Source organism: Chiloscyllium plagiosum, unplaced genomic scaffold (assembly GCF_037043375.1).
Source record: "Chiloscyllium plagiosum isolate Xiang-an unplaced genomic scaffold, Cpla_swu_hap1 HiC_scaffold_45, whole genome shotgun sequence".
Lineage (NCBI taxonomy): Eukaryota > Metazoa > Chordata > Chondrichthyes > Orectolobiformes > Hemiscylliidae > Chiloscyllium > Chiloscyllium plagiosum.
This window is the reverse complement of record NW_028270183.1, coordinates 16,532,595-16,640,347: the sequence shown is the minus strand read 5'-3', so window position 1 is coordinate 16,640,347 and position 107,753 is coordinate 16,532,595. Positions and strand designations below refer to the sequence as shown.

The window sequence follows — 107,753 nt, the reverse complement described above, 5'->3', positions numbered from 1 at the left end:
TAAAGGCAGAGAGGTTTGGGAATGAATACCAGAGGTTGGGAGCTGCTCAGCTGAAGGCATGGCTGCTGAGGGTGGGATACCAAGAGGACAGAGATGGAGAAACGCAGAGTTCCCAAAGGGTCACAGGGTTAGAGGAGGCTGCGGGGGGAGTGGAGGGGGGGGGGGGGGGGGCATCAATGCAACAGAACAACAACAAGGGTGTACCACAGAAGGATGGATCAAGACGGAAGTCGAGCAGGGGTGAGACAATATCCAGTGGAACCTCTGTTCTGGATCCTTGACAGCTCCAGTGAACATTCAACGCTGTCGGTGAGTTTGGAACATGAGATAAACCATCGACCGTTGACTGTACCCTGTGGCTGGGACGGTGTCTGCTGGGCAGGGCCGAAGCTGGAACTGACGGTGACAAGGGGAGGTCGAGAGGAGTAATAGGCCCGTTGCCAGGGAAGCTCCATAAACACGAAGGAGGAAGAAACAGAACGTGACAGGGTTCGGTGAAGAGGTGTGGGATAGGGCGAGTATGGGGCTCAAACACTTGTGGAGAGCTGTGGGGCTGAATGGCCTGTTCCTTTGCTGTATATTCTATGTGCCAAAACATGAGCATTCTTGAAAGGTGACAGGCATCATGACCTGACAACGTATCCTGATGGAGCTGACTTCCATCTTGGTGCCTGTGGGATTTGAACCTGTTTATCCCTGCGTCGGAAGAGCCTGGAGCAACAGTGCTTCACAATAAACACGGGCCATCTTTGCTGCAACAATATGAATATTAAAATCCAGCGAACGTTGAGGCACAGGGCTGTTGCTCAGAATAGCACAAGAATGGCAAAGCAGCTGTACAAACCCAGCCCCATCTCCACTGAGTGACACAGAGAGAGACTGAGGGAACATTGAGGACTGGGCTTCATTGACAACCCTCCTCACTTCATTAAGAGAGCATTATTCAGGCTGCTGGAAGCAGAAAAGGTTCAGGGAGACTTCACACAGATTCCAAAACAATGAGAGATTTATGGATGTGAAACCAAGATGGGATTTCATGGATCACTCAAAGGCAGGATGATGGGCATAGGGTCTTAGTTTTACTGTTGGCTAGGGAGATGTTGGGTAGCTCCCCAAACTGTGGCCCCCAGCTGGATAACTAACGGCCAAATGAAGGTTTCATCCTGTCACTAACTGGCTGTAACGAGCAGCATGACCAGAGCCTGGGCCTACAGTGTGTAGGCTGGTGAGTTTAACCCTGTGGACCGTAGATCCTTCAGGGGATAAAGGGGCAGCTGGCATCTGGGATTCGCTGCCTCCTTTCCAGGACTTGTGTGTCCATAAGCGACCTCTTCCTACACAACTCTGCCCTTCCCATAGCCACTCACCTCGTAACATCCACACCCTCTCCAACACGTCACTCAGCCCCTGCACCAACCCTCCCATCCTGCCCCTGCAACACTCCACCCCTAACGATTCCACCCCCAACAATTCTCACTCATCCAACCCCCAACAGTCCTCCATTCCACCCTCAACTGCCCCATTTCACTCCCAAGAATCCCCCCATTCCACCCACAACAATGTTCCTCCATTCCACCCTCAACAGTCCCCCCTCATTCTCCCCAACAATTGCCCCATTCCAGCCCCAACAATCCCCCTCATCCCCCCAACAATCCCCCCATTCCACTGCCAACAACCCCTCTCATTCCACCCCCCCAACCTTCTCCTATTCCACACCCAACAATTCCTACTCATCCAACCCCCAACAGTCCCCCCACTCCACCCCTACAGCCCCATTCCACCCCTCAACAACCTATCCCCATTCCACACCCAACAACTCCCCCCATTCCACCCTCCAACAATCCCCCCATTCTACCCCCAACACTTCCCCCCTCCATTCACCCCCCCCCCAACAATTCCTCATTACACCTCCCCAACAATCCCCCCATTCATTCCACCCCTAAACTAACCAGTTCTGTGTTTGTGACGAACATTGCATTCCAGGGGCAATAAGGTGAACTCACTCTTAAAGTCAAGCCTGGTGTCTTACTGGAGACCGTCATGTATCTCAGATGTAACTATCTATTAAGTAATATTTCAAACTGTTCATCACCTGCTGAAGACTTCCAATGGGAATTTTTCCCTGCATGGTCTTAGTAGCTTAGATTATTACCAGAAAGAAGAATTGGTTACAATGGACTTACCCAAAGCTTCTCGGTCCCAACAATGTAATATCGCATACCAATTAAAGGTCATTAATGAAAGGAAAAAACTCAAGTGTGCAGTGGGGGAAGTGGCTTCATGGCAATAGGCTAACTCCTGTCAGTTAGACCGGGGGAGGGGAGAGAAAGCATGTTCCTCTTGGTGTTAAATCCAAATGTTCTTCTGCTAGCAGGATGTTCAGTGACAAGAGAACACTGGAATAGGATAAAGATGGGGAGAAGAATCTCTTTTTGGGTTATGATCTGCAAGACACTTCCTAAAGGGTGATGGAAGCAGATTTAATAGCAATTTTCAACAGGGAATGGAATAAGTTCTTGAAAGAAGCATTTTGCAGGGCTGTGGGAGAAAAGGTGCAGGAGAAAACAAGACTCACTTAGATCGTGTATACACACACACACACTGAATAGCCTCCTCTGTGCTGCAGGAGTCTGTGATTGCATGATATAATAGTTTAGTGAAAATTACAGGAAAATGGTTTTGTTACATTGCAGTATGGCTGGACCCCTATCAACAAGACCCTGTGTAAGAGTTGCCTTTATTCACCCCAGGGAAATGGTGAAGGGATTTCCCTTTTGTGAGTGAGAGCTGAGGTGCCTTAAGGTGAAAGGGCCCTTTGTCAGGGGAGAACAGTGGGAATCTGATGTGGTAGGAGGAAATAGCCACCAAAGTAGGCAGGAGGTAATCGGAAAACGACAGTGAGGAAGTCGAAGAGTTCACCCCAATTAAAATGGTTGGTAAACATTCAAGGGGAGAGCAACGATTTCCCTGCTAGACTGTAGTCTACATGGGGATGGCTTGCCCAGTATATATAGGTTTCTATCCTACAGGGTGAATTTTTGGGGGAGAAGTCAAGTGTTAGAAGGCACCTCGCTGACTTTAAACTTGGCTGCCCCACGGTGATAATATGCTGGGATTGGCCTTAATCAGTTAAAGGGAGGCCGAGGGAAGGATCTTCTCCCCTCGGAGAAAGGGAGTGCTGCCCATTGGCCAATTGCCACCCAATGGCTCCATCATCTCAGCAGTGCCACAATGGCCACGACAAGAAGTGTCAAGAATGTGGATATCAGACTTGAGGTCAGCAACGTTTCATGACCCCACCAAGAGAGTTGGCAGGGGAAGTCAGGTTTTAGACACCCAGGGAGAAGCACAAAAAAGGGACATATAATATTTGGGGATGAGGTGCCCAAAGGAGCTGCCTATTTCCCCCCAACCCTTTGAACCCTGAACTGTGGAACAGGACCTTTGTTCTGCTCTCCCTAATCACACACAGGGGAGGTGGAATAAGTGACAGCTAATTACTCAGTGAAATATTCTTTGGGCCGAAGTGTGAACTTGCTGTCTGACAATGTACTGCCCCCTGTCATATCGGTGGAGGAATGCAGGTTGAGGGTAGATGGTGAATTGGTCACATGCTTTTTATCTCTGCTCCTCTGCCCTCAGATATATTGGTAGTGATGTGTCTGTGTGTGTGTGGAAGGGGGATCATTAGCCCCAAGATAGCTCAGGGCTATAATGTGCAACAGCACTGAACCCATTTACTCATTTTCATTTCATTATTATTGGTGATTCTACTGAGAACTAACCTCTGCTTTCTTTCCCTCAACTTCTCTACCTCCGTCCCTCCCTCCCCCTGAAGATGCTGCTTACTACCTATCATTTTGATCAAATGCCTTGGGTGATTATCCATTATGTGAAGGGTCCTGGTATTTTTCATTCCCGTAAAAGAAAGGAAATTGTTGTCTGGTAGAGGTGGCCATCTTGCCTCGGTAAAGGCCACAATCAACATTCATTGCTGTCGGTGGGTTGTGAATTATGGGAAACTCACTGACCAATGAGTGGAACTGTGGTCGGATTGAACGTCGCTTACTCGTGAGGAAGCAACCGGTTTCCGCAGATGTGACCCGTCAAATGTCGCCACCTCAAGAGGAAACTCCACAACAGGAGGCGGACAATCTGTTCAGAGACTCCTGATGATTCTTCGCCAGGGCAGTCCAAACCTAACCTTGATGTTCTCCCAATACCTTCCTGTCTCAAATATTTATCCATGTATTCTACACATTAAAGATATCAAGGCTTTTGGGGATACTGTGGGAAGATAGCGTTGAGGTTGAAAATCAGTCATGGTCTGTTTGAATGGCAGAGTAGGTATAATGGGCCTAATGACCTTCTGCTTCTATTTGCTAGGTTTCACTTCAAAAGTGCAAAGTTCTCACCACCCCTTGTGGTAATGTGTCATCATTGGCACTCTTGAGTTACAGAGTTAAGAGTCACACGGCATGGAAACGGACCCTTTGGTCCATCTAGTCCCAGCCGACCATAACCCCAAATTGAAACAGTCCCACCTGCCTGCGCATGGCTCATATTTCTCCAAACATTTCTTATTCATTTACTTATCTAAATGTCTTTTAAACATTGTAACTGTCTCCACATCCACCACTTCCTCTGGAAGTTAAATCCACATGTGAACTGCTGCCTGTGTAAACAAAAAATGTCTTCTTTAAATCTTTCTTCTCTCACCTTAGAAATATGCTCCCTAGTCTTGAAACCCCCCAGTATATGGAAAAGACACCTGCCATTCACCTTATGCATGCCCCTCTTGATTTTATAAACCTTGATAAGGTGTCCTCCAGTAAAATACGTCCCAGCCTATCCAGCCTTTCTTTATAACTCAAGTCCTCTGTTCCCTGCAATATCCTGGGAAGTCTTTTCTGAAACCTCTCCCGTTTAAATAATGTCTTTCCTATCACAGGGTGACCAGAACTGGACGCACATAGAAGATTCAGGGCTTTATCCAGATATTTATCATTGAATCTACACTCATATTTCAATGCACTAAAGAGAGCATTGTCCGCTATAGAAGACGCAAGTAGTACTAAGACCATAAGACATAGGAGTGGAAGTAAGGCCATTCAGCCCATCGAGTCCACTCCGCCATTCAATCATGGCTGATGGGCATTTCAACACCACTTAGCCACACTCTCCCTGCACCCCTTAATTTCTTGCAAGATTAAGAATTTATCAATCTCTGTAACTGTCCAAGTAGAGAACTGTTTAGAAAATACTGAACAGGTACCCTAGTAAAGGAGACAAGAGCAATTACTGATTCATTCAAAAACAAGTCAGAGATTTATTTCAGAAAATGTTAGCCTGCATTACGAACTAGGGAGAGTCAGTGATGTAGCAGTAGCGTCACTGGACAAGTAATCCAGTACCCCAAGCTAAGTAATATCCTAGGGAACAAAAGCAGAAAGTACTGGAGAAACTCAGCAGGTCTGGCAGCATCTGTGGAGAGCGAAATGGAGTAAACATTCCAGATTCAGTGAGTTTCTCCAGCAATTTCAGTTTTTGTTTCAGATCTTCAACATCCCCAGTTCTTTGTTTTGTGTTAATTTACACAGGACATGGGTTCAAGTCTCACCCCAGAAGTTGGTGGAACCTAAATTCAATGAATGAAATTTCAAAGTGAAGTTGAGAGTTATCAGGAAAAAAAACCCTATCTGGTTCTCCAATGCTCTGCTGTCCTTGCCAGGTCAGACAAACATGCGACTCACAGCAACTACCCTCTGAAATGGCCCAATAAACCTTGCAGTTAAAGGTACTCAGCAATGGACAAAAAAACCACTGGCATTGCCAATTAAGAGTTGCTGTGGCACAGTGATAGAGTCTAGGGCAAAGATAGCCAGGTTCCAGTCCCATCTGCTTCAGAGGTGTGTCATAACAATTTCTGAACAGGTTGATTAGAAAATGTGTAAAAGGGGTGCAGGAACAGAGAGAGATCTGTGAGTACATGTGCACAAATTGTAGAAGGTGACAGGGTAGATTGGAAAAGTGGTTAGAAGAGAATATGGGATCCCTCGCTTAGTAAACAGAGGGACAAAGCACAAAAGCAAAAAAAAAGTGCTGGTGGATGTTATTGAAAAGTCCACTGTGGCCTCAGCTGGAGTATCAGGGCCAAATCTGGGCGCAGGATCTTACACAAGGCTTTAAAGGATTGATGTTTGATGCTGGTTTGTGGATGATCAGCTTCAGTTTTATCAGTAAATATCAAGAAAGGCTGGATTGCACTCCTTGGTGGAGAGGAGGTTTGTGTGAGACCGGAGAGGGAATGAAAATGAAAAGCAGAGTGAGGCAGATCTCAGAATCACCTGTGCAGCAGCAGCTGTTGGAAAGATCAAAGCTATTATTGTGTTTATTTTTTTCATTAAGATTGGACCTTCAATCTCTGAGAATCACTGTCAGCTACATGTCAAATTCCATTCACACCCACTGGAACATGACTCCACTTTACAGCTGATTTGGTTTTAGTCAATGCAGCTGACTGACTGCCCACAACCTTGGACACAATGCTTTGATGTTTATTGTTAAGAATAAAGTTTTCTCTTCTTGCCACAGTAAGAGGCTGTCTTGTGGTGCAGAAGTAGAGTCTCAACCCCTGGAGTGGGAGGTTGGGGTTCAAGTCCTGTCGGCTCCAGAGCACACATAATTAAACAGGTTGATTAGAAAAATAGGTTAAATTTTTTTTTAAAAAAACACCACAGTGAAACAGAATTGTGCTGAGCTAAGACACTCAACAGTCAACAATACAAATCATAAAAGCTAAAGAGAGCACCATCATTTTGGAAGGACCTGATGAATATTAGAGTTGATTTTTCTCCCCCTCCCCAAAAGACAGCATAGATCATTAAAATTATTGCCACACTTTCTGAAACTATTCTCAGGTTAAGACAGTCACCAAGACATCCAACAGAAGATTCAGAAAGATTCTTTACTCAGAAGGAAGTGGATGGGGAATTCACTCCTGCAGGGGCTGTTGAAGTGAATAGTATTGATGTCTCTCAGGGAAAACTGGGAGAGGGAGGATGGAGTGCGTTTGTGGTACAAAGGCAGTGTCCCTATGTCTGGGACAGAAGGCCCCAGCTCAAGTCTGACCGCTGCAGAGGTTTGTCATAACATGTCTGGACAGGTTATTTTTTTTAATTCATTCATGGGGTGAGGGCGTCACTGACTGGGCCAGCATTTATTGCCCATCCCTAATTGCCCAGAGGGCAGTTAAGAATCAATCATATTGTTGTGGGTCTGGAGTGACGTACAGGTCAGAGCAGGTAAGGATGGCAGTTTCCTTCCCTAAAAGACATTAATGAACCAGATGGGTTTTTCCAATAATTGACAGCGGATTCATGGTCATCTTACTTCAGATCTTTAAAAATTGAATTCAAATTCCACCATCTATTGTGGTGGAATTCAGACCCAGGTTGACTGAAAACACCTACGGGAGAGAACGTTAAGGGGTGATCTGACTGAAGGCTCCGAGATATTGACAGGGTAGATAAAGATGAACTATTTCAACCGGTTGGGGATTCGAGATCTTGGGACACAGTCTGAGAATTAGGGCTGGACCATTCAAGAGAGGAGTGAGGAAGCACTCCGATACACAAATGGTAGTGTCTCCTGGATCAGTTGGTACTTTCAGGTCTGCGATAAGTTAATTTTTATTAAGCAAACGTGCTGGTGTTTATGTTTCACTCGGGCAGAGGAATGAATAGGCCATTCAGCCCCCTGAACCCATTCCACCATTCAATGAGACATGGGTGATCTGTAGTCTAATTCCATATACCTGCCTAAACACCAGCATGTAATAGTTGGGCTGAATGGCTTGTTTCTGCACCCTATTCCCTTTACAATCATTTACAAGACATCATAGTAATTCTTATGGAGAGTGGAACTTCATGAGGGGTAAAGGAGAACATTCATTCATTGGTGGTCCCTTGTAGACAAGGGTGACTCTCTCCCACTCAGTCTGTGGGTGGCTGCACAGACCGATGTGGGATCCACAGGCTCTGTTACACTTGGGGCAGAAAGTGATCATGAGAAGGGCTGGGTGGGGTGTTGATGTAGCAGCGTGATCCTTTCACTGTTTAAAGGAGAACACCCAAATGAATATTACAGGAGAGTGGGTGGGTAACAGCGAAGAGTACAGTCCTGTTAAAAAAACAGGTTATCTAAGATGATGTTTAAAGAAAGGGGGAAAGGCGAGGTTTTCAAATACCTCCACCTTCACTTGATTTCCTCTAAGAATTGCTGAATGTCACAAGTTTCAGAATACTACTCCTACCCAACTCTACCTGCTCCACCAGACTGTCCAATTACTGCACTGTTCTCCAGTGTCACCAAATAAGCATTTATTTTAATGTCACTACTGCTGTTCCTCCACAGCAGTGGCCAAGGGTTTGTAATTCAATTCCTGGAGACTCTGAGGTATTTAAAATCACAGAGGGAAGGAGACTATCCAGCCGGTCATAGTCAGACAGCATGGAAACAAACCCTTTGGTCCAAGTCATCCACGCTGACCAGACATCCCAATCTGATCTAGCCCCATTTGCCAGCAGTTGGCCCATATTCCTCTTCAAATCCCCCTCCCACTCTGCCAAGGACATGCAAGTCTTGGGCCTCCTCCACTGCCAAACTCTAGCCACTCGATGCCTGGAGGAAAAACGCCTCATCTCCTGCCTCGGGACCCTCCAACCACACGGGATTAATGTTGATTTCACCAGTTTCCCGATCTCCCCCCTTCCCCCCAACCTATCCCAGATCCAACCCTCCAACTCAGCACCACCCTCATGACCTGTCCTAGGTGTCCATCTTCCTTCCCATCTATCCGCTCAACCCTCCACTCCAACCTATCACCATCTCCCCCCACATCCATCTACCTATCATATTCCCAGCTACTTTCCCCCAGCCCCACCCCCTCCCATTTATCTCTCAGCCCCCTTGGGCCACGCCCTCATTCCTGATGAAAAGCTTACGATCAAAACATCGACTCTCCTGCTCCTTGGACGCTGCCTGACTGGCTGTGCTTTTCCAGCACCACACCTTTTGACTCTGATCAGCATCTGCAGTGCTCACTTTCTCCTTTTCTATAAACCCTTCCTCATCATATATACATATATATTCATAAATTTATATGCTCCCAGTTCTTGGCAATTTCAACAGTCCCCAGTCTTCAGTAGTTTCAATGCGCCCTGGTCCTCAGCGGTTTCGGTGTGCCCTGGTCCTCAGTAGTTTCATTGCACCCTGGTCCTTAGCGGTTTCGGTGTGCCCTGGTCCTCAGTGGTTTCAATGGACCTTTATCCTCGGTAGTTTCAACAGGCCCCCAGTTATTGGCAGTTTCGAGACACCCGCGGTCCTCAGCAGTTGAACAGGCAGTGACTGGTTTGTGAAACCAAGAGTTGGTGGAATGAATAAAAATTTATATTTGTATTACATTTGTTTCACTTTTATACTAGGAGAAAGTGAGGACTGCAGATGCTGGAGAGTCAGAGTCACAAAGTGTGGTGCTGAAAAAGCACAGCCAGTTAGGCAGCATCCAAGGAGCCAGACAGTCGATGTTTCAGGCATAAGCTGATTCCTGATGAAGGGCTTACGCCCGAAACATCGATTCTCCTGCTCCTCAGATGCTGGTGACCTGCTGTGCTTTTCCAGTGCTGAACTTTACAACTCACTTTTATAATATATAATTTATGTAATTAAATGGTACTTTTTCGGTGGCGATTTATGCACATTTTACTGTATTTTCACAAACACACGTAACAATAAATTTCTATCATATACCCATTCAGACGTCTTTTAAATGTTGTAATTGTACCAGCCTCCACCACTTCCTCTGGCAGTTCATTCCATACACGTACCACCCTCTGCGTGAAAAAGTTAACCCACAGGTCCCTTTTAAATCTTTCCCCTCTCACCTTAAACATGTGCCATCAAATTTTGGACCAAAATGCAACACTTCACATTTATCTAAATTAAACCAGTTGCCACTCCTCAGCATATTGGACCATCTGATCAAGGTGTCATTAAACTCTGAGATAACCTTCTTCACTGTCTACTACATCTCCTAGTTTGGTGTCATCTGCAAATGCACTAACCACACCTCCTATAGTCACATCCAAAACATTTATATATATGATGAAAAGCAGTGGACCCAGCATCGAATCTCATGGCATACCACTGGTCACAGGCCTCCAGAATAAAAAGCAACCCACCACCAGCACCCTCTATCTCCCACCTTCAAACCAATTCTGAATCCAATCAGCTAGCTCCCCCGAATCCCATGTGTTCTAACCTTACCAGCCAGTCTACCATGCAGAACCTTGTAGAACGCTTTACTGAAATTCATGCAGACAACGTCTACCACTCTGCCTTCATCAATCTTCTTTGTCACGTCTTCATGTCCATCTTGTTGGAATAGCTGTTAAAATGTCCACTCACCAACCTATATTTTATATGTTACTTTTGCTTTTGCTTCCATGACCCTTTCAGGCAGTTTGATAACAGATTGTCTGATGAAATATCTCAAGGTCTTCCTTCATTTTTGCTGATTCCCTTAAATCTGTGCCCAGTGGGTACCAACATGCCTGCTAATGGACATTTCTCCCTGACTACGCTTGAATGTTCCGTCATGATTTTGAACCCCTCCATTAAATCTCCCCTTAACTTTCTCCACTCTGAGGAGAACAATTCCAGCTACTCTGCAAAGTTGGAGAATGTAAAAGCTGAAATGAAAGGGTTGACATGAGGCAAATGAATGGCAGAGCGAGTTTGAGGGGCTACTCCTGTTCCTAATTCTGATGCTCTTAAGTGCCTCAGTTAAGTCAGAATCATACAATCCCCTACATTGCAGAATCAGGCCATTCAGCCCATCAAGCTCACACCAACCCTCTGAAGAGCATCCCACCCAGACCTATCGCCTCCTAAACTTATTCTCTGTAATTCTGCATTTCCCATGACTAATCCACCTAGCCTACCCTCTGAAGAGCATTCCAGCCAGACCTATCGCCTCCTAAACTTATTCCCTGTAATCCTGCATTTCCCATGACTAACCTACACATGCCTGGCCACAATGGGCAATTTGGCACGGCCAATTCACCAAACCTGCACATCTTTGGACATCACTGAAGATATCAGAGAATGTTGACGCAAGTGTATACAGAAGAGGGCAGTTCAGGTAATTGTGCATGGGCTAACTCTATCAAAGAGCTATCGAATTCATCCCACTCCCCAACTCTACCTGATGTATTCAATTCCATTGTGAAAGCTGCGATCGAATCATGAGGTCCGCATTGCATTGGAACAGAATCGAAGTGCCCTACTCACTCCCACTCCTAATTTGTATGTTTGTCTCTTTAAATGGCAGTAGTGGGCACTGACAGGGACTTGCAACCAAAGACGTTACAACGAGTGACCTTTCTCATTTGCTCCAACTGCAGCACAGGTTACACTTTCTCCTCATGCCTTTTCATTAAAAGAGTCTAAAACTTGATTCTTCTGCAGTGTTTCACTTTTAAAGTGAATCTCATTGGAGATAGGTCAGACTCCACAAATTTCACAATAATAATTTCACCACTAGAATGCTATCAGCACAAGAACTGGCATGATTGAAGAATCAGGGCATCAAGGGCTAGGGAATAACTGGGGCCCCAGTGCCATCCTCCACCCTCCCAGGATTCATAAAATAAAATGTCTTTCCCCTTCTGAGGACACTGACATTTTGTTGGATGTACAGACCCCTCACTGCTGAGCATTCTGTCACTGACCCAGTAGTGGCCGTTTCCTCTTTGAGCACAGGCAGTGACATTTGGCATGTCCGTAAAGACTCTTACCAATTTTGATAGGCGGACCATAGAAGGCATTCTATCCGAATGCATCACGGCTTGGGAAGGCAGCCAACATCATCAAAGACCCCTTCCACCCCGGTTATAATCTCTTCCATCAGACAGATGATACAAAAGCTTAAGCACATGTACCAACAGATTTGAGAACAGCTTCATTCCTGCTGTTATTAAACTTCTGAATAGACCTCTCAAATTTCAAATCTAACGTTGACCTCGCACTTTGTACATCTTCTCTGTAGCTGTAACAGTGTATTCCTCACTCTGTTCTGTTACCCTAATGTGGTAGGATCTGCGTGTACTGCACACAACTTTTCACTGTACCGAGGTACAGATAACAATAATGAATCAAATCAAAAGCAGCCACAAACATTGCTGCAAACGTACCTTATCCTTTTCTCTTTGATGTTGACAATTACATTCTCCATTAGTTAAAAATCACACAACACCAGGTTATAGTCCAACAGGTTTATTTGGAAGCACTAGCTTTCGGAGCGCTGCTCCTTCATCACAACCACCTGATGAAGGAGCAGCGCTTCGAAAGCTAGTGCTTCCAAATAAACCTGTTGGACTATAACCTGGTGTTGTGTGGTTTTAGACTGTTATTGGGAGCATGAGCCCCAAATGATTTGTTTTCTACTGGATGGGTGAGTTTAGCGAACTCAGCACAGACTAGTATGTCAATCTAAGACTGTCCTAATCTGACTGGCTCAATAGACACTGGAAGAAGAGCTGAATTAATAATGCAGTGTTTCTGTCGAGCTGCTCTTCTCTGCTATCTCAAAATAAAGCCCTGGGTCCAATAACCTGAAGGTCAGTTTTATGAAAAGGTTACCATTTACCTTGCTCATAATGAGAACTTGTTTTATCAGTGGTGGTGCTGTGTTAACAGTTCACTCAGAGCATTTCAGTTCGTACAATCACACTATGCCTGCGTGTTCTCGTCTGAAGCTATGGCAGAGGCTCAACCAGTTTTTTTTAATCACATGGCTGACAAGGAAGCTGTCTTGTGTTTACTGCCTCCCATTGGCGTATGCTGGGAGCATTACATATTGATACTCAAATAAAAACACCCACTGTAGCCATCAAGTCGTTGAGTGGGACTGAAACACAGAGCTTCTGGTTCATAGGGAGGGACACTACCCACTGTGTCATGAGGTTGGAAGAGATTATAACCGGGGTGGAAGGGGTCTTTGATGAGTTTTCCTCATTGACTTATTCGAGACTCAGAACGATCATCGACACAACAGAGCAGATAGCACACGATACCTGGTGGCCAATGCAGCCAATGAAATACCTTTGAAGTCCAGTCTCCATTGTTCTGTAGGCAAGCATGGCAGCCAAGATAAATCCATGGGATTTCACAAATTGCTCAGAACTGAATAACCAGATTTGATTTGAGTTCATTATCATTAGATTCAGGGATAAATATTACCAATTACTGTGGAATTTTTTTCCGTCCACCTAAATCATAGTCTCAGTTTAACCTGCCCTCCAAAGACAAGGCTGTAACAAAGTGGCTTTGTATTATACTTGGGATTATACCAGTAAAACATTCCCAATGCACGACTAAACCAAATACATGTACAAGACCAAAAACTCTTAGACCTGTTGTCATGGATCATAGAATCCCTACAGTGTGGAAACTGTCTATTTTGGCCCAACAAGTCGACACTGACCTTTGGAAGAATATCCCACCCAGATCCATTCCCCTACCCTATTACTTTACATTTCCCCTGACTAATGCATCTAATCTACACATCCCTGGATACTCTGGGCAATTTAGCATGGCCAATCCACCCCAACCTACACATCCCTGAACACTATGGGTAATTTAGCATGGCCAATCCACCCTAACCTACACATCCCTGAACACTATGGGCAATTTAGCATGGCCAATCCACCCTAACCTGCACATCCCTGAATACTATGGGCAATTTAGCATGGCCAATCCACCCTAACCTACACATCCCTGAATACTACGGGCAATTTAGTATGGCCAATCCATCCTAACCTATACATCCCTGAACACTATGGGCAATTTAGCATGGCCAATCCATCCTAACCTACACATCCCTGAATACTATGGGCAATTTAGTATGGCCAATCCATCCTAACCTATACATCCCTGGGCACTATGAGCAATTTAGCATGGCCAATCCACCCTAACCTACACATCCCTGAACACTATGGGCAATTTAGCATGGCCAATCCACCCTAACCTACACATCCCTGAACACTATAGGCAATTTAGTATGGCCAATCCACCCTAACCTACACATCCCCGAACACTATGGGCAATTTAGCATGGCCAATCCACCCTAACCTACACATCCCCGAACACTATGGGCAATTTAGCATGGCCAATCCACCCTAACCTACACATCACTGAATACTATGGGCAATTTATTATGGCCAATCCACCCTAACCTGCACATGTTTGGATTAGATTAGATTAGATTAGATTACTTACAGTGTGGAAACAGGCCCTTCAGCCTAACAAGTCCACACCGACCCGCCGAAGCACACCCACCCAGACCCATTCCCCTACATTTACCCCTGCACCTAACACTACGGGCAATTTAGCATGGCCAATTCACCTAACCTGCACATCTTTGGACTGTGGGAGGAAACCGGAGCACCCGGAGGAAACCCACGCAGACACGGGGAGAATGTGCAAACTCCACACAGAGAACTGCCCGGAATTGAACCCGGATCTCTGGCGCTGTGAGGCAGCAGTGCTAACCACTGTGCCACCGTGCCGCCCAATGTGGGGGGAATCTCATGCAGACACAGGGAGAATGTGCAAACACCACACAGTTGCTTGAGGCTGTAATCAATCCCGGTTCCCTGGCGCTGTGAGGCAGCAGTGCTAACCACTGAGCCACTGTGCTGCCAGAATTAGTTGGTCTCAAAGGAATGGTTTGCAAGGAAGCCACCACAGAATTCTTACACTCACTACAGATATTCAGGAACTTGACCTCAGCGAGTGACAGCACCTTCAGAAAGCAGAAACAAAATCTTGTCGGAGGCAAGGGAGAGAGGGAGGTTTCTGGCTCATCAGGGAACAGCAAATTCAAACTAAATCATCTACCCATCCCTTGTATTTTGTCACCCTGTCATTAGAAGTGAAAGAGCTGGTCACTGACTTCAGGAAGCAAGGTGAAGGGCATACTCCTGGTGCTGAGGTGACGATCACCAATAATATGTCCTGGTCCACCCACGTTGATGCGATAGCACAATGCCTCTATTTCCTCAGGAGGCTGAGGAAATTCAGCATGTGCATAAACACTCAGCAATTTTATAGATGCACCATAGAAAACATTCCAAGTGGATGCATCACGGCTTGCTATAGCATCTACTCTGCCCAGCGGCATAAAAAACTATGGAGAGTTGTGAACACAGCCCAGTCCATCACACAAACCAGCTTTCCATCTGTACTTCCTGCTGCCTCAGGAAAGGCAGCCAATGTAATCAAAGACCCCTCCCATCCCAGTTATAATCTCTTTCAATCTCTTCCCTCAGGCAGAAGATACAAAAGTTTAAGCACACATAACAACAGATTTAAGAACAGCTTCTTCCCGGCTGTTATTAGACTTCTGAAATTTCACATCTAATGTTGATCTCGCTCTCTGTGCACCTTCTCTGCAGCTGTATAAATGCATTCCTCACTCTGTTCTATCACCCTATTGCACTTTGTAGGGTAGGACCTGCCTGTACAGCACACAAAACAAAACCTTTCACTGTACCTAGGTAAGTGACAATAATAGATCAAACCAAATTCAACATCACTCCCTTGTCATGTAATGCATCATGTGAAACATCCAGTCCATCATTGTGTCAAGTAGAACAATCCCATTACCACCCCTCATTGTAAGAAAAACCTGTGAGTTGCTCCAAATGCTGACTAAATACTCTAGGGCACAAGCTGTCGGATGAAGGAGATATCTGGTGTTAAATGGAAGATCAGGCAAGGATATGTCTGTATTTGGGTAAAGGTAGAGTGTGTTACTTGCTGGTAATTGGGACTGGAGAGGTCGGTGGGCTTGCCATAATCCACAGGCAGGAACATTGGGTGGTGCAAGCTTGAGATAATCCAGTGGTAACCTGAGGACTGAGACCTTGGGAGGGCAGAATGGGGGGGGGGGGGAAGGGTTCACTTTCTGATTTGGCACCAGATTCCAGAAACCTGGAATTTTGCTCATCTCTCAGCTCTCACTTTATTGGCCGAAAATGCTGTCCAACCCCATGCAGAATGTGATTGGTGCAGTGAAAGTACAAGAAGAGTTTTGACTATTTATAAACATTTGATTTCGATTCGAACAGCTTCTACTTTCTGTGATACATCTGACCAAAGTTGGCCAGACCACTTAAACCGTGTTCACTTCAATTATTCTCCCTTGACAACATACCCCCAGGTAACAATCTTCAACCAATCCAAAGGCCATGTCCCTCAATTGATAAGTATGTAAACAACCAGCCTCCCCGATCTTTTAAAGAGCCCAATAGTTTCTTACACTTGTTAAAAACCAAGGCACCACATGCAGGAGAAGTTGAATTCGATTGTACAATTCAACTTGCCATTATTTACAAATGTTATGAATAAAGGGCAGCTTTGTTTTATGTTTTGGAGAGCAGACTAGCAAAAGGGAAGCACAATTTGGAGAAATGGCAGACAGGGCCTTTGACATTTGGAGTGACTATCTAGGATTGAGTAAGGTTATGGACAGCATCGTACAATCGCGGCGCAGACAAACCCTTTGGCAACTTGAGCCGGACGAGAGACGATTGGGAACCGGGGAGACGGTGGGACGTGATCTGAAGGCTCAGTTACAACACAAGCCAGAGGGTCTGAGGAATCACAGCTTAACCATGGAACTCGGGACTGGGCTTTTCTTGACGATAAACGTCAAAGACATTGAAGACAGGTCCTGCAGAGGTGAAACAAGCAGACAGCTTGCTGCTCCTGTCCAATCTCAGCACCCAGCTGCTTTCACCACTGGCGATGCAAGCATGGGGAGACAGCCCAGCCCTAGGAGTCTGGCGCAGGCAGACATGCTGGAAGCTCTTGTTCAGTCAATTCCAGCCAACCCTGGAAGTCGAGGGCGCCCGGCTGAGTTTACAACAGGACCCGGCCTTGAGGGCAGCTCCCCTTCTCCCCAGGTAGAAACCAGGAGACCTGAAGTGACCGGCACACAGACCGCCTGCAGGATCGGCCAGGCTTTACTCATCTGCACCTTCTGTAAGCAAAACGGGGAGTCCAGGAAGATCTACGCCTCGCATGTTCTTAAAGACAAGGATGGCAGGACAATGTGCCCGATCCTGCGCAGGTACACTTGCCCAGTGTGTAAGGCAACTGGGGACAGCGCACACACCAAACGCTTCTGTCAGTCGCTTCGAGAAAACTACAGGTCAACTTACAACAAAACATCAAGGGACACTGCATGCACCAATAAGATGGAGAAACTATTTAAGAAATAGTCTGTTCGATGCATCTGGCATTCAGTAAGCTTTGATTTGGGGTGTGTAAGTAAATATTTGTGACAGGCGGTAGTTTATTTGGGAAGTCAGCCGTTACCATCGCTGAATAAATGTTGTAGGTTTCTGTTTACTGTTTTTGAATAAACGACTTTATGGAAATAGAGAGTTGTGTTTGAAATCCATGCATCATTTGCAGAGACCTCTCTGATCCGGATTACCTGCATAAATCCAGTCCGGGCTGGGAGGGGAGGGGATGTACTCACCAATTGGTCCCCCCAAAAGGTTAAAATTCCAGGCAACTTCCCGGAGTGTCCCATGAATAAGCCTCGGAAAAGTACACCTCCATCGCGAATATCCCTGATCCACTCCCTCCCCACAAGGCAAGGTATGTCGCTGCCGGGCACTATCCCACCAAATCCCACCTGTCAAATTTGCCATGTCACTAACCAAGTGTGATAGAACTTCCGATGGAAGAAAACTTGAGGCTGAAATTAACTAGACCGCTCCTGAATGAATAACTTAGTTAAATAAAAAAGGGTTTCGCGGTTTCCAAGTACAAACATGAGAGCAGCGTCGTAACTACAGCCTTTTTTTTGTCAATTACATCCAAGAGTAATAGAGTACAGCAAAGGGCCTGTAGACTTTGCGCTGTGCTGTACAACTCTAGTCTGAAACAATCACCTAACTATTCCAATTTCCCAGCACTCGGCCCATAGCCCTGTATGCTTTGGCATCTCAAATGCCATATCTCAATACTTCTTGAATGTTATGAGGGTTTCTGCCTCTCCCACCCTTACAGACTGAGTTCCAGATTCCCACCAGCCTCTGAGTGAAAAAGCTTTTTCCTCACATCCCCTCGAAACCTCCTGCCTCAAACCTTAAATCTGTGTCTCCCTTACTGTTAAGATTAGGTTACCTACAGTATGAAACAGGCCCTTCAGCCCAACAAGTCCACACTGACCCTCTGCAGAATAACCCACCCGCACCCATTCCCCTACCCTGTATTTCCCTCTGACTAATGCACCTAACACTATGGGCAATTTAGCACAGCCAATTCACCCTAACCTATGGGCGGCACGGTGGCACAGTGGTTAGCACAGCTGCCTCACAGCGCCAGAGACCCGGGTTCAATTCCCGCCTCAGGCGACTGACTGTGTGGAGTTTGCACATTCTCCCCGTGTCTGCGTGGGTTTCCTCCGGGTGCTCCGGTTTCCTCCCACAGTCCAAAGATGTGCAGGTTAGGTGAATTGGCCATGCTAAATTGCCCGTAGTGTTAGGTAAGGGATAAATGTAGGAGTATGGGTGGGTTGCGCTTCGGCGGGGCTTGTTGGGCCGAAGGGCCTGTTTCTACACTGTAAGTAATCTAATCTACACATCTTTGGACTGTGGGAGGAAACCCACGCAGACACAGGGAGAATGTGTAAACTCCACACAGTTACCCGAGGCAGGAATTGCACCCAGATCCTGTGAGGCAGCAGTGCTAACCACTGAGCCCCCGTACCACCCATGGTTAAATATCTCAATCATGTCCCCTCCAATCTCCTCTATCCTAAGGAAAACAATTCCAGTCTGTCCAATCTCTCTTCAGGCAGCATCCTAGTAAATCTCCTCTGCACCCTTTCCAGTCCTATCACATTCCTCCTATTATGTAGATTCCAGAACTGAGTACAATACTTAGTTATGGCCTAACTAATGCTTTGTGCAAGTCCAGCTTAACCTCCCTGCTCTTAAAATGCAAGTATCCCATCTGCCTTCTTAACCACTTTGCCTAACTGTCCTGCTACTTTAACAGATAGGTGGACTTGCACACCAAGGTTCCTCTGATTCTCAGTGCTTCCCAGGATCTAACCAATCATCATGTATTCATGATCCTATCCCTTCCTGCATGGGTAATTTTCTCAAGCTTAACAAATCCCCGTGTTCCTGAACCTGTTTCTCCAAACTATAAGTAACATAAATCTCAAAACCTCAGGGACTGGAGGATGTGCATAATGACACGACAATTATAAATGCAAGACAAATAACGACAATCTCCACCAAGCAATAAAAAATAATTTATACCACATGGCCATTTATTGCCATCCCCAGTTGCTCCTGAGAAGGTGCCTTCTTGAAACACAGCAGGTCATTTGATGTCGAGACCCCACAATGTCCTTAGGGAGAGAGTTCCAGGATTCTGACCGAACAACGAAGGAACGGCAATATATTTCCAAGTCAGGATTGAGTGACTCAGAGAATTTGCAGGAAATGGCGTTCCCATGTGTCTGCCTTGCATGTCTAGGTGGAAGTGATCATAGGTTTGGGATGTGCTGTCTGAGGAGCTTCCCTTTGACACTCACAAATTTCCTTTCTGCCACTTTATGAAGGGTCACCTCAGAGTTTTGTTTGACCCAAGTAGGGCAACACAAAATTATTTTATAATGAACTCAAAACGTTTTCTCACCAATGATTCAGCCAGTATTTATCTTGTGTAGGCAGTAGTTTAGTCAGTTCAGATCTGTTGGTGTGACCACAGCGTAAGAACAGATGGAAAGAAGTGCTACATGTGATCATTCAGGTTCACCTCCATTCTCCCATGGTCTATAACAGGGGTAAACAGCACAACACAGACTGAAAATACACTTTCCATCTTCTTCCCTTCTCCAATTAGACTTGAGCCGGAATTCTGCCCCTCCCCCAAAACTGGGCTCCTGAATGAGTGCAGAGGCTGCTGGGTGTCAAAGTGGAGCCAGTAAGGGAAGTTAGCCTTTTACAACGGCACTTGGTCAAAGATCATAGAATCCCTACAGGGCAGAAGCAGGCCATTCAGCCCATCAGGTCCACACTGATCCTTTGAAGAGTATCCCATCCAGACCCACACTTCTACCCTATCCCTACATTTCCCACAGCTAATTCACCCAGCCTGCGCATCCCTGGACAATTAATATGGCCAACCCACCTAACCTGCACATCTTAAACTGTGAGGAAACCTATATAGACATATATATAAAATGTGTAAACTACAGACAGTTGCCCGAGGGTGGAATCAAACCCAGGTCCCTAGTGCAATGGGGCAGCTGTGCTAACCATTGAGCCACCGTGGAATATGGGAAAGATATGGGAATTAAACAACAAACACAGCTCTCACTGGATTCACACATGTAAAATTTGAAATCATCTCTTGTATTCCAAGATCTAGATCATTTATAAATCTGAGGAAAACATGCCTGAGGAAGTCTGCTACAAACTTTCCTCCAGCCCAAAAAGTACCATTAACTAACACTCTGTTTCTCCCAATTTTGTATCCACATTACTATTACTCCTCTATTCCATGTGCTATTATTTTTCTCACACATCTGTTCTGTGGTATGGTATTTGATTTTTTTTTGAGGTCCATGTACACCACACAAACTACTTTCCCCCATCCAACCCTCTTTTATTCCTCTTTATGAGAAGTCTATAGCCATTGTGCCAAATGCCAATATCCCACACACCATCCTTTGACTTAAACCTATCTTGCCTACTTGATTCAACCAACTTCTCATTCAATGGCACTATCACTAGTGTATCTTCTCATTGGAAATGGTCATTGGCTGTACTTGTGTAACATGGATATTGCAATAACATGCAATTCCTCAACAAACCAGCCTAAGTCTTTCTTGCTCCTTCCGATTCAGAAGTCATACTGGACTCAAAATGTTATTCCTGATGAAGGGCTTTTGCCCGAAACGCCGATTTTCCTGCTCCTTGGATGTTGCCTGACCTGTTGTGCTTTTCCAGCACCACTGTAATCTTGACTCTGATCTCCAGCATCGGCAGTCCTCACTTTCGCCCTGTCAAAATGTTAACGGTTTTTCTCTCCACAGCTGCTGTTAGACTTGCTGATTTTCTCCAGAATTTTCTGTTTTTATTTCAGATTTCGAGCATCCACAGTATTTTGCTTTTATTACCACCCTAACTTGGAACTACATTGCTGATCATTCACTGTTGCTGGGTCAAAATCCTGTAAGTTTCCCCCCAACAGCTCTGTGGGTGTACTGTATTTACACCACATGTACTACAGTATTCAAGGTGACAGCATATCACAATCTTATAAAAGGCAATTAGTATCAGACAACAGATGCTGGTCATGCCTCCATCCCAGTGAACAAGTTTATAAAAAATCAAATATTTCACTTTGGAGTTTATAATTACTTGGAGCTGCCAATTATACTGAAACAACATCCCACTTTGAAAATGAAAAGTTACAAAATCAGTCATGCAGCACCATTCCTATAACAAAACACACAGGCGACAGAGTGAATCAGAAAGTATTGATTGTTTAAATGAAAATTCTTTTTATTGCAAGGGTTTTAAGTGTCCTGATAGGCTGACAACTCTTTTTGCCAGTTCCAATGAGAATGATTGTTCTAATGAATCTATCACTTTTTGGCATATTCCTGTCTATTTTTAACAATGCCAAAGAGCACTTTACCTTTCCAAAAGGGCTGTTTAGCCCTCCCAGAGGGCATCTGACCTCTTCCGAATGTATAAATAAAATGCAATGTACTGTGGACACTGGAGAGGTGGAAAATAAGCAAGATAAACTGGAGAAACTTAGCAAGTCTGACAATGTTGGTGGAAACTCTGGCAGCACCTTTAAGTGGCCTGGGAATATATCCAAAAGGGTATCCCGCTTCTCCAGAGGTGTCTGGAAGCTTTACAACTTCTCTTATCTGTTCTAACATGCACAAGTCATGTTGTGGATATCTGACTAGCAAAAATCAGCATGACTAGCATGAGACAGCTGCACTTTAACCCAAGCAGTTACCTCTGTAACCCATAGATGATAGGTACAATTACAACATTTAAGACATCTGGTTAAGTACATGAATAGGAAAGGTTTACAGGGATATGCGCCAGGAGCAGGCAGGTGGGACTTGTTTGGTTTGGGATTGTGGTCAGCATGGACTGTTTCTGCGCCATATGATTCTATGGGTGATTTAGAATATTCCTCCACACCCACAAAATGGTAGGTGTCATTGTTTTGGTACAGGACTTTGGATTCTAGGTCTCCACAGCTAATTTAATAAAAAGGTGAGGTTCTCTGTCTTCAGAGAAATTCAGGCTTTGAGGTTCCACTTTTTTGATAGCCGTTGAGATGCAGTGCTTTAATGCAAGGAGTGGAGTGATAATGGATTCTGACAGCAAAGTCAGAAGTTCCCAGTTGTTGGTTACAATCTTGTCCCAGTTCTGCCCCAGCTGGTTAGACTTGGAAAGACACTGGCCATGAGACTTTGAAAATAAAACATATTAAGAAAATGCTTTTCTAGGGGATCTAATGGTGTAGTGGTACTGTCATTGGATGATGGGGGTCGGGAGAGGGGTGGAGTGTGACATGGTGACTCACCCGTTAGCACTGTTGCCTCGCAGTGACAGGGACGTTGAACAGGCTGGGACTGTTTTCCCTGGAGCATCGGAGGCTGAGGGGTGACCTTATAGAGGTTTACAAAATCATGAAGGGCATGGATAGGATAAATAGACAAAGTCTTTTCCCTGGGGTGGGGGAGTCCAGAATTAGAGGACATAAGCTTGGGTGAGAGGGGAAAGACATAAAAGAAGACCTAAGGGGCAACATTTTCACACAGAGGGTGGTGCGTGTATGGAATGAGCTGCCAGAGGAAGTGGTGGAGACAATTGCAACATTTAAAAGACATCTGGATGGGTATATGAATAGGAAGGGCTGGGGGGGGAGGAGGGGGTATGGGTTGGGTGCTGGCAGGTGGGACTAGAGATTGGGTGATTGGGTTGGGATATCTGGTCGGCGTGGATGGATTGGACCGAAGGGTCTGTTTCCGTGCTGTACACCTCTATGACTCTATCTGAAACAGAAATCACTCATCTGGTCTGGCAGCATCTGTGCTGAGAAAGCAGAGTTAATATTTCGAGTCAGGTGAGTTCTGATGAAGAGTCACCAGACTCAAAACATTAACTTTACTTTATCCCCACAGATGCTGCCAGATCTGCTGTCATTTGACAGCAATGTCTGTTTTTATAACATATGACTTCTGCCTACCCCACCGTAAACTACTGTGTTGGTCGATTAGGCAAAGTCTAGTCTGCCAGAGTGGGTTCATATGCAGCCAGGACACCCCACTTGAATTTCCATTATGCATTGGCTATGAATGAGGTTTGACTGCAGCAAAACATACTCTATCAATCACTGCAGTGTCAGTGTGGTTAAAACCACTTTGTAGACTTTCAGAGTTAATCCTCCATATGCCAAGATTAGGTGTAAAAAAACAAAGAGACATAAAGTCTTTCACAGAAAGAATTTAACAATCCCCTTCTCAGATGGATACAGTGATGTGACAGAAGTGACACATAGTAAAGTTATAGCTGATGCTGTGAAATTCAACAAAGGGTGCCACTAAGTCCAGGGCTTGATTGATATTTATCTCACTTCATGTTTGCTTTTAGACCTTCACCAATAGAAGGGCCATAATAAATGTTCCCACTGCCACAACAGTCTCTCTTGTGGACTTTCAGCTTGACTGCTGCAGGATGTCAATTGCTGTGTTTAGCTTTTGCTTTCCCCAACCTTCCCATTTAAGTAAATTGCTCCATTTAGAATTTATAGCTGGCCAGGATAATTCTGGAATCCCAATGAATTAAAGAATGATCTCCAGGACACTGACGTGAGCATCACGGGATCAGGAAGGAGGGAGAATCACAGGGGCATTAAAAATTGTATTTTATTTCATGTCTTTCAAATATTTTTTTTCACTTCTTACAAAGCTATTGGAGAAAGGAAATAAACTGTCTTGAGGTTCTGATTATTGTAACAGAATAATTTTACTCCTTCCAACTGTAAAGAGAGTACAGCTGCAGACAAACATGTTAAGCCACCGATGATGAGAGTGAGGGGATGGAAGACATGTAATGAAACATCTCTGTATAATACCAATTAAAGTTCATCTAGTTTATTTTTTAATTGGGGTATCCTATTAATAAGCAGGAAGGTTAAAGGGGGATCCAAGAAAATAAATCTGAGAATCATCATGACATTTTACGAGCAGTGAAAACCACGGAACTTTAGTGAAGAGTCATGGATGCGTTAACTCTGCAGATATGGAATTACTACTAAATTTCATTTTGTGTTCTTTTCCCAGAATGTTTACTGGGAGCAAGAATTCCTCTGGTCTGTCTGTGCCTAAATTAATCAGAAACAGTAAATAGATGAATTTTTATAAACAGTAAATGCTTCTGACTCAATAACCATGTGCTGCAAGAACAATAACCTTGTTCAAGTATGATTGAGGAAACTTTATTTCATGTATAGTTTACAAACACTTGAACATAGTGCAACAACAACGATATTTGTTAATATGTGAACTGGTGGCACACTTACTGACAGAACAGTCATTCATGCAGGAGCATAGTCCAGCATACATCATTTAACTAACAAACCCTGATTGTTCTTTTAATCCTGAGGGGATAATTTTCTCCAGGCATTGGATTTACTGACTTAAAGAAAAATACTGACTAGAGGATATCGTTCCACACTTGCTTATCTTGCAGATAACCATCTCACAGTATCCTTGGCTATGTGCTGATGTAAATCAGCTTGCTGAAGGTGACCTTTTAGCTTCTGCTGCTCTTCCTGTATTTCTCTACCCCCTTCCTATCTAATAGCTGAACCAAAGACAACAAGCTTTGCTCTTATGGTAGTTTAAAGGTATTCTTCAAAACAGAAACAGAGCATAAAAAGATAAAGGTAGTTGCTTAGACTGGTAATAGATGGGAAGTGACATTCCATAGGACTGAAAAGGAAGCATTTTTATTTATCACTTACTTGAGCACTTGCAACTGAAAGTGCATTTCAAAATTTGCAGATGATGCCAACCTTGGTGGTGGGAGGGTGCCACAGAGGTGGGTTATTGCAAATACAGAGGAGGATTGCAACAAAGTACTGGAAGCTATTGTTAATAAACTACTCACAACTGGCATTTAATTTTCATATGAACTGCATTTAGTCAAGTGCAAGGTCATGTAATCCTGTGGAACAAAAAAGCCCACATACCTTCGAAATAACATTTCTACGGATTAGAGAAGGGAGAGATTTGAGGGTGGAGATACATGAATAATTATAAGTAGTGATACACGTTGATAAGGCTATCTTTAGGGAATCTAATTTAATAGAGTCATAGAACAAAAACATCAGGATTCATTTCTAGAAGGCAAGAGTTGAAAGACAGAGAAATTCTGATCTTGATATTGAACAAAAAGATATAGGGGCACTGGTGAAGGTGCAAAAAAGGTTACTACCAGAACTGAAAGATCACACCTATCAGGGAAGGATGAACAGCTACTTTGACTAGGAAATAGGAGGCACAAGGTGTGACCTGGTAAAAGTTTCCCTGTTAAAGTTGTTTGCCTTCATGTCAATCAGTTTACGAGATCCTTATTCTCATTTTGCAAGGCAAATTTCATTTAAGTATTCTTGAGCCAGATCTAACAGTGGGCCTTATGAACCCATCATTTTGGAGCAGACTCTGCTGCTTCTTGTCCTCCCTCTCACTGGCTCGCAGCCTCTGTCACTCCCTGACCTTCTGGATTCCTGTTGTTGCTGCTCTTCCTGGCTCTCACTGTATATGGCAAGCAAGGGTTCAGGAGGGCAAAGTGGTAAGGACAGGCAGGGAGCAGGAGAGTTGGAAAGGGGAAAGGTTGGTGACAGGAAAGGAGCAGCAGAGTCCATGACCAGAGGATCTACAACAATTGCAAAGGTCAGGGAGTGGCAGGGCTCACAAGAGACTCTGCAGCATCAGGAGGGTCAGGGTAAGGGACAGAGGGTGAGAGCTCAGACGGTAGGCAGAAATAAGAAGAGCCAGGGACTCTGATGTACTGCAAGCAGAAGCCTCGAGAGCAGGGTCAGAGGTAAATGGAACTGAGTAGAAAGCTACCATTTTTATTTTACGTTTTAGATGTCTCTTAGGTTAGCAGACATTTTAGTTACCAATACATGGAATTTAACAAAGTATTTCAACTCACAGGGCATAAAGGTTTGATATTCTATCTTTCTGATGAGAAAACTCCCATGGAACTTAACTACTGCTTTTACACTGATTTTAATGGGAACACCTGATTCACTTAACACTGCTTTTGTTTAAAGGCGCACGTTTCAAAAGCACAACAACTTTAAGTGAGGATTTACTGTATTTAAGAAAATGAAACTGGCCAATAGATTATGCAAAGAGATGTTCCCACTTGCAGGCACGACCAAAAAGGGAAAACAATCATTAACAAATCCGATTAGAAATTCAGGAGAAAGTGTCACTCAGAGGGTGGTAAACCTTGCTAGGGCAAGTAGGTGAGGCAGCTGCATTTGAGGAGAAGATAGATAAGTACACGAGGGAGAAAAGAATAAAAAGGATACGCTGATGGAGTTATGGTAAGAAAGAGAGGTTTGTGTACAGCATAAAAATGGACATGGGCCTGTTAGGCTGAATAGCCTATTTCTGAGTCGTAAATATTTTGTAATTCTATGTAAATCATGAACCTTTTTATCAGGTTGCAAGCTGTAATTCGTCTCATGGATCTTTCCTCTTCATCGAATATGTTACATTTGTTATTCCTTTGGAGACATGTGGGTGTCTGCTGACCGGTCTCACTCTCCTGTTTTTGTGTCGTCTCATGCTCTCCAGTTCTCGATGAGTGATCATAATGACACGACTAAGAAGATCATCAAACGGAGACAATTATGACATTATGCATGAACATGTATGCTATAGATTAACATAATCAGTGTTTCATTATGCCAGTTTGACTTAATTTGCAGAGTTCTCATCTCAGTCAGACAACTGCAGCTCAAATCCCATTATAGGGTCAGTGTAGATAAAATTGATACTTCAGTGCAGTAAGGAAGGAGTACTGCACTGTCAGCAGGGATTTGTGAACTAAGGATCCAGAACTGCTCATAAAGGGTGTAGTCCTCTCAGCGATCAAACACTTCACAAAAGCTGTCAGCTGGCCATCTCATTGCTCTTATTGTTCATGGAATGTTTGCTTTTTAAGAAGTCTCTGCACTTTTACATAATTTACTGTATGCTAAAATGTTTGTTCTTTGCTCAAACTTGCTATCTGAATCCTAAACTTCAGCTATTTTTCCACGTTGATGTGAAAAGGGGACAGGCCTGAGAACAATAAATTAATTGGCTGTACACGAAACAGCAGAGCTTATTCTGCTTGGACAGAAAATATGGCCACAAATTCTATACCTCCTGCTCATGACTGAAACAGGAAGCCAAGGCTGCTGATGAAGGAGCAGCTTTCTGAGAGCTAGTACTTCCAAATAAACCTGTTGGACTATAACTTGGTCTTGTGTGATTTTTAACTTTGTCCATCCCAGTCCAACACCGGCACTTCCACATCGATGTTATCATTGTCAGCCTGTACTGAAGTTGTGTATCTATTGTTGCAGTCTCTCAGTTCCTGCCCCATTCACCATTCCCCCTTCTCCGCTCACCTCACTATTTCGCTTGCTGTTCCTTGCTAACTTTGGTGTATGAATGGTGCAAGGCCTAGTTCCTGCAGTTAAACCTTGTAATTCTTCCTCACAGTACTGGCTAAAAGCTGTTTAGCTGAATTTTTTTCTTATCATTCATGGGTGTGAGCTTTGCAGCATTTATTGCTCCTCCTAACTTGCCCCTTGAGAAGGTGGGCATGAGCTGTCTTCCTGAACCGCTGCAGTCCGTATGCTGTCGGTAGACCCAATATGCCCTTAGGGAGACAATCCCAGGATTTTGACCCAGTGACACTGAAAGAATGCAAGATAGTTCTGAGGCAAGATGGTGAGTGGCTTGGAGGAGAACTTGCAGGTGGTGGTGTTCCCATGTATCTGCTGCCCTTAACCTTCTTGATGGTAGTGGTTTAAAGTTTGGTAGGTGCTGTTTAAGAAGCCTTGATGATTTATTGCAGTGATTTCATTTGATTTGATTGATTATTGTCACATTTACCTAGGTACAGTGAAAAGTTTGTTCTGTGTGCAGTACAGGCTGAACAAACTGTACAAAGTGCATAAGTGCATCTTGTAGATGGTATGATCTACTGTTACAGAGCATTGGTGATGGTTTTCCTGGCATTTTCTGAGCCTATGAACCTGGTACATCAATTGGCCATATCTTATTTGAGTCCGCTCTAGGATATTGAGTTTACAGATGTCTCTCTTTAATGGAATCTCTTGGTTCACACTCATCACTACTTAGCTGCTTTGGGACTGAATACCCAAATATTCCCTGTAGCATTGACCTTCTGTGAAATGATTATGATGACGACAAACAGGTCTCTAATGACTCACATTTTAGTGCAAATGATGTGTCTGAACATAACTTGTCAATCACATGTGAGGTAGTCAGCAGCAATCACTGCATTAAATGTCACAACTCAACAGATCCACACAGTAATCAATGATTCAGATCAAAATAACTAATCTAATGTTAGCACTTATATTGTTGCTTTTCCTTTAGTGTTTATAAAATGCCAAAAATGCAGGAAATCATAACAGCGCACAAATGATTCGGGGTTTCTGAAGATGACTTACTTGATCTTCGAAAGCTCATTAATGAGTCCACAGACAACATGTGTAGCATCTTCTTCTTCCACAGAAGGCGTAAAGGCTTGCCAATCAGATTCACTGTAAACATATCAAGGTCAAATACACTTAGGTTATATCATTATGGAAGCAGTCAAACAGCTAGCACAAAACCATACCTAAGAAGAATTCTCAAGGCTACATGTTCAATACAGACTGTCTATTTCCTGTCTGAACGTCATCTGTGGATCCAGATTTTAACCAGGATCAGTTCAAGAATCATCTAAGATTGAAGCCAAAGATATAATTCTGGGTTTTTAAGACCCATAGACTAACCCCTTACCCCCCTCACTTGTTTAGATGTTAAGTATTATTAAAACAGAGCATAACTTTAAATTCTCTAAAAATCCAGAGTTTGAGATCGTTTGAGGTTTATACAAGAATGGGAAATAACGAGTTCTCTTCAATAAGTGTCTTGTATCTGTAATTTGGCAGCTTTCTACCTCTAACCCCAATATCATCACTAAGCACTCACAGTTAAGGCAGGTCACAGTAAATGCAGGCTCAAACTAAAATCAAAAAGCTGTGCCTTTCCACGATGACATTTCTCCTGTTTCCACATCCACCAGCTGTCCAGTTGTATCCATTGATAAGCTTGTCAGTTTAGTACCAGATTGATTCCTGTGATAGCAGAATTAGTCACAGAGTCATAGAGTCCTCCAGCATAGAGACTTGCCCTAAATGATCCATGCTGACCAAAATGTCCACAGACGCTAACACCGCTTCCCTGCACCTGGCCTTCTAAACCTTTCCTATCTATGTATTTGTTTAAATGCCTTTTAAATGTTGTTAACGTACCCGCCTGAATAACTTCTGCTGGCAGCTCATTCCACATGCTGGGTAAAAAAATAAAGTTGCCCCTCAGTTTCCCTTTTCTTCATTCCCCTCTAACCTTAAAACTGATGCCCTCTAGTCCCCGATTCGGATTTCCCTGGGAAAATGACCGAGTGCACTCTCCCCCATCCATGTCTGCCATGATCTTGTACACTTCTATATGATTCCCCCTCGGTCTACTATGTTCTAAAGAGAAAAGTCCTTGCTTGTCCAACCTCTCCCTATAACTCAGACCCTCCCTCGAATCCTGGCAACATCCTTGTAAATTTTTTCTGCACTTTTTCCAGTTTAATAATATCCTTCCTACAGGAAGGTGACCAAAACTGAACACAATACTCCAAGTGCGGCCTCACCACCTTCCTGTACAATTGTAACATAGCTTCCCAACTTCTATACTCAATGCCCTGACTGATGAAGGTCAGTGTGCCAAAAGCCTTCTTCACAGCCCTGTCTACCTGTGACTCCATTTTCAGAGAACCATGCACCTGAACTCCAAGGTCTCTCAGTTCTACTACATTCCATAAGATCCTTCACCAAGAAACTCCTATCTTGATTTGACTTTCCAAAGTGCAAGACTTCACCCTTATGTATATTAAACTCCATTTGCCATTTCTCAGTCCACTTTCCCAGCTGATCATGCTGCTTCTGCAATCTCTGATAACCTTTCTCACTGTCCACAATATTTTAGTGTCATCTGCAAACTTAGTAATCATGCCTTGTACATTCTCATCCAAATCATTGATATAGATAACAAACAGCAATGGGCCCAGCACCGACATAAGACATTCGATGAGTTGCAGGCCACTAGTCCGACAAGCATCCTTCCACTATTACCCTCTGGTTCCTACCATCTAGCCAATTGTGTATCCAGTTTGCCAGCTTCCCTTGGATTCCATGCGATCTAACCTACCAGAACAACCAACCATTTGAAATCTTATCAAAGACCTTACTGAAATCTGTTACAGACTACGTCCTGCCCTCATCAACCTTCCTGCTCACTTCATCAAAGAACTCTAACAAATTTGTGAGGCATGACTTCCCAAGCACAAAGCCGTGCTAAGTGCTCCTGATCAAACCCTGTCTTTTCAAATGCATGTAAATGTATCAAATGAAGAGGGAATTGATTGTCTAGCCTTGTATTCTCTGGTCTTTAGAAGAATGAGAACAGATCTCATTGAACTGTACAGGGGTGGACAGACTGCATGTAGGAATGATGTGCATGGTTGTTTTGGAGGGAGAGATGGATCTTGAACAAGCCGGCATGATCTCAGGATACTGGGCCAGTCATTTAACTGAGACAAGGAGAAATGTCTTCACTCAGAGGATGGGGATCTTGTAGAATTCTCCATCACAAAAGGCGGTGAAGACCAAGTTACTGAGTATTTATAAGAAATAAATAAATATATTTCTAAACATTAAAGACATCAAGGGACATAGGGAGAGCACGGGAGTATGAAGTTGAGATAGAAGATCAGCCACGATCATACTGAATAGAAGTGTAGGCTCGATGGGTTGAATGGCCTTATTTTCTGTATTTCTGTTTCTACCAACTAATGTAGATTAAGGCACGGATTGAGTAAGAATTAACGTCAACTAGAAATTGTTTTGAAAACACCTCAAACTCATTGGACAATAGATCCTTTCTTTCCAAATTAAAGATGAGCGCTTTTCATCAGGATCTAATGTCCAATATTACATTTAACTATTAAAAAAGATGGTTAGTATTTAACTGGTACCTTAAGTGCAGATCTTCCAGCTCAGACAAATTAGCATTATCTTCTTGAGGACCAGCAAATTGTGAAAGATCCATCAGTGCCCTGCTTTCTAATGTTAGTTTAATGAGTGGTAATTTGTAATCTTGAACATCTGCAAGAAAGGGACAACCAGTTCTTTGGTTTAAATCATTGATTACAATAGTGCTCCACCAATTTACAATTTTATAGATCACAATGACTCGAAGTCTTTGCTAATTTTGTTTCATTAGCAACTATCACAGAATGCAGTCAGAAACAACTATATAATTCTGAGGATGTTTTAATATAGGTGAGTGGTACAAAGTTCTGCCAATTCAGTGACCTTCTTAACATTTATTTTTGGAAGGATCCTTATGAGTCCAGAAAATCTCAAGTCTGATGATTGTCTTTCCTTTCATTCAGTCATGCAGCACGGAAACAGACCATTCAATTCAACCAGTCCATGCCAAACATAATACTAAACTAAACCAGTTCCACTTGCTTGCTCCTTGCCCATGTCCCTCCAAACCTTTCCTATTCATGTATCTATCCAAATGTCTTGTAAACATTGTAATTGTACCTGCACCTACCATTTCCTGAGGAAATTTATTCCAAACGTGAACCTCCCCGTGTAAAGAAAAAGCTTATGTCTTTTTTACATCTTTCTCCTCTCACCTTAAAAATGTGTCCCCCTAATTTTGAAATTCCCCATCTTAGGGAAAACACAACTACCCATCAACTCTATTTATACCTTTCATTATTTTATAACGTTCTATCAGGTCATCTCTCAACCTCCTATACTCCACAGAAAAATGTTCCAGTCTATCAAGCCTTTCTTTATAACTCATACCTTCCATACCTGGCAACATCCTAGTAAATCTTTTCTCAACCCCCTCCAGCTTGATAATATTCTTTCTATAACTGGGCAACCAGAACTGGATACTGTATTCCAGAAGAAGTCTCACCAATGTCCTGTACAACCTCAACATAACATCCCAACTCCTATACTCAAAGGACTGAGCAATGAAGGCAAGTGTGCCAAACGTCTTTTTAATCACTATATATGGTGCAAACTTTAACAAATTATGTACCTGCGCCCCGAGGTCCCTCTGTTCTACAACATTACCCGTGGCCCTACCATTAATTGCATAAGCCCTACTCTTGGTTGTAATACCGAAGTGCAATACCTCGCATTTATCCAGACTGAACGCCATCTGCCATTTTTCGGCCCATTGACCTATTTGATCAAAGTCCCTTTGTAATCTTAGATTACCTTCATCACTGTCTATTATGCCACCAATTTTGGTGTCATTCGCAAACTTACTAACCATGCCTTCTACATTCCTATCCAAACCATTTATATAAATGACAAACAAAAAAGGACCCCCGAACCAATGTCTGTGGAACACCGCTGATCACAGGCCTCCAGTCCGAAAAGCAACCTTCTACTATTACTCTCTGTCTCATGCTGTCAAGCCAATTATGTATCCAATTGGCAAGCTCACCCTGCATCCCATGCGACTTAACTTTCCTAATTAGTCTGCCACGTGGAACCTTGTCAAAGGCTTTATTAAAGTCCAAATAAGCAACATCTGTTGCTCTGCCATCAACAATGTTTCTGATGACTTTCTCAAAAAAACTCAGTCAAGTTTGAGAGACATGATTTTCCTTGCAAAGCCATGTTGACTATCCCTTATTAATTTTTACCTCCTTCCTACTTTCTATCAGACCTACAGAATTTATAATACAGAAGGAGGCCATTCTTCCCATCATGTCTGTACCAACTCCTGAAAGAGATACCCAGCTAATCCTGTTTGTTTTGCTCTACCTCCATAGCCCTCTAAATTTATCGCTTGCAAACATTAATCCAGCTCTTTTTGAAATCTCTTATGGAATCTATCTCCACCACTCTCCCAGGCAGCGCATTCCTAATTCCCAAAACTTTGAGTGAAGAAATTTTTCCGCATTTCATTCCTAGTGCTCTTGTTGATAATCTTGAATTTTTGACCTCTAGTTATTGACATTCCAAGTAGTGGAAAAAGAATATCCATCTTTACCCGATCAAAATTGTTCATAACTTTTTTACTCCTCAGTAAGGTCATCTCTTAATTTTCTCTGCTCAAGGATAATAAGCCCAATCTCTTTAATCAAATACCTCACAATTCATTACTCTCCCTAGCTTAGTATCATCTGCAAATTTAGAGATTTTGATGTCAATATCCATCTCTAAATCATTTATACAACTCAGAAAAAAGCACAGGTCACAACATCGATCTCTCACTTTCAACTTGTCTCCAATCTGAGAGATGCCCATCTATACTTACCCTCTGTTTCTTATCTTTCAGCCAAGTTCTAATCCATGCTGCTGAGGTCACATCAATCCCAAATACTTCTAATTTGCTAACCAGCATGCCATAACAAATGCTTTCTGAAAGTCCAAATATACAATATCCATAGCACTTCCCCGTGTCAGGCTTCATATTTTAATCTCAAACTTACAGCACTCTCAGAATCATAGAGATGTACAGCATGGAAACAGACCCTTCGGTCCAACCTGTCCATGCCGACCTGTGTAGGGCAGAAGAAGCAATACCAAGTAGGGGTTTCCTGTCACTATGGTGTGAGGATCGCCCTTTTCCAGCACCTTCCAGGTCAGCACTATTACAGGAGTCCTTCTTTTCTCAAGTGTTGGCTAAATATTATTCATCAAAACCTTCAAAGTCATTTTAGAAACCAAATCACAATCACTGGTCAGTAAATTGTATGGCAGGCAAATGAATACAGCAGAGACTGCGTGCTTACTGGATGTCAAAATTCCCAAACATAGTTACTTAGTTGAGGTAGTCCGCTCTCAGCATTCTCTTCTTTATAAAATCTGCAGGTAATTAAGATCTATATCGCCCAATCAATTCCTTGATTAATTTTGATCTTTCTCCGTTTCAGCTTTGTTGATGCCCTGATTATGACCCTTGGATTTTAAAATAGGTTTTCAATATTAAAATCTGTTTTCCTTGCTTCAATATGATAGTTATATAAAATACTACAGCTACCTTCCTACTCAGGCTTCTGTCTATACCGTTATATATTGCGAAAGGCCCAGAGTGAAGTCTTATTAAGTTACTTTGTCGCACCACCCCCCCCCCCCCCCCCCCCCACCTTTGTAAGGAAGCACATAAATTATGGTCACATTTCCCTCGAACAGGATAGCTGAGATTACAAATTCATTGAAATACCAGAAAAATAATAATAAATAATTCTTGAGCATTGCTTTTCAATCTTGCATTGATCAGGTCAATTCGCACCAATTCCAAATCAAGGGGAAAACCAACACTTACACTTTAAAGGAGGAGAGTTCAAATAAGTAAAAGCCTGACTGTTAGTTGACAATCATCTTTAACTGGTGCATTCTCTTTGATAACACCTCGACTGATTAGAGTCCATTTGCCAACTAATTGGCATAGTCATTTCATGTGGTATAAATGTTGGTTTTCCATTTAGGCTGGTATTCTAGGAATCATCCTGATCAAAGCAAGATGAAAAAGTTTGACAAATGCAATACCTTTTTAGCAATACACATATTCTATATGACTAAATAATTCTTGATAAATTTATATTTTAAAATTGTATTTTTGATCAAATTATGACTGCATATATTCTGTCAAAAAAACAATAAGTATCACTATGGTAAGACATATATTTGATTCACAAAGCTTCACGATCTTCACAGCAGACAGGAAAAAGAGCCCATGATTGAGTTGAAGTCTCGGATGAACTTATGCTAAAATCCTCCTTGTGTTAATCGTGTCACAATACATCTGCCTAAACCTCTACGGTGTAATCTCTTTGAATATCTTTCTTAGTTTTGTTGGCAGATGCCAGTTACATGCATATTTGTTAAATAACATCCAAAATTTATAGACCAACACAGGGATGATGCTCCACTCTATGGAAACAAGCTCCAAGAATAACCCATGGAAGGAAGTGTTCCCTCTTCTTTAATTGTTGACCATGATGTGGAGGTGCTGATGTTGGACTGGGCTGGACAAAGTCAAAAAGTACACGACACCAGGTTTAGTCCAACAGGTTTATTTGAAATCACAAGCCTTCAGACCGATGTTCCTTTGTCAGGTGCAGTGTATGCCCTCTGTCACTGCACCTGACGAGGGACCGTCGCTCCGAAAGTGTTTTTTTAAGTTAACACTTCAACAGGTTGCACAACAGTGAGTGGAATTTGTGCCTAAAATTCTTTACAGCAAATCCTCAATCTTGACAACACTGTCAGAGTAAAAATCCAACTAGTATTGAAATGCTTCCAGGTTAGAGGAAAAAAAGATGGAAAGTCAGGAAAAAACTCTTAAACATCTCCAACAACAAATTCCAATTGATCACTGACAGAAGCCTTGAAACCGATTGGCTGATTCCCAAAGTGCAAGCAGTGCAAAGGGATTGATTTATTAAGTAGAAAAGAAACAAATTAGCTTAAAAGCTATTTGCTAAAGAAGTTGTAGTATGTTGTACCAACTACTACACGATTTCTTCCTGCAATCCTGTTCCTGATCTGTGGCTCACTCCTGTGGAGCAGCTCAGGACCTAACCATTGAAAAGAGAATGTAAAATGAAGGCAGTTGGTCACTCTGGGCTAACCTCACAAACTTTTGAGAAGCCTCCAACCTTGTGTGTTCTTTCAAGAATGATGGAATATTCCAAAGAGGAAAGATAAAAAGAAAGTAAAGTAACTAAAAAAGACAAATAAATAAAACAATACTACTTCATTTAAAAAAGGTATATAATAGTCTTTCTGCCTTGTCTGCGTTATTGAATACATTTTATGTTTAATTACCTGGTTGTACCTTGTCAGGACTGTGTTTGGTTAGTACCTAAAACAAGAGATCCAAAAGTTAAGAGAAATTTCAAAAAAACATGATAGGGTTATTATGTTTATTGATCACTGTTAATACTTGGCAGTACATGCTGACAATAACTATTTTGTAACAATGTCTGGGGCAGATAAATTAATGGAAGACAGGTAAAACAGTCTCTTTTATTCAGGATGTTCCAATGACTAAAAGCTTCATTCAGTAAAGCAAATGAGAACAAGGCATGAGCAACAAATTATACTAGGATAGTTTAAAAGTAAACACAACAATCATTTGTCACAAAAAGGCCCTACAAACAGTAATGAAACACACAAAAAATTTATTTTACATATATGATGTTGATTGGGACAGAATTTTGTTCAGGATAACGCACATCGCTTGAAATCTTTGATTTCCACCGAATCACCAATAAGATACCTCGGTCTAAACACACAACTGAGCGGTACTTTTTATAGTACATTACTATATTTCCCTACTTACACAATAATCAGCCTAGATTATATGTTGAAGTGGACTTTGCATCTACAACCTTTTGATTCAGAGGCAACAGCAACACCAGTGACTCTTGGCACAGAAAACAGATCCTAAAAATATAATCAGATTACATTCTGCTACAAAATTTTGCAGCTGAGATCGAAATATCATTGTTAAAAGTAGACGTTAGTAACTTTTAGGCTGTTTCTTCAGTTGAGTGTCTGCACTGTTTTAGTGCTTTTAACCCTTATTAATAAAGACATTCTTACCTCGCTTTTTGCACAAGGGAATGTGTTTTGTTCACTTTTGGCTGCTAGCTCTGCACCGAGGGGTGTTGGCAGACTCTTATCACTTTCCTGCTCCATACCGGAGAAGCCCACATCCACCAGAGACAATCTGCCATCTTTGCTTTCATTATTGCCATTTTTCCCTTGACATTTTTGAAGTTTGTCATAACGGTCAGTCCCGGTGTCAACATCATTACCTCCAGAAAAAGAATCTGCCATTTCATTATGTGAAGGAGGAAATATCATTGAAAGATATCCGTGCTCCTTTGTGAAATCTTCAGGGGACTGATGTGGTGAAAAGGCTTTTGGAATGGCTGCTAGATTTGGACCAGCTTTGGCTAATATGTTCACATCTCTGGACACAACATCGCAACTCAATTCCATATCCAACTTTTCCACAGAGAAATTTGAATCATCAAGACTATCAGTTTCATTTGAACTTTCTTTCGCTGCAATATGACTTTTTAAAAGCTGAGCCGATTGTTCTATAACTGACTCCCAATTACTACTGACATTTAAACCTCCACATACTATGCCTGGAGATATACTCCTTTCACATTTACTTCCTTCAATCTCTTTCTTTATTTTATCCTGCTGATGCCTTTCAATACAGTCTTCGATGCTCGTGCCTGGTAAACTTACAGAAGCGTCTTCTTTCATTCTTTCTGTGCCAGCCTTGTGTTCAATCTCTCTTCTACCTAAATCTTCTGAGATTTTTCTGTCAGAGTTAGTATGTAAATTGTTTTCAATTTGGAGGTCCAAGTTATCCATTGATAAAAAAATTATGGATTTTAGTTCATCAGCAATGACCAATTTACTGCCTAAATCTTTGCTGTCTTTCGTAGCTTTTCCTTCACAATTACAATCAAAAAGCATTTGACGTTCACTGCCTTCAGTGGCAAGAATACTTTTGGTCTTGATTGACTGGATAGTTTCATAAGAAGGACTGAGGTTTGTAATAGGTAGTGTTTTTTCTGTGACTTCCAGCTCCTGTGATACAGTGACATTACCTTGCAGGCCAGGTTGGGGTTCTGTAGCACAGCTGTTCACATTAATCATTTTAAAAACCCCAATGCTCTCGGAAACAACAACTGGCTTGTTCGCTGAAAGCAGATTAGTTTGTGAGTCTTTGAATACAGTGTCAAGTAACACAGTTTCTGAAAACCCTGACTGCCTGGATCCAACACACCGTTCTTCCAGCCCAGCAGCACTCTGGGCAGTTGAATCAGCTGTTATCAGGCTGTTGCTGTAACTATTATTTAATTTCTCTTGGTCCAGCTGCTTTGTCTCCTCACCAGGATTATTACAATTCACAGAATTGCACTGCTCCATATTAATATCATGACTATGAAAACTTTTACAAACATTCTGGGTAATTTTCTGACTTTCAGTCTCCGTTTTGTCTTGGTGCACAGGTAGAATCTTAATGTCCGCTGTTTTATCTTGCATAAATCTTTGACTGGGCTGCAGCTGAGGTTTAACTTGATGGTCATCTGAGTCTTTGTGGAGGATTGTGCTGATGGTCACTTTGGTGCCAGAACTACAAGGCCCATTTATGTCAGACCAGTCATCATCTATGTTTTGCTGGACAGCATTTCCCATTGCAATGCTTAATCTGGTCACAGAGCCTAGCGGCTCTTGCAATTCCTCATTTACATTTTTATATCTATCTATCACATCAGTTTGTGAATTAAAGGTATTCTCCAACTGAATTACAACATTAGTGTCAAATGACTGGTGGAGTGAATTGGAAGACAAGGCGTCAGTGGACGGTAAACAAGTGGCACCTTTCAGATCATTCTGTGCTGGTGTACTTGCAATCAAGTTCATTTGGACAGCCAACTCTTGTCTGTTAGCTTCACTTCCATTTAGCATTTCACAGACCACCGGAAGATTACGAGTCCTTTCTTCATAACCAGAGTTCTTTAACGTCTCAGATACAAGAACACATCCTTCCTCATTCTCAGAGACCTCCTTATCGATTGCTATAGTGCACTCCCTTTTCACATCCTGGCAAAGGGTCAATTCGTTGTGGCTGACTGGCACAACATCAGTTTTTTTCTGGTAAAGGCAATGGTGCAGAAGTTCATCAGACAAACATGTACCTGAGTTCTGTGGTTTAGAGTCTGACTGAGTTGGCAGCGATTCATAAGGTGTGCTGTGAGCTATTGGGATCGGAGTGCTGCACAACACATCCATTTCAACCGGATGGTGGTTCAGTTTGTTCTTTTTATTCTTTTCTTCATGAGTGTAAGGATTTTGTTGGTCTGAGTGACAGGCCAATTCCTTCGTCTCATGATCTACAAACTGTGTCCCTATCTGAGTGTCTGAGAGCAAAACATCACCATTGCTCCTCTGTTTCACACAATCATCATCTGTCTCAGTATCCTGCTGCTCTTTCCCTGGCCCTTTTGGGTTTAATTGGCTTGATATTATGGTACAGGCGGTCTGCTCTGGTGGTTGCTGCGATATCTGCATTTGGTGTTTGGCAGCAGGCAGGTAAAATCCTGAACTTCCAAGATCCATGTTCTGGGGACTATTGTCGACATCCACTTTACTGTCGTTTAAGCTCTTAAGTAAGAAAAAGCAAAAGAAGTTAAATCAGAACTTGTGTAAGTCTGATTAAATGTCGTTATTATATATCATAGCTATTAGAATGATTTTTGATGTGTATCATCGAATTTCTACAGTACAAGTGAGAGATCAGTAAGGTTTAGTTTAAAATATGAAGAAGAAATGCAATGTACATTATATAAAAATATGCAACTTTCAAGGTTATTATCTTTGAAAAATACAGACTGGCAAGTTCCTTTCTTACCTGCAACTTTCAGGCAGGTCATTGCTACCACATACTGGTGTGCCAGTGGTTACTGGAAGACTCTATTGTAAGCCATGGTTTTTAAGCTGGGGGACGCACTAAAGCTTGGGGCAGCTTCCACCAACCCGCACTTGGGAAAGACTGCTGTTATAAGATGTGGGTGTACTGTACCTTTAAGAGAGTTAAAAGCTAGCAAACTACATGACAGCACCGAGTGTTCTGAATAAGGTAACAATATAACACTGGGTTGTAAGCTAGGGTTGCTGGTTACCTGGAGACAAAAACAGATTCAAATTAAACCAGTCAGTTTAAATTATACCCCAAAAAAAAACAAAATTCCAATCAAGTTTGAATTTAGTATATTGATGATCTTAAAAGCCAATGGCAAAATCCGATGCTTTGGGGGTATAAGAACAGAGAAAATAGAACAGTTGACAGAAGAACTGCCAAGCCACCAGCATATAAAGACTGCCAGAAAAATAGCTCTTTTAAAGGTACCTTTATCAATCAGTGTTGAAACTTTATTGCTGGAACAGCACAGCAGGTCAGGCAGCATCCAGGGAACAGGAGATTCGACGTTTCGGGCACAGGCCCTTCTTCAGGAATGAGCAGAGAGTGTTCAGCAGGAGAAGATAAAAGGTAGGGAGGAGGGACTTGGAGGAGGGGAGTTGGAAATGTGATAGGTGGAAAGAGGTCAAGGTGAGGGTGATAGGTCGGAGTAGGGTGGAGGCGGAGAGGTCAAGAAGAAGACTGCAGGTCAGGAAGGCGGTGCCGGGCTGGAAGGATCCGGCTGAGACAAGGTGGGGGGAGGGGGGATGAAGAAACTGGTGAAGTCCAAGTTCATCCCCTGCGGTTGGAGGGTTCCCAGTCGGAAGATAAGACGCTCCTCCTCCGACCGTCGGGTTGTTGTGGTTTGGCGGTGGATGAGTCCAATGACCTGCATATCCTCGGTGGAGTGGGAGGGGGAGTTGAAATGCTGTGCCACAGGTTGGTTGGGTTGGTTCGTCCGGGTGGCCCAGAGGTGCTCCCTGAATCGCTCCGCAAGTAGGCGGCCTGTCTCCCCAATATAGAGGAGGCCACACCGGCTGCAGCGGATGCAGTAGATGATGTGGGTGGAGGTGCAGGTGAATCTGTGGCGGATATGGAAGTTTCCCTTGGGGCCTTGGAGAGAAGTGAGGGGGGAGGTGTGGGCGCAAGTGTTGCACCTCCTGCGGTTGCAAGGGAAGGTGCCGGGAGTGGTGGTTGGGTCGGTGGGGGGTGTGGATCTGACAAGGGAGTCGCGGAGGGAGTGGTCTCTACGGAAAGCTGATAGGGGAGGGGAGGGAAATATATCCTTGGTGCTGGGGTCTGTTTGGAGGTGGCGGAAGTGACGGCGGATGATGCGCTGTACATGGAGATTGGTGGGGTGGTAGGTGAGGACCAGTGGGGTTCTATCCTGGTGGCGGTTGGAGGGGCGGGGCTCAAGGGCGGAGGAGCGGGAAGTGGAGGAGATGCGGTGGAGGGCACCGTCGACCACGTCGAGGGGGAAATTGCGGTCCTTGAAGAAGGAGGCCATCTGTGTTGTACGTAATTTGAACTGGTCCTCCTGGGAGCAGATGCGGCGGAGACGAAGGAATTGGGAGAATGGGATGGCGTTTTTACAGGGGGCAGGATGGGAGGAGGTGTAGTCCAGGTAGCTGTGTGAGTCGGTAGGTTTGTAGTAGATGTCCGTGTTGATTCGGTCGCCTGAGATAGACGGACATCTACTACACGGACATCTACTACAAACCTACCGACTCACACAGCTACCTGGACTACACCTCCTCCCATCCTGCCCCCTGTAAAAACGCCATCCCATTCTCCCAATTCCTTCGTCTCCGCCGCATCTGCTCCCAGGAGGACCAGTTCAAATTACGTACAACACAGATGGCCTCCTTCTTCAAGGACCGCAATTTCCCCCTCGACGTGGTCGACGGTGCCCTCCACCGCATCTCCTCCACTTCCCGCTCCTCCGCCCTTGAGCCCCGCCCCTCCAACCGCCACCAGGATAGAACCCCACTGGTCCTCACCTACCACCCCACCAATCTCCATGTACAGCGCATCATCCGCCGTCACTTCCGCCACCTCCAAACAGACCCCAGCACCAAGGATATATTTCCCTCCCCTCCCCTATCAGCTTTCCGTAGAGACCACTCCCTCCGCGACTCCCTTGTCAGATCCACACCCCCCACCGACCCAACCACCACTCCCGGCACCTTCCCTTGCAACCGCAGGAGGTGCAACACTTGCGCCCACACCTCCCCCCTCACTTCTCTCCAAGGCCCCAAGGGAAACTTCCATATCCGCCACAGATTCACCTGCACCTCCACCCACATCATCTACTGCATCCGCTGCAGCCGGTGTGGCCTCCTCTATATTGGGGAGACAGGCCGCCTACTTGCGGAGCGATTCAGGGAGCACCTCTGGGCCACCCGGACGAACCAACCCAACCAACCTGTGGCACAGCATTTCAACTCCCCCTCCCACTCCACCGAGGATATGCAGGTCATTGGACTCATCCACCGCCAAACCACAACAACCCGACGGTCGGAGGAGGAGCGTCTTATCTTCCGACTGGGAACCCTCCAACCGCAGGGGATGAACTTGGACTTCACCAGTTTCTTCATCCCCCCTCCCCCCACCTTGTCTCAGCCGGATCCTTCCAGCCCGGCACCGCCTTCCTGACCTGCAGTCTTCTTCTTGACCTCTCCGCCTCCACCCTACTCCGACCTATCACCCTCACCTTGACCTCTTTCCACCTATCACATTTCCAACTCCCCTCCTCCAAGTCCCTCCTCCCTACCTTTTATCTTCTCCTGCTGAACACTCTCTGCTCATTCCTGAAGAAGGGCCTGTGCCCGAAACGTCGAATCTCCTGTTCCCTGGATGCTGCCTGACCTGCTGTGCTGTTCCAGCAATAAAGTTTCAACTTTGATCTCCAGCATCTGCAGACCTCACTTTCTCCTCCTTTATCAATCAGTAACTTGTGAAGCAGAATCTCCAAGAAGAAGAAAAGAAGACAGGAATACAGAGAAAAATCGAAAGCTGCCTAGTTTTGAGATAAGAAGTTTTGTTTTGTAAATCTTAATCGGGATTTTTATCGGACCAGTATTGTAGAGGGAAAAGTAAAAGATAGGTTAGAGGAATAGGTTGAGTTGTAAATAGTTGTTAGTTAACTATTCTCTGTTATACTTTAAGAAATAAAGTTGTTAATTTTTACTTTAAATAGTTCTTGGCTTTTTGAATTTTCAGAGATTACTGCATGGGATAAATCTTTTCTGTGTTGCTGGTTTAAATTAAGTGGGGGGGGGGGGGTTTAACCCCTTGTCATAACATTGCCATCTAAGGTCTTTCTGCCAAAGTTAAATGGGGGTCCGTTCAGGTATTGTACACCTCCTTCCCCCTCACCTGGTTCTTCAAATATATTAAATACACTCTAGTAGAAGAAAGAAATGTCTTTAGCTCATTTGTTGGGTAGAGTCAAACTCCAGTTTTTGTTTGTTTTTTCTTATGCTACTGTATAGAACCAAACTGCTTTAGTGACTATAAATGTATAAAAAGATATTTTTTATGAATAAAGTATTTTTGAAATTAAAAAAAAATTCTCCCAGGATGAGTGAGGCAAGACTACCATCTTTCTGCTTAAGTTAAATGGGGCTCCATTATTGGACACGCCTGTTGCCTCAAATGCATGTAAATGTAGTCATGTTCAGGTAAGAAATGTCTTTGATGTTAAATCAAACTGCTTTAGTCGCCGTGTATGTATATAAAGATATTCTTATGAATAAAGTACATATTTGAAATTTTTAAAAAGTTGAGCACACTGCCTAGTATGTTGCCAACCTATGCAGACCACATAGACCAAGCTCAAGTTTCATCTCAATCAAGGCAATGGAAAGTTTCAATTTTCCACAGGTTAGAGGGAAAATCTTCCAATTACTGTCCTGTAACGCCTAGTGGGACACACATACAGATATGGAGACAAAGTTAAGCCCTGCCCATGATGCCTTCCACAGTCAGAGACTCATTAGGAATTGGAGAATGGAAGAAAAGCACTTTGCATCCTGATCCAAACAGAAACAACTGAGATGGATGATACATACACACTCTCTCTTTCTCTACATGGCAGTTATTTATAATACCTTAAAGCAAAATCAATTCTTTTTTTAGCAGCAACCAAAGGATGAGCATTATGGTGTGAATAAAACTGCATTGTTTATCGCTTCAGACTTGGAAGATTACAACTGTTCAGCACTTCCAGAGCATCTGGGGGTAGGGGCTTTATATAGACAGAGAAAATAAACGGCAAGCATTTTAAACACAGGACAAAAAAATGCTAAAGTCGTGAAATCCTACTGGACATTTAATAATAATAAAAACATGAAAGGTGGCGTTTTTACACCAAGAGTGCTTCACATGTGGAATGAACTTCCAGAGGAAGTGGTGAATGAGAGTACAATTACAACGTTTGTAAGATATTTGGATAAGTACATGATCAAGAAATGTTTGGAGGAATAAGGGCCAACACAGGCAGTTGGGATTAGTTTAATTTGGATTATAATCGGCATGGACTGGTTGGCCTGAAGGGTCTATTTCCATGCTCTATGAAATAAATTATAATAATTCAGTGATTACTGTATTGTAGCAACATGACATGACTGCAGCACATTACCTCTTTGGCTGTATTCTCCACATCAGGTTTCACAGAATTACTGCAGGAAAGTCGACTTTTTGGCTTTGCAAAGACAGGAACATATTTTCCCACCGAATTCTATCAAGTGCAAAACAAGGTGAAGTAAAACTAAAATTTGAGAAACTTTTTAAAACTGTTTTTGCATTATACATTTCTTATTGCAGATGCCTGCAACATAATTATTTAATCTATAAATGCATTTCTTGACTAAGATATTCACATCACTATGTACTAACTCATCATACGTAAACTGCTCTGAAATATATCTAGTAAACATGGAACAGTTTTTCTTCTGAATTACTTCCAGAATTTACAGAATCCAATTATTGCAACATCATCCCTTAAACTCCTGGTTCTAGCGGCCAGACATAACATGAACAATAAATCAGTACCCACATCACATACTAACAACTCAATCACATTCTGTACATGTGACATTTAAGTAAATTATTCTGAAGGTGGGTATTTTCCTAGCTTTGTGCTCAGGATAAGAAATTGAAAATAAAAGTGTTCTGAAAATGGATGGTCTTTGTTGTAACCTTTCTTTTGCTCCTTTTATGAATAGCGTACCTTTAAGGTGAGAAATATTATTGCTGGGGAATGCAACACTTCCATTTTAAATTTATAGTGAGTCTGTAATTAATTATGGAACATAAGGCGATGGAACAATAATTTTGCATTAGTCTTCACTACTGATGAGACAAATACCACAGAAATAGTTGTAAATCAGGAAATGGAAGGTAGTGATAAACTCAGGAAAATCACATTCATCGGAGAAGTGGTGCTGAGTGAATTACTGAAGTTGTGGACTGACAAGTGCCCAGGCCTTGATGGACTTCATTCGAGGGTCTTAAAATAATTGGCAAGTGACAGTTGAAGTGTTAGTTTTAATTTTCTCAAAATCCCATGATTCAGGGAACGTTCCTGTAAATTGAAAAAGTAGCAAACGTAACTATTTAAAAAGGAAACTTCAGGGCAATCAGAATGCTTGACACAGGGAAATAGCAGAAGCTATTATTAAGGGTTTCATAGCAGGACAACTAGAGAAATTCAAGATAATCAGGCAGAGTCAACATGGTTTTATGAAAGGGAAAAAATGAGGACTGCAGATGCTGGCGATCAGAGCTGAAAATGTGTTGCTGGAAAAGCGCAGCAGGTCAGGCAGCATCCAAGGAGCAGGAGAATCGACGTTTCGGGCATAAGCCCTTCTTCAGGAATGAGGAAAGTGTGTCCAGTTAAGATAAAAGGTAGGGAGGAGGGACTTGGAGGAGGGGCATTGGAAATGCGATAGGTGGAAGGAGGTCAAGGTGAGGCTGATAGGCGGAGAGGTCAGGAAGAAGATTGCAGGTTAGGAAGGCGGTGCTGAGTTCGAGGGATTTGACTGAGACAAGGTGGGGGGAGGGGAAATGAGGAAACTGGAGAAATCTGAGTTCATCCCTTGTGGTTGGAGGGTTCCTAAGCGGAAGATGAGGCGCTCTTCCTCCAACCGTCGTGTTGCCATGGTCTGGCGATGGAGGAGTCCAACGACCTGCATGTCCTTGGTGGAGTAGGAGGGGGAGTTGAAGTGTTGAGCCACGGGGTGGCTCGGTTGGTTGGTCCGGGTGTCCCAGAGGTGTTCTCTGAAACGTTCCGCAAGTAGGCGGCCTGTCTCCCCAATATAGAGGAGGCCACATCGGGTGCAGCGGATGCAATAAATGATGTGTGTGGAGGTGCAGGTGAATTTGTGGCGGATATGGAAGGATTTCTTGGGGCCTTGGAGGGAAGTAAGGGGGAGGTGTGGGTGCAAATTTTGCATTTCTTGCAGTTGCAGGGGAAGGTGCCGGGAGTGGAGGTTGGGTTGGTGGGGGGTGTGGACCTGACGAGGGAGTCACGGAGGGAGTGGTCTTTTCAGAACGCTGATAGGGGATGGGAGGGAAATATATCCTTGGTGGTGGGGTCCGTTTGGAGGTGGCGGAAATGACGGCGGATGATACGCTGTATATGGAGGTTGGTGGGGTGGTAGGTGAGGACCAGTGGGGTTCTGTCCTGGTGGCGGTTGGAGGGGCGGGGCTCAAGGGCGGAGGATCGGGAAGTGGAGGAGATGCGGCGGAGGGCATCGTCGACCACGTCTGGGGGGAAATTGCGGTCTTTGAAGAAGGAGGCCATCTGGGTTGTACGGTATTGGAACTGGTCCTCCTGGGAGCAGATGCGGCGGAGACGAAGGAATTGGGAATATGGGATGGCGTTTTTACAGGGGCAGGGTGGGAGGAGGTGTAGTCTTGGTAGCTGTGGGAGTCGGTTTATGAAAGGGAAATCATACTTATATTGACAAAGTAACATGTGCTATGGATAAAGGGAAATTGATGCATGATTGTACATATGATTTCAGAAGGCATTTGTTAAGGTGCCACAAAGGTTACCACAGAAAGTAACATCACATAGAACATAGAAGAATACAGCGCAGTACAGGCCCTTTGGCCCTCGATGTTGCGCCGATCCAAGCCCACCTAACCTATACTAACCCACTATCCTCCATATACCTATCCAATGCCCGCTTAAATGCCCATAAAGAGGGAGAGTCCACCACTGCTACTGGCAGGGCATTCCATGAACTTACGACTCGCTGAGTGAAGAACCTACCCCTAACTTCAGTCCTATATCTACCCCCCCTTAATTTAAAGCTATGCCCCCTTGTAATACCCGACTCCATACGCGGGAAAAGGTTCACACTGTCAACCCTATCTAACCCCCTAATCATCTTGTACACCTCAATCAAGTCACCCCTAAACCTTCTTTTCTCTAATGAAAACAGCCCCAAGTGTCTCAGTCTTTCCTCATACGATCTTCCTTCCATACCAGGCAACATCCTGGTAAACCTCCTCTGCACCCTTTCCAGTGCCTCCACGTCCTTCCTATAGTATGGCGACCAAAACTGCACACAATATTCCAGATGCGGCCGCACCAGAGTCTTATACAACTGCATCATGACCTCAGGACTCCGGAACTCAATTCCTCTACCAATAAAGGCCAGTACGCCATATGCCTTCCTCACCGCACTATTTACCTGGGTGGCAACTTTCAGAGATCTGTGTACATGGACACCAAGATCCCTCTGCTCATCCACACTACCAAGTATCCGACCATTAGCCCAGTACCCCATCTTTTTGTTATTCTTCCCAAAGTGAATCACCTGACACTTAGCTACATTGAATTCCATTTGCCATCTTTCTGCCCAGCTCTGCAGCTTCTCTATATCCTGCTGTAACCTGCCACATCCTTCCTCACTGTCAACAACTCCTCCGACTTTCGTATCATCCGCAAACTTGCTCACCCAACCTTCTAACCCCTCTTCCAGGTCATTTATAAAAATGACAAACAGCAATGGTCCCAAAACAGATCCTTGCGGAACACCGCTAGTGACGGCACTCCATGAAGAAACTTTGCCATCAACTACTACCCTCTGTCTTCTTCCATCCAGCCAATTCCTAATCCAAACCTCCAACTCACCCTCAATGCCATATCTCCGTATTTTCTGCAGTAGCCTACCATGGGGAACCTTATCAAACGCCTTACTAAAATCCATATATACCACATCTACCGCTTTCCCCTCATCAACCTCCTTCGTCACCTTTTCAAAGAATTCAATAAGGTTTGTGAGGCACGACCTGCCCTTCACAAAACCATGCTGACTATCCTTGATCACATTATTCCTATCCAGATGTGCATAAATCCTATCCCTTACAATTCTCTCGAAGACTTTGCCCACAACAGAAGTGAGACTCACCGGCCTATAGTTACTAGGGTTATCCCTACTCCCCTTTTTGAACAAGGGAACCACATTTGCTATCCTCCAGTCTTCTGGCACTACTCCTGTAGACAAAGAGGACATAAAAATCAAGGCCAATGGCTCTGCAATCTCCTCCCTTGCTTCCCAGAGAATCCTAGGATAAATGCCATCAGGCCCAGGGGACTTATCTATTTTCACCTTTTCCAGGATTTCCAACACCTCTTCTCTACATACCTCAAAGCCATCCATTCTACTTATTTGTGACTCAGTATTCGCATCGACGACAATGCCCTGTTCCTGAGTAAATACTGAAGAAAAGTATTCATTCAGTGTCTCCCCAATCTCTTCCGCCTCCACACGCAACTTCCCACTACTATCCTTGACTGGACCTATTCCTACCCTAGTCATTCTTTTATTCCTAACATACCTATAGAAAGCCTTAGGGTTTTCCCTAATCCTACCGACTAAGGACCTTTCATGTCCCCTCCTTGCTGCTCTTAGCTCTCTCTTCAGGTCCTTCCTGGCTACCTTATAACTCTCAATCGCCCCAATTGAACCTTCACGTCTCATCTTGAGATAGGCCGCCCTCTTCCATTTAACAAGGGATTCCAATTCCTTATTAAACCATGGCTCCCTCGCACGACCCTTTCCTCCCTGCCTGACAGGTACATAATTATCAAGGACACTCAATAGTTGCTCCTTGAACAAGCTCCACATATCATTTACACTCTTGCCTTGGAGTCTACTTTTCCAAGCCACACATCCTAAGTCATGCCTCACCGCATCATAATTTCCCTGACCCCAGCTATAACTCTTGCCCTGTAGTACACACTTATCCCTCTCCATCACGAGAGTAAAAATCACCGAATTATGGTCACTATCCCCAAAGTGCTCACCTACCTCTAATTCTAACACCTGGCCTGGTTCGTTACCCAGAACCAAATCCAGTATGGCCTCACCTCTTGTTGGCCTGTCTACATATTGTGTCAGGAAACTCTCCTGCACACATTGAACAAACACTGACCCATCTAACGAACTTGAGCTATAGCTTTCCCAATCAATATCAGGAAAGTTAAAGTCCCCCATAACAACCACCCTATTACTGTCACTCATCTCCTGAATCACCTTCCCTATCCTTTCTTCAATGATTCTAGGACTATTAGGAGGCCTGTAAAAGACTCCTAACAGGGTGACCTCACCTTTCCAATTCCTAACCTCAGCCCAAACTACCTCAGATGGCAAGTCTTCATCCATCGTCCTTTCCACCACTGTAATACTATCTTTGACAAGCAATGCCACACCTCCCCCTCTTTTACCCCCACCTCTGACCCTACTAAAACATTTAAATCCTGGAACCTGCAACAGCCAATCCTGTCCCTGTTCTAGCCATGTCTCCGTAATAGCCACAACATCGAAGTCCCAGGTACCAACCCACGCTGCAAGTTCACCTACCTTATTTCGTATACTTCTTGCATTGAAGTATACACACTTCAAGCCACTTTCCTGTTTACAGACACCCTCCTTGGAAATTGATGCCATGTTCCTAACCTCCCTACACTCCAGGCCCTGCACCCTGAAGCTACAATCTGGGTTCCCATGCCCCTGCAGAGTTAGTTTAAACCCCCCCCCCCAAGAGCACTAGCAAACCTCCCCCCAAGGATACTGGTGCCCCTCAGGTTCAGGTGTAGACCATCCTGTTTATAGAGGTCCCACCGTCCCCAGAAAGAACCCCAGTTATCCAAAAACCGGAATCCCTCCCTCCTGCACCATCCCTGTAGCCACGCATTTAAGTGTTCTCTTTCCCTATTCCTCGAATCTCTATCACGTGGCACGGGTAACAAACCAGAGACAACAACTCTGTTCGTTCTAACTCTGAGCTTCCAACCTAGCTCCCTGAAAGCCTGTCTAACATCCTCGGCACTCCTCCTACCTATGTCGTTGATAAGAATAACATCTTGGCATGGACAGATGATGGCCTAGCTAACAGAAACAGAAACAAAAAAGCATAAGCAGTCATTTTCTGGTTGCCAAGATGTAATAAGCAGTGCACAAGAGGATTCATTGCTGGGGCCACAATATTTTGTAATTATATAAACCGATTGGATAAAGGTACCAAAGGTTTAATTACTAAATTTACTCATGACACAATGGCAGTTGGAAAGTAAGTGTTGAACGGGGCATAAGGAGGCTACAAAGTGATATAGATAGAACGTAGAAAAATACAGCACAGGACAGGCCCTTTGGTCCACGATGTCATGCCGAGCATTAATCCTAATGTAAAATAATTTAACCTACGCGCCCCTCAATTCACTGCTATCCATGGGCATGTCCAGCAGTCCCTTAAATGTCCCAAATGACTTCGCTTCCACCACCACCGCTGGCAACGCATTCCATGCATTCACAACTCTCTGCATAAAGAACCTTCCTCTGATGTCTTCTATACTTTTCTCCTAATATCTTAAAACTATGACTAGTCAATCCTACCCTGGGGAAAAGTCTTTGGCTATTGACTCTATCCATTCCTCTCATTACCTTGTACACTTCGATCAGGTCTCCTCTCTTCCTCCTTCTCTCCAGAGAGAAAAGTCCAAGCTTATTCAACCTTTCTTCATAAGGCAAGCCCTCCAGTACAGGCAGCATCCTGGTAAACCTTCTTTGCACCTTCTCCAAAACCTCTTTATCTCTCCTATAGTAGGGCGACCAGAACTGGACACAATATTCCAAGTGTGACCTCACCAGAGACTTGTAGAGCTGTAGCAAAACCTCATGGCTCTTAAACTCGATCCCCCTGTTAATGAAAGCCAAAACACCATATGCTTTCTTAATAACCCAATCCACTTGGGTGGCAACTTTGAGGGATCTATGTACTTTAATACCAAGATCTCTCTGTTCCTCCACAGTGCCAAGAATCCTGTCTTTAATCCTACATTCAGCAATCGAAGTTGACCTTCCAAAATGCATCACTTCGCATTTATCCAGGTTGAACTCCATTTGCCGTTTCTGAGCCCAGCTCTGTATCCTGTCTCTGTCACACTGCAGCTTGCAATAGTCGCCAATACCATTGACGGCACCTCAAACCTTTGTGTCAAAGGTAGCTTAGACGAATGGGGAAATATCTTGTAAATGGAGTATATTGTGGGAGAATGTGATATTGTTCATTTTGGCAGGAAGAATAAATAAGAAGTAAATTAGCTAAAAGAGAAGACTGCAGAGTTCCAAGATCCAGAGGTATCTGGGTTTCCTTGCCCATAAATCACAGAAGGTTATTCCACAAATACAACAAGTAATTAGGAAAGCTAATAGAATGTTGTTTATTGCAAAGAGAACTGAATATGAAAGCGGAGAGATTAATCACCTTATTTAAGGAAGGAAGTAAATTAATTGGAAGCAGATCAAAGAATGTTCACTAGACTAATACCTGGAATGGGTGGGTTGCCTATGAGGAAAGATTTGACAGGCTAAGCTTGTATCTGCTGGTAGAAGAAGAGCCTTGACAGGGTGCACGTGAACAGGATGGTTTGTCTTAGGGGAGATTTTAGAACTGTTTAAAAATAAGGTTTTGCACATTTTACACAGAAACGAGGAGAATTTTTTTGTTAACAGGGTTGTCATCTCTTTGAAGCTCTCTTCCCTAAAAGGCCCCAGCAGATAGATTCTTGGTAAGCAAGATGAGGAGTTTTTTTGTGGTTTGGCAGGAATGTGAAGTAGAGTTATAGAGATGTACACCACAGAAACAAATGCTTTGGTCCAACTCGTCCATGCCAACCAGATATCCCACATTAATCTAGTCCCATTTGCCAGAATCTGGCCCATATCCCTCTAAACCTTTCCTATTCATATACCCATTCAAAAGCCTTTTAAATGTTGCAATTGTACCAGTCTCCACCACTGCCTCTGGCAGCTCATTCTATACATGGACCACCCCCTGTGTGAAAAAGATGCCCCTAAGGTCTCTTTTATATCTTTCCTCTCTCACCCTAAACCTGTGCCCACTAGTTCTGGACTCCCACACCCCAGGGAAAATACCTTGTCTACTTACCCTATCCATGCCCCTCATGAAATTATAAAATTCTCTAAGGTCACCCCTCAGCCTCTGATGCTCCAGGGAAAACAGTTCCAGCCTATTCAGCCTCTCCCTATAGCTCAAATCTTCCAACTTTGGCAACATCCTTGTAAATATTTTCTGAACTCTTTCAAGTTTCACAACATCCTTCCAATAGGAAGGAGACCAGAACTGCACACAATATTCCAAAAGTAGCCGAACCAATGTCCTGTACAGCCGCAATATGACCTCCCAACACTCTGACACCTTCTTCACTAACCTATTTACCTGACACTCAACTTTGAAGGAGCTAGGAACCTGCAGTCCAAGGTCTCCTTGTTCAGCAACACTCCCTAGGACCCTACCATTAAGTGTATAAGTCCTGCTAAGATTTGCCTTTCCAAAATGCAGCACCTCACATTTATCTAAATTAAACTCCATCTGCCACTCCTCAGCCCATTGGCCCATCTGATCAAGATCCCATTCTCCTCTGAGGTAATCTTCTTCGCTGTCCACTACACCTCCAATTTTGGTGTCATCTGCAAACTTACTAACTATGCCTCCTAAGTTCACATCCAAATAATTTATATAAATGCCGAAAAGCAGTGGACCCAGAACCAATCCTTATGGCACACATGTAATTAGACCTTATTGAATGGCTGAGGAACTGAGTCACCTTTCCTCTCTCCTAATTTGTATGTTTGTAAGTTGAGAAATTTTGTATATCTCTGTGGCAGATTTACACCAGGGAAGTTGAAGTTTTCAACCCTGCAGAACTGTGACACACAAGAGTGTACCGTGATTCAGGCAGAACATTCACACTGAATCATGCGACATAAATAATGAAATTGGTCCATGACATTGCTTGGAGTAACCTTTCTTTGTATGTTTCTAAGGGTGAACCAACCAGTGTAGTAGCATGGGCAATTTGTGGGACGTTTTGATGCTGACCTTGCATTCCTAATCCATCAGTCAGTTGCAAAAGCCTCAACATAGGAAACAGCCATCCCAGATTCTGACCTGTCGAATTTTGACTCTGACAGCAAATCAGACAGGAGGTGTCGGTGGGGCCTGTGATCATCAGAGCTTCGAAGAGTGATAAGTAGTTGCAATGAAATATGGGTTCTGAGGGGTATATAGCAGGAGAGAAGCTGAAAAGACATTTCATGGGGAATCTATAACTAAGGGGCAGTTAAAAATTAAAGGATCTCCCATTTAATATAGAGATGAGGAATTATACATAGTCATCATTGTTTGAATTCTCTTTCCCAGAGAACAATAGAGACTGGCATAATGAATGCATCTTTAATGCTGATTTGGTCATATTTTTGATCTAAGGGTTACAGGGCCCCAGCAAGAATGTGGAGTTGAGGCCATAATCGGATCAGCCATGATGTTACTGAATGTGGAGTAGGTTCGATGGGCCTGTAGGCGTACTGCAGCTACTTTATCTTATGACTGATAACAGCATGAACAATCACTAGAGCTCAGCTTGGAAAGTCAGGGGAAGAATAATATGCTGTATACTTTTGTAAAAGACTGAGGAAAGTTTTGAGCAAAAGTAAATGTAAAGCATATGCCCAAGAGATACCGGATCCCCACTATAAAGTCAACAACCAGCAGCCCCAAACAAGTGATCATTCATCATGATTAAAGTTACTTGGAACTTCAAGTATGATTAACAAAGTGGTAGATAACAGCATTAGAAACATATATCCATGGTGTCTATATCTAAAGCACTTAACAGTTTTTCTTCATCAGTGCTACATTAACTGTGATGTATTGCAGTGACCAGAAATTGTTAATTTTGTTTACATTCCACATCTGTTGCTTCTGGAGAAGGATCACTCGACCCGAAACATTAACTCTGATTTCTCTCCATAGATGCTACCAGACCCGCTGAGCTGTTCCAGCAAACTCTATGTTTGTTTCACAAACTAATTCTCTTTTCTCAGATGGGTGGGTATATATTTTTATATATGTACGTTTGGACTCAAAAAAGACAAATTGAAATTCTGTGAAGAACACAATGTTCAAACCCATGCAACAAACCTGAGAAAGTGGAAACAAGAAATTGTCTCCATCCTGTGATCCATTTGCTCTGCATCCCTTTTCCTCTACCTCTTGTAGAATCATATTTGTTCTAAAACAAGGAGGGAACAGCAGTGAATGTGGCTCCAATAATATACATACAACTCGAATGAACAGATTTAGAAACATACAAAGAAAGGTCACACCAAGCTACGTCATTGGCCAATTTCACTATTTATGCCTCACGATTCAGTGTGAATGTTCTGCCTGAGTCACAGTACACTCTTGTGTGTCACAGTTAGTCTTTTACCAGCATCACTCCTCTTTTACTATCTTAGATTGAAGAACAATGGGAACAGGATCAACTATCGCACAGATTGCAAGAGGTGTCAGTAATGAGTTAAGGAATGATTGTACCCTAATAAACCTTGTGCTTCTCCACACTTACATTATGCTACAAAGTAGAGCGTCCAGGATAATAGGAAGCTGCTTCAATAGGACCTTAAGCTGGAGAGAGATCCGAAGCTATTTACCAGGATTTTGCAGAGTATGGAAGGTTGATTAGTAAAGAATGGCTAGAGAGGCTACGACTACTTTCCATTGGAGTGTAGGAGGTTGACAGGCGACCTTACAGAAGTTTGTAAAATAACGAGGGGTATAGAGAGAATTAACGGTAGTTGTCTTTTTCCGAGGGTGGGGATTCCAAGACTGGACGACACATCTTTAAGGTGAGAGGAGAAAGATTTTAAAAAGACATGACGGGCAAATTCTTTACACCGAAGGTGATTTATGTGTGGAATGAACGTCCTGAGGAAGTGGTGGATGTGAGTATAATTACAACCTTTAAAACACATTTGGATAAGTATATGAATAAGAAAGGTTTGGAGGGCTATGGGCCAGTAGCAGGCAGATGGGACTAGTCTAATATGGGATTATGTTCAGCATGGACTGGTTGGACCAAAGAGTCTGTTTCCATGCTGTATGACTCTATGACTCTACAGGCAAAATAACTGGATTTTCACACATTTACCTGCTTTTACAAACTAGTGACATTTTCAGGGGTTGGGCCGAGTGGACCCCTTAAAAAGGTCAGAGGGAACAGGACAGTCATAGAGTCAGAGAGATGTACTGCACGGAAACGGACCCTTCAGTCCAACCCATTCATGCCAACCAGATGTCCCAACCCATTCTGCTCCCACCTGCCAGCACCTGGCCCATATCCCTTTTAAATGTTGCAATTGCACCAGCCTCCGCCACTTTCTCTGGCAGCTCATTTCATACACACACCACCCTCTCTCTGTGTTGCCCCTTAGGTCTCTTTTATATCTTTCTCCTCTCACCCTAAACCTATGCCCTCTAGTTCTGGACATCCCCACCCCAGGGAAAAGACTTTGTCTATTTACCCTATCCAGGAGTGATTGTTGGGTGCAAAGTCAGACTATGCAAAGGCTCACCTTTGTGATTCAGGACTTCATTACAACTATTAAAATTACAATAAAAGAGAAAAACTTTGCAAGTCACATTCCTCACACACACATCTCGTCACATAATTGTGCCATGTCCTGTCCATTCCAACTCACACTCCTTCCTCCCTACAAAGTCTCCATTACACATCCATACTAACTTACACCCCATTGTCCCCAATTAATCCCCATGCACCATCCATATCAACTCACTTGCCATACAATCCTATCAAATGTTGTGAAACTTGAAAGGATTCAGAAAAGATTTACAAGGATGTTACCAGGGTTGGAGGATTTGAGCCATCGGGAGAGGCTGAGTAGGCTGGGGCTGTTTTCCCTGGAGCATCAGAGGCTGAGGGGTGACCTTATAGAAGTTTATAATTTCATGAGGGGCATGGATAGGGTAAATAGACAAGATATTTTCCCTGGGGTGTGGGAGTCCAGTACTAGAGGGCACAGGTTTAGGGTGAGAGGGGAAAAATATAAAAGAAACCTAAGGGGCACCTTTTTCATGCAGAAGGTGGTACGTGTTTAGAATGAGCTGCCAGAGGAAGTGGTGGAGGCTGGTACAATTGCAACATTAAAAGGCATCTGGATGGGTATTTGATTAAGAAGGGTTTGGAGGGATATGGGCCGGGTGCTGGCAGGTGGGACTAGATTGGGATGGGATATCTGGTCAGCATGGACGAGTTGGACTGAAAGGTCTGTTTTAGTGCTGTACATCTCTATAATCCCTAAGACCCTTCCATACCACCTCACAACCCCTCATCCCAACACATTCCCCATGTCCCATTCATACTGACTCCCACCTCCTCCTCCTCCTCCTGACACTCCCGATCTCCTATCCCGGTTAACTCATCCCATGTCCCAACATACCACTTACACTCCTTCCTCCCTACGCACTCTTCCATGTCCCAGCAATACCATCTCTGCCCTCACCCATCACCTATGGCCTCTCATGCCGTCATTCCAACATATAATCCTCCATACATCCCACGAGCCTTTATACCCCTAAGCAGGTTCAAGCCATGCTCCCACCCTTTCCCCTTATGGCCTCCATGCTAACCCATCCATAGGCAGATCTCCAGAGCAGTGTTTTCTATCATTTTATTTTGGCTGCATGGACCTCTGAGGTCTGTGTGTGGCAGCGACATCCAGAACCAGACTTCAATGCCGCGACCAGCAACGGTATAGGAATCACCCTGCGCAGGTCGCTGGAGCTATCGTACAGATATGAAGCTGAGGAATGCTGCTTCAGTGTCCATTGAAGACACTGGCCTGGATTCTGCTGAATCAGGAACTTTATAAATGGCAGGCAAGTCCCGATTCCAGAATTCCTGAACACACTTTAAGGCATTCTGATTTTCAGGAGTGTCTTTTGAGGGTGTGTGTTTGGTCAGGTAAGTGCACGCATCAAATGCTCACAATCTGTCCGGCTCCACTGCTAAGTATGCATAACAAGACATGGCTGGGAGCACAGACAACGAAGAAATTGCTTGAAATAGTTCAGCCGTAGGGAAAACACTGCTTAATAGCTCTGCTTCTCTGATCTCTGCTGTCAATTACACAATACTTACTTCAAGAAGATTAAGAGGTTTTGAGTACTGACAATTTCTGCTATTGATATTCTGAATGGCCTCAATGATTGATTTTTTATTGGTCTGACAGAAGGTCTTTTTTTCAAAAAGGTGGGAAATTATAAATAAATGAATTGCTTTTTTTTGCTAAAAACAATTTTTTTTTGTCACCACAGGATTAATTGGTTTATACAGTATAAGGTGGATCAATGTGCTGTATATAGTGGTAGAGAGTGCAGTATTGGAAAAGCACAGCAGGTCAGGCAGCATCTGAGGAGGAGAAGAATCGCCATTTCAGGCATAAGCCCTTCATCAGAAAGGTATGCCCGAAACCTTAATTCTCCTGCTCCTCACCTGCTGTGCTTTTCCAGTGCCACACTCTCCACTCTGATCTCCAGTCCTCACTTTCTCCTATATAGGTGTATCCTAGCCTGGCATGGGTGGAGGGTCCATGAGGAGATCGGTGGAGGAGAATAGCCTGTCATGGATACCATGGAGGAGTGGGATGTAATAGTCTGGAACAGGGGCCATTGGGTTGGTGGGGGGAGGCATAGCTTGACATCATGACGTGTACAGGAGGTAAGCGAATGTGAGGGTGACAGGGCCTTACGTTTTCTCATGCAAACTAGGACAAGTCCCAGAGCATTGCTGTGGATCTTTTATACAGTCCACCTGGAAGCCCCTATGGCCTGAACCCTTTCTGGCATCAACTAACCCAACTACAGTCCACACACATCCTGGCAACGAAATTCCAGACTTTGCAGGTGGGCATGTAGAGCCGGGTATCTTCCTAGTCTGTTTACTCGCCTCGAGACAAAAACTCTCATTCATGTAAACTCGTTCATTAATTATACATTCCTTTTTACAGGCAGTCCTCTGGTTATGACCAGGTTCAGTTCTGTAGTCTGTTTACAACTCGATGTGTATGCTCGTCAGAACACAATGCAGGTGAAAATAAAGAAACCATTTGTGAGTACAGGAAATGTTCATATCGCGTGTCTTCAACATTACATCCCCAAATGAGACAGGTTTGTAAGTATGAGTGTTCATAAGTCTGAAAACTGTGTTGCTGGAAAAGCGCAGCAGGTCAGGCAGCATCCAAGGAGCAGGAGAATCGACGTTTCGGGCATAAGCCCTTCTTCAGGAATGAGGAGGGTGTGCCAAGCAGGCTAAGACAAAAGGTAGGGAGGAGGGACTTGAGGGAGGGGCGTTGGGAATGCGATAGGTGGAAGGAGGTTAAGGTGAGGGTGACAGGCCGGAGAAGGGTTGGGGACGGAGAGGTCGGGAAGGAGATTGCAGGTCAAGAAGGCGGTGCTGAGTCCGAGGGTTGGGACTGAGATAAGGTGGGGGGGAGGGGAAATGAGGAAGCTGGAGAAATCTGGATGCATCCCTTGTGGTTGGAGGGTTCCTAAGCGGAAGATGAGGCGCTCTTCCTCCAGGTGTCATGTGACCATGGTCTGGTGATGGAGGAGTCCAAGGACCTGCATGTCCTTGGCGGAGTGGGAGGGGGAGTTAAAGTGTTCAGCCACGGGGTGGTTGGGTTGGTTGGTGCGGGTGTCCCAGAGGTGTTCTCTGAAACGTTCTGCAAGTAGACGGCTTGTCTCCCCAATGTACAGGAGGCCACATCGGGTGCAGCGGATGCAGTAAATGATGTGTGTGGAGGTGCAGGTGAATTTGTGACGGGTATGGAAGGATCCCTTGGGGCCTTGGAGGGAAGTGAGGGGGAAGGTGTAGGCGCAAGTTTTGCATTTCTTGCGGTTGCAGGGGAAGGTGCCGGGAGTGGAGGTTGGGTTAGTGGGGGGGTGTGGACCTGACGAGGGAGTCGCAGAGGGAGTGGTCTTTCCGGAACGCTGATAGGGGAGGGGAGGGAAATATATCCTTGGTGGTGAGGTCTGTTTGGAGGTGGCAGAAATGACAAAGGATGATATTCAAAGTTTGTGCGAAGATTTGTAGCTCGGGTGCTCGTTGTTGTGTTTCTGTTCGCCAAGCTGGAAGTTTTTGTTGCAAACGTTTCGTCCCCTGGCTAGGCGACATCATCAGTGCTTGGGAGCCTCCTGCGAAGCGCTTCTTTGATGTTTCCTCCGGTGTTTATAGTGGTCTGTCCCTGCCGCTTCCGGTTGTCAGTTTCAGCTGTCCGCTGTAGTGGTTGGTATATTGGGTCCAGGTCGATGTGTTTGTTGATGGAGTTTGTGGATGAATGCCATGCCTCTAGGAGTTCCCTGGCTGTTCTCTGTTTGGCTTGCCCTATGATAGTAGTGTTGTCCCAGTCGAATTCATGTTGCTTGTTGTCTGCGTGTGTGGCTACTAAGGATAGCTGGTCGTGTCGTTTCGTGCCTAGTTGATGTTCATGTATGCGGATTGTTAGCTGTCTTCCTGTTTGTCCTATATAGTGTTTAGTGCAGTCCTTGCATGGTATTTTGTACACTGGGTTAAACACACACACACACACACCTGGGTTAAAAACCTCTCCCACAGACAGCTCACAGACACGGAAAGAACAATACTGGCCAAGGGGCTCAACTACAACCACAGGGACGCCAAGACAGCAGACTTCCTAGCAGCACTAGAATGCACACTCAGGAACAATGGACTGACAGAAGAGACACAACAAACAGTGAGACAAACTGTCGTACCTATGATAATAAGGAAGAGACAAACACATAACCTCAACACCAAGGAGAGGGAAGCACTGAAATCACTAAGAAACGATAAGAACATAATCATACTACCAGCAGATAAAGGCAGAATGACGGTCATCCTAGATAAATCTGATTACATCCAAAAAGCACAACAACTACTTGAAGATACCAACACCTACCAAAAGAGGGAGTTGACCCCACCCCACAGCTCACCAATAGGATAAATAACACACTAAGGAATCTACAAAAAAACAGACAGATAACCAGGGCTGACCTACAAAGAATGAAACCGCAAAGCAACAACACCCCCAGATTCTATGGATTACCTAAAGTACACAAACCAGACATCCCACTCAGACCCATAGTATCACTACCAGGGACACCATCATACAAACTGGCCAAAGAACTACAACAGAAATTGAAACACCTGGTCAGCGGATCCAAACACTCTATACAATCAACACAGGAATTCTTGGACATCATCAGAAATATACACATAAACAAAGAAGAAACCATGATATCATTCGACGTGACGGCACTGTTCACTTCGATTGACAAAACCCTAGCCAGGGAAACAATAGCCAACCTACTGGACATACAGAACAGAAAACAGGACGCTGAACCTATCAACAAAGACGGCATACTTAACCTACTGGACTTGTGCCTCACAACACACTTCACATTCAACAACCAGATATACGAACAAATCAACGGAACACCCATGGGATCACCAATCTCGGGACTCATAGCAGAGGCAGTTATGCAAAGGTTAGAACAAACAGTCCTACCACAAATTCAACCCAAACTCTGGGTCAGATATATCGATGACACGTTTGTAATCATTAAAAACATGGAAATAGAAAAAACACACCGGATCATTCACGCCACACTCACAGGAATCCGATTCACGAGAGAAGAAGAAAAGAATAGCCAACTCCCATTCCTAGACGTGATGGTACAGAGAACACCAGACGGAGAATTCACTACAAGAGTATACAGGAAAGCCACACACACAGACCAAGTCCTAAACTATGAAAGTAACCACCCCAACACACACAAACGAAGCTGCATCAGGACACTATTCAAAAGGGCCACAACACACTGCAGTACACCAGGACTGCAAAAAGAAGAAGAGGAACACCTATACAAGGTATTCGCCAAAAACGGATACCCGCGCAACTTCATCAGCAGATGCCTAAGAGAAAGACCACGGAACGAGGACATACCACAACCAAAAGGACTAGCCACACTACCATACATCAGGAGCATCTCGGAACTGACTGCCAGACTACTGCGACCCCTAGGACTCATAACGGCACACAAACCAACAGCCACGCTCAGACAACAACTCACCAGAACGAAGGACCTGATACCCAACATGAGCAAGACGAATGTAGTGTACAAAATACCATGCAAGGACTGCACTAAACACTATATAGGACAAACAGGAAGACAGCTAACAATCCGCATACATGAACATCAACTACCCACGAAACGACACGACCAGCTATCCTTAGTAGCCACACACGCAGACAACAAGCAACATGAATTCGACTGGGACAACACTACTATCATAGGGCAAGCCAGACAGAGAACAGCCAGGGAATTCCTAGAGGCATGGCATTCATCCACAAACTCCATCAACAAACACATCGACCTGGACCCAATATATCAACCACTACAGCGGACAGCTGAAACTGACAACCGGAAGCGGCAGGGACAGACCACTATAAACACCGGAGGAAACATCAAAGAAGCGCTTCGCAGGAGTCTCCCAAGCACTGATGATGTCGCCTAGCCAGGGGACGAAACGTTTGCAACAAAAACTTCCAGCTCATCGAACAGAACCACAACAAGGATGATATGATGTATCTGGAGGTTGGTGGGGTGGTAGATGAGGACCAGTGTGGTTCTGTCCTGGTGGCGATTGGAGGGGCGGGGTTCAAGGGCGGAGGAGCGGGAAGTGGTGGAGATTCATAAGTCTGACCTCCATAAATCCGGAACTCCATGTATTTTTAATCCTTTATAAAAACAAACATTTATATTCATGGCCCTTCATCAAAAACTTGGGTTATTAATCAAGTTATAAGCTAATAGGCACCCCATTATGATGATAGTTATGAAGTCAGTTTGCACATTCTCCCCGTGTCTGCGTGGGCTTGCTCCGGTTTCCTACCACAATCCAAAGATGTGCTGGTCAGGTGAATTGGCCATGGTAAATTGCCCACAGTGTTAAGTGCATTAGTCAGGGGTAAATATGGGGTGGGGGAATGGGTCTGGGTGGGCTCCTCTTCGCAGGGTTGGTTAGCCAAATGGCCTGTTTCCATACTGTAGGGAATCTAATCTAATGTAATAGACCTCATGTTTCTATGATTTGACAATGATTTAGCAAGCAATGACATTTTTTTGAAACTGCAGACTTAAAATATTAAACATCAACAGCTTGATACTTTCAATGAGTTTATATACTTTTTAATGTACAATCAGGTCTACTGTTAACAATTCCAAAGGACACCTGTACCTCTCCTCAAAGTATACCTGAACTTATCTAAAAGGGGTAAGCTACCTAACTAAATGGGTACACTAAATAAATAATCAGTGATTGTATGGAACATTAACATTCCTGAAAAGAGAAGATTAATTTTTTTGTCTTGCTCTCATCAGAATTAGTAGACTTGGAAAAGTGACATTATTTTATACAGCACAAGAAGAGGATACAGATAGGTCTGGCCATCACTGACGCAGCAAGAACAGTTAATTGCCAGTCTTAACATTTTGATGAAGCAGGTAGCTTCCGATCGGTCAGGGAATTACCATGGGGATACAGCAGTGATTGTCTGGCTCCATGACCCTTTTTAAGATAAAACACATTATGAATTCCTTCTGTCTACATAAATCAGGGTTCCATGCATTTACACGTGTAGCTACAATCACATGCAAATTCATCATACTGCGAGCCTGACTGAAGATCTAAAACTGGTTTCTTACCCAACTCAGATAATTTAATAAATGATTTCCAATAGCAGAATCACAACTAATGTTGCATTTACCCTTCTGAGGTTTGCAAGGACCGGCTGCTTGAGCACGATCAGCTTGCTGCCTACTATGAATACTCATTAGGACATGTTGCTTGGTACAACAGTTGCTGGGAGTCATGGCCTAAATACTGGCATCACATCAGCATTAAAACCCATATCACAGTACTTGTTTGCGTGATACACAAAAGGTCGATTTGTCTTGATGGCAGCATCCTGAGAGTGCAGAAAACCACTCATGGACTTAGTGGATAGTAGCAGCATGAGAGGTGGACTGGGAACAACCCAGGGCCAAAATGTAGGCAAAACTCTGACAGTAGTTCAGGAGCTGGAATACAGTCAGAGAGTCGCTCAGGCAGTTGGAGACATTCAATGGTGTTGCCATCACTGAATCCCCCACTATCAATATCCTGGGGGTTACCTTTGATCAGAAACTCAACTGTACTTGCCATGTAAATAGTGGTTACCTGAGCAGGTCAGAGGCTAGGAATACTGCAGGAATTAACTCTGCTCCTGACTCCCCAAAACCTATCCACCATCTACAAGGCACAAGTCAGGAGTGTGCTGGATTACTCGCCACTTGCCTGGATGACTGCAGGTCCAACAACACTGAAGAAACTTGACACCATCTAGGATAATCAACCATCTTGATTAGTACCACATTCATTCCATCCACCACCTAAGCTCAGTAGCATCAGTGTGCACTATCTATAAGAGGTACTGCAAATAATCACCAAAAATCTTTAAACAGCACTTTTCAAACTCACAACCATCTTCCACGTAGGAGGACAAGGCAGTAGATACATGGGAACACCACCACCTGCAAGATTCCCGCCAAGCCACTCACTTTCCAGACTTGGAAATATAACACTGTTCCTTCACTGTTGCTGGGTCAAAATCCTGGAATTCCCTCCCTAATGGCACTGAGGGTCTACCTACAACACATGGACTGCCAAAATTCAAGAAGGCAGCACACCACCACCTCCTCAAGAGCAACTAAGGATGGGCAATAAATGTCAGCGACACCCATGTCCCACGAATGAATAAACAAATGGGGAGGAGTTGAATGCCAGGCAGCACACCACCAGTCTTGATACTTTCTGCCCTATTTGAAATAAGTCCACAGAGGCCAGATCCTGTCACCTGATCACCCTTTATTAGAAATGCACAATATTTGACACCGATCTGGGTTCCTCAGAGCCAGCTCTCAGAGTGAACAGAACCTTTGACACTCCTGCTTCTGTCTGTTAGCCAGGGCTCCCTGATTGGACCAGGCTAACATCCCCAATCGGGGAACTCATATTTTATGAGGTCCAGCTGGCTGACCTTATTAGAATCATTACACTATTATGGGCTGTTTTTCTGCTGGAATGAGATACAGGCAGATATTAGGGGGTGTGAAGTGGATGGCAGAGCTATTACTTTTGGTACAGGTGGGGAGGTTCCCCAATAGGTTGTGAGTAAGCAGCTCAGACAGGACACAAGGTTAGTGGTGTCGAGGGTTGGGATGGGTGACAATGAGTGAGGAAAGGTATTGCAGGTGATTGTAAGAGTGGTAGGATATGGGTCAAGGAGGCTGGTACAGTGGTAGAAACAGAGTGAGTATGAGGTACTCGAGAGAAGACTGGTTGAGTGGAGGACACTGACCTCCTTCCTCCATTCTTCCAGATGGCTGAGAGTGTACTGACCCAGGTGACAACCTTGGACCAGGCAGTCATGGTCTGGTGTCAGGGCCTTCTCTCCCACTCTTGAGGGGAAGATGAATCCTGACTATCACCACTTTGTCCAAGAGGACATCCAGATCTCTGCTGGCTAAGTGATGTGGCAAATTTCCTTTCACTGACCATGTCCAGGAAAATGTCAGGAACTGTGCAGGGCAGCTCTGGACTGACAGTGCTCTTCCAGTGATGCCAGTAAAGTCCAAAATAATTTGTCAGTAGCAAGTTGTTCTGGGAACGGCACTTGGTAAGAGGGGATTATAATCAGATGAAAGGGTCACCATAGAAATGTGGGAGGTAGCTAATGAAGTGAGCTTGGTAAAGTACAGTTAGGAAATCTGCTTTGCCCCATTGCAAAAATCCTTCCAAAAACATGACCCGACTGGCACTTAGCCAAAAAATATAAGATACAGAACAAGAACTCAGAAACAGAATAGCACACAATGTTCCATGAATAGCTAGCCCTAATTAATCGTTATTTTGACTGCACACAAAATCAAAGTATGGAGGTCACACAAAAGTTTCCTTTACCTATGCTCTGTACGGTCAACATTATAACTTCTGTTTGCTAGTCTTTCATCCTCGGCTGGTTTTATTGTAATATCTTCTGACTCTTTCTCTTCTGTCACAGTCTTGCATTCCGTTTCTACTGTGTCTACGGCTTGCTCCTCACCAGGCTGCAAACATTTCTTTTTCACCTTCTTTACAACAGGTAATGCACCATCCTCTTCTATGAAATGATAAAACAAAGTTCCTCTTAAATAAATAATTACCATACCAACAAAATATTTATTTTGAAGTAGTCACAATTGTGATTTTGCAGACGAATAGTTATTGGTGCATTCACTTGCTCTGACTTTCATTACTTGGCATAAGAAGATTAATTCATCCAACCTGATCTGAGTGGCATAAGATCGTTTGACAAGTCAACTGTGCCATCAGACATTGTTAGACTTCAGCTGGATGGTAAAGCAGACAGTTCTTGAGTGAGGAGTTCGTGAGGAGATGAAGGATTCATCTATTTGTCAGAATACTGAAACCCAGTGTTTTTACAAGTGTTAGGTTAACATATATCATAGTTCTCCAAGGAGGATCTGGGACCTTCCTCCTGAATGTGTTAGGAACAATAATGTGACAAAGAAATACACATACTGTACATGCAGTCAAACAGAGTAAGCTACTTTGCTCATAGAAAACTATGAACTTTGCAATTTGCATACAGAGGAATGTACGATAACTATGTTTGGTGCAAATCAAGAACTGCATCAGTTAGCTTCAAAGAGCTCCAGAGAAGGACAGAAAAGGAAGTTTATGTTGAAAGCACTTTTAACTGTGAAATTAATTAATACTTGAAAGGTTACAGAACCCACCAGTTTTTAATACAGGCAGTTCACAAGCATTATGAATGCAAAACTTATTGAGTGATTTTCTGAAGGACACTGTTTAATAAGGTGAAACAGTTGCTGGTGAGTGGGCAAATTGGGTGAGGGCCCGTGGTGCAGGATATGATCAAGTGGAGAAAGGCCAATTTTGATGGTATTAGGCGAGAACTTTTGAAAGCTGATTGGAGGCAGATGTGCGCAGGTAAAGGGATGGTTGGAAAATGGGAAGCCTTCAGAACTGAGATAACAAGAATCCAGAAAAAGTATATTCCTGTCAGGGTGAAAGGGAAGGCTGGTAGGTAGAGGGAATGCTGGATGACTAAAGAAATTGAGGGTTTGGTTAAGAAAAAGAAGGATGCATATGTCAGGTACAGACAGGATAGATCGAGTGAATCCTTAGAAGAGTATAAAGAAAGTAGGAGTATACTTCAGAGGGAAATCAGGAGGGCAAAACGGGGACATAAGATAGCTTTGGCAAATAGAATTAAGGAGAATCCAAAGGGGTTTTACAAATATACTAAGGACAAAAGGGTAATTAGTGAGAGAATAGGGCCCCTCAAAGATCAGCAAGGCTGCCTTTGGGTGGAGCCACAGAAAATGGGGGAGATGCTAAATGAATATTTTGCATCAGTATTTACTGTGGAAAAAGATATGGAATATATAGACAGTAGGGAAATAGATGGTGACATCTTGCAAAATGTCCAGATTACAGAGGAGGAAGTCTTGAAACAGTTAAAAGTGGATAAATCCCCAGGACCTGATCAGGTGTACCCGAGAACTCTGTGGGAAGCTAGAGAAGTGATTGCTGAGCCTCTTGCTGAGATATTTGTATCATCGATAGTCACAGGTGAGGTGCCGGAAGACTGGAGGTTGGCAAACGTGGTGCCACTGTTTAAGAAGGGCGGTAAAGACAAGCCAGGGAACTATAGACCGGTGAGCCTGACCTCGGTGGTGGGCAAGTTGTTGGAGGGAATCCTGAGGGACAGGATGTACATGTATTTGGAAAGGCAAGGACTGATTCGGGTTAGTCAACATGGCTTTGTGCGTGGGAAATCATGTCTCATAAACTTGATTGAGTTTTTTGAAGAAGTAACAAAGAAGATTGATGAGGGCAGAGCAGTAGATGTGATCTATATGGACTTCAGTAAGGTGTTCGAAAAGATTACCCATGGGAGACTGATTAGCAAGGTTCGATCTCATGGAATACAGGGAGAACTAGACAGTTGGATACAGAACTGGCTCAAAGGTAGAAGACAGAGGGTGGTGGTGGAGGGTTGTTTTTCAGACTGGAGGCCTGTGACCAGTGGAGTGCCACAAGGATCGGTGATGGGTCCTCTACGTTTTGTCATTTACATAAATGATTTGGATGCGAGCATAAGAGGTATAGTTAGTAAGTTTGCAGATGACACCAAAATTGGAGGTGTAGTGGACAGCGAAGAGGGTTACCTCAGATTACAACAGGATCTGGACCAGATGGGCCAATGGGCTGAGAAGTGGCAGATGGAGTTTAATTTAGATAAATGTGAGGTGCTGCATTTTGGGAAAGCAAATCTTAGCAGGACTTATACACTTAATGGTAAGGTCCTAGGGAGTGTTGCTGAACAAAGAGACCTTGGAGTGCAGGTTCATAGCTCCTTGAAAGTGGAATCGCAGGTAGATAGGATAGTGAAGGCGGCGTTTGGTATGCTTTCCTTTATCGGTCAGAGAACGGAGTACAGGAGTTGGGAGGTCATGTTGCGGCTGTACAGGACATTGGTTAGGCCACTGTAGGTCTCCTTCCTATCGGAAAGATGTTGTGAAACTTGAAAGGATTCAGAAAAGATTTACAAGGGTGTTGCCAGGGTTGGAGGATCTGAGCTACAGGGAGAGGCTGAACAGGCTGGTGCTGTTTTCCCTGGAGTGTCGGAGGCTGAGGGGTGACCTTATAGAGGTTTACAAAATTATGAGGGGCATGGATAGGATAAATAGACAAAGTATTTTCTCTGGGGTCGGGGAGTCCAGAACTAGAGAGCATAGGTTTAGGGTGAGAGGGGAAAGATATAAAGGAGACCTAAGGGGCTACCTTTTCATGCAGAGGGTGGTATGTGTATGGAATGAGCTGCCACAGGATGTGGTGGAGGCTGGTACAATTGCAACATTTAAGAGGCATTTGGAAGGGTATATGAATAGGAAGGGTTTGGAGGGATATGGGCCAGGTGCTGGCAGGTGGGACTAGATTGGGTTGGGATATCTGGTCTGCATGGACGGGTTGGACCAAAGCGTTTGTTTCCATACTGTACATCTTTATGACTCTAAGCAGAGTGAGTTGCAAGGCAGGTCGAAATGACCCTAATGACATCGGTTCCAAAATCCCATAAGGTTGGAAGAAGAATGGGGGAAATAAGAACAATTTTCATACCAAAAGTCAAACTGAGTTTTGATTTTGACACTGAGGATTTACGAACAAGTAAGACTATATAGAGAGCATATTTAGAATTAGGAGAAAGTTCAAAGGAACACCGTCTGTACTGACTGATAAAGCAAAGGACAAGAAATTATGTGTGAGGGAGAGGTGGCAGGACAGCGGTTATGACCATGTAACACTAGTCTTTCAGGACAGGTTTATTTCAACCTGATTCGCAAAATAAAATTCAGTACTGCTGTTAACGTCTGAATGCAGATTCACAAACACCATGGGCACATTTTCTTTTCTTTTGGTTATCAGCTTGAGAAAATATGTCAGCAAGACTGCTAAATAAAATGGTCTCAGACACTTGTCCAAGAAAAAATGCTCACGCTTACTTGTAGCTACAGGGCAAGACTTCTTCCGTTTATTCATGTCACTTTTCCCAAAGAATATCTACAAAGCAACAAAATCCATAAATAGTAAAGACCATGAAAACTGAATCTGAAAGCTGAAATAAAAACAGAAGTTACATCAGCAAGTCTCCCAGTCACTCAATTAGAAACATGACCAACAATTAAGATTGAAACCAACACAGCAGTCTGCTGATAAGTCTGATTCAGATTTGTTTGCTTAAGTTTGTATGATTCAATAATTTAATTAAGCTACATAAATAACAAAATGGAAAGTAAGCACAAAAAGTTGAATTAAATGATCATTTGCATTGACACAAATTTCAAATAACTGGTTGCAACATCTTAAATACACCATTTGCTTTGGCAAAAACGGCTGTGTTTACTCACTAGCTTGCACCTCACTAAAGTGGTATTAATACTATAATAAAATAATACTATAATAAATAATAATACTATAATAAAATTACCATCCCTGTATTGTAGCAATAATGCAATTTGCTTAGTTGTATCAGCAAATGATTCAAGAACCAATGTGTGTGACATCTGTACCCAATCGTAATGCACTCTGTACAAGCTAATATACAACTACAAATATCCTGTGTGGCAGGAATCTTCAACAACATCTATTGAACTCATCAAGAAATAAAATTCATTGCAACTTTTAAAGAAAAGGTTTGGATTATATAGTGCCATTCAAAACCAGGTTGTGCCAAAGCACTCTACAACCAATGAGTACCTTGGAAGTTTGACCAGTTATAGATTTGGAAATGCAACAGCCAATTTGCACACAGCAAGCTCCCGCAAACAGCAAAGTAAGTGAATAATCTGTTTCTCTGAGGCTGAAGAAGTGATGAATATTGGCTCCTTCGATTAAAAATAGTGCCACGCAATCTTTTCCATCTATCTGACAGAGCAGGCCCTCAGCTTACTGTTTCACCCGAATGAACGCATCACCTTCACTGCAGCATTCCTTCAGAACTGCACTGGACTATCAGCATTAATCTTTTTAATGCAACCTTCTGGTAAGAGTTCCACCAACTGACAGTTCTCTCGTCCCAAACAGCGTTACCTTAAAAAAAATAATGGCGTAAAAATTGCTGGCTTAACTTTTTTACATTCAATCTGTATCTTGCAAGAAAGGTAAAACGTGATTTTTTTTTGCCAGTTAAGTCCAGCTTTTGTTAATTTACATAACCCTCTGCAAAATTGTAGCTGACATTCACTACATAATTAACGCAGCATTGTTTCAATTATGTTGTCTGCAAAATGCACGTTAACACTGTCTTTTGAGTCAAATTTCACATCCTTGGCAGTTGTGGCAACACCCATTTAGAGAATTCAAACATCCTTCAAGTACCCTAATTACAGGTTGCTTACAAACCTCATGATACTATCTGCTAGCCCATGCAGTTTGGCAATATTCCCTACATTTACAATAATATCTTATTAAAACTGGTGGCACTGGTATTATTCAGCTGCCCTCAAATCTGCTAAAGCATAGACCAGATCTAAAAGTTAAAGTTCTAAATTGGAGGAAGGCCAATTTTAATGGTTTAGGTAAGAACCTTCAAAAGTTCATTGGGGGTGGATATTCGCAGGTAAAGGGACAGCTGGAAAATGGGAATCTTCAAAAATGAGATAACGAGAGTCCAGAGACAGTATGTTCCTGTTAGGGTGAAAGGCAAGGCTGGCAGGTGTAGGGAACACTTGATGACTAGAGAAATTGAGGTTTTGGTCAAGAAAAAGAAGCATATGTCAGGTATGGACAATAGAGATCAAGTGAATCCTTAGAAGAGAATAAAGGCAGTAGGAGTATACTTAAGAGGGAAATGAGGAGGGCAAAAAGGGAACATGAGATATCTTTGGCAAAAAGGGCTAAGGGATTCTATAAATACATTCAGGACAAAAGGGCAATTAGGGAGACAATACAGCCCCTCAAAGATCAGCAAGGTCGCCTGTGTGTGGAACCGCAGGAGCTGGGGGAGATAATAAACAAGTGTTTTGCATTAGTGTTTACTGTGGAGAAGGACATGGAAGATATAGAATGTGGGAAAATAGATGGTGACATCTTGAAAATGTCCATTGAGATGTAGATGGAGGATATCTTAAAACACATAAAGGTAGATAAATCCCCTGGACCTGATCAGGTGTACTCTAGACCTCTGTGGAAAGCTGGGGAAGTGATTGCTGGACCTCTTGCTGAGATATTCAGATCAACAATAGTCACAGGTGAGGTGCTGGAAGACTGCAGGTTGGCTAATGAGGTGCCACTATTTAAGAAAGATGGTAAGGAAAAGTCAGGGAACTATAGACCAGTGAGCCTGACATTGTTGATGGGCAAGCTGTTGGAGGGAATCCTGAGGGACAAGATTTGCATGCATTTGGAAAGGCAAGGACTGATTAGGGATAGTCCTTGGCTTTGTGCATGTCTCAAGAACTTGATTGAGTTTTTTGAAGATCGAACGAAGAGGAATGATGAGGTAAGAGCGGTGGATGTGATCCATATGGACCTAAGTAAGACATTTGACAAGGTTCCTTATACTAGAATGATTAGCCAAGGATCGATCACACGGAATACAGGGAGATCTAGCCATCTGGATACAGAACTGGCTCGAAGGCAGAAGACAGAGGGTGGTGGTGGAGGGTTACGTTTCAGACTGGAGGCCTGTGACCAGTGGTGTGCCACAAGGATCGGTGCTAGGTCCACAGATAACACCAAAATTGGAGTGTAGTGGACAGCGAAGAAGGGTACTTCAGAGTGCAACGGGATCTTGATCAGATAGGCCAATGGACTGAGAGGTAGCAGATGGAGTTTAATTTAGATAAATGCGAGGAGCTGTATTTGGAGAAGGCAAACCTGTGCAGGATATATACACTTAATGGTAAGGTCCTGGGAGTGTTGCTGAACAAAGAGACTTTGGAGTGCAGGCTCATGGTTCCTTGAAAGTGGAATTGTAGGTAGATAGGATAGTCAAGATAGCTTCTGATAAACTTTCCTTTATTGGTCGGAGCATTGTTTATAGGAGTTGGGAGGTCATGTTGCGGCTGGACAGGACATTGGTTTGGCCACTTTTGGAATATTGTGTGCAATTCTGGTCTCCCTCCTATTGAAAGGATGTTGTGAACTTGAAAGGGTTCAGAAAAGATTTACAAGGGTTGGAGGGTTTGAGCTACAGGGAGAGGTTGCATAGGCTGGGGCTGTTTTCCTGGAGCATCGGAGGCTGAGGGGTGACCTTATAGAAGTTTATAAAATCATGAGGGGCATGGATAGGGTAAATAGACAAGGTCTTTCCCCTGGGGTGGGGGATTCCAGAACTAGAGAGCATAGGGTGAGAGGGGAAAGATTTAAAAGGATCTTAAGAGGCAATGTTTTCACACAAAGGGTGGTGTGTGTATGGAGTGAGCTGCCAGTGCAAGTGGTGAGGCTGGGACAATTACCACATTTAAAAGACATCTGGATGGGTATATGAATAGGAAACCTTTAGAGGGACATAGGCCAAGTACTGGCAAATGGGACTAAATTAATTTAGGATATCTGGTTGGCATGGGCAAGTTGGACTGAAGGGTCTGTTTCTGTGCTGAACATCTCTATGACTGTATGACTCTAAGTGTTATAGTAGTCAATATAGTAGTCAACCAGATATCTCTGTGATGTTGTAACCTTGCAAATGATTAGTGTTGTAAAAAAAACTTCAAACATCTGATTCAAAAAAACCCCACTATCTAGTATACATTACATGGACTAACATATATAGGCATTGCGCCAGACAGGTCAATACGAAGGCTGAACATGAGGCTGGGAGATGGAAGTGAGGTGGCTGATGTCTGGAGCATGGGAGAACGTGATGGATTCTGGGGGCAGGAAATGCAGTGAGCCACTGTACAGATAAGGGGAGCCTGGAGCCAAGGTCCATGAGCCAGTTGCTGTTTTGCAGAAGCCAGGAGGGGGAGCTGGAAGCAGAGAGCTGCCTTTTTGTCAAGGCAGCCATGTGTCTGCTTGTTCCATGGATTTCGGGGGAAAGGGAGCTGAGGGAGGCAGGGAGTCCAAATCAATGATAGGGTAGGTGAGAGACATAAAAGGAAGGGGGGAGTGAGGGAGGCTGCAAGGGAGCAACAAAGACAGGGGACCTGCAAGAGATGTAAGGGAGGGGTGGGGTGGGGTAGGGCGGAGAGAGAGAGAGAGAGAGGGGCTGAAAAGGAGTAGGAGAGAGACACTGCAATGAGGAGGACAGGGAAAGGAGAGGCAAGTTCTAAGAACAGAAAAAGGAGAAGGAGGCTCCAAGGGCAAGGCCCATGAGAGGGAGGTGGCAAGGATAGGGAAGGAAGAGGAAGGCTGCAAAGAAAGCAGTTTCAAACCTGTCAATAAAGGAACACTCAGCTAACTAGGAGCTAGGAAAAACTGAAACCGTTCAGGTAATGAACTACTTACAAATGAATATGTTATCTCTGGCTTAAGGCTGTGTATGTTCAGGAGATTTCTGTGGAAAGCTGTAGTAGATGATGCTTTTGTAATAAACACCATATCAATCTGAGATTCAGGATAATAAAGTGTTGGTAAATACCTGGCTAAAATATTCCAATTTTGTACAAATGCAATGGAAACACATTAACTATGACCTCACCAGTCTGCATAAGGTTTGTTTAGGGTGATGTCTTTTTGTGCATTCTATTGTAACACAGATTCCAAACCCCACAAGCAATGTACCTTTAATTTAGTTACATGACACCTTGACATGTGACATTCTGGTATAACGGTACTCATTTTGCCTTCAGTCTCTCTCTCTCTGTAATGGAGTCAGTCAGTTAGATGTGCATAATGTACACAAGCATCAGCAAACACAAAACCAGATTACCTCTGTGATGCTGTGACCTTGCAAATGGTTAGTGTTGTAAGAAACAACTTCAGACATCTGATTCAAAAGAACCCCACTATCTGGTATATCAGGGACTGACATATATTGAATCACAGTGGAAGTACATACTGGAGGATTGTGGTCATGGATGCTACCTGACCCGCTGTGATCTCCAGCATTTGTTGTTTTCAGTACAGATTTCAGCATCGAAAGTAATTTGCTCCTAAAAAAAGCTGCAAAAGTGACAGTAATGCTACAATGGTTAGCAAATTTTATAGATGTACCATTGAAAGCAGTCTATCCAGATGCATCACAGCGTGGTTTAGCAACTGCTGTTCCCAAGACCGCAAGAAACTACGGAGAGTCGTGAACACTGCACAGTCCATCACACAAAAACCAACGTTCCATCCACTGACTCCATCTATACTTGCCACTGCCTTGGGAAAGCAAACAACATCATCAACGACCTGTCCCACCCTGGTCATATTCTTTTCCACCCTCTTCCATTAGACAGAAATATAAAAGTTTGTATAAAACATACAAACGGATTCAAGAACGGCTTCTTCCCAGTTGTTATTATCGTATGAGGAAAGGCTAAGGCACTTGGGGTTGTTTTCATTGGAGAAAAGAAGGTTTAGGGGTGACTTGATAGAGGTGTACAAGATGATTAGGGGTTTAGATAGGGTTGACCGTGAGAACCTTTTTCCACGTATGGAGTGGAAAAAGGGGGCATAGCGAGTCGTGAGTTCATGGAATGCCCTGCCAGTAGCAGTGCTGGACTCTCCCTCTTTATGGGCATTTAAGCGGGCATTGGATAGGCATATGGAGGATTGTGGGCTAGTGTAGGTTAGTTGGCCTGGATCGGTGCAACATCGAGGGCCAAAGGGCCTGTACTGCACTGTATTGTTCTATGTTATTAGTCTTCTGAATGGACTTCTCAAATTTTAAATTTAATGTTGATCTCATTGTATTCCTTGGTCCATTCCATTACCCTAACACACTTTGTATGATATGATCTGCCTGTACTGCACACAAAACAAAACTTTTCACTGTACCTAGGTATATGTGACAATAACTAATGAAATCAAACCAAATCAAAAAACTGTGAAAACACTTTTTCCCTAATAATTGTCATCAATCTGTTCAAGTTCAGATTTGAGTTAACAAATACAATCAAAACTGATAGATACAAACCTATACTGAAACAAGGGGAGTACTTTACATCAGGGGAAAAAAAAACGAAAACAAGAGGCTGCTGCTTTAATTTTTGTTTGAAAAGGGACTTTTAAAGATTCTGAAAGGACAACTCCAAAGCACTCCTTGAAGAAAATCACTAAGAAGTGGAATTCTATGTAAAAAAAAGGCTTATCCATGTCGATATGTTGGCCAGTTCTACCATTTATTTTTCCAATCAGTGTGAAAATTTTTAAAAAGCCCATGTAATTTCATCGCCCCCTTTCTGGCACTATGCCACCTCTTGGCAGAAACCTGCAACTACAAGCCTGTAATTCCTAACTGGGCAACAACATACAATTAAAACAAAGAGAAGCCAATTATTTTTTTTAAAAATTCACTGCACTGCAATACAGATTCTCATGCTGATATTTTAAAAAGCATCAGGGTACAAATGAAAGAATGCAAACCAAACTTCTAACTATGGATTGTCACATATTCACCATTCTTTTCTTTGGTTCTGTCAGATCTTTATATTTCCTGAATCAATAGATAATTGTCAAAGAATAATAGGCAGTCAAAAGTTTTTTTTTCACTTGGATACTGAAGGCCTAACAAGAATAAAAATCGCTGCTATCTCTAACAATGACCCAAAGATCCTGATAACATTTCTAAGATTTCAGAATTAGATTTTATTGCCACATGTACTTAAGTACAAGTATCTCCCACTTTTCAAATGCTTACTTTATACAATTTTGCTTTTGCAAACGACCTACATTAGTCCCTGTTTTTGCAAATCCTAAGAGGATTTTAACTTTTATGAAAAACGGCGATACTTTTTCCCAAATAAATCAAACACCTTCGCTTTACATTTTCGGCCAATGAAAGGTTTCCTGGCAACGCCCTACTTTCGGATAGCAGGGGCTACCTGAATAGGAACACAGGAGTACAGTGAAAAATGGACAAAGTTGCCATTCTCCAGCACTACCTTGGATACAAAACCAGAATTTTAAAAAAGCAGAAATAAAAGAAATAGATACAAAAGGAAAAGAAAAATCATCCAGATGCAATAGGAAGAAAAATATCCAGATCTTAGAAATCCCATTTCAATAAAGGTGTATGGAACGCCCAGTTTCTGATGTAGGCACCAGGGACTAGCTATGGTCTGCAGGGTTTTGTGCTACTGCCACGGTCCCAATCACCAAGAGATGCTTTGTCATTGACAATGTCCCGAATCACCAAGAGATGCTTTGTCATTGACACCGTACCCAATCACCAAGCGATGCTTTGTCATTGACACCGTCCTCATTCACCATGAGATGCTTTGTCATTGACGCCGTCCCCAATCACCAGGAGGAGCTTTGTCATTGACACCGTCCCCAATCACCGGGTGGAGCTTTGTCATTGACACCGTCCCCAATCACCATGAGATGCTTTGTCACTGATGCTGTCTCCAATCACCAAGAGATGCTTTGTCATTGACGCCGTCCCCAATCACCAGGAGGAGCTTTGTCATTGACACCGTCCCCAATCACCGGGTGGAGCTTTGTCATTGACACCGTCCCCAATCACCATGAGATGCTTTGTCACTGATGCTGTCTCCAATCACCAAGAGGTGCTTTGTCATTGACAACCGTCCCCATACACCAGGAGGAGCTTTGTCATTGACACCGTCCCCAATCACCGGGTGGAGCTTTGTCATTGACACCGTCCCCAATCACGAAGAGATGCTTTGCCACTGACACCGTCCCCAATCACGAAGAGATGCTTTGCCACTGACACCGTCCCCAATCACCAAGAGGTGCATTGTCATTGATGCCATCCCCAATCACTGGGAGGAGCTTTGTCATTGACATCATACCCAATCACCAAGCGATGCTTTGTCATTGATGCCGTCCCCAATCATCAGACAAGCTTTGTCATTGACACCAAACCCAATCACAAGGAGATGCTTTGTCATTGGCACCGTTGACAATCATCATGAGGAACTTTCTCATTTACACCATCCCCAATCACCAAGAGATGCTTTGTCATTGACGGCATCCCCACTCACGAAGAGATGCTTTGCCACTGACACCATCCCCAATCACCAAGAGGTGCTTAGTCATTGACGCCGTCCCCAATCACCGGAAGGAGCTTTGTCATTGACGCCGTCCCCAATCACTGGGAGGAGCTTTGTCATTGACACCATACCCAATCACCAAGCGATGGTTTGTCATTGACACCATCCCCATTCACCATGAGATGCTTTGTCATTGACACCGTTACCAATCACCGGGAGGAGCTTTGTCAATGACACCGTCCCCAATCACCGGGAGGAGCTTTGTCATTGACAACATCCCAAATCACCAAGTGTTGCTTTGTCATTGACGCCGTCCCCAATCACCAAGAGGTGCTTTGTCATTGACACCATCACAATCACCGGCAGGTGCTTTGTCATTGATGCCGTCCCCAATCATCAAGAAGTGCTTTGTCATTGACACCGTCCCCAATCACCGGAAGGAGCTTTGTCATTGACGCCGTCCCCAATTACCAAGAGATGCTTTGTCACTGACACAGTCCCAAATCACCAAGATGTGCTTTGTCATTGACATCGTCCCAAATCACCAAGAGATTCTTTATCACTGACACCATCCCCAATCACCAAGAGCTGCTTTGTCATTGACATTGCGCCAATCACCGGGAGGAGCTGTGTCATTGACACCGTCCCAATCACCAGGTGGTGCTTTGTCATTGACACCGTGTACAATCACCAAGAGATGCTTTGTCATTGACTCGGCCCCAATCACTGGGAGGAGCTTTGTCATTGACGCCGTCCCCAATCACCGGGACGAGCTTTCTCATTGACACCAACCCCAATTACCAAGAGATGCTTTGTCCCTGATACTGTCCCAAATCACCAAGAGGTGCTTTGTCATTGACACCGTCCCGAATCACCAAGAGGAGCTTTGTCATTGACATTGTCCCAAATCACCAAGAGAGTCTTTGTCACTGACACCGTCCCCAATCACCAAGAGGTGCTTTGTCATTTACATTGTCCCCAATCACCGGGAGGAGCTTTGTCATTGACACCGTCCCCAATCACCAAGTGGTGCTTTGTCATTGACACCGTCCCCAATCACCAAGTGGTGCTTTGTCATTGACACCGTCCCCAATCAAAAGAGTTGCTTTGTCATTGACACTGTCCCCAATGACCGGGAGCAACTTTGTCATTGACACTGTCCCCAATCACCGGGAGGAGCACTGTCATTGACACTGTCCCCAATCACCGGGAGGAGCTTTGTCATTGACACCGTCCCCAATCACAAAGAGGGGCTTTGTCATTGACACCGTCCCCAATCACCTGGACGTGTCTAGTCATTGATGCCATCAACAATCATCAAGAGATGCTTTGTCATTGACACTGTCCCCAATCACCAGGTGATGCTTTGTCATTGACGCCGTCCCCAACCACCAAGAGATGCTTTGTCATTGACACCGTCCCCAATCACTAAGAGATGCTTTGTCATTGACACTGTCCCCAATCACCAGGTAGTGCATTGTCATTGACACCGTTCCCAACCGCCAAGAGATGCTTTGTCATTGACGCCGTCCCCAATCACCAGGTGGTGCTTTGTCATTGACACCGTCCCCAACCAACAAGAGATGCTTTGTCATTGACGCCGTCCCCAATCATTGGGAGGTGCTTTGTCACTGACACTGTCCCCAAGCAACTGAAGTTGCTTTGTTATTGACACCGTCCCCAATCACTGGAAGGTGCTTTGTCATTGACGCAGTCCTCAATCACCTGAAGTTGCTTTGTCATTGACACCGTACCAAGCCACCAAGAGATGCTTTGTCATTGACACCGTCCCCAATCATCAAGAGATGCTTGGTCATTGACACCGTCCCCAATCACCAAGAGATGCTTTGTCATTGACGGCATCTCCAATCACCAAGAGGTGCTTTGTCATTGACGCCGTCCTCAATCACCTGAAGTTGCTTTGTCATTGACACCGTACCAAGCCACCAAGAGATGCTTTGTCATTGATACTGTCCCCAATCATCAAGAGGTGCTTGGTCATTGACACCGTCCCCAATCACCAAGAGATGCTTTGTCATTGACGGCATCTCCAATCACCAAGAGATGCTTTGTCATTGACGGCATCTCCAATCACCAAGAGGTGCTTTGTCATTGACGGCATCTCCAATCACCAAGAGATGCTTTGTCATTGACACCGTCCCCAATCATCAAGAGGTGCTTGGTCATTGACACCGTCCCCAATCACCAAGAGATGCTTTGTCATTGACGGCATCTCCAATCACCAAGAGGTGCTTTGTCATTGACGCCGTCCTCAATCACCTGAAGTTGCTTTGTCATTGACACCGTACCAAGCCACCAAGAGATGCTTTGTCATTGACACTGTCCCCAATCATCAAGAGGTGCTTGGTCATTGACACCGTCTCCAATCACCAAGAGATGCTTTGTCATTGACGGCATCTCCAATCACCAAGAGATGCTTTGTCATTGACGGCATCTCCAATCACCAAGAGGTGCTTTGTCATTGACGGCATCTCCAATCACCAAGAGATGCTTTGTCATTGACACCATTCCCAATCATCAAGAGGTGCTTGGTCATTGACGCCATCCCCAATTTCTGGGAGGAGCTTTGTCATTGACACCGTCCCCAATCACTGGGAGGAGCTTTGTCATTGACGCCGTCCCAATCACCAAGAGTTGCTTTGTCATTCACGCCGTCCCCAATCACCGGGAGGTGCTTTGTCATTGACACCGTCCCCAATGACCAAGAGGTGCCTTGTCATTGACATTGTCCCCAATGAACAAGAGGTGCGTTGTCATTGACACCGTCCTCAATCACTGGGAGGAGCTTTATCATTGACACCATCCCCAATCACCTGAAGTTGCTTTGTCATTGACACCGTCCCCAATCACTGGGAGGAGCTTTGACATTGACACCGTCCGCAATCTCCAAGAGGTGCCTTGTCATTGACGCCATCCCCAATCACCAGGACGAGCTTTGTCAATGACACCGTCCCCAATCAACTGAAGTTGCTTTGTCATTGACACCATCCTCAATCACTGGGAGGAGCTTTGTCATTGACAACGTCCCCAATCACCGGGAGGTGCTTTGTCACTGACACTGTCCCCCATCACCTGGAAGTGTCTTGTCATTGATGCCATCCACAATCATCAAGAGATGCTTTGTCATTGACACCGTCCCCAATCACCAGGTGGTGCTTTGTCATTGACGCCGTCCCCAACCACCAAGAGATGCTTTGTCATTGACAGCGTCCCCAATCACCAGGACGAGCTTTGTCATTGACACCGTCCCCAACCACCAAGAGATGCTTTGCCATTGACACCGCCCCCAACCACCAAGAGGTGCTTTGTCATTGACACCGTCCCAATCACCATGTAGTGCTTTGTCATTGACACCGTGCACAATCACCAAGAGCTGCTTTGTCATTGACTCGTCAACAATCACTGGGAGAAGCTTTGTCATTGATGGCGTCCCCAATCAGCAAGAGGTGCTTTGTCATTGACACCAACCCCAATTACCAAGAGATGCTTTGTCCCTGACACCGTACCGAATCACCAAGAGGAGCTTTGTCATTGACATCGTCTCAAATCACCAAGAGATTCTTTGTCACTGACACCGTCCCCAATCATCAAGAGGTGCTTTGTCATTTACATGGTCCCCAATCACCGGGAGGAGCTTTGTCATTGACACCGTCCCCAATCACCAAGAGATGCTTTGTCATTGACGGCATCTCCAATCATCAAGCGATGCCTTGTCACTGACACAATACACAATCACCAAGCGGTGCTTTGTCATTGACACCGTCCCCAATCGAAAGAGTTGCTTTGTCATTGACATTGTTCCCAATAACCGGAGGAGCTTTTCATTGACACCGTCCCCAATCATCGGGAGCAACATTGTCATTGACACCGTCCCCAATCACCATGAGGAGCTTTGTCATTGACACCGTCCCCAATCAGCAAGAGGTGATTTGTCATTGACACCGTCCCCAATCACTAAGAAGCACTTTGTCATTGACACCGTCCCCAAGCACCTGGAAGTGTCTTGTCATTGATGCCATCCACAATCACTAAGAGATGCTTTGTCATTGACACTGTCCCAATCACCAGGTGGTGCTTTGTCATTGACACCGTCCCCAATCACTAAGAGATGCTTTGTCATTGACACCGTCCCCAATCACCAGGTAGTGCTTTGTCATTGACACCGTCCCCAAACACCATGAGATGCTTTGTCATTGACGCAGTCCCCAATCACTAAGAGATGCTTTGTCATTGACGCCGTCCCCAATCACTGGGATGTGCTTTGTCACTGACACCGTCCCCAATCTACTGAAGTTGCTTTGTTATTGACACCGTCCCCAATCATCAAGAGGTGCTTTGTCATTGACGCCGGCCTCAATCACCTGAAGTTGCTTTGTCATTGACACCGTACCAAGTCACCAAGAGATGCTTTGTCATTGACACCGTCCCCAATCATCAAGAGGTGCTGGGTCATTGACGCCGTCCCCAATTACCAAGAGATGCTTTGTAATTGACGGCATCTCCAATCACCAAGAGGTGCTTTGTCATTGATATTGTCCCCAATCAACAAGAGGTGCTTTGTCATTGACACAGTCCCAAATCACCAAGAGATGCTTTGTCATTGACGACATCTCCAATCACCAAGGGGTGCTTTGTCATTGACATTGTCCCCAATCAACAAGAGGTGCTTTGTCATTGACGCCGTCCCCAATCACCAGGACGAGCTTTGTGAATGACACCGTCCCAAATCACCTGAAGTTGCTTTGTCATTGACACCGTCCCCAATCACCTGAAGTTGCTTTGTCATTGACACCATCCCCAATCCCCGGGACGAGCTTTGTCATTGACACCAACCCCAATTACCAAGAGGAGCTTTGTCATTGACATCGTCCCCAATCACCAAGTGGTGCTTTGTCATTTACATTGTCCCCAATCACCGGGAGTTTCTTTGTCACTGACACCGTCCCCAATCACCGGGAGGAGCTTTGTTACTGACACCGTCCCCAATCTCCAAGAGGTGCCTTGTCATTGACGCCATCCCCAATCACCAGGACGAGCTTTGTCAATGACACCGTCCCCAATCAACTGAAGTTGCTTTGTCATTGACACCATCCTCAATTACTGGGAGGAGCTTTGTCATTGACAACGTCCCCAATCACCGGGAGGTGCTTTGTCACTGACACCGTCCCCCATCAGCTGGAAGTGTCTTGTCATTGATGCCATCCACAATCATCAAGAGATGCTTTGTCATTGACACCGTCCCCAATCACCAGGTGGTGCTTTGTCATTGACACCGTCTCCAACCACCAAGAGATGCTTTGTCATTGACAGCATCCCCAATCACCAGGACGAGCTTTGTCATTGACACCGTCCCCAACCACCAAGAGATGCTTTGTCATTGACAGCATCCCCAATCACCAGGACGAGCTTTGTCATTGACACCGTCCCCAACCACCAAGAGATGCTTTGTCATTGACACCGCCCCCAACCACCAAGAGGTGCTTTGTCATTGACACCGTCCCAATCACCATGTAGTGCTTTGTCATTGACACCGTGCACAATCACCAAGAGGTGCTTTGTCATTGACTCGTCAACAATCACTGGGAGGAGCTTTGTCATTGACGCCGTCCCCAATCAGCAATAGGTGCTTTGTCATTGACACCAACCCCAATTACCAAGAGATGCTTTGTCCCTGACACCGTACCGAATCACCAAGAGGAGCTTTGTCATTGACATCGTCCCAAATCACCAAGAGATTCTTTGTCACTGACACCGTCCCCAATCACCAAGAGGTGCTTTGTCATTTACATGGTCCCCAATCACCGGGAGGAGCTTTGTCATTGACACCGTCCCCAATCACCAAGAGATGCTTTGTCATTGACGGCATCTCCAATCATCAAGCGATGCCTTGTCACTGACACAATACACAATCACCAAGCGGTGCTTTGTCATTGACACCGTCCCCAATCGAAAGAGTTGCTTTATCATTGACATTGTTCCCAATAACCGGAGGAGCTTTTCATTGACACCGTCCCCAATCACCGGGAGCAACTTTGTCATTGACACCGTCCCCAATCACCGGGAGGAGCTTTGTCATTGACACCGTCCCCAATCAGCAAGAGGTGATTTGTCATTGACACCGTCCCCAATCACTAAGAAGCACTTTGTCATTGACACCGTCCCCAATCACCTGGAAGAGTCTTGTCATTGATGCCATCCACAATCATCAAGAGATGCTTTGTCATTGACACTGTCCACAATCACCAGGTGGTGCTTTGTCATTGACGCCGTCCCCAACCATCAAGAGATTCTTTGTCATTGACACCGTCCACAATCACTAAGAGATGCTTTGTCATTGACACCGTCCCCAATCACCAGGTAGTGCTTTGTCATTGACACTGTCCCCAAACACCAAGAGATGCTTTGTCATTGACGCAGTCCCCAATCACCAAGAGATGCTTTGTCATTGACGCCATCCCCAATCACCAATAGATGCTTTGTCATTGACACTGTCCCAATCACCAGGTGGTGCTTTGTCATTGACACCGTCCCCAACCACCAAGAGATGCTTTGTCATTGACGCCGTCCCCAATCACTGGGATGTGCTTTGTCACTGACACCGTCCCCAATCTACTGAAGTTGCTTTGTTATTGACACCGTCCCCAATCATCAAGAGGTGCTTTGTCATTGACGCCGTCCTCAATCACCTGAAGTTGCTTTGTCATTGACACCGTACCAAGTCACCAAGAGATGCTTTGTCATTGACACCGTCCCCAATCATCAAGAGGTGCTGGGTCATTGACGCCGTCCCCAATTACCAAGAGATGCTTTGTCATTGACGGCATCTCCAATCACCAAGAGGTGCTTTGTCAATGACATTGTCCCCAATCAACAAGAGGTGCTTTGTCATTGACACCGTCTCCAATCACCAGGAGATGCTTTGTCATTGATACCGTCCCCAATCACCAAGAGATGCTTTGTCATTGACATTGTCCCCAATCAACAAGAGGTGCTTTGTCATTGACGCCGTCCCCAATCACCAGGACGAGCTTTGTGAATGACACCGTCCCAAATCACCTGAAGTTGCTTTGTCATTGACACCGTCCCCAATCACCTGAAGTTGCTTTGTCATTGACACCATCCCCAATCCCCGGGACGAGCTTTGTCATTGACACCAACCCCAATTACCAAGAGATGCTTTGTCCCTGACACCGTCCCAAATCACCAAGAGGTGCTTTGTCATTAACACCGTCCCGAATCACCAAGAGGAGCATTGTCATTGACATCGTCCCCAATCACCAAGTGGTGCTTTGTCATTTACATTGTCCCCAATCACCGGGGGTTTCTTTGTCACTGACACCGTCCCCAATCACCGGGAGGAGCTTTGTCACTGACACCGTCCCCAATCTCCAAGAGGTGCCTTGTCATTGACGCCATCCCCAATCACCAGGACGAGCTTTGTCAATGACACCGTCCCTGATTCCCAAGAGATGCTTTGTCACTGACACCGTCCCCAATCACCGGGAGGAGCTTTGTCACTGACACCGTTCCCAATCACCGGGAGGAGCTTTGTCACTGACACCGTCCCCAATCACCGGGAGTTGCTTTGTCACTGACACCGTCCCCAATCACCGGGAGGAGCTTTGTCACTGATGCCGTCCCCAATCACCGGAAGGAGCTTTGTCATTGACATCGTCCCCAATCCCCGGAAGGAGCTTTGTCATTGACACCGTGCACAAACACCAAGAGATGCTTTGGCATTGATGCCGTCCCCAATCACCAGGAGGAGCTTTGTCATTGACGCCGTCCCCAATCCCCGGGAGGAGCTTTGTCATTGACACAGTGCACAATCACCAAGAGATGCTTTGGCATTGATGCCGTCCCCAATCACCAGGAGGAGCTTTGTCATTGACGCCGTCCTCATTCCCCAGGAGGAGCTTTGTCATTGACGCCGTCCCCAATCACCGGGAAGAGCTTTGTCATTGACACCGTCCCTGATTCCCAAGAGATGCTTTGTCCCTGACACCGTCCCAAATCACCAAGAGGTGCTTTGTCATTGACACCGTCCCCAATCACCTGAAGTTGCTTTGTCATTGACACCAACCCCAATTACCAAGAGATGCTTTGTCCCTGACACCGTCCCAAATCACCAAGAGGTGCTTTGTCATTGACACCGTCCCGAATCACCAAGAGGAGCTTTGTCATTGACATCGTCCCCAATCACCAAGTGGTGCTTTGTCAGGGACACCGTCCCCAATCACCGGGAGGAGCTTTGTCACTGACTCCGTCCCCAATCACCAAGAGATGCTTTGTCATTGACACCGTCCCAATCACCAGGTGGTGCTTTGTCATTGACACCGTCCCCAATCACCAAGCGATGCTTTGTCATTGAGGCCATGCGCAATCACCAAGAGGTGTTTTGTCATTGACATTGCGCCAATCACCAGGAGGAGCTTTGTCATTGACTCCGTCCCCAATCACCAAGAGATGCCTTGTCATTGACGCCGTCCCCAATCATCAGGAGGTGCTTTGTCATTGACATCGTCCCCAATCACCGGGAGGAGTTTTGTCATTGACACCGTCCCCAATCACTGGGAGGAGCTTTGTCATTGACGCCGTCCCCAATCACCGGGAGGAGCTTTGTCATTGACACTGTCCCCAATCACCGGGAGGAGCTTTGTCATTGACACCGTCCCAATCACTGGGAGGAGCTTTGTCATTGATGCCGTCCCCAATCACCGGGAGGAGCTTTATCATTGACACCGTCCCCAATCACCTGAAGTTGCTTTGTCATTGACACCGTCCCCAATCACCTGAAGTTGCTTTGTCATTGACACCGTCCACAATCACCAAGAGGTGCCTTGTCGTTGACATTGTCCCCAATCAACAAGAGGTGCCTTGTCATTGATGCCGTCCCCAATCACCGGGAGGAGCTTTGTCATTGACGCCGTCCCCAATCACCGGGAGGAGCTTTGTCATTGACACTGTCCCCAATCACCGGGAGGAGCTTTGTCATTGACACCGTCCCAATCACTGGGAGGAGCTTTGACATTGATGCCGTCCCCAATCACCTGAAGTTGCTTTGTCATTGACACCATCCTCAATCACTGGGAGGAGCTTTGTCATTGACAACATCCCCAATCACCGGGAGGTGCTTTGTCACTGACACCGTCCCCCATCACCTGGAAGTGTCTTGTCATTGACACCGTCCCCAATCACCAAGAGATGCTTTGTCATTGACATTGTCCCCAATCAACAAGAGGTGCTTTGTCATTGACGCCGTCCCTAACCACCAAGAGATGGTTTGTCATTGACAAGTCCCCAATCACCAAGAGATGCTTTGTCATTGACACCGTCCCCAACCACCAAGAGGTGCTTTGTCATTGACACCGTCCCCAATCACCAGGTGGTGCTTTGTCATTGACACCGTCCCCAACCACCAAGAGATGCTTTGTCATTGACGCCGTCCCCAACCACCAAGAGGTGCTTTGTCATTGACACCGTCCCCAATCACCAGGTGGTGCTTTGTCATCGACACCGTCCCCAACCACCAAGAGATGCTTTGTCATTGACTCGTCAACAATCACTGGGAGTAGCTTTGTCATTGACACCATCCCCAATCACCAGGAGGAGCTTTGTCATTGACATCGTCCCAAATCACCAAGAGATTCTTTGTCACTGACACCGTCCCCAATCACCAAGAGGTGCTTTGTCATTTACATTGTCCCCAATCACCGGGAGGAGCTTTGTCATTGACACCATCCCCAATCACCAAGAGATGCTTTGTCATTGACGGCATCTCCAATCACCAAGCGATGACTTGTCATTGACACCCTACGCAATCACCAAGTGGTGCTTTGTCAATGACACCATCCCCAATCAAAAGAGTTGCTTTGTCATTGACATTGTCCCCAATGACCGGACGAGCTTTATCATTGACACCGTCCCCAATCACCAAGAGATGCTTTGTCATTGACGCCGTCCCAATCACCTGAAGTTGCTTTGTCATTGACACCGTCCCCAATCACCAAGAGATGCTTTGTCATTGACGCCGTCCCAATCACCAAGAGATGCTGTCATTGACACCGTCCCCAATCACCAAGAGGTGATTTGTCATTGACACCGTCCCCAAACACAAAGAAGCGCTTTGTCATTGACACAGTCCCCAATCACCAAGAGGGGCTTTGTCATTGACACCGTCCCAATCACTAAGAGGGGCTTTGTTCAAAGTTTGTGCGAAGATTTGTAGCTCGGGTGCTCGTTGTTGTGGTTGTGTTCGCCAAGCTGGAAGTTTTTGTTGCAAACGTTTCGTCCCCTGGCTAGGCAACATCATTAGTGCTTGGGAGCCGCCTGCGAAGCGCTTCTTTGATGTTTCCTCCGGTGTTTATAGTGGTCTGTCCCTGCCGCTTCCGGTTGTCAGTTTCAGCTGTCCGCTGTAGTGGTTGGTATATTGGGTCCAGGTCATCCACAAACTCCATCAACAAACACATCAACCTGGACCCAATCTACCAACCACTACAGCGGACAGCTGAAACTGACAACTGGAAGCGGCAGGGACAGACCACTATAAACACCGGAGGAAACATCAAAGAAGCGCTTCGCAGGAGGCTCCCAAGCTCTGTTGATGTCGCCTAGCCAGGGGACGAAACGTTTGCAAAAAAAACTTCCAGCTCGGCGAACAGAACCACAACACAGGGGCTTTGTCATTGACACCGTCCCCAATCACCTGGAAGTGTCTTGTCATTGATGCCATCCACAATCATCAAGAGATGCTTTGTCATTGACACCGTCCGCAATCACCAGGTGGTGCTTTGTCATTGACGCCGTCCCCAACCACCAAGAGATGCTTTGTCATTGACACTGTCCCCAATCACTAAGAGATGCTTTGTCATTGACACCGTCCCCAATCATCAGGTAGTGTTTTGTCATTGACACCGTCCCCAAACATCAAGAGATGCTTTGTCATTGACGCCGTCCCCAACCACCAAGAGACGCTTTGTCATTGACGCCGTCCCCAATCACTAAGAGATGCTTTGTCATTGACACCGTCCCCAACCACCAAGAGATGTTTTGTCATTGACGCCGTCCCCAATCACTGGGAGGTGCTTTATCACTGACACCGTCCCCAATCAACTGACGTTGCTTTGTTATTGACACCGTCCCCAATCACTGGGAGGTGCTTTGTCATTGACGCCGTCCCCAATCACCTGAAATTGCTTTGTCATTGACACAGTCCCCAACCACCAAGAGATGCTTTGTCATTGACACCGTCCCCAATCAACTGAAGTTGCTTTGTTATTGACAACATCCCCAATCACTGGGCGGTGCTTTGTCATTGACGCCGTCCTCAATCACCAAGAGATGCTTTGTCATTGACACCGTCCCCAATCACTAAGAGATGCTTTGTCATTGACACTGTCCCCAATCACTAGGTGGTGCTTTGTCATTGACACCGTCGCCAATCACCAGGTGGTGCTTTGTCATTGACACCGTCCCCAATCACTAAGAGATGCTTTGTCATTGACGCCGTCCTCAATCACTGAGAGGTGCTTTGTCATTGACACTGTCCCCAATCACTAAGAGATGCTTTGTCATTGACACTGTCCCAATCACCAGGTGGTGCTTTGTCATTGACACCGTCCCCAACCACCAAGAGATGCTTTGTCATTGACACCGTCCCCAATCATCAGGTAGTGTTTTGTCATTGACACCGTCCCCAAACATCAAGAGATGCTTTGTCATTGACGCCGTCCCCAACCACCAAGAGACGCTTTGTCATTGACGCCGTCCCCAATCACTAAGAGGTGCTTTGTCATTGACACCGTCCCCAACCATCAAGAGATGTTTTGTCATTGACGCCGTCCCCAATCACTGGGAGTTGCTTTATCACTGACACCGTCCCCAATCAACTGACGTTGCTTTGTTATTGACACCGTCCCCAATCACTGGGAGATGCTTTGTCATTGACGCCGTCCCCAATCACCTGAAATTGCTTTGTCATTGACACAGTCCCCAACCACCAAGAGATGCTTTGTCATTGACACCGTCCCCAAACACCAAGAGATGCTTTGTCATTGATGCCATCCCCAACCACCAAGAGATGCTTTGTCATTGACACCGTTCCCAATCACTAAGAAATGCTTTGTCATTGACGCCGTCCCCAACCAAGAGATGTTTTGTCATTGACACCGTCCCCAATCACTGGGAGGTGCTTTATCACTGACACGGTCCCCAATCAACTGAAGTTGCTTTGTTATTGACACCGTCCTCAATCACTGGGAGGTGCTTTGTCATTGACGCCGTCCCCAATCACCTGAAGTTGCTTTGTCATTGACACCTTCTCCAACCACCAAGAGATGGTTTGTCATTGACGCCGTCCCCAATCACTGGGAGGTGTTTTGTCACTGACACCGTCCCAAATCAACTGAAGTTGCTTTGTTATTGACAACATCCCCAATCACTGGGCGGTGCTTTGTCATTGACGCCGTCCTCAATCACCAAGAGATGCTTTGTCATTGACACCGTCCCCAATCACTGGGCGGTGCTTTGTCATTGACGCCGTCCTCAATCACCAAGAGATGCTTTGTCATTGACACCGTCGCCAATCACCAGGTGGTGCTTTGTCATTGACACCGTCCCCAATCACTAAGAGATGCTTTGTCATTGACGCCGTCCTCAATCACTGAGAGGTGCTTTGTCATTGACACCGTCCCCAACCACCAAGAGATGCTTTGTCATTGACGCCGTCCCCAATCACTGAGAGGTGCTTTGTCATTGACGCCGTCCCCAATCACCAAGAGATGCTTTGTCATTGACACTGTCCCAATCACCAGGTGGTGCTTTGTCATTGACACCGTCCCCAATCACTGAGAGGTGCTTTGTCACTGACACCGTCCCCAATCTACTGAAGTTGCTTTGTTATTGACACCGTCCCCAATCACTGGGAGGTGCTTTGTCATGGACGCCGTCCTCAATCACCTGAAGTTGCTTTGTCATTGACACCGTACCAAGCCACCAAGAGATGCTTTGTCATTGACACCGTCCCCAATCACCAAGAGATGCTTTGTCATTGACGGCATCTCCAATCACCAAGAGGTGCTTTGTCATTGACGCCGTCCTCAATCACCAGGACGAGCTTTGTGAATGACACCGTCCCCACTCACCTGAAGTTGCTTTGTCATTGCCACCGTCCCCAATCACCTGAAGTTGCTTTGTCATTGACACCGTCCCCAATCCCCGGGACGAGCTTTGTCATTGACACCAACCCCAATTACCAAGAGATGCTTTGTCCCTGACACCATCCCAAATCACCAGGAGCAGCTTTGTCATTGACACCGTCCCCAATCACCGGGAGGTGCTTTGTCATTAACACCGTCCCCAATCCCCAGGACGAGCTTTGTCACTGACACCGTCTCCAATCACCTGAAGTTGCTTTGTCATTGACACCGTGCACAATCACCAAGAGATGCTTTGTCATTGATGCCGTCCCCACTCACCAGGAGGAGCTTTGTCATTGACGCCATCCCCAATCACCGGGAGGAGCTTTGTCATTGACACCAAACCCAATTACCAAGAGATGCTTTGTCCCTGACACCGTCCCAAATCACCAAGAGGTGCTTTGTCATTGACACTGTCCCGAATCACCAAGAGGAGCTTTGTCATTGACATCGTCCCAAATCACAAAGTGATTCTTTGTCACTGACACCGTCCCCAATCACCAAGAGGTGCTTTGTCATTTACATTGTCCCCAATCACCGGGAGTTGCTTTGTCACTGACACCGTCCCCAATCACCAAGAGGTGCTTTGTCATTGACACCGTCCCCAATCACCGGGAGTTGCTTTGTCACTGACACCGTCCCCAATCACCAAGAGGTGCTTTGACATTGACACCGTCCCAAATCATCAGGAGGAGCATTGTCATTGACACCGTCCCCAATCACCAAGTGATGCTTTGTCATTGACACCGTCCCCAACCACCAAGAGATGCCTTGTCATTGACACCGTCCCCAATCACCAGGTGGTGCTTTGTCATTGACACCGTCCCCAACCACCAAGAGATGCTTTGTCATTGACGCCGTCCACAATCACCAAGAGATGCTTTGTCATTGACACCGTCCCCAATCACCAAGAGGTGCTTTGTCATTGACGCCGTCCTCAATCACCAAGAGATGCTTTGTCATTGACACCGTCCCCAATCACTAAGAGATGCTTTGACATTGACACTGTCCCCAATCACTAGGTGGTGCTTTGTCATTGACACCGTCGCCAATCACCAGGTGGTGCTTTGTCATTGATATCGTCCCCAATCACCAGGAGATGCTTTGTCATTGGCACCGACCCCAATCACCAGATGCTTTGTCATTGACACCTCCCCAATCAACGGGAGGAGCTTTGTCATTGACACCGTCCCCAATCATCAAGAGGTGCTTTGTCATTGACGCCATCCCCAATTTCTGGGAGGAGCTTTGTCATTGACTCCGTCCCCAATCACCAAGAGATGCTTTGTCATTGACACCATACGCAATCACCAAACGATGCCTTGTCATTGACACAATACGCAATCACCAAGTGGTGCTTTGTCATTGACACCGTCCCCAATCAAAAGAGTTGCTTTATCATTGACACTGTCCCCAATCACCAAGAGATGCTTTGTCATTGACACCGTCCCCAACCACCAAGAGATGCCTTGTCATTGACACCGTCCCCAATCACCAGGTGGTGCTTTGTCATTGACACCGTCCCCAACCACCAAGAGATGCTTTGTCATTGACGCCGTCCACAATCACCAAGAGATGCTTTGTCATTGACACCGTCCACAATCACCAAGAGGTGCTTTGTCATTGACTCGTCAACAATCACTGGGACGAACTTTGTCATTGACACCGTTCCCAATCACCGTGTGGAGCTTTGTCATTGATACCATCCCAATCATCAAGAGGTGCTTTGTCATTGACGCTGTCCCCAATAACTGGGAGGAGCTTTGTCATTGACACCGTCCCTAATCACAAGGAGATGCTTTGTCATTGACACCATCCTCAAAAACGGGAGGAGCTTTGTCATTGGCATCATCCCAAATCACCAAGAGGTGCTTTGTCATTGACACCGTCCCCAATCACCGTGTGGAGCTTTGTCATTGATACCATCCCAATCATCAAGAGGTGCTTTGTCATTGACGCTGTCCCCAATAACTGGGAGGAGCTTTGTCATTGACACCGTCCCTAATCACAAGGAGATGCTTTGTCATTGACACCATCCTCAAAAACGGGAGGTGCTTTGTCATTGACATCGTCCCCAATCACCAAGAGATGCTTTGTCATTGACGCCATCCCCAGTCACTGGGAGGAGCTTTGTCATTGACGTCACCCTCAATTACCGGGAGAAAATTTGCCACTGCTACCGCCGTCACCAATTACCAGGAGGCGTTTTGTCACTGTTGCCATCATCCCTGATCACCGGTGGAATTTTGACACTTCCACCGTCTCCGACCACCGGGAGGAACTTTGCCGTTACCACCATCCCCAATCACCAGGAGGAGCTTTGCCACTTTTACCGCTGTCCCCGAACACTGGGAGGAGCTTTGCCACTGTTACCGCTGTCCCCGAACACTGGGAGGAGCTTTGCCACTGTTACCGCCGTCCCCGATCACTATGAGGAGCTTTGCCACTGTTACCGCCGTCCCCGATCACTGTGAGGAGCTTTGCCACTGTTACCGCCGTCCCCGATCACTTTGAGGAGCTTTGCCACTGTTACCGCCGTCCCCGATCACTGGGAGGAACTTTGCCACTGTTACCATCGTCCGCGATCACTGGGAGGAGCTTTGCCACTGTTACTACTGTCCCCAATCATTGGGACGGTCTTTTCCACTGCTACCACCATCCCTGATCATTGGGAGGAGCTTTATCACTGCTGCTGCTCTTTCCGATCACCGGGAGGAACTTTGCCACCGCTACCACCATTCCCGATCACTGGGAGGAGCTTTGTCAGTGTAACTGCCGTCCCCAATCACTGGGAGGAGCTTTGTCAGTGTAACTGCTGCCCCCAATCACTGGGAGGTGCTTTGCCACCGCTACCACCATCCCCGATCACTGGGAGGAATTTGATACTGTCGCTATGTCCGATCACTGGGAGGAGCTTTGCCATTGCTGCTGCCATCTCCAATCACCAGCGAGTGGTTTTGCTGCCGTTGCCTCCTCTGATCATAGAGAGAAGTTTTGCCAGCGCCCTGATCGCTGAGAGGTTTCACAAACTGACTGCCAATTCTGATGCCATCACCACCTTCAATCTGTGGGAGGAACTTTGCTGCCGCTACCACCATAATCAAAGGGAGGAGCCATGAACTTGCTGCCACCACAGCCTCCCGCCACAGGGACTCTTGCTGCCATGATGCTGAACCCGCCACAAAAGGCTTTAAAGAAAAACAAAAGAAAAAGCAAAAGTTTTAAGAAAGAGAAAAATAAGAAAGCAGACAGGAGAGGACGAGCCCTGTGCTCAGAAGCCCGAACACAGCGCTGCTACTCCGCCATCATCTTGTATCATGTATTATCGTAATATTTTTGTAGATGATGTTAAAGTCTTAGTCAACTTCAGGATACACAAGCTTGAGTTCATGTCATAACTCCAAGTTAGGAGGTAAACAGCACCAACTCATAGGCAGATGTTGACACAAGGTATAATGTGACATTGCTGAAGCTAAGGTGATGGGATTATGGTACTTGTTATTGCCTTTACATATACCAAATCTTTCCAAAGGCACTTCTAGACAAACTCAAAAAATGTACCATTGATGCTCTGGTGGAATGACACAAGGGTGAAGCAACTGTAGCAGGCCAGCAGCATCTGCAGTGCTCGACTCTGGCACAAATATTGCAGCCGTTAAGAGGTTCCGTGTAACATTTCAATCTTGCCTGAGATGCAGTTTGATTCATCACCAAGAAAACATCAGCATCCTGTGACATGTGCAAGCTGTGTTCTACAAGAGGACATTGAGCTAAAATATCAAAGGAATCCAATAATCTGAAATACAACACCATGCTCCATAGCAGCATGTGAGGAAGAGCCAACTGAGGAACAATGCCAAAGTCGCTTCCAAAGTTCCCTGAGTGGAATGTAAACATATCAACAAAATCCAGTTGGTAACTACCATGTTGCAGCTGGTAAACGTTAGTCAGGTAGTACATATGGTCAGCTTAACACACCATATGGACTCCTTCAGAAAATTTGAAACCTTTACCTCCACTCAAAATTGATAACATGCATTGTACACCAAGACTGACACTAGAACAAGTGCGAACATCATCCTTTTATGCATCTTACATGAGAGGCACTCCGGAAACTAACAATGGTGTGCAGTGAATATAAACCATCTGCTTACAAATGGTCTGTCTTCTGATGCATTGGCACTATCCATCTTACATGCAAGTATGGATCCTCAGGATGGACACCTGAAACTTGTTACATCATAGGGACCTTCTACTATCAATCTACTGCAATGCCATGATGTGACAAATCTGTTAATTGCAACATCAAAGATTGCAGATTTCAGAATCGATTGCATGCATCTTGGTCACAGCCAAACACAGCAGATGCAGTGAGCTATGTCAGGTGATGACCAGCTGCAAAAGCTGAAGATCAATATCATCAATGGGTGGCCTGAATGCATCTAATAGGTCCCTAAGCTAGCACATTTGCTATGGTCATTCAGAGATTAACTAGGACTCTACAAGAATGTAATCTTCAAGATCAAACAATAATTCTACAGCTCTATATTGACACATATTAGATCATATATACATAAAGGTCATGTGGGTACAGAATAAATCAAGAGTCCATGAACCCACATGTTGGTCCAATATTAATAAAGATATCAATCAATGAACCAAGTCATGTGATACAAGTCAATTCCATTAACCTCAAAAACTGAGAACACCTCTCCCTCCACGAGATTCCTTCTGAGCCATGGTGCAAGATTGAGATTTTCCTTGCCCAAGGTCATGATTGCATTCTGGTGACTGACTGTTTCACTAAATTTCCTTTTGTGAGACAAATTAAATATACCATTCGTGTAATGTTTGTTGACAAACCAGGAAACTATGTCCAACAACAGTCTGTTGTAAACTAGTGACACTTAAGATATCAGGTTAGATACCACATCTATGACAGGCAATACACATCCATTCATGACAACAGACAGAGCACCATATAATGAAGATACAATGCCAACTTGTGCCAACTAAGTAAGAACTAAGACAGCTTTGGCAAATAGGGTTAAGAAGAATCTAATGAGACTCTATGAGTATACTAAGGGCAAAAGAGTAACTAGGGAGAAATAGGGCACCTTAAAGATCAATATGGCTATCTATGTGTGGAACCACAAGAGATGGGTGAGATACTAAATGAATATTTCACATCAGTCTTTACTAAGGAGAAACACATGGAACGTAAGGAACTTGGGGAGATAAACAGAGATGTCTTGAAAAGAGTTCATATTACAGAAGAGAAAGTGCATAAGGGTAGATAAATCCCCAGGACCTGATCAGGTATTTCCCAGAACTTTGTGGGAACAGAGAATACAAAATAGTACAGCACAGTAATGGCCCTTTATGTTGTGCCGACCTTTTATCCTACTCTAAAGATCAAACTAACCTACATACCCTTAATCTTATTGCTATCTATGTGCCTATCCAAGAGTGCTTAAATGTCCCTAATGCATCTGACTCTACTACCACTGCTGACAGTGCATTCCAAACACCCACCACTCTCTGTGTAAAGAACTGACCTCTGATATCTCCCCCAAACCTTCTTCCAATCACCTTAAAATTATGCCCCCTCGTGATAGCCATTTCCGCCCTGGGAAGACGACTCAGGCTATCCACTCTATCTGCGCCTCTCATCATCTATCAAGTCACCTCTTATCCTTTTTCGCTCCAATGAGAAAAGCCCTACCTCCCTCAACCTTTCTTCATAAGACATGCCCTCAAGTCCAGGCAGCATCCTGGTAAATCTCCTCTGCACTCTCTCTAAAGCTTCCACATCTTTCCTATAATGAAGTGACCAGAACTGAACATAATATTTCAAGTGTGGTCTAACCCGGGATGGGACCATTCGCCGCCGCCGATTAGCCACTGCCCTTTCACTGTTGAGGACGCTTATCCATCGCCCATCGGCCACTGAGGATGATTTGCCACCATAAGTCTTTGTAACTCATTTTTGTGTATAAACCAATAAAATGATATTTATTTCATTTTTTTTTAATCGATGTGTACCATGTTGTTGTATAAATAAAGGGGATTGAGAAGTATGAAAGAACAGGTGGAATTGAAAACAATCAGTACATATATATATTTCCGGTGGCGAATAGTCTCCAGAGGTCAAACTACCCCAGTGGAGACACGCTGGTGGTGAACTGGCAGTGGCTAATCAGCGGTGGTAAATGTGCTGTGGCGAATCGTCACCAACCCGGTCTAACCAGGCCTTTATAGAGCTGCAGCATAACCTCGCAGCTCTTAAACTCAATCCTCCTGCTAATGAAAGCCAACACACCATATGCCTCCTTAACAACCCCATCAACTTAGGTGGCAACTTTGAGGGATCGATGAATGTGGACCCCAAGATCCCTCTGTGCCTCCACACAGCCAAGAAACTTGCCTTTAATCTTGTAATCTACATTTAAATTTGACTTTACAAAATGAATCACTTCATATTTTTCCATGTTGAATTCCATCTGCCACTTCTCAGCCCAGCTCTGCATCCTGTCAATGTCCTGTTGCAACCTACAACAGTCTCCACACTATCCACAACTCTACCAACCTTTGTGTCATCGGCAAGTCATTTATAAAAATCACAAAGAGCAGAGGTCCCAGAACAGATCACTATGGAACACCACTAGTCACTGAGCCCCAGACTGAATACTTGCCATCTACTACCACCCTCTGTCTTCTATGGGCCAGCCAATTGTATAACCAGACAGCCAAAATTTCATGTATCCCATGCCTCCTTACTTTCTGAATGACCTTACCACGGGGAACCTTATCAAACGCCTGGCTAAAATCCATATGTAACACATCCACTGCTCTACCTTCAATGTGTTTTGTCACATCCTCAATGAATTCAATAAGGCTTTTCAGATATGATCTGCCCCTCAGAAAGCTATGCTGACTATCTCTAATCAAGTGAGGCAAGAGATTGCAGGGGCCCTTGCTGAGATATTTGTATCATCAACAGCCATGTGTGAGGTGCAAAAGACTGGAGATTGGTTAATGTGTTGCCATTATTCAGGAAAAGCTGTAAGAAAAGCCAGGGAACTATAGACCAATGAGTCTGACATCAGCAGTGGTAAAGTTGTTGGAGGGGATTCTGAGGGTCAGGATTTACATGCATTTGAAAGGTCAAGGACTGATTATGGGTCGTCAACATGGTTTTTTGTGTGGAAAATCACATCTCACTAACTTGACTGAGTTTTTTGAAAAGGTGACAAAGAAGGCAGAGCAGTAGACATTGTCTATACGGATTTCAGTAAAGCGTTCAACAAGGTTCCACATGGTAGACAGGTTGGTAAGCTTAGATCTCATGGGATCCAGGGGGTGCTATTCAATTGGATACAAAATTGGCTTGAAGGTAGAAGACAGGGGATGGTGGTAGAGAGTTGCTTTTCGGATTGGAGGCTTGTGACCATCGGTGTGCCACAAGCAGTGCTGGATCCACTGCTTTTTGTTATTTATGGAAATGATTTGGATGTGAATATAAGGCATGGTTAGTTAGTTTGCAAATGGCACCAAAATAGGTAGTGTAAGACACAGAAGATTATTTCAGAGTACAATGGGATCTTGGTTAGATTGGCCACTGGGCTGAGGAGTAACAGGGGGAGTTTAATTCAGGTAGATGTGAGGTGTTGCATTTTGGGAAGGCAAACCAGGACAGGAGTTATAATGTTAATGGCAGGGCCCAGGGAAGTGTTGCCGAACAAAGAGACCTAGGAATTTGGGCAGATTGTTCCTTGAATGTAGAATCGCAGTTAGACAGGGTGGTGAAAAAGGTGTTTGGCTGACTTGCTTTCATTGGTCAGAACAACTAGTAAATCACTTGGGACACCATGTTATGGCTGTACAGGATACTTTTAGAATACTGTGTACAATTCTGATCATTTTCTATAGAAAGGATGTTGTTAGACTTGAGGGGGTGCAGGAAAGATTTACAAGGATGTTGCAGGGACTGGATGGAGAGGCTGAATAGGCTGGAGCTTTTTTTCCCTGGAGTGTTGGCGGCTGAGGAGTGACCTTAAAGAAGTTTATAAAATCATGAGGCGCTTGGATAGGGTGAACAGCCAAGGTCTTTTGCCCACTGTAGGGAGCAAAACCAAACCTAGATGGCATAGGTTTAAGGTGAGAGGGGAAAGATTTAAAAAGAACCTGAAGGGCAACTTTTCACACAGAGGGTGGTGCATGTATGGAATGAGCTGCCAGAGGAAGTGGTGATGTGGGTACAATTACAACATTGAAAAGGCATCTGGATGGATATATGAATAGGAAGGATTTAGAGGGATATGGGCCAAATGCTGCCAAATGGGACTTCTTAATTTTGGATATGTGGTTGCACGGACAAGTTGGACCTAAGCGTCAGTTTCTGTGCTTGTATGACTCTACATGAGAGAGCCATTCATTAGTCTGATAACAGCAGGGAAGAAGCTGCTCTTGAATCTGTTGGTACCTGCATTAAACCTTTTGTATCTTCGGCTCAATAGAAAAGGGTGGGAGAGACTGGTGTGAGTGGGGTCTTTGATTACATTGGCTACTTTCCCAGGCAGCAGGAAGTATAGACAAAGTCAGTGGATTGAACGCCATTTTTCATGATGGCTAGGGCTGTATTCTGAACCCTCCGTAAATTCTTGCTGTCTTGGGCAGAGCTCTGCCATACCAAGATCTGTGCATCCAGAGAGGATACTTTCTATGATGCATCTATAAAAATTGGTAAGGGTCATTGTGGACATGCCAAATTTCCTTAATCTTCTGAGGAAATAGAGGCATTGGTGTGCTTTCTTGACTGTAGCGGTCGACCATCTCCACTTCACCACTGTTGATACAGAGGTGTGTGTCCTTCATTTCGCCTCCTGATGTTGATGACCATCTCCTTCATTTTGCTGGCATTGAGGGAGAGATTGTTGCCTTTAAGCCATGCTACAAAATACTCTATCTCTTTCCTGTACTCTGTCTCATCTTTGTTTGAAATCCGACCCTGTAAAGTGATGTCATCAGCAAATTTGTAAATGGAGTTTGAGTTGAATTTGGCCCACATAGATTGTGAGCATATAAGCAGTATAGTAAGTGGCTGAGTGTGCAACCTTGCAGGGCACTGGTTTTGAAGATTATCATGGAGGATGTGTTGTTGCCTATTCTGACTGATTGCGGTCTGTGGGTCAGGAAGTTGAGGATCCAGTTGCAGAGTTGGAAAGCAGAGTCCTAGGTCTCTGAGTTGGAAATGGGATTGGTTGGAATTATGGTGCTGAAGGCAGAGCGAAAGTCAATAAAAAGGAGTCTGACACAGGTGTCCTTATTATCCAGACGTTCCCAGGGATGAGCATAGAGCTGGGGAAATGGTGTCTGCCCTGGGCCTATTGCATCGGTAAGTGAATTGTAGTGGATCAAGGCAATCTGGGAGGCTGGAACTGATGAATGCCATTACTTGTCTCTTGAAGCATTTCATAATGATGGATGGCAGAGCGAGCTAGCAGTAGTCATTAAGGCACATTACCTGACTTTTCTTTGCCACTGCAATGATAGTTTTCTTGAAGCAGGTAGGAACCTCAAAGTAAGAGCAGTTTAAATACACCTGCAAATACTTCCGCCAGCTGGTTTGCGCAGGATCTGAGTGCATGGCCAAAGTCTCCATTCTGGCCAGTCACCTTCCATGGGCTCAGTCTGAAGGAGGCTGATCTGACATCTATGACGGTGACTGCATGTACAGGTACACCTGAGGGCAGGTGACATCATTTCAATGATCTTCTGTCCAAAATGAATACAGGATGCATTGAGCTCACTGGGGTGGGATGCATTGTTGCCAGGGGGTCCCTTTGTAGCTCACTGTAAATGAACTTCTAATGTTCAACTCAAGAAGAAACAGACTATTTGTTGTATATATTATGCAGACTAACACACATCATAAACCACAAAACAGCATCAGAATATGCCAAGTAAGCCAAGTACCGTGGATGCTGGAGGTCTGAAATGAAAAAAAGAATGCTGGAGAAATTCAGCAAGTCTTCTTGGACCCCAAAGAAGAGTGATTGAAGTTGAAATCATAATTCTGTTTCTCTCTTCCCGGATGTTACCAGACCAGCTGAGTTTCTTCAGCACTGTTTTTATTTCAGTATATGTCAGCTATTTTGTAAACAATTTTATATTGCTAACTGATACCGATTGCCTTGTATCAATTTAAAAACAGTGGTATCTAAACAATGAATGCTTTACCTGTGTGTTGTGGCTTTAAATTTAATGACCTTGTTTTAATTATTGAAGATATTAATAAATCTTTCTAATTCTGCTTGTCAACACAAAAACTGAAGGTAATGTGACGGACCACCTAATAAAGGAGCTAGTGAGAATAAAAATGTAGGCCCTGAAAACCAAGAAGTAGTCCCTAAAAATCAAAAAATAGCCTTCAAGAGATGCTCTCAAAAAAGGTTAATTATCTTGTGTCCTGCACCACACCTGTAGGCAACAAACTGGACATAAGGTGAGGTATTGCTGAAAGGAAGGTCGAGATAGAGTTGGTGTGAGATCACAGCCTTGTTTATCATACAGATTATTACAACAACGTCAGTAATGCAAAATAAAACTGTCCCAACTGCAGGGAGTAGACAAATATGGTTATACAGAAATGTGGATCCATCGTATTTCTCTTGTACACCCCTGACTTCCTCAGCTGTGCCTTCGACTCTCTAAACTCGAACTTGAAATTTACTCCCTAAACCTCTCTAGCTTCTTTAAGACAGACTTTAAACTTTACAGTTCTGAAGAAGAGTCATAGCAGACTCAGAAGGTCAACTTTGATTTCTCTCTCCACAGATGCTACCAGATCTGATGAGGTTCTGTACCATTTTCCTTTTTGTTTCAGATTTCCAGCATCTGCAGTATTTTGCTTTTCTTCACCTTTACCTGTTTGGCCAAGTTTCTGGTACTGTGCTCTAAGATCTTCTTCTGAAGCTTAATAGCAGTTTTTTAAATAATGCTCCTTGAAGCCCCTCAGGACGTTTTACTGTGATAAAGGCTCTGTATAAATGACACGGTATGAAATTGGAAGAAACAATTATAGTCTATTTGAGCAATGCTAAAACCTAGAAGAAAGACAGGATTATAATCTCATTTCAAACTTCAGTATTTGTGGCTCTGTATTTCCAACACCACCTGAATTCTACAAATGAGACAGTTGTCTTGTACTCCCATCAATTATTCTCCATATAATGTAGTTTCTGCGAAATATATTGGGAAATAATAATCTGTCGGCAATTATAGAGACTTGACATCAATAACATCTTGTGATAATTATCTCACCAACAATTACTTTGTTCCACTTCAATTTCAGGCTCACATCATATCCATAAAATCACACAGAATTAGCTCCATTTTATCAAATCATTAGAAGCTGGCATTGTAGTGTGAAATATTTTGTTATAGTATCAATTGCATATTCTGAAGAAAACATCAATAAATTTACTAAAAGTACATACTTATATCACAAAATTTACTTCATACTGCCTCTCTCCCAAAAACTATTCAGTGACAAGAGACTACCTGATGCATAAATTATCAAGTTGAATGTAGCCTTTAATGATACATCTATAACTGAACATTTACTCCCGTACTGAATAGTTATAGGCCTTCTAGAGAAGTATGATCCTTTAATTATATCCCACAATAAATGAGGAAACACAAAAAAAAACCATGAAGCTGGTGTAACTCAAGAGGGAATGCTGCAAATAGAGAAACTCATTGGCCTAGATTTTCTGATGGTCCAATAGTTATTTCTGCATCACAGCTGGTAGTTGCATATCAGGACCCTATGGAATGCCTGATGTAGAAGAGGGAATTGCCTGGGAAATTGAAGATTCACTTGCACCTGGAATATTCCAAAAGTATTGCTTGAAATCTGAGATTTTGATGGATTCAGCTGCAGTTAACGGTCACCTGGGAAAAGTTACTCAATGAAATACCTAGTCAAATGACTGGGTAACTACTCAACTGCTTCCTCTCTGCCAAGCCAGTCACCTACCCTTAAACACTCAATCAGTTTCAAGGTATCCTTCTCACATTGTTCTGTGGCACCCAATACATGTGGCACTTGGCATTGTAGTTATCTAGCTTTCTAACCAGCTGGCACCCGAGCCTCATACTTACTTTTACCTGCTTGCTATTTCACAACAGGTGTCAAAGTGGTTATCACAGAATAGGGCAACTACTGTGAAAAAGGTATCATGGTTTACCTTTCCCAATGAGACTGCACCAGGAGGAAGTGAGGACTGCACATGCTGGAGAGTCAGAGTCGAAATGTGTGGCGCTGGAACAGCACAGCAGGTCAGGCAGCATCTGAGGAGCAGGACAATCGACGTTTTGGGGATAAGCCCTTCATCAGGAATTCCGAAACATTGACTCTCCTGCTCCTTGGATGCTGCCTGACCTGCTGTGCTTTTCCAGCGCCATTCATTTCGACGCTGCCCCAGGACACGGTTTCATTTAACACGCACTCTGCATTTCTGCAGGAGCAGTAAATGTAGAATGGCAATGAGACTGGGTTTGACCATCCATGGAAAATCCACACCAGTACCATAAGGGAGCCAGTTAGCTCAGTTGGCTGGGTTGCAATGCAAAGTGATGCCAACAGATGAGAGCTCTCTTTTTCAACCTCTCCTTTCATCTGAGGTGAGGTGACCCTCAGATTAAATCGCCACCGGTCACCTCTCTCTAATGAGACCCGGCCCATACCCCTCCACACCCTTCCTATTCATATACCCATCCAGATGCCTTTTAAATGTTGTAATTGTATCAGCCTCCACCACTTCCTCTGGCAGCTCATTCCATACACGCACCACCCTCTGTGTGAAAAAGTTGCCCCTTAGATCTCTTTTATATCTTCCCCTCTCACCCTAAACCTATGCCCTTTACTTCTGGACTGCCCCACCGCAGGGAAAGGTTTTGTCTATTTATCCTATCCGTGCTCCTCTTGATTTTATAAACCTCTTTAAGGTCACCCCTCAGCCTCCGACGCTCCAGGAAAAACAGACCCAGTCTATTCAACCTCTTCCTCTAGCTCAAATCCTTCAACCCTGGCAACACCCTTGTAAATCTTTTCTGAACCCTTTCAAGTTTCACAACATCCTTCTGATAGGAAGGAGACCAGAACAGCACACAATATTCCAACAGTGGCCTAACCAATGTCCTGTACAGCTGCAACATGATCTCCCAACTCCAGTACTCAATACTCTGTCCAATAAAGGAAAGCATACCAAACGCCTTCTTCACTATACTATCTACCTGCAACTCTACATTCAAGGAGCTATGAACCTGCACTCCATGGTCTCTTTGTTTAGCAACACTCCCTGGGACCTTACCATTACGTGTGTAAGTCCTGCTAAGATTTGTTTTTGCAAAATACAGCACCTCGCATTTATCTAAAGTCCAATGGCCACTCCTCAGTCCACTGGCCCATCTGATCAAGATCCTATTGTAATCTGTGGTAACCTTCTTTGCTGTCCACTACACCTCCAATTTTGGTGTCATCTGCAAACTTACTAACTGTAGCTCCTATGCTCACATCCAAATCATTTACATAAATGAGGAAAGGTAGTGGAACCAGCACCGATCCTTGTGGCACTCCACTGGTCACAGGCCTACAGTCTGAAAAACAACCCTCCACCACCACTCTGTCTTCTACCTTTGAGCTAGTTCTGTATCCAAATGGCTAGTTCTCCCTGTATTCTGTGAGATCTAACCTTGCAGACCAGACTCCCATGGGGAACCTTGTTGAATGCCTTACTGAAGTCCATATAGATCACATCTACCACTCTGCCCTCATCAATCTTCTTTGTTACTTCTTCAAAAAACTCAATCAAGTTTGTGAGACATGATTTCCCATGCACAAAGCCATGATGACTATCCCGAATCAGTCCTTGCCTTTCCAATATATGTACACCCTGTCCTTCAGGTTTCCCTCCAACAACTTGCCCACCACTGAGGTCAGGCTCACCGGTCTATAGTTCCCTGGCTTGTCCTTACCGCCTTTCTTAAACAGTGGCAACACATTAGCCAACCTCCAGTCTTCCAGCACCTCACCTGTGACTATCTCAGCAAGATGCCCAGCAATCACTTCTTTAGCTTCCCACAAAGTTCTAGTGGATGCCTTTTGTTTGCGGAGGCTGATGGAGAGGGATAAACCTCGAAATGAAGGCGTCCCTTGGATTGCAGGGGGGTGGGGTGGTGGAAAGAGATGTGAATCCGATTTACGCTGCTGCCGGGACGGTGCACCTCCCAGCCTGGCAGACTGTACCCACAGCAGTGCAGCACTCCCTCGGTGTTTATGATTAACCTGGAGGCAGTGTCAAGTTAACCCCTGTGCCCAAGCCTCTGGAGTCCCTGGTTCAAAGACAGAGGTTGTGGATTGGGGGGGGGGGGGGAGAGGGGGTCAAAAATGGGCAACTCCCCAGACAGACCCCCACAAGTGCGGGGTTCATTTTTCTTGGATCAAATCCACTTCTTCCAATTACTTTCTTGTGGATGGAGGGGTGGGGGTGGTGGGAAAGAGGGGAATAAAAGGGGCAACTCCCCAGACTGACCCCTCGACGACCTCACTCCTTTCAAAACAAACCCACTTCCACCAATTACTTTCTTAAACGCGAACAATATTATTTAAAATTACAGCCTGTTTAAGTCTTCACCGGTGACAGGTTGAATTTCCCACCCGCCTGCCCGTCTCCTCACACGAACGACGCCTTTTCCCGCCCGCTCAGGCGAGGCCAGCACGCCTGCGCGCCGCTCCGCGCAGCGCCCCCTGGGTATTGTAGTCCTTCCTCCCCACCCCGTAGCGACCCGCAGTGCGGCCGCGCACTACAGCTCCCGACATGCAACGGGAGGGCCGACTTTCACGGTGGGGCACTGGGGAGGGGGAAACTTATTCGCGACAGTACGGGCAAGCGCCGTTAGCGTCTTTGCGACGCCGCGGGCCGTTCCCCCCTTGGAGCCTTTGCGACAGTGCGGGCAGAGCCGTCCGATTGTTGTTGACCACCGAGGAGTTAAACCCCGTCGGAGTGAAGATTAAAAAACTCCGAGTTTAGAGAAGGGGGGATTGGAGTGATTGGAAAGTGAGCGGTTGTTTAATCGGGCCGGGAATCGTGATGCCATTTGATGTAGCCCCCGCTTTAAGTAAACGGCAGGAGAAGGATTGGGTTTCTCCCTGAGGCCGTGAGGGAGGCGAGAGGCCGCGACACCACCCACCCTCACTCACTCACTCCCTCCCTCACTCCGAAATGCACAGGAATAAGAGATCTCCCGAGCCTAAGGGCCGGGGAGCGGCGAAAGCCCGACAGGTGAGTGACGCCACGGGGAAGGGGAAGCTGCATTGACATAGCGCCCTTTCGCCGCCCCAGGCGGTGGTTGGATTTTTTTTTAGATTGGAATTGTGTTGCTGGAAAAGCGCAGCAGGTCAGGCAGCATCTAGGGAACAGGAGAATCGACGTTTCGGGCATTAGCCCTTCTTCTTTTTTAGATTCCCTACAGCGTGGGAACAGGCCCTTTCGGCCCAACTAGTCCACACTGACCCTCTGAAGAGTAACCCACCCAGGCCCATTTCCCTCTGAATGATGCACCTAACATTTGTGATCCACCCTTTGGATTGGACTACGGGAGTAAACCCGCGCAGACACTGGGAGAATGTGCAAACTCCACACACACACACACACACACACACACACACACAGCTTCCCGAGGCTGGAATTGAACCCAGGTCCCTGGGGCTGTGAGGCAGCAGTGCTAACCACTGAGCCACCGTGCCGCCCCAATTAAGATAAGCCTCCCAAATGCACAGGGGCGAGGACAAGACCAGAGTTTTGGTAAAGCACGATCCCACAGATGCCGCCGATCCGGCAACGTTCAGGCGGTTGTCTTGTTTTTTTTATTAAAAAGGAAGCGGCACATGCACAGAATCCAAGGTGGGCAAGCAGGAGGCTGGAGGGACGCAGCGAACCGGGCAGCATCAGGAGGTGGAGAAGTCAACGTTTCTGGTGTAACCCTTCCTCGGGACGTATTAAAGAGCAACTTGCATCCATCTATTCTGGATCTAATATTGAGTTCAATACCTTCAGATTGTGAACTCGCTGCTATTTCTCCCCCTTTGGCTTTACTTGTTGCTTTCTCTGTCACCATGTCCCCCCCCGTGGGACTACCTGTTCTTTAAGGTTTGACAATTGTTCTATCATTCTCACTTTCCGATATTGCATGAACACCGTCCCCTCCACACTTCATGTCAGCTCTGATGAAGGGTTAACTAGACTTGAAACATTAGCTTGGTCTGTCTTCGCATGCTACCTGATCCACTGTGATTTCCAGAATTTTTTGTTTTCAGTAGAGATTTCAGCACCTGCAGTAATTTTCTCCTGCACCCATCCATAAGGTGCTTTCTGCAACCGCTGGGCATTCTAAAGTGTTCTGTATATCCAGTGGAGTGTTTTATTTTGTTTTGAATGGTGGTCCTGTTATATGTAATGTTTTGTTTTTGTGTGATGTTGTTTGAGGGCTAAATATTGGCTTGATTACGCTGTCAGTCACTCGGGGAAAGCTTGCACAGATGACTAAGAAAGACTTGCAATTCTGTTTATGCATTACACCACCACTGGGCATCCCAAAGTGTTTTTCAGCCAACTAAGTATTTTTGAAGTTTTGTCAACTTGTAATGGGAAGGAGTGCTAGTTTGTGCACAGCAGAATCCCACATATGACAATCTGGCATTTTGCCAAATCGCAGGTCTTTTTGATGAAAGCAAAAGAACAACTGTATTCACATCATCCTTTCTGAAGTCGCAAGGTCTTCTGTTTAGCTAACAAATCAAGTCCTAATTGAAGCATAGTCTCTGTTTGATGCACAGTCATTGTATGAAATGTTTGTTGTGTTGTTTGAGTGATAAGTGTTGGCTCGAGTAGTTTGGGAAATCCCTCTGCACCTTCACTCAGTACTGCACTGGAGCATGCGCCTTGATTTTGTGCACTTCCTGTTGTGGGTCTCGAACCTTCAGACTCAGAAGTGAATAACCAGGCTGTGGTTGATACTGGGTCTTTTAAAAGAAATTGTAAATGTTACAAGTTTCAGTAGATTGTTGTCCCACAAAGAGAAGAACTTCTTCCAGGAAGCTTACAGCAGGTCACCATTTTCTGCATGTTTCCATTTGTGTCTAACATTGTACTGGTTTAACTTAGGTACTTTATGAATATCCTTTTATTGTCAAGTGCATTTGATACAAAATACGGTGAAAAATCATGTCCGTAAATGCC

The 107,753-nt window shown here is 44.7% G+C and overlaps 3 protein-coding genes across 3 annotated transcripts in view; 2 read left to right on the top strand and 1 right to left on the bottom strand.

Moving 5' to 3' along the window:
• The first annotated feature begins 16,535 nt into the window (after nucleotides 1-16,535).
• On the top strand, nucleotides 16,536-17,466 carry LOC122552446 (uncharacterized). Its single transcript, XM_043695177.2, has one exon. The coding sequence runs from the start codon at nucleotides 16,536-16,538 to the stop codon at nucleotides 17,346-17,348; it is 813 nt and encodes a 270-aa protein (XP_043551112.2). The 3' UTR covers nucleotides 17,349-17,466.
• A 9,430-nt stretch (nucleotides 17,467-26,896) lies between these two features.
• Nucleotides 26,897-69,161, bottom strand: LOC122552447 (uncharacterized). The gene is made up of 9 exons (XM_043695178.2): nucleotides 69,125-69,161; nucleotides 65,493-65,688; nucleotides 54,551-54,641; nucleotides 44,670-44,768; nucleotides 37,144-39,732; nucleotides 36,364-36,400; nucleotides 31,527-31,656; nucleotides 28,906-28,998; nucleotides 26,897-27,038 (listed from the first exon to the last, which is right to left on the bottom strand). Exons 1-9 carry the CDS (start codon nucleotides 69,159-69,161, stop codon nucleotides 26,897-26,899), a joined length of 3,414 nt encoding a protein of 1,137 aa, XP_043551113.2.
• Nucleotides 69,162-105,477: 36,316 nt separating this feature from the next.
• cc2d1a (coiled-coil and C2 domain containing 1A) overlaps nucleotides 105,478-107,753 on the top strand; it is an 81,811-nt gene continuing 79,535 nt past the window's right edge. Inside the window, exon 1 of the mRNA XM_043694794.2 lies at nucleotides 105,478-105,797. Coding sequence (XP_043550729.1) covers nucleotides 105,738-105,797 — 60 coding nt within the window. The 5' untranslated portion in view covers nucleotides 105,478-105,737. The remainder of the gene's footprint in view (nucleotides 105,798-107,753) is intronic.

Coding starts and splice junctions, on each gene's coding strand:
- LOC122552447 (XM_043695178.2), bottom strand. CDS start 69,161: ATGAATAAACGGAAGAAGTCTTGCCCTGTAGCTACAA. Junction 54,642..65,492: donor GTTGACCGTACAGAGCATAG/GTAAAGGAAACT, acceptor TCCTTGTTTTAG/AACAAATATGATTCTACAAG. Junction 36,401..37,143: donor TCCCTTGTGCAAAAAGCGAG/GTAAGAATGTCT, acceptor CTCTTGTTTTAG/GTACTAACCAAACACAGTCC.
- LOC122552446 (XM_043695177.2), top strand. CDS start 16,536: ATGGCAGACAGGGCCTTTGACATTTGGAGTGACTATCTAGGATTGAGT.